Below are 144,179 nucleotides of genomic sequence, written 5' to 3'. Positions count from 1 at the left end.
CTGTTTCCTATGTGTTTTTTCTCTGGTTCAGGAAACATTTATTCAAGCTGTGTATTAGACTAAGTGCCACAAAGGCTACAAGAATAAAACAACTTGACCGCAAATCTAAAATGATGGGGACATCAGGGAAGTGGAGGAGGTCTTAGAGGATAAGATGCCACTTGAAATTTGAGGTACTATAGACACCCGTGATGGGGAAGCAGAGATGAGTAGAAAATAGCCGGAGTCATAGGAGCCAATGCAGAGACCATGGCAGAGCATGCGGTATACACAGCAAGTGGTTTTAGGTTTAGACTGGGTTTCTAGTCCATTTGTCTTTGTATACATTCCAAAGTAAGGCTGTTATTGATACTTTTAATTGTGTTAGGGGGAAATGTTAAAAGAAAACTGTGACATCTAAAGATAATGTGTACACATTTAAGGTTTTAGGGCTCAGCACACTCACTGTTGAAGACTGGCTAATTCTGTATTCGTACCAAAACAGCAGAGCTAACCTACTCCTTTGAATATGGCTGAAAAGCCTATGATGTTTACAGAAAGGCTTGTTGGTTCCTAATTTAGAAGAAGCCTACCAGAAAACAATGGAAGAGGTCATACTGACCCAATCTGCCCATTTGACCCTTGGCAACAGTCTGTGCTCTGCCTCCTATTTCCCCACCGACTTGTGCTTATCTTTTCTAAATCTCCCTTTCAGGGGTTATTTGCTAATTCTTTGACAGCAATTTTTCAGTCTTCTACAAGCTCTGATGAAATGATAACCAGTTAGTGTAGGTTACATCTGGGCATTTTGGAGAACCCAAAACAAAGAATTGCCTGATGTTTGCAAATTACGACTTTCTTCGTTACATGCAGCTAGTTCTCGCACCTATCAAAAGCAAAGTTTTGTTTGCATCCTGATTACTTCTTCACCGTTAGTAGGGAGTCATTTGCTGCTAAACTCTCCCTTGGGGGAGGAAGAAAAAATGTCAGGAACAAAAAAGGGTTCTCAGTAATTGCCAGCTACCTGGAATACTAAAGAAAAGGGAGCCTCTACTTCCCTTTAGGTAACAAGAGAGCCTGGGGGAGCTGTTGCTACCCCAGAGCCTTTCAGAGAAGGTGAAATAGCTTCCTGATTGATTGGAGCTGAGGTTAGAAATGCTGGAAGCAGAGCTCTCAAACATTAGCCCAAGGGAAGACTCACCAGGGAGCCCTTGAAACCACCCATGGCCTGACCTCTTACCCAGAGAGTCTGTGGGTCACGGATGGAAATATTTCAGAGGAACTGAACTGTGACTTATACTCATGCATATGTAATTTGTTAAACGAGCCAACAAAAAGTATAGTTCATCATAAGTCTGGGCTCACTACATACAAGCAAGAATGCATGCATACAGACAGACAGGTGCATATGTTCAATCTAGTAACTTTTTTAATTTCTTGGATTATTAGTTGATAAAGGTTGGCCAATTTGCCCATAGACGGAAGGTGACCTATTGCTTGTTTTGGTGATATGGTTCTATTGGATATGGTGCTATTTTTCTCCATAGCTGCTCTGTGCCACGGTGATAGCGCTGGTGAGTTTACAGCAGAGATGCTCTGGGCATAGAGCTCTGCAATGTCTACGGTCTAACTTCGTGCAGAAATACCTTGTTAAACTGTGGTTCGTACTCTACAAACCTCCTTCGTGGTGCTATCCTCACAAAGAACATTCTGGATCGCTTTCCCACTTCAAGAGGGGATAATTGCAATCTGCCTCGGCAACCAAGGATAGGCGCATAGAGGTTGCTGGAACACTTCTGCCTAGAGACAACATAGGCAAATTCTTTTCTCTTTATGATTTATATTCTCTCTTCTTATTCTGCTTTAGAACACAGATTACAGAAATGAAACGGGACTAGAACAGAAAAAGAGAAAAACGCTGCTTTTAATTACAGCATATTTAGGTTTAAACCTCAAGGATAGAAGTCAGAAAGAGGTCATTTAGCCTTAGAGCTCAGGGCAGGTATTGAGATGGGACTGGGAACAAGGAATGAGCATGCTGTTGACAGTCATTGTGTCTTGTTTACAAGCTCTGTTCTACTGAGGAGTACTACAATATTATGACATTTCCTTCCCATACAAATAGAATTCCCTCCAATGATATTGCCTTGTTCTTCTGGAGAGTTCTTTTTCCATGTATTATGGACTAAATTGCACTCCCCCAAATTCATATGTTAAATTCCTAAACTCTACCATTTCAAAATGTCACTGTCTTTGCAGATAGAGGTCCTGATTGAGGTACCGAAGGCAAAACAAGCTCGTCAAGCCCTATTTCAGTACAACTGCTATCCTTATAAACCTTATAGGACATAAGGATATACAGAGAAACCACTGTGTGCAAGCGCAGGCAGAAGGCAGCCATCAGCAAATCAGGGATAAAGATTACCAAAATAACCAGTTCTTGATTCCAGACATCTAAGCTCTATAGCGGTAAGAAAGTTAGCCTCTGTCTGAGGTATCCAGTCTATGCAACTTTGTTGTGGCAGCCTTAGGTATTACTATACCAAGATATATCAGCACTGTATAGGACATGTGTACTGTACCGAATGAAAACTGTACTCCATGTAGTACATTCATAAGTACTCCATGTAGAGCCTGTCTACAAGTGGACAAGACACATGCTGTCTCTATGCTAGTTTCCGTATCTTCTCTCCCATCATACAGTTCACCATGGCTAGGACCATACTATCTCCATGTACACACACACACGTACGTGTGTGTGTGTGTGTGTGTTCTCAACCTTCCTAATGTTGGGACTCATTAATAAAATTCCTCATGCTGTGATGACCCCCAACCATAAAATTATTTTGTTGCTACTTCAAGACTGTGATTTTACTACTGCTATGAGTTGTAGAGTAAATATCTGTGTTTTCTGATGGTCTTAGCCTACCCCTGTAAAAGGGTCATTTGACCCCAAATGCGCTGTGACATGTCGGTTGAGAACCACTAGGTTAAGAAGGCTCAGAAAGTTTAGCAGGTAGAGTTCCATTCTAGATCCCCACTTAAGTTTGTCTCGTGGTCCTTATTGGAAACAAAACTTTAGAGACAAGCTTATAGTCCCTTGGGGCTGACTGCAGCTTTTTTCCTTGCAAGCGGAGGTGACTGTCTCTGAAAGCATTCAACTGGTGACTATGATTTTCTCTAGTGTCAAATGGCGCCACGGTAGAGTTTTCCTGTGCTGGCAGCTGCTCTCGAATAACCACTTGGAGTCTTAACATTAACTATAAATACTAGGCCAATAGCTCAGGCTTATTATTAACTAGCTCTTACAACTCAGATTAACCCATTTTTATTAATCTATGCTTTGGTACACGGCTTGGTACCTTCTCTCAGCATGGCATGCCCGTCTTGCTTCTCCCTGAATCTGCTGGCGACTCCAGATTCCTCCCTTCATTCTTCTCAGTCCTTAGTTTTGGTTGTCTTGCCTATACTTTCTGTCTGGCTACCAGCCAATCAACTTTTTATTAACAATGAATAAACAATTATTAAGCAATGGTTTTAGGTAGCTTTTGTATGACTCAGAGTTTGCGGCTGTAAGCTGTCTCAGCAAGCAGACAGCAGAGGTGGCCATGGGTGGTATATTCTGGTATCAGATCCTGTGTGCTTGTTACAGGTCCTGGCAACTTTAGTTCTCCAACTGGAACAGCTGTGGGTAAGCCTAGGAAATCATGACTTCTTAGTCCACAGCAACCGTTGGTTACTTACATGCCAGCATTCCTCTTCCCTTGACAAAGTTATCCTGTCACAGCTCCCAGGCCTGGAAATGAGTGAGACTCTTGGCTTCATGGAGGCTTGAGAACTCTCAGGAGCTCTACAAATGACCAGGGTCTGTGCTGTCTTCTCTGGCTTCTTACAACCTTCTCTCCTTCAACATCAACTCTCTGTTCTCTCAACTTCTGCTCTATCTTTTGTTTGGGCATCAGTCACTCTCTGCTCAGCAGCCTCTTCTTCAGCTGTCAATAGCCCACCACCTCACCACTTCTGCAATTTGGCCTACTGCCCACTTCAGCTGTCAAGTAGCAGTCAGCTTCCTGGCCACTTCTGCAGCTTGGCCTTCCAACTGCCCGGCTGTTGCAGTCACTGACACTCCACCAGCTCTGCCTTTGCTGCCACTCTATCACCAGTTATCCTGCATCTCTAAAGGAAGAAAAGAAAAGACCACTTAAGAGGAACACAGGGGGATATTTGGACCAATCAGAGCACACTGTATATACAGATTTAGAGTTATGCTTACGCCAGTCAGTCTCGCCCCTTTACCGCCAATCATGGCAGTTCCTTTGCTAGACCACCAGAGGAAGTTTCCTTCTCTGTCTCACATAGGAATGGTTGCAGGGTCCCTTAGAATTCACTAAAGTTTAAGGTAGCAGGAAGTCAAGTTCCCTTTATGGAGATAACTTGGGATTCCACCCAGGGAGTGGTTTGCCTCAGAATGTTTTGGTATAGGGTGTAAGTGTGACTTGTTTTGTTTTAGCAACAGAATGTTTAACTATGAACGTAGCCCACGACTTTCAATTGGTATATTCACTTCCTTGTACCATGTTAATGCAGTCTTTTGCCTTACTCCTACCTTTTGAGGTCAGGGGAATTTTAAGCAGTGGGAAATTAAACGTGGGTGAGTTTTCAGTACTCATTGGAATTTCTGCCCGATACTATCCTAACTCTTTCTCCATTTTATTATTTTCATTCGCATCTTCATATTCTTTATTATATTTCTAAATCTCCATGCCTCTACCCCGGCGAGAGGTATTTTTGTTGAGGCTGGTCCCTGGCACCAAGGGAATATCATTTCAACAGTCCTGTATCATAACTTAGTTCTCAGGATCTTGATCATCTTTCTCTTACACAGGTATCACACTGGACCACTGTATTGATTATATTTTGCTGTTTGAACCAAGTGAGTTGGAGGTGGCATCATCTTGGGGGTGGGACCTTAGAAAGCTGGGTGCTGGTCACATCCTGGGGTAGCTGGTCACTTTACTCCTGTCCAGGGCTTGTGGTATGGAACTGTCCGGTGTCTCCTGGACCTGGCAAGGTGTTGGCAGAACAGAGGAAAAAGTTAAGTTTAGGAAAAGGAAAAAAAATTTTCAGTACCAGGGATTAAGAAGACTGTATCTGACCTATTTAATATGGATCCTTCAATTCAGCTCCCTGGAACTCACAAGAATTTTTTGGGGTTGTAAAAACATAAGTTTTAGACATATATATTGTATAAACAGTAGCATATTTATGTCAGAATAACTGTGACAGATGTTTTTGTACAATGAAAAGCATTTTTAAGACTATGGAAGGCAGTGTGAGAGAGAGATTTGATAACTTGTGTTTGTCCTCACACCTTTATAACTTGCAGGCACACACCTTAATAACTTGTATTTGTATTTTACTGAAATTTGTTTGGCGAGGTTGTCCTTTTAAATTGACAATACCTCTCAGCTGTCAAAATGCATCAGAGATCTTTGAAAAGGACAAAATTTTACTTGAGGTATTGATTAAAAACAACAAAGAACTTACTTGGTTGGCTACCTACAGCTCCTCCTCAGGGTCCTCCATGGTCATTGAGGGTCGTATTTGCCTTTTGCTGTTAGTGCAAGGCCTGCCGGGTTTTAGAAAATCTTGTGGGTTAGAAATCTGTAGGAAGACAAGCCTTCCTTTACCTGAGCAGCTAGGCTGTCGATTCCAGTGATTCTGTCCACGTCTGGAGATCTTCAGTTTAGATGAAAGGCAGCTTTGCCCAGTGGTCAGCACTTGGCGGTTGAAGCAAATTGCGGAAGGATGTTGTTCTGTGCCCATCTGTCTTCTGTCTTCTTTGGAGGAAAGAGAGTGCTGCTAGGAACCAACCTGTCTCTGTTATGAAAAGTCTTTTAATAATTAAATATTTAAATGCCATATTGCTCAGATCTCTGAGCAGTTGAGGGCTGTTTATCGGGTATAACTAGAGTATAGAATCTGCCTGAAGAGCTGAGTCTAAGCTTGACTGTACTGGCTCTCAACTTAACAGGTGATATTTGTACTTGTGAAAGACAAACAAGGAAAAAACTGTTTGCAATAGAAGCTGAACAGTGGAACTGGCAATCATGGAGAACAGCTTAATATATTTTAAAGCAGGGCTGGATTACATAGACAGTGGTTTTTGTAAGAGACTGCCAGTGCTCTTTGGTTAGGGGCAGAACCTCTGGCTCCTCCCTTTGTTAAGTTCAAAGAAAATGACAGCATCCATGGTTGTCCACATGATGTGACTATTTAAATTTAGCCATCTGCTGGTAAAAGTTAGAACTGTGGTTGGTTTTCCATAGCTAAAAGCGTGAGAATGGCAAAAATGATGCAAACCCCAGGGCAACTAGCTGGACGTCTCCAGGCTAGTGCAGGGGTTGATAATAAAGGCAAGATAATTCCTGGCCTATTGGCTCAGGAACCAGGGGTTAGGACTGCTCCGAGCTGTCTTTATAACAGTGAGGACCACTTATGAGAGGTTCAAAAGAAAAACACACACACACACACACACACACAAAATATCTAAACAACACAAGAACCACTCTGAGTGGTCCACTCACATTTTTAACTATGGGAAGCAATGAGGCAGAAAAATATTTGAGGGGCCTTGGGCCCCCAAAACGAATGCACTGCTCAGTGAGTGCAGCGGTGAGGGAGAACTCAAGAAAGGACAGTCACGCAAGAGGCAGTAGGCCAAAAAGGGAGCAGTGTCTGAGGGTCAAAGGCAGTGTCTAGGCCCAAAAATGAATGCACCGCTCAACAGTGCAGTGCGAAGGGAGAACCAGAGAAAGGGCAGTCGTGTGAGAGGCTCTAGGCCGAAAAGGGAACAGTCTTACCAGTTATCCCAGTGGACTGATGGAAAGTTGGAAAGTGGGCTGGCTGAAGGTCCAGGTTTAAGATTTTCACCCGCAGCTCAGCAGTGCTAAAAAACAGGGTTCCATGAACGGAAGAGAGATAAGGGGGCAGCGGGAAGGGGAGCGCCGCTGGAACAGAATGCCTATTATGCCACCAAGCTGGGAACCGGAGTCAAGCCCACAAGACAGAGCAGGTCTCTTTGCTGAGAGAGACAACAGACATAGATGGAAGCCACAGGGAGAAAAGTGAGGAATTCAAATTTGTGTTCACTCTCGATCTAAACGCGAAGAGGAAGAACATTTTCATTCTTTAATATGGCATCAGTATATACAACCCAAATCAAGGGCCATCTTGTTAGAAACATCTCTAGGAGCCTAGGGCCGTAAGATATGCAGAAATATTTTGTCTACGGTGGTATTCCTTCTAGAGTACATGCTTCTTCTCTCCACCAAAGAAGAAGAAGGTCTAATGACTCGTTTGGGTTTTGGAGATAGCATGTTGTCACTGCGATGTGGTACTATTTCTCATATACCAAGTGCCACAGAAAGCTTCTAGTTTTGAGTGGGGTCAGAAACAGGAGAAAGCTCTTCAACAGGCCCAGACTACCGTGCAGGCTGCTCTACCACTTGGCCCACATGATCCAGCATACACCGTGGCACTTGAGGTATCAGTGGCAAGTAAGGACACTGTTTGGAGCCTTTGGCAGGCCCATCAGGGCAAATAATAGTAAAGGCCTTTGGAATCTTGGAGCAAGAACCTAACATCATCTGCAGAGATCTGTTTTTCCCTTTGAGAGACATGAGCCTTAGTAGAAACTGAGCCCTTGACGATGGACTTTCAGATAACCATCCTGCCTGAAGTTCCCCTTATGAGCTGGGCATTATCCGACACATCAAGCCACAAAATGGAATATATATCAACAATCTATTATCAAGCAGAAGTACTACATGATTGATCCCAAATAAGTCCAAATCACATAAGTTAAATGAAGAAGTTATCTAAATCCCGTTGTCTTAGTAAATGTTCTACTGCTGTGTTGAGACACCGTGACCATAGCAACTCTTATAAAGGAAACCATTTAATTAAGGTTCGTTTCTAGTTCAGAGATTTGGTTTATTGTCATCATGGCGAGAAGCATGGCGGCATGCCTGCAGACATGGTGCTGGAGAGTAGCTGAGAGTTCTACATCTTGATCTGCAGACAGCAGGCGAAGCAGAGGCACTGGGCATGGCTTGAGCATTTGAAACCAAAGCCAACTCCCAATGACACACTTCTTCTAACACAGCTGCACCTACTCCAACAAGGCCACAACCTCCTAATCCTAGTCAAGTAGCACTACTCCCTAATAACCAAGCATTCACTAGATGACCCTACAGAAGCCATTCCTATTCAACACATCGCAGCTTTGATTTCTGCTCTAGTTACAATTCATTCTGTCCCTAGGAATATACTTCTGGTCCCTTGGGGGTATGTCCTGTGATTGATTGGGTCAGGAAGAGAAGACTGGGCCCCCATTTGCAAATGGTTCTGCACACTATGCAGGCACAACCCAGAAATGGACAGCTGAAGCAGTACATCTCCTCTTAGGACAACCTTGAGGGACAGTGGTAAGGAAAATCTTCCCCATGGGCAGGAAGCCAGACAGTGCCCAATGCCAGACAGTGCGCATGATTGCATTTTGCATGGAAGGGAAAGAGCCAGATGTGTAATTATGCATTGCTATGGTCAGTGCTGATTGTCAACTTGACAGGTTCCAGAATCACCCGGGAGAGCAATGTGAACAGCTTCTTCCAGCTCCTGTCAACTTGACACTGCTGCCATGAAGGACTGAATCCTCTAACTGTGAGCCAAAATAAACCCTTCCTTCTTTAAGTTCCCTTTTTTTTGTCAGTTTTTTCCACAAGCATGTGCACACACTCATGTGCGAAAGTGCACACACTCATCTGCATATGTCATGCACACACGCATAAAATAAATAAATTTAAAAGAAAAGAAAAAGAATATGGAATAATATGAAAGCTATCATCATATTACACTGTCAAGTGAAGTTACAGAATGAAAATAAAATATGCCCAAATAATCATAGCTATTTTTAAATACAAAGAGCTAAAAAAAATGCATAAAAACAGACTGAGGGAAATTTAATGGTTGTAGAATGGTAAGAAGCTCTTTTGAAATTGCTATTGTTTGGATGCTCACCTTACTAGACCTGGATGGAGGTGGGTGGTCCTTAGACTTCCCACAGGGCAGGGACCCTGATTGATCTTTGGGCTGACGAGGGAGGGGGACTTGATTGGGAGAGGGGGAGGGAAATGGAAGGCGGTGGCGGGGAAGAGACAGAAATCTTTAATAAATAAATAAATAACAGTTCAGGGACAAAATAAACGTTTATAAAGATTTAATATTCAAAACAGGTGGTGACTGACATGTTAATTAATTTGATTATAGTAAGCATATATATTTAATATGTAATATAGGTACATGTATATAATTATCACATTGTATCCCTCATTGTCAATCTTTGACATGTAAATGTTTTGAAATAAAGGGGGAGAATTCAAAGAAGAAAAAAAAGAAATTGCTATTGTTCTATTCTCAGATTCAGGATATACTCTTTTATTAACTATTAATTATTCATATCTTTTTTATACATATGCCTTTCTTCGTCACTGAGCATTAATGGCTACCTTTTGTACTGGGACAACAACTAGGTTCTAAAACTCCAGCTTGGACTGGGTAAACTGAGGCAACTGCTGCTATAGAGAGTCAAGGGGGGATCATCTATCACAGGGTGCCCTTGAGCTCCAGTAGGGCAATTAACGTGAGCTGCCGCACATCAGTGGGTCATAGGGCGCTGGCTACACCCAGCTGTTCTCATGACCATGCTTTCTGTGAGGACAGGACTGTCAAATGCTCCTACAAAGAGTTATAAGGAACATTAGCTTTATAAAGCACAGCAGAGAATACTAGAAAGAAAACTCAGTAGGTCTCAGAATCTAAAAGATTTCTCCCTTTTTAACTCTTTCAGGTAAGAATACACCTAATATAAGGCAGTTTTCAGAACGGAATTCTGTCCCCCTCCTCCCGCCTCTTCCCCAACAATACCCTCAGATACAAAACAGGCCAAAACAACTGCTCTGGTAAAAATAGGGATCAGACCATGTGCTCCGCTCCACCTGATCTGTGTAGATCCAAGGCTTCTCGCAGAATAATCTGGAAAGTGCTGTTCAAACAGTCGTAGCTGGCTGAGGAGCTGTCTGGGAGGGAGCACTGTCACTAGGGCCCTATTGTAGTTAGAAAGGACAGCCAGGCAAAAAGGCCCATTAGGAGCAGCTGTGTCTACATTCCCAGCTACTTGAGAAAAGCATCTGTGCCTGTCTCCAGCCCCCGCTCCCAAGGAGCCCTGACCTTATTTGAGCTGGAATTGCACAAAGGGATTGTGGTCCAAGCCTGGCCCAGTGGGTTCTGAACTACCCTTTTGTTTACCATTCATCAGTAGGTGGCGGTTCCAACTCCCTTTGATTTCTGTGGCTCCGGAGCAGTGAGTTTAGACCTGAGATGAATAAACAGCGTATCATTTGGCCTTGGCATGGTTCCTGGTAGCCAGGGCCAAGCGAGGTTTAAAAAGGATTAGGCTTAGATTAGAAAAGGGGCGGGCTTCGTGCTAACCCCCTCAACTCCATATTGTGATCTCATAAGTGTCTCCATTTCATAAGAGGACAATGGGTTGACAGCCTTGATCTGACTGCTCCAGAAGTAAAGGCTGGGGTCAGCTGTTTGTTTTCAGAAGGCCCAGAACATGCTCCTTCTGCATGTGGTTCACCTGTGACAGCTCTGGGTCCTTGGGAATTTGTGCAAGGCTCTAGACCTTTTTTTTCTAAAAAGTTGCCACAAGAGCTTGTGCCACAAGTTGTCACAAGTGAAAACACACACACATACATGTGCACACACACACACATATGTGCACGCACACACAAACCCAGACACACACATGCATGCATATGCGTGCATGAATGCACACACACTTGTGTGACAGACACAGACCACAATACATGCATATATGCACATGCACACACACACACACTCACGTGTGCGCACACACACACTCACGTGTGCACACACACATATACTTTTCTTATTCTTACAAGCTCTGAATCACTCAGGCTGAGGCTATGCATTGGGTCTACAGGGCTCAGTAGAGGAAGACCACATTTGTCTCTCTTGAAGGCAGAATGGGGTCCTGCCAGAGGCCCCAGCAAGTAGCCAGACTCTTGGGTGACCCCTGTCATACTGAATGGACCTTGTCACCAGGCCAGGTTTCCTAGGCAGTCTGGCTACTCGCTAGGGGCTCTGGCAGGTGTTCCTGTTTATGACACACAGTCTTGCTCCATTCCCTGGCGACAGCTTGCAAACCCAAACTATTTCATCTCCCAGGACAAACAGGTGAGAGGAGAGAGGGAGCGAAGCAAAACAAGACAGACAGCTTTGAAAAATCACCCCTTTTTAGGTCCCCTGGAACACTGTCTTTTTACCTCAGCGTGCCCTGCTCTGACTGCTTCTGCAGGAACTTCTGGCTTGCCCACAGGGAAAGAAGTTGTATGAGGTGCCCTCCCCATTCCAGTCCCGATTCTCTCTCTCAGCAAGGCTTTTTTGTACTATTTTAAAACTTGGGAGGGGCTCACATTTTTCACACTCAAGTAATTAGTCTCATCCTGAGGGTCTTATTTTAGGGGAAAAACAAACCTACAGTGTCTGTATAAGCTGTGTGGGGGAGGTGACGGCACAGGGAAGGCTAGCAGAAGCTCCCCCGTCAGCCTCTTCTCTTTACCACACCAAATCCTGGCTCAGAACCCTAGCAGGTAGACTGTTGGGCCCTGATGAGCCCAGTTTACCATTCACTTTTTGGGTGACAGCAAACAAGATGTGTGACCCACGGAACCAGTGTTCTCTCAGGATAAAAATGGTACTCATTTCCTGGCCCAGTCCTGAAAACATGGGCCAAGTTATATCAGGTTTCTGATTCCAAGTTACTTTCAGTAACTGTTCACTGCTAATGCCATAAGCCATTCTTATTCCGGATACCACCCTGTGCTGCTGTGGTCTGAACATGTGTGTCTCCTCAGAACACACATACTGAAACCTAACCACCCACATTATCCTATCAGAACGGGGCCTTTAGGAGGCGATGGAGACATGATAGTGGAGCCCTCGTGAATGGGATGAGCGCCCTTGCAGAAGAGTCCCAGCAGGGACTGGAGAGATGGCTCAGCAGTTAAGAGGGATTGCCCTTCTTCCGAAGAACCTGGGCTCGGTTCGCGGCACCCATGTCAAGCAGATCATAGCCACCTATAATTACAGCTGCAGATCTAACATTTTCTCCTGGGCTCCTTGGCTACCTGCCTACCTACCCACCCATGATGTGTGTGTGCATGTGTGTGTGTGTGTGTGCGCGCGTGTATGTGCGTGCATGTGTGTGTGCATGTGTGTGTGTGCATGTGTGTGTGTGTGCGCGTGTATGTGCGTGCATGTGTGTGCGTGTGTGTGCGTGTGTGTGTGCATGTGTGTGTGTGTGCGCGTGTATGTGCGTGCATGTGTGTGTGCGTGTGTGTGCGTGTGTGTGTGTGCGTATGTGTGTGTGTGCGTGTGTGTGCGTGTAAATAAATAAATAATCTTTAAAATAAAAAAGAGCCCTCAGAAACCCTCAGAGAGTTGCCTCGTCCATATCCACCATGTGACAGCGTGGCAAGAGACTATCTGTGAATCCAAAACCAGGTCCTCAGCAAACACAGAATCTACTGGCCTCTTGATCCTGGACCTTTCAGCTCCCAGAGTCTTATGAAACAAATGCCTGTTTTATAAGAATGTGGTTAGGGCATCCCAAATGGCCTAAGACAAGTGCCTGAAACACAAATACAGGCTCCCTACCATTTGCACAGGACATTTCACAAGGCACATAGAGGATGAACAACTAAACATTCAGTATCATTTAAGCATCTGAAAGTTCTAATTCTTCGTATTATTCTTAGCAAGGAGGTTGGGAAACACGGGGTGTACTGTGTAGACTACTTACTACAGAGTAAATATATTTACAAATATTGAAACTCCTCTCTTCCTTTCACAACCACCACCAAGCCCATGGAAAAGACACGAGAGGTTTCTGTCAAGATTTATTACCGACACAAACAACAACCTTTCAGCTGAGTGCCATGACTGTCATTACCACACTTGAAATGCAAACACGGGCTCAGAGCCGTCGGCCCAGGCCCACAGGGCTCCTGAGTGTGAGAACTAATTATAAATCTTGAGCCTCTTGCTTTATGCTGCGCTCGCCTCCCTAAGTTCTTATAAGTCTGTTGCTCTTTTTTTTTTTCCACTCCCTAAAATGATGCGTTTCAGTGGAGAGGCCATCTTTGCTTGCTTGAAGAGGCCTGACAGCCATCCCACCTCCAGCACAAGTCTCAGATGGCTTAACACTGTCCAGAGCCACCCTGGGTTTATTTAAAGCCGCCTCCACATTGTTTCTTAAACTGCTGGATAATTTATACCTTAAACACCGTGCAGAAGAAAACCATGGAGTTGTACCTGGCCTTCAGTGCTCCTTGGTGAAGAAGAAGAGGTGGCAATGTTCTCTTAGAAGTCCTGCAGTTTATATCACTGCAAATAAAGAAGTACTTCAAACCATGCAAAGATACCGAGGATGCTTTCATAAGCACTTAGGCGGTGGTCTCAAGTAAACACTCTATCTCTACTGGCCCTGAGCAGTTTGGGATCGGAATTAAATTTCCTTGTCTAATGTTTTTATTTTTCTCTGCTTCTAAAAGTGGTAGTTTAGAAAATGTAAAAAGTCTAAGAAGCCAATGGAAATATGGCCACTTTCTTAGTGCTTGATCTGAGCTCAGATTCAAAACTCATTTGTGTTGGAGTAGCTCTGGTACGATTACTTTGTGAAGAATTAGAAAGAAAAACCTTCTGATTCTGGAACAGTTTATGAAGTTGAGGTAGGGAGACATAAAATGTTCTCTATGTGGTATTATTATGGGTGAGTCCCACGGAACTAAAGGAACAGCTAAGCCTGTGGCGTTCATAAATACTCTATATTGCTAGGCTAGCGGCACTCCTACGGGGGTGGTTTCAATGAGCAATGCCCCCTGTAGTCTCACGTCTTTGAACACTTGGTCCCAGCTGGTCGGACTGCCTGGAGAGGCGATGGAGACTTTAGGGGTTACAGTCTTGCTGGAGGAAGTATTTTACTGGGGTAGGCTTTGAAGGTCCGAATCCTTACCTCACTTCTGGTTTGCTCTGTGCCTTCTATGAATGATAAAAGGCGGTCAGCTACCTTCCTGCTCCTGCCACAATGGCCAGATTATCCTTAGCATGACAAGCTTTATCCCCCGGGAGTTATAAACCAAGGAAAACTTTTCCTTCTTTTAAGCGTCAGCGTATCTTATCATAGCAACAGAAAACTCTGTGTGTGTGTGCGCGCGTACACATGCGTGTACATGCACTTGCATGTGTGCGTGTGTGTGCATGCCTGAGTGTGTGTATTTGTGTGCGTTGAAATAGGATCTCACTGTGTGGGTCAGGTGGTGTCAGACCTGTGACCATCCCCCTGCCTCTGCTTTCCAAATGCTGAGATTACAGATGCATGCTACTGTACCCAGAGGATCTGGATTCAGGAACTTTTATAATTGTGAACAAACGACTTCACTGGCAATGTGATTTCTCATTCACCATTTCTTTCTAATTTACTTCTATTTATATAAAGTTAAGATGCTATAACTAAAAAAAATTATAAAAAAAACCCTAAGATTTTATGACCACAATTGTATATTTGCAGTATAGAACACTTGCATCTTAAACAACTGTGGGCTAAGGAATCTCATGTGAGTTTCTTTCCACCTAAAGTGATCACCAAATATTTTAAACCCATTTTAGAGACTTTTTATATACTTGTTCCCTATGATCCCATAATAGAAGAATTGTGTTTAATTTCCCATGTTCTTATACCAACTACATTGAATTAATATCTTTTGAAAATATGTCCAGTGGTATGTGAAAAAGCAAAAAGGAATAATTGGGTAAATTTGGGCCTTATTTTTTTCTTTATATTCATTTTTTTCATACACGTGTGAAATACATGCAATGTATTTCAGCACATTTTCACCTTCTCTTCCCCCTCCATTCATTTTCAAAGTCAGATCAGAGGGGACTAGATTTCATTTTAAACAGCATTACATCCTATGTCATCTGGGGCCCTAAGTCCTGTGAAGCAATTAGTGATTTCAAATTTGCAATCCACAATCTGAGAGGTCTTAATTGCTTGGGTAATTACTTATTTATGTAATATTTATTTAGTTGCTTATCACTCCTCTTCATCTGAGAGCCTCAATGAGATTCATAAATATTAACTTATTGTTATTATGTTTCATTGCAAGAAAAGTGTATGATACTGTTATCAATCACTTCAAATCATTATTGTCTGGGCAGCTGATCTGAGGGGATGACTTATCTAGGTTATACAGTGAAGCCAGAGTTGTTTGGTGCCATCGATTTACCCTTAAATTGAGAAAATTCTGGGTGACGTTTCAGCATTGCCTGATGATACATAGAACATTGACGCAAGTTCATTTTCATCTTCTTAAACACGTCCAGCATTTCCTGATAAGATTAGAAATAGTCTTTCTCTTTGTTTTAAGACAGGGTCTTGGTGAATGGAGAGCCAGACTGGACTGGAATTTGTGATCTTCTGCCTCAGTTTCCCTAGTGCTGGAACAGGTGTGTGTTGCCATGCCTAGATATTAGACACATCTTGAATAAAACACACAAAGGTTCATTCTTGAGGTCCTGTAGGTCAGGGATCCTTAAGCTTCTTCTATTCGAGACTTTTTTTTTTTTCCAGACAGGGTTTCTCTGTAGCTTTTTGGTTCCTGTCCTGGCACTAGCTCTTCTAGACCAGGCTGGCCTCGAACTCACAGAGATCTGCCTGCCTCTGCCTCCCAAGTGCTAGGAATAAAGGCGTGTGCCACCACCGCCCGGCGACTATTTTTAACCTAAGAAATTTTTATGCTACCCTGATACACAGTGCTCTGTGTTAGGAATACAAATCAAAGATTTACTGACAATAAATCATAAAAACTTTTATTTTAAAACAATTCTTTGGTATATATGTATTTTCAGTACTTATTAAAGATAAAATTCAAAATTTTACACTGACAGGGTGGTTGTACTTGTTTATTTTTACACAGAGAATTAAATCCTGACTGGATATTTGATTCTGCAAGATGTAGAACATTTTCTCTTTTTTTTTCCCCACAGTGAAGAACATTTTAATTTTATAATCTTGATGCTGAAAACTCCACTACATATGAGGGGAAACAGAAGAAATGTGTTTAGGGCCATTGCAGAAATTGTTGGAAATTCTGTACTAAACCCATCTGAATTTATTAATATTTTGGTGTGTGTGAAACTCAAGCAAGCTACTCAAAAAGAAAAATTTAAAGCCAGGCATTCTAACACAATATAACCCAAAGCAATACTCATCTGATACCTTCTGAGGAATGACAGCAGGAAAATACCAGAAGTTCTGTTTTCCTTTATCCAGCCATTATGCCTCTACAGGGCAGAGCTGTGTGCACACAGGAAAAGCGCTGTAGCTATGGCATTCAACAGTCTTGGATGCAAGCTACTGTCTTTAGCAGCATCTATACGCAGTATAAAGTGCAGGAGTCATGTGTTCAGGCTCGAGGCTGAGGTAGAGTCACACAGTCCAATGTGGGGGAAGCACGGCCTCTGCCCAATGACTTTTGTTGTACGATCAGAAACCTTTTACTGTTGCCAAACCTTTTCATGACCTCCACAGTCAGATGTGTGACCCTATGAAGGGTCACGACACATCCTTTGAGAGACTGTATCTCACTTCCTAGAGTGACCTTCAGGAACCAATTTACCAGGCCAACAAACAAGCAAATACTCCTTAATTATAAGCATAGTGATTTAATAAAAAAGATCAACATACATTTCTCTGTCTGGTTAGCAAGTTCAGGCTTGCCCGTTGTCATTTCTACCTAGGCCTCTGTAGACTGCAGAATTTTCCCTTTTAACCCTCATCTCTCTTGCCTGTGTCATTTCATGTCACATCTTGACCAGCGTTCTTATCGAGTGGGGCAGCACCATATAGTGGATTGCAATTATAATCTCTGGTCATGCGTTTGTGACATTCTACTTTTTTTTCAGCATGATTTATTTTGAATGTTATTTTTAACATTTGAATGCAAGGCTTTTAAAGCTCAAATCTCCCCTTTGAAGTTGTGTGTATTACGCGTTGTTAGTCTTGAGTGATGGATCTGCAGGGCCACAGGGGAAAGGATCTGAAAAGAGGTCCATAAATGTGGTGGTGGCTGCAACGTTCAGCAGCCAGGGTGTAAATGCAGCTGCCCAACACCACTCAGAATAGGAACTGGATTAGACTGTAGTCTGACTCGCTGCCTGGTCTGTTCATATGCTAGTGTCTCTAAGTCCACAAAAGCGTCCCCAGCGCTCTAAAGAGAAAAAGAAGGAGAAGGAGGAGGAGGAGGAGGAGGAGGAGGAGGAGGAGGAGGAGGAGAAAGAGGAAGAAGAAGAAGACCTACTTTTCCAAAAAAAAAAAAAATAGAAGCAAAAGGTCCTCCCTTGCAGCTCTGAGCTATGCACTTTTCCTAGTCGATTTAATAAATCAGTACCTGTACATATCACATGCCAATCATTTTGGTCATTTACCATTTAAATGATGATAACCATGTTGCTCTTATTATCACTACATGACAGATATGCACCCACAAGGACATACTTAGATGGTTTTCCGAATGCTTCCTATTTAATATAATATCATAAGAAGTAATTACCTTATAAAATTACAATTCCCCAAAGGCCTTTGAGTCCAGGTGCCAATTATTTGTCTTAGGTAAAACTTAGGCTCTGCAATTTTCACTATGATTAATTATATTAATTGTCTGTTGCCTCATCTCATTTTTCTGGCATATCTTCTTAGAAACTAATGAAACTTCCTCCAGAAGCAACGTTAGAGCAGTATTTTAAAATTCAATATTAATCTTGAGGAGCCCTGGGTGGAAAGAGTGAAGTGATCATTTTCCTTCTGCAGTTTTTTTGCTTCTTTTTTCCTGGTCCACACTAAGTCAGGAACATATAAGAATCTTGACCACAAGCCCTGTGGCTGGCAAGTCAGCTTTTTATTAGCATCTTTTTAGTTTTTATTTTTATCTACTTTGAGACTCCTCTAGTCTCTACGAGAGAGGGAAAAGGCGTTGTTAGATGGAGATGCCTTTATCTTTATTCACGGTATCTGGACACACTAACCTCAGTTTCAACATGCATAAAAGGGAGAAAACAATAGTTATCTGATGTTAATTAATGGAATTGCAGTGAGATTAAATCAAATAACGAATTTGAGTAATGCGTCTTTCATCTGGAAGCCGCTCTGCGTGTGGACAGAAAGTTATTAGCTAACCTCTCAAATGCCTCAACTATTCTTGTTAAATCACCTCTCTCGCCCTCCTCTAGTAACTAACAGAAAACAACAAGCTTTTCTTTACTAACAATAATCTCACTTTTAAGAAGAAAATTTCCTCCTTCTCTGTGCCATCACAATTATTCCCTATTCATCTTTCCTTGTGTAGCCACAGAAGGATGCGGTAATGAAAACCGAAGAAGTCAGAATGTTGCCTTGACTTGGCAACAGCTGATAATGAGATTTCAACTATGAATAATGTTGTCAGGTAGAGTCCATTAGAAGATCACACTAACAAGCCATCCAGATAAACAAGAAGTCGGGTGAAGCGTGTGAAGGTAGCGGCTTAAAGCCTCAACCTGTGGCTCAGGCAAGGCGTTCTGATGCGCTAGCAAAACTGGAAGGTGCTTCTGGACAAGTTCTCAACGATAGCTTAGCTTAGAGGAAACGACAGCGCGAAAGCCCCCCTTTACAACATTGTGTGGTTAATATGGTCAAAGGCATGGGTGAGAGAACAGAACGAGCGTGCCACAAATGGCACAAACACCCTTCTTGTGGTTCAGGTTTCTCTGGGCGCCCTGAAAAATGACGATCAGGAACACCGCCATTATTTACCCTTGTAAAGCTGAGGCCCAGGAAAAGTCAGACTTCCTCCTCTCACACAGCAAGAGAGGGCAGTGGCCAGGACATGAATGCAGACCTTTTGGTTCTAAGTTCACCCCAATAAGCTGTTTAGGGGTATCAATTGTGGTTGCTTTGTGAAAAACACCTTTGGTTACTGTTGTGTGATGCTTTCAGCATATTCTGATAATAAAGCTTGCTTTGAGTCAGAGGGCGGAGCTAGTCACTATTAACCATAGAGGTTTTGGAGGACTGACGACTGATAGGAGACAGGAAGTAAGGCGAGGCTTAGAGATGGCCCTTTTAGATCGCAGAATGGAAGAGATACGAAGTCACTACCACTTCTCTGATCATTCAGGTTCTTACCCCGATAGCTGACTCCCGATTTTTTATTAATAAAGAATAATTAACTAAGTGCATCAGATTATGTCACTTTATGAAGAATAAAAGGACGAGGTTTTTTATTATTATTTATTTATTTATTTCTGAGTACTCTCACCTACTTAATTTAGAGAAATGCTTAGAAGCCTTCACCCCAGACATGAACTTTAAGATTCTTCTAGTCTTTAAATGTGTTCTATATCAACAGATTTGGTTTCTGAGCAAAATACAGGCAAACAAATGGATTAGACATGGGGATCCATTCTAAGACACATGTCATCATTCAGTTACTTCGTTCCACAAAGATGGCTAGTCTTATTGGTCCCTCATCACATGTGTGGTCCGTCATTGACAGAAATATCGTTACATGATACATGACTACATGTATTCAGAAAAGACCCTGGGCAAGTACATCCAGAGGAAAACGAAGTAGGACATGAGCCTCAAACCTATTGGATTTTCTTCCCTGGTGACCTGACCTCCACTTCTTCACTTCTGACTAAATAAGGTTTATTACAAAGCAAATGAAAGATAATGGGTTTGATTACTGTGTTCAAAAATCACACAAACATTTAATAATCTTGTAGGAAATAAAATAACAACAGGTCTATACGCACAAAACCACTTGCGTGGTGAAATACACACATTTTAAGTATAGTTTGATTGATACATTTTTTACATGTTCGCAAGTGTAATTACTTCCATCAAGATCCAGAACATTTTTGACAACTGTAGGGAATTTTTCCATTCTAAACTAGTAAGAGAATGGCTTTTGTCTTTGGATTTAAGTACCGTGTGCAATGCTATTTAAATTTCAGGGGGGTCCAGAATGGGAGAGGTTTAAGGGGCGTGTCAGGTACATGCTGAAGGTCACTTTCCCTGCTGTTGTTCTGCTACAGCTCTCTTTTCTGTGGCCCTTGTAGCTGCTGTCTCTCCAAGGATCTGCTCCGGTCCCAGGGTTTTGAGTCAGACTGTTCCCACCTCTCCAACTTTAGGACTTCCCTCTCCTCCCCTGTCACAGTGGCAGCCTGAGAGACAGACTTGAATATCTCGCCTTAAGCAGACTTAGGCTGAAACTTAAGACAGAACTAGACCCACCCTTTGGATTGGTGATGGGTGTTGAATGCTGGCAGAGGGGAGACTTAGCAAAAACATCTTGCTACAGTGAGCAACAGTCATATGAGAGGGAGGCAGGATCAGGGAGAAGAGAGCCAACAAACCTGGAGAAGGAAAGCTGATCTGGCACTAAGCTCCCTTGTCCACCCACACCTGAAACAAGATCTCTCCTCTCAGCTCTTACTTTACACTGCTCAATAGAGAGTCTCTTCAGCAGGCTGATTTGAATGAGGTTTTTGTCACTAGCAGTCCAGATGACCTGACCTGATGAGTAAGTATCTCAAAGAACAAATTCATTCTCTATGAGAAAATAGAGTGTTTCTTCTCTTCCTCCTCTTCCTCTTCCTTCTTCTTTCTCCTCCTTTTTTCCTCCTCCTCCTTTTCCTCCTTTTTTTCTTCATCTTCTCCTCCTCCTTCTTCTGCTTCTTTTCTCCTCTTAAAAGAAAGTGGGCAAGTTGAGTGTGATGGCATATACTTTTAATCTCAGCACTGCAGAGGCAGGTGGATCTCAGTAACATCTAGGTCAGCCTGGTCAGTTCCAGGCCAGCAGGGGCTGCGTAGTAAGACCTCCTCTCAAAAGAGAAAAGTGGAGAGAAGAAGGAGAAGAAAGAAGAAGAGGAGAAAGGAGAGGAGGAGGAAGCAGTAGCAAGAGCTGTAATTGAATTGTTGAAGGAAAGGATTGAAAGTTTTGCTCTTCAGACAAGAAAGAAAAATATTGTATTTGTTGTGTTTTGCATTGAATATAAAAATCTTTCACCTCCACAAAACTCTGTAGTCATCTATGCGGCTATGTGTAAAAATACAGAGAGAGAGAGAGAGAGAGAGAGAGAGAGAGAGAGAGAGAGAATGAGGGGAAGGCAGAAAAGAAAGGAGGAAGAGAGAGAATATTTATGGGTAAGAGAGAAGGGTGGGGAAGGAGGGAGGAAGGAGTACCAAGTTCTACCGAGCCCTGGCAGGGCATGAAATAAACGGAATAGGAGGAGCTGACCGTGACAATCTTGAAATTCAACACATTTAGCAAGCAAGACTGCAACCAGGTGCTTGGTTCCACAAACTCACCTCAGTTTCCTCAAAAAATATAATTTATTTACAGTTTGGCAAAACCCACAGTTTCTCTTTTTTTCTGTCTCACTGATAAGTTTTACAGAAAAGATGAAACTAACGTCCGTAAACATGCATACTAACTGTGAAATATGCATTCATATTTTTAATACAAACAATTTTTAATACAAACAATTTTTAATACAAACAAAAAAACAATAACACCCAAAAGCCCAACTCGTCATGCAAGGTATGGTGCATGGTGGCATGTTATAATCCCAATATGAAGGGATGCTAAGACAGAAGAATCCTGTCTTCAAGGCCAGCCTGGGCTGCATAAACTCAGACCTAGTAAGTCCCTTTCTCAAATGAGCAAAATACACAAATAAGTATCTATATAAAGAAAAATAAAGAAACATAATAATATACCAGTCTTATTTTCAAGCATGACTTATGAGGAATTTCAATCAATAAAAACTTCCACTTTACTGACGTGTGAAGTTGGCTTTCCAGCTTCACTTAAGTGAAAGCCAGATGTATGCACCTGACAGTTCTGCCTCAGAATCTGTGCATAACACTAGGCCTCCGGCAGCTTAAATCAGTTGCCATTCTCCGAGGTTACCCATGAGTCTCAAATAAGGCACTGAGCACCAAATGTGAAAAACGTGTGTGCTCTATGCATACAACTGTTCTACCCTAACTTGGAAATTTCCCCATTTGTTTACTGTTTGTTCAGCCCTACTGCATTTGTCTGTCTGTGAGACATAGACTATTACATAGGCAGTGTCTAGGCCTTCAGAAATTACGTGAGGAAAACAAACACATCACTCTCACTCTCCTCTGTCTAATTCCAACGGCAGGAAAGCAACGGTATGTAGAACCTACAGAGAAGGAGAAGTCGGATAGCACAGCCTGGGTTTCCTGGGAAATAGATTCTGAGATGGAAATGAGTAGTCAAGCCATGCATTTAAGAGTGTTCTCAGGATGCAGATATGTATGAACAGAGGAAAGTAAGTAAACTGACCAGAACAGCTATGTACAAACCAGGCCTGGCAGGGCTCCACAGGAGGTAAAGAGGAGATGTGGGCTTGTGAACCAATCACTGGATGCTGATGGCCCAGGCTGGGGTGTGAATTTGCTTGGGCCAGCTCTGAGGACCGTCAGCTAACATCCATCTCAGAAAGAGATGAAATAATAAATCTTACTTCAAAGGGAGACTCCAAATGACCCAGTGAACCTTCCTCACAACACCTGATACTATTTCAGGTTTTGGAATCAGTTAATTTGATGGCGCTCAGTTATACTGATTTCACATTTTTCTTGGTCGTGGTAGGACTAGGTCGGGGTGAATTTCCTTTGAGCAGGAATCCTCTGTGGGTGTTGTCCACTTATGAATTCATCTTTAATTGACACAGCAGGGGCACATTACAGCCAGATAGTAGCCCTACCTTGCTAGAGCAACTAATGAGAGTCACGGTGTTTGGATTTACAGTCACACAGAACAGTCAGATGCCACCAGAATGGCCTGTGTGTTTCTAACTCACTGGTATAATGGTGCATCTCATGGCTGAAATGATTGACTTGTGAAGGCTGCTGTCCCCTGCCATTTGCCGTTAGAATCCCTGTAAATGAAGAGGATACCATCAAGCTTGTGGAGTCACACAAAGGGAATAGTACCATTGTCCAAGAATCTCAGAATTCTGAAGGCAGATTTCAGTAGAGCTGATTTTTTTTTCTTTTCTTCTCAATAGGGAAGAAAATAAATGAAAATACGATCTTCCTTTCATTCTTTTGGTAGAATTTCGTCAGGGTCTCACTGAAATGATGTGAAACCTGCAGATTTTGCAAGCATAGCCGAAACATGTTGCTGGCAGATTGACAGCAAGGGCCTCTGTGCGTTATTGCTGAATGGACCAATGAACAGAATTTCATTTCTGAGACCAGATTCTCAGAAATGTGATCTTCATGTTGCAGAAGCAAGTGACAATAATAATTTGAGAAAGACAATGTGGGCACCCGTGACAATCTGATTCCTAATCACCTAAAAATTAGAAACATCAAAGACTCTCAATTAGAAAATTTCTCTTCTTTAGAAAAAGATGCTTTGCCGTATTTCTGTCTCATTACCTCTATGGGGTTTGCAGCGAGTTTGAAGGCAGTGCTATGCAAATTTAATTATACCCTGCTCTCTTGATTATAGCATGTATTTGGGTTGTTTGTCATGTGAGGAGAAGGAACTTCAACTTCATGACACGAAAGGACTGGACGAGCCAGAGAATTATGTATTCTGTTATTTGCTAAAGTGTTGTAGGAATTACAGCTGAGACATGTGCTTAATGCTGAGAACCTCTAATCAGGGTGAGATTGTTCATATTCAAAGCTGTGTTTACGATAGCAGAGGGGAGTATGCAGGCACCTTCTGTCTTCAAATTGAATAGAAGCATGCATTGTAAGTGAAAGCCCTCTAAGATGCCTTCAGATGAAGGACTTAATGAGTCTGTTCATTGCAAGGAAAACAAAAAGGTATGTTTGAAAAGGACTCAGTCCCAGCACTGAGGAAAACCAACCAGGCAGAGGACAGAATTCAGCAGTAGAGCATTTGTTTGATATGAACAAAGCACTGGGTTCAATCTCTGACATGGCCAAGTAAATTCATGAAATATAACAAAGTAACAGGGGCTGGAGAGATGGGTCAGTGGTTAAGAGTACAAGCTGCTTTTGCAGAGGACCTGAGTTCAGTTCCCAGCACCCATGTCAGTCGGCTCACAACTGCCTGTAGCTCTAGCTCCAGTGAGGATCCAACATTCTCTTCCGGCCTCTGTGGGCACTGCACTCGTGTGCACCCCCACATACACACGTTGCTATGATAGGGTACGAACTGGGACCTTCACAGGTCCCACTGATGAGGGGCGCTAGAGTCCCAAGGGTCAGGGCCAAGGTATGCCTGGATACTAACACACATAATTAAAAACAGAGATAAAATCTAAAAAAAAATAAAATAACAAAAATATTTCCCATCTAGGCTGCCAATGTGCCAGAAAATAGTCAGACAGTGTACCAACATTTCGACACCAGACATGAGAAACCCTCTTCTGAGTTGTTGGTCAGGGCTGTCCAACAGACTCCAAAAAATACTAAAGGTTATTGATATTGATCTTGGTTTTCTTGGAAGGTAAATTGCTAAAGACACTGTGAACCTCAGACATGGGATCCAGGGTACCTGAGCCAAACCTGCCCTGAAAGCTTCCTACTAAAGAACTACCTTTCATGGTACCAGAAGGTGCTATGCAATCTCGAAAGGAGAGACGACAATTCCACGGCGCCTATGATCCACAGCAATGAGCAGAATGTTCTAACTGTAAGGGTGCAATAGTGGCACAAAACACTGGAGGTAACCAGCAGATCTGATCAGCTTAAGGCCCACTCACCGAAGGCAAACCACGCACAAGACCAGAAACCAACTACCAGGGCTAGGGAAGTCATGAATTTTGGAGGAGGACTTGCAACTGCTACTGTACTAAACCAACACAGCCTCTAACTATGTTCCAAATATTTATCCTTGAACCCACAAGCCAGTGGAGTCCTCACTTCTCATCAAAGGAACTTCTCGTTGCAACATATAGAGACAGTTCATAAAACTAACCGATGGAAGCGCAGAGAAACGTCAGAGAAGCTACACTCATGAAGTCCCACCAACAGGGCTGTCTTAACAAGACCACACCAAGCATGCTAATGAAGTTACAGATGGCTATGAGCCAACATATGGGTGCTGAGAATACAACTCAGGTCCTCTGGAAGAGCAGCCAGTGCTCTTAACCACCGAGCCATCTCTCCCATCTCCAAATTTGTATAACATTTGTAATCACGCTAAGCGACAGAAGAGTGAAAGAATGCATCCCTTTATCCTGCACTACTTTACCGAAATCTAAATCACTCAGTAATTGGTTTTTAAGGTGCATAGTAAAGGGTCGTGATGTCTTGCTTCCAGAGGCATGCCTGAGAAGTTTGAGGAAGTCTCGCTTTATTTTACATTGTTTATAACCTTAGTCGTCACTTTTGGGGGCATGGGGAGGAAGACTCATTGCATCATTTATTTTGAATAGTTATTTTAAGCACAATTAAAACAATGGGATAACTCTGAAGATGGCTGTAAAAATCATAGCCCACTTGGTGTAGACGAGTCTTGTATTGCTTCTGGCTGAGGCTGCCAGTGTTTATTTTCCCTCTGAGCGCCAGCATCTCTAAGTCTGCAGGCAGCAAGAGAACACCTTCCTGAGACCCTGGCATTGCAGCCTCACCTGAGGCAGTGGGGTGAGCTGACTCCATGATGTCTATGACAGACACGTTTTCATTAATTAACACACACACACACACACACACGCACGCACACACTCACATACGCACACACTTCTACATTCTGATGCTCCTTGGGCCTATGCCTTCTTCCACCTAATCTTTGCTTTCCCTGACTTTCTGTCTCACTTGGTTAATTGAAATATGAAGCAAAGACATCTTTGAAATTTTTGATGATTCTAGATTTTGAAAGGCAAAGAACATTTTTATTCTCATTGCAGGACTGAATTCATTTGTTATATATTCATTTGTTCACTGGATACAAACAACTATGCCTTGAAAGAACAGCTATACCAACTTGATGAGAGCCTGGGGGACACAAGGGTGAGGACAAGGTCTTTGAACGGACAGGGGTAGAGGACCCTGTTCCCCTCTTGCCTCCTCATACCTTTGCCTTTGCCGTTCACCCGGCTTTTATGTGCCCAGGAGGTGAGCAGCCCAGAACTCTTGGTTCCCTTAGGACTTACTGAACATCCCTTGCATACCATTTTATGACATGGGCCACCAGTACTTAGGATTATTTACAAACACTTTTAAGAAATCATCTGGTTGTGTTGTTTTTAGGAGACTATGAAACCATTAGGAGGTATAGCCTAGCTGGAGGAAGCAGGTCACTGCAGTGACCTTAAAGGACATACCTCATGCCCAGACTCTTGCTTTCTGACGTGAGGAGTCAGCCTCTGCCTCACATCCCACTGCCTTCGTACATTGATTGCCTCACTGCAGGCACCCAAACTCGGAGATGAGTAACATTACTGGATCAGGCCCAATCACAACAGCCTCTCTGTAACTTAATGAGGTCTGCCAAGGCCCTATCTCCCAAACATGGGATACAAAGAGTTGGAACATTAACAAATGACCCGGGGAGGGGAGAGAGGCAGGAAACCAGGTTCTACTTCCTTGCAGGAAACCAGGTTCCACTTTCTTATGGACAACTGCTGAAAGCTGAGCTGAATGTCAACGGGAAAGCTCCAAGGCCTCAGAGCCTTCCAGTTTTCCCACTCTGCCCTGACAGGAAGCCGTTTGGGGGGTTCTTCCTTAGTACCACACATATCCGGGTCACTAGGAAGTATACAGAGGTTCGTGTCCAGGATGCCCTCCATGCCATCCTGGGACACGAAGGTGGGGTGGCACTCTTTTCAGCTTGGACTGAAATCCAGCCAAGCTCATTGTATTCTATTTAGTCACCAGGCCTGCTAATCCCAGTGGCAAGAGCAAGACCACTACCACAATTTGAGCCAAATTTGAAGTGCTATGCCTAGATTGTTGGATCACCCCCCACCCCCCACCGCCCCAAACCACCATGGAGTCTGCATCTGTATGTAAAAGCCAAGAGCCTTTATTCAAGCTTAAGCTTGGACTCTCTCTGTTCAACACAGCGGTTGAAAGCAGAGAGTGCCAAGTCCAACCAGGGCAAGGATCTTATCATATAGAGGTTGAGGTGAGAGGATTTCCAGGGTTCAGGACCCTGACTGGCTGACATTTGTCTAGGGATCTTGGCCAAAGACGACTAAGTGAGTCCTGGGCTCAGAGACATCTGGTGGTCTTATCTAATCTTATCTAATGGTTGGAATGTCAGGTTCTTCCCGGTAGAAGTTGGCCCTCCCTGGGTGGTGTCCTTATGGCCTTTCCTGGAACCCATGACAGCTGTGCAGCCTGGGCCCCAAGTGTGGCCAGGCTGCCTTGGGCCCCGCAGAAACAACCTTGATTTTTTTTTATTGGGGTCCACCCAATAAAAGAGCTGACCAGTGATTGCCTCCTGAGTCAGGTTAAAGAGAACAGCCGCAAATCCATTTCTTGGACCCTTCCTTTCAAGAAGTAAAATCACAAGTAGCTGCAAAGCAGGTTTGCGGAGACAATGGGGCACTAAGGAAATTCAGGAAAAAAAAAAATCTCAAAAAACATCACGTGGTCACCATGTGATTAGGGAGGACTCAGGAAGGGCCAGGGAGAGTCAGGGAGGGTATGGCTATTCTCAAAAACAAGTCAGGGTCATAGGTTTGGGGAAGATCAGGTTCCCAGAAACAGCAATTCAGTTCTTACAGTAAATAGAAACCTATTTTTAACAAGACAGCATAATGGCTTCCACCTTCAAAATGGAGTCAAGCAGGTTCCTCACCCCCAGTCGAGCTGTATGGACTTCTGTCCCAGAGGCCTTCACGAGCACAGCCGCTTAGCCAACTCCCTGCAGTCTCTTGTGCAGAATTCAGTGTAGAAGCCATGATCTGTTCTATGCCCCTCTTGTCTCACTTGCTGCTATTGTAGATGTGATGGAGTCCATGCCAAGGGAATGAAGGACTTCTCCTCTCTTGTCTGCAGTGCAGGACCCTCCCACCTCCAGAGTGGCCCTCCCCACTGTAAACCCTCCTGTAGACACACTCAAAAGCAGGATTCCATGGTGGTCCTAAGGCAGTCAGGTTGGCAAGGAAGAGCAAAGCCCTCACAGCACCCTCGTGTTTCACGTCCTGCCCTTCCAAGGTCATTCGCCCAAGTTGTCAAATCTGGACATCAGTTTCATCCCAGAGGATTCATTTTGTTGCAAACCCTCACACTTCCTGATGTGTTTGTTGGGAAATTTGAAGGGGATGATATCACTAATTTCTGACACTACCTTTATGCACTTAGTGTCCTGTAAGCAGCCAGATTCTGCAGTCATTGCCTGACGGTAAACCCTGGTCTATGGACTTCAAGCAAATATCTTAAATCTCATTCTACCTATACTATAAAAAAAATATATAGTAATAGTTTTTCCCTCGTAGGCTTGAATGAATCAAATTCTATATAAAAGAATTTGTCATTTTGTCTAATATATCTTGAATTCTAACTTGTTTCAGGTTTTTTTGTTGTTGATGTTGTTGTTTTGTTTTTTCCTTCAGAATGTTCCCTGTTCTCAGATGGTTCCATAAGGGACATATTTTCCCGTCTATACATCATGGGTAGAGAAATAGTCAAGTTTGTACGGCAAGATCTCCTGATTATTAGGCCTCCCTGGAGAGATTATGGCCATTCTGAACCCACACACTGTGTTCCTAACACTGTGCTCAGTGACTGATATTTATTAGTCACGACCGATTAGTCAGCGGATTTTATATAGGATTTAAATGTATGTTGGTAGGCGGAGTGAGAACAAAAATGTATAAGAAGTGATATTTTCCTTCAAGACTTTCCTTCAAGTCAGTATACTGCGTAGGTCAGCCTCAGACTCCTGGGCTAAAGCGCTCCCATATCAGCCTCCTGAAACAGCCAGGACACCTCACCCAGCTTTTTAGAGAGTGTGTAACTTCACTGGGAAAACCGGATGCACATATATAAAAAAGGAAGTAAAGTGACAAGTCACCAAATGCAAATAAACAATGAGACTGAAATCCATTGCCTGTTCCGAAGATCAAGAGGGACAGCTCATAGTGAGCCAGAGTGGTCAATGAAGGAAGGCTTCACAGAGTTGGGCATCAGGCCTACACTGTAGGGGACATCCAGGTTTGAGTAGCAAATGTCCCCATAGGCTTGTGTGTTAAAGCATATGGCCCTAAATGGTGGTGCTATGTGGGGAGATAGAACTTTATTGTAGGTGGGGTCTAGCTGAAGGAAATAGGCCACTGGTGGCAGGTCCTTGGGGTTATGTCCTGGCTCCTTCCTGTGTCCCTCTCCTCTCTTCCTGTCCACCATGAGTTAGCAGTTACCTCCTCCATTGCCCCTGTTGTCACTGTGCTGTTACTCAAGGACATGAGACCAAGTGACCTGACAGTTTGAAATCATGAGTCAGTATGAATATTTCTTACCTTAAGGATTTGGTCACAGCCACACAAAAGAATGTAACATAGAAGACTTGAAAATGTTTCATGGTTAAAAATTAGGCATATATTGAAGGAATGTCAAAAATCAGGTATGAACAAGAAAACTACCAGGAGGAAGTAATAGGAAGAAGTAACAAGGTGGTTCACATTAGTCATTTAAACTGACCCTGAACACATGTGTTGGAAGATACATTTAAGACAAAACTGATTTTTGCAAGACTCCATAATGCCTTTAACTTCAGGGAACATTTGAAAGATTTAATGGCATGGAGCCCTAGCCGAGCCAGGCCACAGCAGGCTGCCCAGGGGCTGACAGAAGTCTTAACACACTTGCCAAAATTTTGTTCTAAACAGCTTAAAGAATAAGTCCCTGGGGAGAATAAATGCACTACTGTTTCTCAATGTGTTTTGCATAATTATAACCTGAAAGTGTCTAAAAATGACAAGTTGCATATTACTAAAACAACCAAAGGCGTGGTTGCAATTAATTTTGCATTAACCCAATGACTAAGCAAGTCCAAAGGTTTCAAAAAGAGCCAAGGGAGTGGAAGCCGGCCATCATGATTGAGAATAAGGCAATCAGACCTTTGTCTGTTGCGGGGTTGGTGAAGATCTTCTCCCAGTCAGTAGGTTGCCTTTTTGTCTTGGTGACAGTGTCCTTTGCTTTACAGAAGCTTCTCAGTTTTAGTAGGTCCCATTTATTCAATGTTGCCCTTAATGTCTGTGCTGTTGGGGTTACACATAGGAAGCGATCTCCTGTGCCCATCTCCTGTAGGGTACTTCCCACTTTCTCTTCTATCAGGTTCAATGTGTTCTGACTGATAGTGAGGTCTTTAATCCATTTGGACTTGAGTTTTGTGCATGGTGATAGCTATGGGTCTATTTTCATTCTTCTACAGGTTGACATCCAGTTATGCCAGCACCATTTGTTGAAGATGCTTTCTTTCTTCCATTGTATACTTTTGGCTCCTTTATCAAAAATGAGGTGTTCATAGGTTTGTGGGTCAAAATTCGGGTCTTCTATACGATTCCATTGGTCGACTTCTCTGTTTTTATGCCAGTACCACACTGTTTTCATCACTGTAGCTCTGTAATAGAGTTTGAAGTCAGGGATGGTAATGCCTCCAGACAATCCTTTATTGTATAGGATTGTTTTGGCTATCCTGGGTTTTTTGTTTTTCCATATAAAGTTGATTATTGTCCTCTCAAGATCTGTGAAGAATTTTGAAGGGACCTTGATGGGGATTGCATTGAATCTATAAATTGCCTTTGGTAGAATTGCCATTTTTACTATGTTGATTCTCCCAATCCAAGAGCAAGGGAGGTCCTTCCATTTTCTGGTATACTCCTCAGTTTCTTTCTTCAATGCCTTAAAGTTCTTGTCAAATAGATCTTTCACTTCCTTGGTTAAAGTTACCCCAAGATATTTTATGCTGTTTGTGGCTATCGTGAAAGGTGAAGCTTCTCTGATTTCCCTCTCTGCTTCCATATCCTTTGTGTATAAGAGGGCGACTGATTTTTTGGAATTGATCTTGCATCCTGCCACATTACTAAAGGTGTTTATCAGCTGTAAAAGTTCTTTGGTGGAGTTTCCCAAGGTCCCAATGAGGAGCAGAAGGAGGGAGAACATGAGCAAAGAAGTCGGGACCACGAGGGGTGCAACCACCCACTGAGACAGTGGGGCTGATCTATTGGGAGCTCACCAAGGCCAGCTGGACTGTGACTGAAAAAGCATGGGATAAAACTGGACTCTCTGAGCATGGCGAACAATGAGGGCTGATGAGAAGCCAAGGACAATGGCACGGGGTTTTGAACCTACGTAATGTGCTGGCTTTGTGGGAGCCTAGCCAGTTTGGATGTTCACCTTCCTAGGAATGGACGGAGAAGGGAGGACCTAGGACTTACCACAGGGCAGGGAACCCTGACTGCTCTTTGGACTGGAGAGGGAGGGGGAGAGGAGTGGGGGGAGGGGGAGAAGGGTGGAAGGAGGGGGAGAAGGGTGGGAGGAGGGGGAGGGAAATGGGAGGCTGGGAGGAGGTGGAAACTTGTTTTTTTTTTCTCCTTTTCTCAATAAAAAAGAATGGAGAAAAAAAAGAGAATAAGGCAAAACTAAATGGTTCTTGACCTTAAACACACTACCAAAATTTTAAAGATAATAAAAAGCCACCATATTAGGCTGTACAGCAAGCTAGGAGTCGGATTTCACTGAACAAATGCTTTTTAAGAACAGTCTACCTGAAACAATGGGATAGCCCATCTGTAAACAATGGGATAGCACATCTGTAAGCAACGGGATAGCACGTCTGTAAACAACGGGATATCATATCTATGGCAGCTCCTATCGGAACCCAGCACATCGGCTCCTACCTCCAAGGCTCTTTGACATTCTTTGTGTTCTGCATGATTAGAACACTAAGTGGGGACCAGGGCACAAGTGGAAGGAAGAGCCCTAGCTTGGCACTAATAACATAAAGCTTCTGCCTTGGGTCCCAAGACACGTCTCTTTCTATGGAGCTGGGGATCCACGGGCATTCCTTTTGACTGCCCCATCTGGAATTCAGGAGTATTCATAACGTCTTCAAATATTCTGAAATGATTTGAGGGGATTTCTTCAGCCTTTTTCCTCCATAGCTGATGTTTGGGAAAGACAACATCACTGGTGGGAAATCTCCAATGTTAGGTAACCAAAGACGGGCAGTCTGTGTGAGATTGACAGAGTTCAGAGAGGCAGGCTCAAGTGTCACTCACATAAAGTACCTTAAGACTCATTCAGGACAAAATGTGGATGGGTGTCTGCAACCCCCCCCCCCACCCCCGCCACTGTGTTCCAGTGTGAAGCAGAGAGTCTGTATTCCAAATGCAAACCTGAGGCCCGGAGTGACTAGAAAGGATGAGGGTCAGTGTACAGTTTTATCAGTTTGCTTTATGTGCAAATTATAAATACGGAGACAAGACTTAGAAGTATTTGGGGGTTATAACTACTTGATTTAAGATATGTAGACTCCTTTTAGCTTCTTTTCCTGGGAACTATCAGTACCTGCAGCAGGTCTAGATTGAGAATTTGACTGAAAGCAAAAGGACAGGGACGCAGAAATGCTCAGTTCATCTTCTCTTAACCCAGGGTGGAATCTTCTGTGCTCTGTGTGCACATACGCAAGGCTTCTGTTCTCATTTCTTTACCTTCTTTGTCACAACCTCATTTCTTATCTGCATGGACCGGAAAACCCACCAGTGTCCACTTTGGCATTGCCCCCTTGGTTATCAGCAGACCAATGTCTACTTTGGCATTGCCCCCTTGGTTATCAGCAGACCAATGTCTACTTTGGCCTTGTCCTTGAGGTCATTAGCAGACCAATATCCACTTTGGCTTTGCCCCCGAGGTCATCAGCAGACCAATGTCCACTTTAGCATTGGCCCCAGGGTCATCAGCAGACCAATGTCCACTTTGGCTTTGCCCTTGAGGTCATCAGCAGACCAATGTCCACTTTGGCATTGACTCCCATGGTCATCGGCAGAGCAGGGTTCACTTTGGCATTGACTCCCATGGTCATCGGCAGAACAGTGTTCACTTTGGCATTGACTCCCATGGTCATCGGCAGAACAGTATTCACTTTGGCATTGCCCCAAGGTCATCAGCAGATGTCAGAAGATGAATCACAGTCCCCAAGGCCTACAAACACGGGAACTCTGTCCTGAAGGCACAACCCTCCTCCCACAGGGCAGGCTCCTGTACAACTGTGTCTAACATTCTAAAGCCACACTGTGTGCTCCTTGTCCTTTATTCCTGAGCTGGCGTTAAAGTTTTCTGCATGTGTTTACTTGCACGACACCATATTTCAGTAGGTGATCAGTGCTCTCTTTGCTTTCAAATCTTTTTTTTTTTTTGTTTTTGGTTTTTTGAGACAGGGTTTCTCTGTAGCTTTGGAGCCTGTCCTGGAACTCCCTTTGTAGACCAGGCTGGCCTCGAACTCACAGAGATTCGCCTGCCTCTGCCTCCGGAGTGCTGGGATTAAAGGCATGCGCTTTATCTGCTACCTTGTCTTTTATTAGTATCTTTTACTTTAAATAGGCATTAAGCCAGAATCAGTGTTAAAAGTTCATATATCTAAACAAAGCCTTCATTTAGAATACCTGGAAGAAACTCCCATTCTTGTATCTCTCTCTTTTAAAGTATTGAAAATTACATGTATTATTTTAATATTTATCTTATCATAGTTGTTATGATCTGCTGGCCTGGTCTGTCACCTGGGTACCGAGTCCCTTTAAGAGATAAGCCCAGTCCAGTCTCTCTTTGGAAGAGGTGGCTGCTGCCTCTTCTCCCCCCTATTTTTCTCTCCCTCTCCCCTTTCCCCTTCCCTTTTATAACCCACTAAATAAACTATACCCACTTTCTTTGCATGACGTCTATCCATCTCTCACCCACTACAGCTCCTTGTGGGACCCTCAGGTGGTGGGACCCGGCTGCCCCTCGTGGCCCGCTGCTGCCCCTCGGGGAACTGTGCCGTTGTATCTAAACCATTACAATAGTTATGTATGTATGTATGTGTATGCATGCATATGTACATGTGTGTTTATAGATGTACATGGGGGTTGGAAGAGGGAATGTTGAAATCCCTTTGAGCTAGAGGTACAGACATTCGTGAGCGGCCAGATACAGGTGAAGGGATCCAAATTCCTGCCTTCTGATAGACCATTCAGGGCTGAGTGCTGAAAAGCCACTTATTCTCAGCACTTTAACCAGTTGTAAGTCTCTGTACTAACCTCTTACCAACGGTGAAAACAGTGCTAATTTGTGGGCATAAAAAATAATTAGAACACAGTTTGATAACATTTCTATTTGATAAAATTACATTTTTAGGTTCTCCCCTAGGGTTTCTAACATCTTGGATCATGAGTTTTGGAGAAAGTTTATAGTACTAGGCATGAATTCCCTCCTGTAAAACACACCTAAGATTCTATCAGAAAGTAATTGGTTGTCCCCATAACCTTCATGCCACTGTGTACCTATAGGCATATATTGCTTGTATTGTGGTACACAGGGTCCAGTACTGTAACATCATTGATGGCTTTTCTCCCTCGCCACCCTGCACCCACCCCCAGCCTTAATGATTTTAAAAGCAGATTTAGATGTACTATCTTCTATGATTAGACAACAGGTCTTATGAAGTAGGTAAGAGATTCTAATGTGGGCTTGACAAATTAAGACCTGGTTAAAGAGAGTAACTGAACACCAGTAATAAGAGAAAGATAAAAATCAAAGGTGGGTCTCCGAGTCCATATCTGATCCATAAACTCCACCAAGATATTCACGTCTGTAGCTGTAATCAAATCATTGCTTACTTGTTGCTTATCTACAGAACGATATTTAAATGCAAAGACAAAGGCAAAAACAAACAACAAACCCCTAATAAAGATTCAAATTAAGCCAAAGAAGGCCAGGCAGTGGCTGCACACGCCTTTAATCCCCAGCACTCGGGAAGCAGAGGCAAATGGATCTCTGGGAGTTTGAGGCCAGCCTGGTCTACAAGAGCTAGTTCCAGAACAGGCACCAAAAATTACAGAGAAACCCTGTCTCAAAAATTAAAAAAAAAAATTAAGCCAAAGAAATCTTTAGTTGAGTGTAATACTTTTTAAAATGACACTGTTTATTGCTTAGGTTTTCTAAGTAACTGCTTCATCTTCGCCTTAATATTGTTCATGCTTGAACAAAAATCCTGACAATGGTGCTTGACAGCTAACCACCAGTAGCTGCCTATGCTCACTCTGTTGAAAAGTGTTCCTTCGCCAGGTGGTGTTAGCACACGCCTTTAGTCCCAGCACTTGGAAGGCAGAGGCAGGCAGATCTCCGTGAGTTCGAGGCCAGCCTGGTCAAGAGCTAGTTCCAGGACAGGCTCCAATGCTACAGAGAAACCCTGTCTCGAAAAACAAAAACAAAAAAAGTGTTCCTTCAATAGTTTATGATTTATGGATAAATTTTATTTTTGTATTTCCTATTTAAACACCCCAAGCGCATTATGGTAAATATGCTAAAAATTAAAGTCTATGGAAGAGCATGTTAAACCTTAAAGAGAAAAATGATTGAAAACTGTGTCCTCTGCTGGAATATTGGTGTCATGACAGTAGTGGCGAAACAACCCGAAAGGAATTTGCAGTCTAATTAAGGACCACTGGAAACCCACTTGCAAGACTTTGTTACGTTCAGGTCCATGAACTACAGGTCTTATTGCCTATTTAAACTTACCTCAATCACATACTTACTCTTGCAAATTATTTGTGAGGGCACTATAAAAGCAAGTAAAAAGTTTGCCTCTTAAAATCTTGAAAAGAAATCATGCGTGTTATATATACGTATGTGTGTACATGTAATTATATACAGATTATAGCTATCCTGCTATCTATAACTGAGAAATTCCTATTCATCTCAGAACTCAGCTCAAATCCATCTTTAAGCTTAGTCCTAACTCCCTGAAAGAGAATTTTTTTTTACTTCTCTGTGCTTTGCAAAGTAGACTTTGTGTGATTATGCCGCTCAACTAATTCATTTCTCTTTTGCTTTCAAATAACCTCAGAAACATTAAGGGAGGTGTGAAACAACATGTAAAAATATTCCTTGAAAATCTGAACTTCATGTGATGTCTTAGAGACTTGTAGTTTGCTGTGGCTCGATAGAGACCCCAAGAGCGTTGGCCTTGCCCCTGGGCTGGGCTCCATTACATACATGAAGAAACATAGCCCATCACATAATACAACTGTGCAAGTTCCCTCATGTAGGAAAGAGAAAAGGAAGAACCTCAGCTCTTTTTCTGGATTCCAACCGCTGTTTCCATTTCAGCTTAACCTTTAGCTTTTCACAGGATAGAAATAAGAGTGCAGTCCTTTGCTTCTAAAAACTCACCCATTTATATATGAATGTATTTATTCAATAAAGCTAAATCAGTGATATGTGTACAATTCTCAACAAAAAAATATATCAATGATTATACACTTTGACTAAGTGGGATTCTTTCCATGAATGCTGATTGGTTGGACATCTGTAAGTCAATCACATAACACAGAAAGTTGATAAAGTTGGCAAAAAAAAAGTACATGATCATTTCAATAAATACAGAAAGACAGCTGTGGAGGGGAAGATGACACACACCTGCAATCTTAGCCCTTAGGACATGGAGGCAAGAGGATCAAGAGTCCAAGGGTAACCTCAAAAACGTAGTAAGTTTAGTGCCAGCCTCGTCACATGAAACCATCTCTCAAAACAAAAAAATCAAGTCTAAACAACAAATCTTTTAAAAATAAGAAAAAAGAAGCACGGAGAAAATTTAATACTGTTGTATAATAAAAAAAATATTCAACCAACTAGAACTACAGGGGAGCTTTTAAAGCCTGATGTAACTTACAAACCATGTATGTATACTCCACAATGAAAGGCTAGATGGTTCCTCCGTGGATCATAAGATAAGTCACTTACCACTTCTGTTTGACTTCATATTTCAACATTTTTCTGGTTATAGAATTATGTAAGAAGGGGGCTGGAGAGATGGCTCAGTGGTTAAGAGCACTGGCTGCTCTTCCAAAGGTCCTGAGTTCAATTCCCAGCAACCACATGGTGGCTCACAACCATCTGTAATGAGGTCTGGTGCCCTCTTCTGGCCTGCAGACATACACACAGACAGAATATTGTATACATAATAAATAAATAAATATTTAAAAAAAAAGAATTATGTAAGAATTAGAAACAAAGAAACATTCAGATTGGAAAGATATAAATAAAATTACTTCCTTTACAGATGACATGATTTTGCGTATTAAAATTTCTAAGAAATATATCATCTCAGATTGCTCACTTCAGATGTGTCACAATCTCCTAAAACTAAGAAGCAATGTTCAAGAATACAGAATCAATGTGAAAAAGGCAGTTTTATTTCTATACATTAGTAAGGAAAATATGAAAGCAGAATTTAAAGAATCATTTTATTTATCATAGCACCAAGTGAATAAAATACACAGAAATAAACTCAGCAGAGGGAGTATAGAAATTGTTGAAAGAGGTTAAAAAAATCTATGCCGTGTTCATATATCAGAAGGCACAGCATTAAAATGGCAATGATTTCTGCTTGATTATGAACCACATGAAATCTCTATCACACCTTCACATGACCTTTTGTAAGAAAGCCTAAAATTTATGTAGAAGTTTAAGAAGTCAAAAATACACAAAGCAATCTTTGTAAAAGAGTAAATTTAGAGAACTTAGGCATCATGCTTTCTAAATTTACTGTAATTCAGAGATCAAGATGGTGTGGTCCCAACATAAAAGCAGACAGAAAGATCAGTGGAATAGAATGGACTCTGATATTTAAAGCCAATTGATTCTTTTTCAATACAGGGTTTCTCTGTGTAGCTCTCCTGGAACTAGCTCTTGTTGACCAGGCTGGCCTTGAACTCACGGAGATCCGCCTGCCTCTGCCTCCCCAGTGCTGGGATTAAAGGCGCACGCCACCATCACCCAGGACCAACTGACTCTTAATGGGGTGCGGAATGATTCAATAAAGGAAAGTCTCTTAAGCAAATGGCAGACACATGTGTGGAAGAATAAAGTCGAGCATCTACCTTATGCCCTATACAAAGCCTTACTAAAAATGGATTGCACAGCCAAGTGACAGTGCTAAAAGAATGAGTCTTTCTCCAAAAAGAAAAAACAGAAGTAAACACCAGTGACCTTGGATTAGGTAAGAAACAATTTCTTAAATATGATAGCAAAAATAGAAATTAATAAAAGAACAAAGAAAAGACTGTATTTCCACAAAATCAAGACTTTGGGGTTGAAGAGAAAGCTTAGTCAATAAAACACAGAACATTTGCTTGATTTCTAGCACCCATGAGGAAAAATTGACTGCTTGTAATCCCAACTCTGGGGAGGCAGAGACAAGAGGACCTCTGAGAGTTGCTGGTCAGTCGGTCCAGCCTGATCAGTGACGCTGGGGTTCAATGAGGGATTCTTTCTCCAAGCATAAGGTTGACTGCGAGTGGGGAAGATGCCTGACCCCAACCTCTGGCCTCCTCACACATAATCGCACACATGAACATGCACACACACATGCATAGACGCAAGAGCTTTTGTGCTTCAGAGAATACTATAGGAAATAGGAAGACAGTCCACCAAGTGAGCGATATTTGCAAATTATATATCACTAAAGATCACTTAAAATTCTAGATATCATCTGTACAAATGGTGACTCTGGGCCCTCAATAATTTTTAAGAGTGTTAAGAGATCCAAGGTTTGAAAGTCTGAAAACTCATTGCAAACTTTGCCAACTTTGCTGTTCACTGGAACCAACCTAGGAAGCGTGAAGAACCTCTTTCCCCGTGCCCCATGCCCTTAGATCTGATATAATTAGCCTGAAGCACAGCTGGGAGGATGGAGATTCATTTTTACAGCTTCCAGGTGAGCCTAATGAACAGCCACGGCAAAGGAATACTGCTTGTATTGACTTATCAATTTGTTGGTTATCTAGCTAAGCATGGCCATGGCCAACAAGATCAATCAGTTACTATTTCCTTGGTATGATCAAAGGCCATGAGCAAACTTGCAAAAGGAAGAGTTTATTTTGCTTTCAGTTCCAGAGAGAGAATTCATAAGAGAAGAGGAAACATGGCACCAGGTAGCCAGCCCAAGAAGCTGAAAGGTCACACCTCAACCATACACAGGAAGTGGAGGAAGCCAGCAGGAAGTGGATTAAGGCTCTCAAAGCTAAACCTCAGGGACTTTCTTCCTTCCACAAGTCTGTACCTCCTAAGGCTTCTATAACCTCCCCCAAATAGTGCTGGAGACCAAGTGTTCAAACACACAAGCCTGTAGGGCAGCAATTCTTGTTTAAACCACTACACTAAGTGTTGAGAACCCAGGTACAGACCATAACAGCAGGTGGGCAGAGAAGAGTCAGGAACAAACAGTGGAGTCACCAACTTAGTTCCCAGTGTGCAACTGGATGAGATGGGGATTTTAGCAGCTCCAACAATTACACACAAAAATATCTTCTTTTACCAATAATGTTGAGTTTATTCAGACACCACTATATACATTAAAATACCATGGGAAGGAAGATTTGAGCAGCTTTGGGGACAGAAAGTAAAAAGAATCTATCTTTACAGTGAACTCCAAAGAACCGGAATAAGATCAAAGAAGTCAGCAGGGACAAAATACCTGCAAACAATTGAATGGGAGGAATGTTGTTTATACCTCTTTTCTTTTTTTAATCTTATTTATTTATTTATTTTAGCTTTGGATCCTGTCCCGGAACTAACTCTTGTAGACTAGGCTGGCCTTGAACTCACAGAGACCCACCTGCCACCACCACCCAGCTATAGCCAACCTTTTGATATTGCAACAGGATGTTGTCACCTACAAGGTTCATGCTTGAGAACTGTAGTATCATGTTATACTGTGCTTAAGAGTACATACCACTCTGTAGAGAAACTAAGTTCAGTTCCCAGCACCCAATGTTGTCAGTCTTAACCACCTGTAGCTCTAGTTCCAGAGAATTTGATGCCTTCTTAATAGGCACTATACTCTCACACAAACAAACCCACACATGCATGTACACACATACACAGAATTGACAATATTTTTTTTAAATAATCATGCAGAAAACCTCATAGTGTTCACCAAGTGACAACTTTGTGTGGCCATATTCAAAGCTCTTTTGGGGTGTTAATGGTCCATGTGCAGCAGAATGTTTCAGCCTCACCTAGATGATCACAGCCTCAGCCCAGATCCAGATCTTTTGAAGGACTGAGCTAACATGCCCGGCAAACCTAGTCAACACTTCAGTTCCCATTAGCCTTTCACTTTATCTTGGTTCAGACCAGAATCATGATTTTTTACCAGAACAACACAGACACCCTCTTCATATTTTTTTTTCTTTTCTCTGTCTCAATTCCCTCACCTTTGTTTCTTGGGATGACTTCCCAGATAAACTTTCGACAGCCATGTTCTTTTCTCAGGCTGCCGTTCTCAGGAGAATCCTAACAGACACAAACACCGTGATAGACTTGATTTGCCTTGCACATTTACATGGTATTTTATTAAAAACAAGCTGAGTTTGCCAGTCATGCTGGCGCATGCGTCTAAGCCCAGCACTTGGGACACAGAAACAGGCTGAGCTCTGTGAGGTTGAGAACAGTCTGGTCTACATCTTGATAGGTCTAGGACAGCCAGAGATACACAGTGAGACCCTGTCTCAAACAAACAAATGACAAACAAGACCAAAACAAGACCCCCCCCCCCCACACACACAGACACACACAATTAAGCCAAGTAAACCAGGTAGCAATTTACCCAGAGTAAATTTAGGGACATGTCCAGACTTAAAGGGTTTTATTGTTGCTTTGCTTTTATGTTTCTGTAATTTCAACAGAATAAACTTAAGAATTCTGAAAAGCTTCACCAAAATCATGGACTGATGGAGGAAGGTCATTGGTTAAATAAAAAGAAACTGCTTGGCCCTCATTGGTTAGAAGATAGGTGGGAGGAGTAAACAGAACAGAACGCTGGGAGGAAGAGGAAGAGAGCTCAGACTCCACAGCTCTCCTCTCGGGAGCAGACGCCTCAGAGAGACGCCATGCTCCCAGCTCCCAGGCAGACGCACGCGATGAAGCTCCGACCCAGGATGGACATAGGCTAGAATCTTCCCGGTAAGCACACCTAGGGGCACTACACAGATGATTAGAAATGGGCTAAATTAATATGTGAGAATTAGCCTAGAAGAGGCTAGACAGAAATGGGCCAAGCAGTGATTAAATGAATACAGTTTGTGTGTTGTTATTTCGGGCATAAGCTAGCCAGGCAGCTGGGGTGCTGGGGACGCAGCCCCGCCGCCCTTATTACTACAATGGACACTACTAAATAGGGTTTGTGTTTGACCTCATGGGTGTTGGTCAGCAATTTTTAGATATGAGCTTTTCCACTCACACAGTTGGTATTCCAACCTGTCTCAGATGACAGTTGGTCAGGACTTCAAAGGCAGCTTTCCTGACAACCTGGCTCTTGGCTTTTTTTTTTTTGGCTGGTTTTGTTTTGGTTTTTTGAGGCAGGGTTTCTCTGTATAGCCTTGGCTGTCCTGGAACTCACTCTGTAGACCAGGCTGGCCTCATACTCACAGAGATTCTCCTGCCTTTGCTTCCCAAGTGCTGGTTTTAAAGGTATGCATTACCATCACCATGTTGGTGTTGGTCTTTTTGTTTGTTTTTGCTCTAACAACAACAGCAACAGAGAACAGGTTCTGTATATTTAGTGTAGAGATTTCTTAGTTCCTTCTTGGGGCCACAGTCACCTCTTCCTTTAACCTTTAGCTAGAGCATGACTATTCTCTTGCTGTCCTTGGCACCCTGGGTTTGAACTCTGGAAGGTCTGGAGAACAAGAAGGGTTTGAAGGGAGCTCTCAGCAGAGCTCATTGAGCTGTCTTGTTGACTCTGCTCTGAGAAGGCTGTGATGAATGAGAGCATTTGTGTGTTTCCCAACAGGCTTTCTCCAAAGGTTCACAAATGACAATCAGGTGTTAAGCATGTAAAATGTATTTTTCCCACAGACGCAGCTATTTCTAGGGTGATCAACTCTTAGTACAAAAATCCCATGTCCCCAAACACCCTCAGGCTTCAGAAACTAAGACAGGTTGTCACATCACACTAGATATTTCTGTTCCTAAGCCAGTTCTCAGGAGCCTAATAATCTTCGATATAGCTAAAAATTTACTCTGGGTCTCAGATAATTCCTGAGTCATGGAGATGACAAGATTAGATACTGGAGTGAGTGAGAACTTCCAAGTCAGCCAAGAGAAAGATGAGATGATAATATTTCACAGAGAACTTGCTGAGACAAGGGTAACTAAGGAAAGAAGTGTTTCATGGCAGGATGTCTTCCAAGGACAGCACTGAGCACAGGACCATCCTAAGAAAGGGGAAGAGATCAGGGGGACCCTCAGAAGAGATGAGAATTGGAGGGATGGCTCATATTTCTAGGCCATAGCCCACAAAAAGAGGAGTGTCTACCTCAGAAAGTACCAAGGGCCTTGTTATGTTGGATTGTGTGTGTGTGTGTGTGTGTGTGTGTGTGTGTGTGTGTGTGTGTGTGTGATGGTGAGGGTACTGTGCCTCACATCTGTCAGGCAAGTGCCGTGTCACAGAGCTGCACTCTGAGCCCCTTTATTGAGTTTTAAAGTGTTTTCTGTATGACCAGAAGATGTGAGATGCAGTTCTGTAGAGTAGGCAATGCACGCAGGCTCCGAGTGGCCACATGTATGCTTCATGCTTCTTCCAGGCCTATTGAGGCAGTAGGTGGAAAGTATTTATGTACTGACAGGCTTCTCCCTGCCCGTCTCAGCCTGCCATGAAGTCAATGGCATGGAGGTTCATATGCAGTTCCCATCCCTGGCTGTCTACGTTACTCATGCGTTCAGACTTCCGGCCATGGGTACCAGAGCAAAAGGTTCCCTTGACCATGGCAACAAGAACGCTTTCTGCCTCATCTCTTCCCCTCATCGCTCTGCCTTTTCAGACTCCAGTGTGATGAGGCCTTCACTTGACCTGAGGAGAAAAGTTTAACTGGAAGAGGGAGGGGATGGCAGGAGCGGGTTAGAGAGTAGGATTAGTGATAGATCATGAAAATGCAGATGAAACACTGGACAAGCTAGGAACAGGAAGACAAACCGAGACAGGAATTTTTTTTTTCAGGAACAATTTTGTTGTCTGGGACTCAGGAGGCAGAAACTAGAAGAACCTGTCTATGGCAGAGATAGATATTATAAAGTTTTTATTTTAACTCGGGCCCCATACCCAGTCCATCTGGCTCACTTCTAGGAATTCTCCAATCTACATGGTGTTTGGTGGGATGTGTTACCCACCTCTCACTAAGAAAACTCCCGATAAAACCCTCATTCTTCACTTCCATGACAGAAATGAAACCATGTGGTTCTTCATTTAGCACCATCATAATGAAACATCTGAGGCCGGGCAGCTTCCTGAAGGAAAGGAATTTCTTTAGCTTTCAGATCGGTAGGTGTAAGACCCACATCTCCCCATGGTCCTCTGGCCAGCAGAGTCCCAAGGTGGCCCTGAGGATCATACAGCAAGCATGTTGTATGCTCATGGTTCATGGGTGCATGCATGTGTGTCCTGGGTTCTCTTCTTCTGACAAAGCCACCAGTATTCATTCCTAGAGTATGAATGGCACAGTAATCCATTCTCTATTCTAACCTCTTCCTAAATGTCTCACCTCGAAACACTGAAGGTGAGATTAAGTTCCCACCTTCCTAATACCTCACAGTGGGTGGGAGTTAGATTTCCATTCCTGAAACGAACCATATCTGACCTATGATCCATGCTGGACAATCAGATGAGAAGCAAGGACACACTCCATGGAGCTGCAGCATCCAGAGGGCCCTGGCGCTCAGTTCTAACTGTGGTTACCAGAGATGTCGCCCGGCACTTGCTGTTCTCAGCCCGTTTTGACTGCGGTTACCCACAGTCAGACCACACGGGACCATGCTGTTATCTGATCATCGGGTTGTTCACTACCTTGATTTTTAAAGCAACGAGCCTTAAATTAGCCTGAGTTGTTTGCAAGAATACTCCTGAGTAGGTTAACACCCTCCCCCTCACCCTGTGTCAAAAATTGCACATTTCTACATGTTTTTAGGAAACCCAGATCTGTTTTTCGAAATCTTAAAACACAGGCAGGACCAGTTTTTGTTCCCCGGAGACAAATGCTTTCCAAGGACTATTACGACTTGAATTGTCACGGCGATTCCCATCAGGGTAATAGCATATTTGTCAAATTTTTCTCTGGGTGGGCAGAAAAAGAACTCCATGAATTAGAGATATGAAAACATTTTTATTGACCTAGTGATACAGTCATGTAAGGAAAACAAAGCGATTGGCATTGTTTTTTTTCAATTATTGTCACAGCAAGATGCCTCTAAAATGCGTCTAATTGGATCGAATGGCCCCGGTGATGAGTCCGCAGTATGGGCAGATCTGGCCATATACGCTAACGCTTGCAGAGACAAATCGGTTTCACACGCTTTGCTTAGTTTCTGAGCTTAGCACTGGGTTCTAGCCCAGCTGAACACAATGTTTAGAGATGCTCTCGTTTGCGTTCTGCCTATGAAATGCTTTCTTCCCGTTCTGCCTCGTTGCTGGCGTTATTTAGTCCGGTGGATGTGCCAGTCACGTCTCAGGTGGGAGGACCTTTGTTGCAGTCGTTACTGGGTGAATGGTTTGACCCTAAAGATGACGATACGTCACACTTGACCTAGAAAAGGGAACAGCGAGCTTTCAGGTGCAGTCTGCTTAGGGTCGGCAAAAGATGTTATTGGTCTCCCCGAGAACATGATCTCCGTGGCATTATGAGACAGTGAGTGTGCATGGATGATTATGTATTATCTGCTTTATTAACACTAACAGGATATTAATAATTTGCATAGTGTTGATAAGGAAGAGTTTCTATAGAATCATAAAGAGCAAAAATGTGGGCCGGCAAAGATGGCTCAGTGGTTAAAAGCATTTTTGTACCCCTGTATTAGGCAGCTTATGAGTAACTCTAACTCCATTTCCAAGAGATCCGATGCCCTCTTCTGGTCTCCATGGGCACCTGCACTCACGAGTGCCTACTCAAGACACGGATATCATGAAAAAGAATTTTTTTTAAAAGAAAATGTGTGTCAGTGTCAAACTGCAGAGACGCCCTCTCATTTTGGACCAGTCTGAGCCCACATCATAGCCACTCAGTGCAGGCAACTAGTCATTCCAACAGCAAGGAAACAGAGAAAGTAAAACTTATAGCAGTCCAGACAATCTTGAGGGAAGTATAAAGATCCTGCTGAAAAAGGGGTACTTTGAATTCACTGGAAAGAGAATTTCTTGGTTGCCTGGGTCAGATCTGGTCCCTAGTCACTAAGCAAAAAAGAATGCATTTTCTAGTGTGTGGTCCCATTAAGAACAGTAGCAGACACATAGGGAAGTAGTTGCAACGTTCATAGCGTCAAGTCATGAGTAAGATGAGGCTGGCTGCCCGTCCAGCAGGATTATGGCACTCCTGAAGACACTTTTAGGACCCGGCGTTAGAGAAGCCAACCCTGAGCATAGGGGCCGTGCCAGGGCAGCCCCAGGTGCTAGTAGAGCAAGGATTGGGAGACAGGCTCACAGGATTGGCAGGCCCTTAGAACTAATGAAAGGTGCGGGAGACAAAAATCCAGGCATGGGTGGCTTCGCCCTGAGACCCTTAGCCATATGACCACGGCTTTACTGAAGAGGCCGAGAAACCACATACTGTGGAGAAACCTTTGTCATAGGAAGTCGCTCTTCAGGAGCCTAGTGAAAGAGCACCGGGGAGTCTTCTCTCTTGGGGCATCTCTCTGGTGCCCTCTACTGGTAAAACTGAGCGTTACACTAGATGTCAAAGAAAGGCTCTGTCAAGGGCTTCGTGACCTCTTCACAGGTCACAAGACGCACGGGCGCATTGGAATCTAAGAAGCGGGAAGCTGATACTCCTACCACACTCTACTTATGGATGCCCTCATTTCAGTTATGTTTGGGATTGGAAAGAACTCTTCTCAGAACGGAGTACCTGTGACCAGTAGTTTTCCCAGGAGTCTGTAGGCCGATGGAGTTCAGCTGGATCTAATGCTATATCACCCGGAGTACTGACTATATAGAGGCTCAATTGGCCTACTCCGGAGACTCTGCAAATATGGCTCTTGTTGAGTACCTGGAAGGCAGGACTATGTAGTGGCATGCTTCCTTCCCTCCCTCCCTCCCTCCCTCCCTCCCCCCTCCCTCCCTCCCTCCTTCTCTCCCTCCCTCCCTCCTTCTCTCCCTCCCTCCTTCCCTCCCTCTCTCCCTCCCTCCCTTCCTCCCCCCCTTCTCTCTCTTCTCTTTTGCCTTCCTCCCTTCTCTACCCTGTCTCTCTTCCCTCAATATTTTTGCTCACTCTCTGTCTGGACCTACTCATATTTATGTGCCTTCCCGTATGTTCTGTCTACACAGCCTCTTCAATGATAGGCCTTTTCACCTAGACTTCTTAGATCATGACTTACGCCTTCCAAAAGCAGATGTTCCCAGGCTTTCTCAAAGGCATAGGCCCAGAATCAGCACATCACTTCTGCTGAACGCTATTGGCTGACGTGAGCCCCAGGTGTGACCCAGCTTTAGCGTGTTAGCTGACTACAAAGCAGACACACACACTGGGAGTGCAGCTAGGTTGGATGTGGTCTTTGAATGACAGGCTTAGCCATCTAGTTCTATAAAATGGAATTAATATTGCTTGATTTCCAATCATCACCATTTTCAAATAAGAACCACCTAGTCGTAAAGTTTTTATAAAGATTTAAAAAGACAGGAGGAACACTCCCACCTCTTCCCCTGCCCCCTGGGCCCTTGGACCGCAGTTTATTTCAACTGCGTCTATTCATGCCGTGGCCACTAGGTGGCACGCTGGTTAAACATTATCTTCACCTCCACAGATTACTGAAGAAAATGTCTTTTACAACCTTGAAGCAAGCACTGGTTTCACCCACTTTCAAATAATTTTTTTCCCTCTAGCCTCTGGCTCACATGGAATACTTCCCTTCAATTCAGTAAAGACTTTTCTAATAATTTATGTTGTCCTATAGCGAATGATTTAGGTTAAATGAATTTCCCATGGGTGAATGTAAGCAAGTAAAAGCTGAGCAACCATTTGGCACAGGAAAATTGGTAACAGACAGATATTTTTAACTCTATTTACATATCTATTTTCTGGAAATAAGGGAATTATCTTGAATGTCCAGAGCAGAGAGTTAATACTGTTTTCTTACCCAAAGGTTAAGCTGTGACCCGAGAGTGACCCCGTGATTGCCAGCTCCTTCTGTAGAGCCTTCTACCTAAGAATGAGTTTAGACAGTGAAGAACTATTTAACACATGAAATTCAAATGTCAATGTGTATGAGTTAGTTTTTCAGCCTGCTGTGCCCATTATTGCCTTCTGCCTTTGTACTGACGTTACAGAGCCGAGTTGCGGGCCGGGGACCCTCTGAGGTTCTCTCACTTCATCTACAGAACTCAAAGCATCTACTCTCTGCCTCATTAAAAGACAGTTTGCAGGTCTCCGAGCTAACCTGCAAACCTCGAGCAAATCTTGCTAACTGCCTACTAATGCCCTGCTAATGCCCCTCATGTGTTCTAGGGTCCTACCCAGTTGCTTAACTTCTTTTATCTGAGAAGTCGGTATGTCTTTTCCTTGGATTTTTGTGAAGATTAATTGAGTTGATACAATAACCCTCTGGACTGATGCTTTCCCCGTAGAATCAACACGCACCGTGTTTGCTATTGCTATGACTTCAGTCCTGGTTTTGCGTTTCATTTTAAAATATGCGTTTGTTTCAATAAGCAATGCATAAGATGACCACAAAATTTAGGCACTGCAAATGCAGAAGAGAAGGCTGTGCGGTGAAAATGGAATCCCCAGTTCCTGCAGAGGCAACTGCTTCAGACAACTGCAAGCAGTTCCGCGGGGGGCTAGCTCTCTGTGTGTGGGCTTGCAGGCTACAGCAATTAGGAAAATATTTTTTGTGCTTGTGTATATGATAAATTACCCAGAACTGAGCGATTAAGGTGAGAGGACACGAGAACCTTTAGTTCCTGAAAACTGTCATCAAATTCTCCCTCTCAGATTATTCCCTTGCTGCCTCAGTAGTAACAAATAAGGGCACCTGTTTCATGCAAATGTAAAATGGTGTGCGTGTGTGTGGCGGGGTACTGGGGATTAAAACTATAGCTTCATATATACTAGACAAATGCTTGATTACTGTGGTATATTGCAAGGTCACATGTGAGATTATTATTTTATGTGTTTGAAGAACTATAATTTAATTTCAATGGCTCTTATCTGTGGAATATTCCTTTACACTATGCATATGTTTCTGTGATTGGTTTAATAAAAATGCTGGCTGGCCAAAATCTGGACAGGATAAGGTTAGAGGGGAGAGCCTTAACAGAGAATGCTGGGAGGAAGAAGGGTGGAGTCAGAGGAGTCATGAGCAGAAACAGAGAGAAGCGAGATGGTCATGCCATACTGAGAAAAGGTACCAAACTACATGGCAAAGCATAGATAAGAAGTATGGGTCAACTTAAATATAAGAGTTAGCTAATAACAGCAGTGAGCTATTAGCTAAACATTTATAATTAATATTAAGCCTCTGCTTGGTTACTTGGGAGCAGCTTGTAGAACAGAAACTTCTGCTTACACTTAATATTAGCAAAGATGAATACCATTTCTTATGAAGATTCAACTGTATTTTTCTGTGAATTTACTGCTTCTATCCTTTGGTTGATTTTAAAGAATAATTGAACATTTTCTGATATTTGCAGAATTTATGAATTGAGAAAATTCCTCTATGACAGGAGCTGTACTCTTTTTCCTAAGTGACCAGAAGTTGCCTAGGTCTGTTTATGATATTTGTGTTTTGTTTTGTTTTGTTTTAGATTGGATCACATTCTGTAGCTTAGGCTAGCCTAGAGCTCACTATGTAGCCTAGGATGGCCTCAAACTTTTGGTGACTCCTTCTACCTCAGCCTTCTGAGTGCTGGGAGTGCACTTGGGAGTCACCATACCTGCCCATTTACAATTTCTAAAATTCACTTGAATTTTGATGTATATTAATATAATATTTATGAACACTTTCAAATTAACATAAAACTTTTGGATGATTATTCTCGACTTTTTTTTCATCTTGTGGGGGGTCTTCACAACTTGGTGTGAATTTAACAAACTAATTACACTGCATTTACACCCTGAGCAGTAAAATCTATGTATTTGTGAATGTGTGTGTGTGAGTGTGTGTCTGTGTATGTGTGTCTCTCTCAGTGTGTCTGTGTGTGCACGAGAATTGGTGTTTGTGTGTGTGTGTGTGTGTGTGTGTGCACGCACTCATGTGTGTCTCTGGAACTGAACCTAGAACCTTGTGCACAGTAGGCAGCCATTTTACTACTGTGTTATACCTTGTTGCAAAATCTTTTGCTTTGTTTTGTCAAGACCGTTTCTCTTAAGACTGACTAGGATCTTGTGACCTTCCCACCCTTGCCTCCAAAGTACTGGGACTACAGGCATGTACTCTCCTGTTCAGCATCAGAAGACATTTTAATTAATATTTTCCTCCTTAAATGGGTTGGCTCTTTCTATAATAACAATGAGGAAATCCTATGCAGAATCTCCCAGAGAGACTCAAGGGAACTGAGAGTGTTTAAAGCAGATCGGTTCCACCTCACGAGCTCTGTACAGCAGCTGCAGGGGCCGCCGGCTGGGAAGACACTTCTGTGGTCATTAGGAGGCTCTCCTTGGCTTCAGAGAACACCGCAGCTCTGCTCCCAGTTGTCAGCATTCATAGACTACAGTCAACCATAATGAAGTCAGGGGCTGGGAAGAATCCACTTCCAACCCTAAAAGAGTCTGACTGTCACGGCGCCGTCCAACTTTTCTTTTAATGATTATACTAGTAGAAAGTGCTTTGATTTGTGCAGCACATTTGGTTCATGGAAACACCGACAGCTACAGCAGGAGACCAGCCAGATATGAGTGCCTCTCCGCTTCTTTTCAAGATTGGCACAGTAGAAAGAACAAAGCCACGCTATGGAATTGCTCTTCTGTGAGCATACGCATGTCAAGCCATGATCGTGAGGCACATTGCTGTGGTGAATCCTAGCAGACATGCCCTGAGGTGAGGCTCATTGTCCTCAGTGTCCTGAGTTCGAGTGTCCTTCAGAATAACGGACACTTCGTCCTACAGAGGCCCCAGGATCTCCCTGCCCGTGAAGCTCCTTCACTTGGTATTTAGTCTGGGTAGACCATAGCACTAAGGACCTCTAGAGCCACACAGTCTTAGATTTTAATACTACATTTACTGTGTCTAAGTGTCTTAATATTTCAGGAATTGTCTTTGGGGCCAAATGTCCTTTTATCTTTCACGTTGTCCTTGTTAAGGAAGACTTCTCCAGTTGTGACTGAGTAACACAGACTTTTGCTGTGTCTTCCAGCGCATTTAGTTCAAGCCTCCTCAGGTTTTCTTGCTACTAGCCTTCAGTCCATGGAGACATCTTCAAAAGGGTGATCGCTTCTACAGAGGGAGCTGGCTCTGACTGACTGAATTTGCCCTCATTTATTTCTATCAATGAGGTATTATGATCTTTGTATCTCTCCCCAATGCTGCTCTGGGATCCGGAAGGTTTGGGTGGACACTGCAAGTATGGAGGTCAGAGGCCCTGGTGGACAGGAATGACATGGGCAATAGCAAGGTCCTGAGAGAGGGCTATTTTGTAGTGTGGTTTTACTATTTTTAAAAAGTGGTTCTTTAAAAGATTGTGCCAGTCTCTAGACAATTCCATAGTGGGTGCGCACAAAGAAACTAAAGGTGTTTGGTCTTGGCTCTTGCATCATCAGAAGCAATCCAGAAGTTGCTTGTGCCAACATCAGAGAGTAAAGTAGCCAACAGAATGTCAAAGCAACAGGAGTCTCTGTTGCCCTGGGAGCTTGGTGCGAATCAGCCATCATCACTGCCAGCTCTACAGTCTCAGGTCCCAGGGTCAGGAGGGAGCCCTGGGTGTTTATGGGTAGGAGACGCTCCCTTCATCTTCATGACCTGTTCTTGTCACCTGCTGGGGTGCAAGGTTTGCTAAGAAGCTTTCTGCCCAGTGATGGCAGAAGGACCTTTGCTGCGTACACAGCACAGTTTCCGGACTCAGAAATCCCTGCACTTTTCTGGAGTAGCAGACCTGTGATCCTTGCCGCTCCCAAAATGGTGCACATTATGGACGTGGTTGAAGATAAAAGTGATGCCTGACTCAGTGGGGAAAAAAGTGCATTGCTTTTTAAAATGCCATCTTATTCATTTAAAAAACAGAGAATCCTTGCCCTTTACCCATTTTAATTAGGATTTTTAATAAAGTAGATTTTGATCACATTCTTTCCCACTTTCCCAAACTCCCTGATCCTCCCCAACTCTCTACCCACCCAACTTCATGTTCTTTCTCTCAAAAGAAAAAAAAAAGTGCTTAAAAATACTAAAACAAAACAAAACAAAAAGCAAATGACAAAAAGTGGAGTTCCTTAGTTAATAGCCAGCTCTTCCTGGACTTGGGGCCCGCCCTGTGTGTATTTGATAGACCCACTGCCACTCCACTGAAGAAAACCGATTTCCCTTTCCCAGCGGGTATCAATCGCAAACAGCTGTTCAGCTGCGGCGAAGCCCCATGTCTACTTCCCTTCTTTGTGCTAAGATTTTGTCTGGTTTTAACATGTACAGGTCTTGTGTGTGCTGTCGCTGTCTCTGCCAGTTCATATGTGTATCAGTCCTGTTGTGTCTGGGTGATGCAATTTAATTGGCTTTTACCTTTTTTCTACCCCTTCTTCTGCATAGATCCCTGAGCGTTTTGTGGAGGGATTTGATAATGGCATCCCATTAAGGGTTGAGTGACCCGAAGTTTTTCACTTTCTGTACATTGTCCATTTGTGGGTTCCTTTTTAAATTATCATCTGCTGCAAGAAGCAGCTTCGTGGGTAATGCTCTGACCTATGGGTACAGCCATAGATCATTAGGAGCCATTTTATTGCTATGTTCCTATAGCTGAATGACAGTGGTATTCCCCCGGGGGGGGGGGGGATGACCTATTTAGTCTCAGGTCTGTGCCACTTTAACAGTGTCTGGTCTGGGTCCCATCTCATGGAGTGGACCCTAAATCCAATCAAAGAGTGGTTGGTTACTCCCATAATTTGTGTCACAATGACACCAGGGACTTTTTTACGGTGAGTGGTCCGAGACAGTACAGCTAGAGGTTTGGCAGAGAACAGAAAACTGCCCAGGGTGGGCAGAGTCTTAATGCAATTGCTTGACATGTACTTCAGCTGAAGGTCCTCAGGCTTTCTACCCAAAAGATTGATTGAATCCCTGGACCACCACATCTCGGAAACCTGGGCAGTTCCTCAATCCTCAGAAGCTGCCCTTCCAGCAGCCCCTCCAGCTGTTCTGGGGAAGAGGGAGAAGCCTCACAGACCTTTCCTGAGGGCATGGGTATAGGGGTAAATTTATAGATCAAATCTCTGGCTGACTTTATGCTTCATGTTGTAAGTTAGGAACATGAATATATAATACTATTGAGAAATCATATGTGGGAAGTTTTATATACAGAAGATCCTTACCTTAACATTACTTGATTACTATTCAAAAATAAACTCATAAAGACTTCAATGGTTTCATTAATCTTTAGTGTGTATTCCACTTTTCTGGTCCTATCTACTGAACTGTGAGCACCTAAGTAACTGGGTGCTGTCTTACCTACCATCTAAGTACCTCATTACTTAATCCTCATGACCTAAAGATGGACACTGTTGAATCCTTAAACAAAAGCCAAAAAACAAGACACTGGAGCCATGGAGATTTACAGCAATTTGATTTTCCTTCCTCCACTCTGTCTTCCTGTAATGGTGAGGCCAAGCTTAAACTCAGATCCTGGCACAGTGCTGATACAGAGGGCATGGGTCTGTCCATCAATAGGCGCTCAAGAATCCAGAATCCTAAAATGCTCCAGTGAAATACAAACATAGACTACAATTTAGAAAACAAAATAGAATAGTATTGAAAATAGCCTAGGACATCACAGACAGTGTACTATTTTATAAATCCTGCTTTAAAGTTTCACACCCGTTTATATGTGTGAACTAATTCTTTCATCTTGTACAAACCATAGCTTTGCCTGGCATTTTCTTACATGCATACAATGTACTGTATACATCCTCACCACTCCAAACTGTCCTCTTCCTTCCTTTCCCCTCCTCTTGATCCCTTTTTCATCCCAGTACTCTCTCTTCTTCTTCTTTTGTGCCATTTAAGTCTTTTGTCTTGATTCCATGTATGAGGAAACACTTGCAACCATTGCCTTCCTGAGTACGGTTATGTTGCTCCTTCAGCCAGCAGACTTTAAGATACCAGCCCATTTGGGCATGGTCTCGTTTGCTTTAAAAAGCAGCAATAGCCGTGTGCTCGCTCTCTTGCTTCCAGCTTGTTTCCGGCTACTCGACTCCTTTCCTGATCGCCCAGAGGGCTGTTGTCTGGGACAGTGATCTGTAAGTTTTTTTCTCTTTAAATAAGTAACCATTCTATTAATCATAATTCCAAACTGGTGTGGGATTGTTTGTGAGTTATGCCTTCACAGCTAGCTTTCCCTGCTAGGATGACCTTGAATTCCATTTATTTACATACAAGCAACATGATTTTCATCTCCTCTGCTTTTGTTCTTTTGATGTTTTAAGACAGGGTCTCACAATGTGTCCCTGGCTGATCTAGAACTCACTGTGTGAATGAGGCTGACCTTGAACTCATAGAGACCCATCTACCTCTGCCTTCCAAGTGTTAGGATTAAAGGATTAAAAAGGTTTTTTAACATGTTTTATTAGGTTTAATCCTAGTGGGTTGTTTTTTTGTTGACTATTGTGAATGGGACTGTTTTCCTGATTTCCTAGTTGGTGACTTTTGATGTATTTTTTTAACTAATGATTTTGCAAGTTAATTGTGTATACAGCTGCTTTGCGTTCCAGTTTGCCCTTCAGTAAGATGTTAGTTATAAGTTTAATGAATGTGGCCTTTATTACGATTTTTCTGTTCCCGATGTCTTCAGCATCATTAACATGAAGCAGTGTTGAAACTCATCTAAAGCTTTTTCTATATCTATTGAGATGACCATATAATTTTGGTTCTTGATTCTATCTACCGGCTCTAACATGTTTATTGATTAATGGATGGAGAATTATTCTTGCTTCCCTAGAATGAGACCAACTTAGTCATGGTTGTAATGTGTTATTTGCAGCATTTTGTTGATAATTTTTGCATGTTTATTTTTGCTATTGTTGTTAATTGGCCTTTGTATTACTGCATCTTCCTTCATAAAATGAGTATTTTTTCCACTTATATTTTATAGAATATTTTCCTTTCTTTCTTTTTTTTCGTAATAGGAATCTTTGTAGCTTTGGAACCTGTCCTGGAACTAGCTCTTGTAGTCTGGGCTGGCCTCAAACTCACTGAGATCTGCCTGATTCTGCCCCCCAAGTGCTGGGATTAAAGACATGCACCACCACCATCTGGCTTATAGAAGTTTAAAGAACAGTATTGATAATTCTGCAACTGCCTGGTAAGATTCACCTGTAAGTGTGTGTCCAGTCCTGGGGTTTCCTCTGATGGGAGACTTCTTGTTCAATCTCATTTTTAGCAACTGTTTGTTTAGATTGTGGTTATATTCTTGGCTCAAGTGGTAAACATATGTATTCAGAATTTTTCTATTTTTTTCTAGATTTTCCCAGTTTGTGAGAATGCAAAATTCAAAATAATCTCTAAAGATCCTCTTGTTTTTGGTGGCATCTACTGTAATACATAAATTTCAATGTAATTTTATTAAGTTAGGTCTTTTTCTTTAAGTTGACTTGGCTAAGGATTTGTCCTTTCTTTCTTTTTCAAGGAATCAACTCTTTAATTGATCCTCTTTATTGATTTTTTTGTTGCTAGTTCTTTAGCTTCGACTCTGATTTTTACTATTTTTCCTTCTAAAGTTTTACATTTATTTTAATTTTCATTTCTAAGGCTTAGAAATGAGTCATTACATCTCAAAGATGAAATATTGAGAGCTCCCTGGTTTTTAAAATGTAGCTGCTCGTAACTTCCCCTTAGATCTGCCTTTGCTACAGCCCAGTGAACTGATTATTGATGTGAGGTGGATTTCTTCTTCTGGGTTTTTGCTTTCAAAACATGACAAACAGAGCTGGAGAGATGGCTCAACAGTTGAAAAACACTTTCTGTTCCTGAGGAGGATGCGAGCTCAGTTCCTAGCACCCACATCAGGAGCTTCACAACCTCCAGTAACTCCAGTTCCAGGAGCTATGACATCTTCTCCTGGCCTTCACAAGCACCTGCACACATGTGGGACACATAGCAGGCACAAAAATCAAAAAACAAATACATTTTAAATACAAAAAATCAACTGTACTAAAACCAGTATAGTGATCTGACCCTAAAGGAAGGAGAATGTTAGCAGCATTCGTTGACATGAGCAGTTTCATAGAGGATGGGTTCACTTTGCTCACGATACCAGAGGTTTCAGTCCACCATGGCAAGGAGGGCATGGTAGAATGACTTCCGTCATGGCAGACAGGAAGCTGGGTGGAACAGTAACAGAAACAGCATGTCTGTAGTGATCTACTTCCTCCCAACAGGCCTCACCTGCTGTAGTTCCACCACCTCCCAACACTCTGGATGAATTTTGGATCCATCAGTGAATTAAACTAGTTATTAGACCACAGCCTGCATGATCTATTGATCTCTTGCACTTCTTCACAGACACAGCCGGAATAAGATTTTACTAATCCTCCCATCAACCCAAACAAGCTGCCAGTCTAGAAGAACCATCCCAGTGGCTTGATTTAAAAAGCCATGTATAGTGATATGATGGACGTATTGTTGGCCCACAGCTAAACATTCCAGTCTGTTTTTTAATCTGTTATAAGAAAAGGAAAAAAAATGTATTATCAAATTCATCCTCCTTTCATCATGCTGATAGAATTTGCCAAAACAAACACAGAAAACACAACAAACGCTAATGCAAACACAAAATCACGTTTATTATATTTTTTTCCTGATGCACAAAGGAGCCCACTCAGTACAGTGACAATTAGCAAATCATACAAATACCGAGGGGAAGGAAGTCCCCTTGACTACATTCACATGTGTGTCTATATTCTTAAGAACAGCCATCAAGAGGTTAACAATAAGGTCAGGAAAGATTGCTGATAGGGTTTCTGGGTAAGAAGTAGACAGGTGAGTCACTGCCAAGTAACAAAGGTTAATGATACCAGTTACTCAAGCAACCTGGTAAAAAAAAAAAAGCCTTCATCTTTGACTTGGCTGGCTTTTGCATGTCACTGCATTTGGACTAGACCCACAAACGAACCCTTCAACCCTTGCTCTCTCACGCTCAGTGCTGGGGATGGGCAGGGACGTTTGGGGTAGGCTTGGAGACACGCATGGCAACAAGCGGCAATCAAGAATTTTGGGGGGTATTTTTATGGCGACAAATGTCAAGAGTTTTGTTTTGTTTTCTTTCTCAGTGACTTTTCACCTATCTGCTTCCACCCAGGTCTTCAGAAAGACATTTATTACGTCTTCTCTGGAGACATAATAAAGTGCAATGTATGGCGTCATACCTGCAGCAGCTAGTAGATCAGAGAAATTGCAAGCATCTCCTTTCGATCTTAAATATATTATATAGAATCTTTGTGATTTAAAGATTATTTCAAGTCATTGCTCTTGCTATGCCTCTCATTCTATTTGTTAATAGCTAAGGTCACTCTCTTAAAGTATCTGAATATTCCAGCAGCAACAACAGCAGCAGCAACGTTAAAAAATGCCCACCAAGCTCCAAAAGCATTCAGCTCTAGGTACCTTCCTCACATGCATATAAAAGGAGGAACTGATACAATGCTCTTCCCAGCACGCCTTGAAGGCTTCCCATATGTCTGCTTCTGGAGCAAAAAAGTTTAAAAATAGGAATAATCTGGTAGGGAGTGAAGATAGAACACACTGCCAGATCCCACAGCCGTTATGTTTCCTCTGTAAAATTTCAGAGCATTTGCCAAAGAGATAGCCAAGGGAACACTTCAAAAAATCAGCTAAGCAAGGAAGAAGGGGGTTTCCACCATTTCTTTTCCTTTAACTTGGAAATTTCTCACTGAAGAAGAAAAGAGATTAAATGTTCACAGAATTAACTTAGAAAGGCCTCCTCCTGGTGTGAAGGTAGACATCTTCTTGGATTCTAAAGTCTTTGACAGGGCAAGGAAAGAGCCAGCTAAGACAATGCCACAGAGGAAAGTCCAGTCTCTTTGGCCCAGTAGAATAGAAAAACCCTTTGGGTCCTAATCTCTTATTTTTAATGCCTCCCCCACCAAATCAAATTTAACTTGATTAGCCTACTTTTGTGTTTTGGTTACAAGAAATTTTGGAAATGTAATACACATGATACTTTTCAGTTCTTTTTAACCTTTTACAATGAAGTTAATCAAAAATTCTAGAGAAACAAGTTAAATGATATGGAGTAGGAGGGATAATGTTTTAATCTTCCTTCCTTCCTCCTTTCCTCCCTTCTTTTCTTCCTTCCTTTTCCTTCTCCCTTTCTTCTAAAGAGAGCAAACCATCCAAACAAAAAGTGACAGTTGGGATAGGCTAGGAATAGTGCTGGCTATAATTCAGAAAGTCAACATTTCAAAGTGCAGGACATCTGACCCCTTGTGTGGGGCACTGAAACGGCATAAGTCACACATTGAGGAACACTTCACTTGGGAGAATAAAACTCATAAGTTATAAGGGATGCAGGGAGATCAAAGTACATGTAAACACTTCAACACATTGTTTTTATTAGAAGTTATTCAGCTTATAACACACTATCAGGACTAATCTGGATGCCTGACCGGATGGTGTCAAATGACTGTTATTCCTGCTTCCAGAATTACACATATGTATGTTACTGTGCGTGAATCTTAAGTTTAAATAAAAGCTGATGCTCAATATCAAAATGCACACCCTTAAGGAAGAGGAGTGTGGGGTCTGCGAAGGTTGGAAGCAGCTGCTGACTGGCAGAACTCTTACTCAACCCACACCAAAGCTCCCAGGCCCACGTCACTCAGGTGAGATTCCCTGCAACTAAGTTCCTTTGGTAAGAGTCCAAAGACACAGCAGAAAACACTTTGCCAAACTCAGAGAGACATGGGGGAGGGGATTTGGCAGATCATTTTGATGTTACTGGTGTGCTGGAAGATTAAGACCAGAAATTGGTTCTATCCATTTCTATCCCCCCAACACACACATATACACGCAAAATAACTCTTGTCTTTTTTTTAAAAAAAGCTAAAACTAAATGAGACTAAATATTTGTGCCATCTTTAGATGTAATGTATACACAACCACATCCAGAAGTGCTTCTGCCAGGAAAACAGGTCGGGACAAATTACTGCCGAGTTGGCATGCGATGTGAAACTGAGGTTTACAGGGCAGCGGAGGAACTGTGTGCTCTCGGACTTGCTAACACGTGCTAACACGGAATTAGCTCTATCACCTAAGAACTGTTGTAGGATAATACGGAAACTCGCCTAAGCCCTGGGAATGAAATGATATGTCGACAAAACCTGCTCCCTGTTTTTGTTTGTTTATAGAGTGTGGAATAAATTAAGAAAATGTAGAACTCACATCACTGCTTCCTAAGAATCTGCCATGCGGTTGTAATCTGGTTTCATTGTTATAAGAAGGGACATTGTGTAGTTAGGGAAGCTAAAATGTCCTCCTTTGTTTATTTTTCCTTCATGTCTAGAATAGCAAGTCCTGCTAATAGAAGCATTACATGGAATTTCTATAACCTTCTCATTATACTAAGGTTTTGATGCTAGAAAAACCTCAAGGAATTCAAGCGACAATCTGATAAATTAGAAAAACAGGGTATTTTTAATTCAGAGCCTTATCTATAGTTCTTAAAGGGACTTGCACTTGGCTTTTAAGTTGTAGCACACTGATAGGAGGGCAAAGTTCACAGCAACAATGACCCACTGTGCTGAGTAGATGGGGCACTGCAGAGAGCCCTGTCCTGTCACTGCTAACAGCTCCCAGGGGTACAGTATTCCCCCGATTTATGGAGACCCTAGCCTAGACAGCAGCAGCACGCGGGGCTTTTTTCTCATCTAATAAAATAGAAGCAACTGTAACACCGCACAGCCAGAAATCAAGGTGACTTTGAAGGACACAAAAACACAACTATTTATGCCATGTGGCTATATGAATACTATCCCTAAGACACTGTAAATCTTTAATACTCAGCTTCTGTCAAACACTTTGAAGCATAGAACTATATTTGAAAAAGCATGTAGCATTCGGGTTCTGCCATTCATCCCTAAAGAAGGCAACACATAACAATAACACATCTCTGAAATGCAAATTCCATAAAGTGCAAATTTCCATAGATAAGGTCAACCTAGAAGCACATTTTAAAATCCAATAAGTTCTCTTTTTACATGGATGTTTTCAGTACTTAATTTCCAAGCACAATCAATGTTTTTTTTCCAACATCTGTTCACCGTCTAGCTTGTGCCCTCGCATAAAAACCTACTCAATGGGGCACATGGAGTCTCCTACTTTTCACTTAGCTCAGAATGTCTAACTACATAGGGATATTTCTTTGCACCGTATTTCCCTGCACAGAAAGGTTTGATTTCAATAGTAGAAGCACAGCGCCCATTATTAACACTGCCTTCTGCATGAGCCTAACACAAATCTAAGCAGCCCCGAAGTAGGCACCATCATGGAATTTTGAATGCTCCCCACCAGGGTCAAGGAGCATGTCACTTCCTTTGCACGATTTACCAAGTGAGCACTGGAAGCAGACATAGAAACAGAAGTCATCTGAAGAACACAATACTTTTTTTTTTTAAATATACTTTCTAACTGGCACCCGGGCACAAGGAAGATGCAGAACCATGTCATTCCAGGAGAATATCATGGATGCCCACGGGTCTTCTTACACTGAGCTGGAGAACGGAACCACCTGCTTTCCACCCACATAAACCTCCTCAATGTTCCGGTCATCTCCTGAAAGAAAAATCAAAGAATTGTTTGTACTGTGCTTTTGGGTCATTAATTGCCTTTATTTCCTTTGAAAGAGATTTTAAGCAAAACACTTTTCAAAGAAGAAACACAAGCAAAAAGAAAGAAGCTCTATTTTTCCCAGATCATTTATAATATCCTTGGGATGACTTGGTTAAGAGATGACACCATAGCTCATTGTGGACTGGGGTTTCCATTCTGTCTCTGAGGTGCAGATGCACCAGTGTTCAATAAACCCCATCTCTGACATTTCTGCTGAAGGGGCTGGTTGGCATTTCCAGTCCCAGGAGAAAAGGCATACCTATCTTTACTCCTGGAATCTTGCTTAGCACATTGAAATATGCAGTCTACAGAATGTGCCCTCGAGAAGCTCAACTTCACCCAGCACTGAACTCACACAAAGGGATGGAAGGCTACTTTTGGGCTCTCCTGATCTAATTATGCCTCCGGGACTAGAACTCTGGCCGTGGGTTTAGTTCTGTCCCAGGATAGGGAGGTTGGGGGCACAGAAGGAGCATAAGAGGGCTTGACCAAAAGCTCTCTTCCCCTCTATGTCACAGCTCAGGACTTAAGTATGTTCTTGGGGAATTGCTAGGCATTGTGCTATAGTGCAAGCTCAGTGCTGAGAACTGTTTAAAAAATGAATTAACACAATTTAACATCCATAGAGTTTAATGTAATGTACCTAGAAGAGAGAGTCTTAACCAAAAAAAAGTTGTGTTTATAGCCCAGAAGCATGTCTACCTACCTAGATAGAGGAACTTCTGGATAACAGCCTAAAATGGAAAATAAATGCGGTGAGAAACAGTACTTGATACATTCAGAAATGAGATTCACAGGGAAATGCCATTGGCAAAATCCAGAAATTGAAATCTATTTTTTAATGACAAATTTACATTTTCATAAAAAAATGTCTTTCTAAAACCAAATGAATAAATGAAAACCTAAACCCAAAGCAAGCAAATGAACAAAAATCCCAGACTACTATTAACAAATGTTTATCCTTACTAAAATATTATCTATTTGTTGGTTTTTGAGACAGGGTCTCAACATAGTCCTGGAACTTACTATGTACACCAGGCTAGCCTTGAACTCAAGAAGATATACCTGACTTCTCCTTAGTGCTAGGATTAAAGATGTGTTTCACCATTCTCCACCTATTACTGGAATATTCTTGGCAAACAACCTTGAAATTGTCAGATGTAGAGTCTCACATAAATCAAAGAACTCCATACAAAAAAATGATGCAAATACTTCAAAAAGTGCATCAAAGAAGAAAAATATAACTAAATGAATGAGATAAAGCCTATTTCTCAGAAATTTACTCTAATAATAGAAGAATAAAAGAATTTTTAAAACATTAACACATTTCTTATAAATAAACTAAACGAACACATGTTACTTTAATAATGACTGTTTTAAAAACGGATCCCTCCACCCACTCAAAAAAAAAAAAACAAATGACAAAAAGGCATTTTACTTTACTTTCTTTTACTTACATCAGAAATATCACCAACAAAATCCCCATAAAACAGATCAATAGGAGAGTCTGATGCTTTGGGGTTGATCAAGAGGGCATCAAACTCCTTGCCAACTTCAAAGTTTCCAATCTCATTGTCTAGACCAAGGGCTACAAACGGAAGTGAACAGGAGTCAGAGTTGCCACTGAATCATTGTGATGTCCTTGTTAGCCAGGATGGTTTCTGCAAACATAAAACTAGACCCTCCAAAAGTAGTATCTGAATAGTGAAGCAAAGAAGAACTCTCATCCCAACAGGCCACATGACCTCTGTATAGATAGTAGAGAACAGGAAAGCACATAGCTCCATTCACCACCACTGTCATAATTCTGATGAGGTCTCAATTTCAGTTCTGTCAGCGTACTCTACTGAACCCTCAAAGCAACCAGCTTGGCACAAATCTACCTCATCCTTTCCTCCTTTCCCCAACATTCCTAGCTTTGTCTTTTTAGTCCGTGAAATAGTTGGTGGTATTTCTTTTCTTTGCAGTGAACTGAACCTCAAATTAAAAACTATCTTTGTGAAATTTCTAAAACAGGCATATCCATCATGAATTCTTTAGTTTAAATCCTTTGAATTGGGAAAAATATCCAGAGATCCTGTATCTGAAGCATGCCAGTGATTTTGAAAGTAACTTTGTAACTTTAAAGGAAAGGCTTTCTGGTTGCCCAAGAAGAATAGTTTCCTAAAATAGGGCACAGGCTGTCTTATAGCTGTAACTCATGTCCATGGTCCCTGGATGCCAAAGGAGAACATGGCACATTTTTATAACATATTAAGGAATGTGCAGGTATTGGGTTTTGTTGCCAATGATGTTGTTTGATTGGCATCTCCTTAAAGTCTGTAATCTGAGAAAGACAGGCATTGAGGTCATTGCATTGAGGCCACAGCTCATTGCTGTACTGTCTACTCCAAGATCTACTCATGCCTGGTGCATCCTATTGCTGCCAGGGTATTTTATGACGTGTAAATATTGGATAGATTTCCCTCTTCTTTTATGGAATAGCACACTAGCTGACACATGATATTTCTGTGCACAGCCATCCTGAAAACTTGGCAATTATCAGAACACCAAATTAGAAATCATAGTCATTCTTTATATATTACTTAAATAGTGACTCCTTTTCACTCTCAGAAAAGAAAAAAAATTTAACCTTAGGAAGTCTCATAGACAGAGAGTGGTGTGGAAATATTAACTGTTTGAAGCAACTGTGTGGCTTTTGGGGGAGCCTGGTATGAAGTGAAACTCTGGTACTTTTCTCCTTTACTGGTTACATGTTACTTCTTGTCATTGAAAAAGGTGCACCATACCATGAGTTTTTAATGACTGTATTCTGCATGGAATTGTGTGTGCTTAGTAGGGCCAGAGAAACTGGCACAGTTGAGAGGGTTTCAGAGGGTCTGATGGCAGATCTAAACTAAACGGGCTATTCTTCAAAACGTGAAGAATTCAAAAACGAGTTAACCAAGAAACAGGTGGGGGCTTTCAGTGAACTTTCAAATGGATGCAAATCTAGATCAATCTAGAGACCTAACCAGGTTGGTCAGCATCTCCAATGGCTTCAGGAAATGCACTTGCCACCTTTAGAGTGCTGGCTGTGTGAACATGGCGGACATGGGGTAGGGTAGAGGTGTGGCACTGCTGGGAAGTGCCACACTTGAAACAGGGATTTCTTCAACCCATTTCACTTAGGTTCCACTACAGACACAAGCTGAGGAGACGGAATTCCGAACGGTAACTAGTGGTCCAACAGCGTTGATTTAAAAGCTCCACTCCCAGGTAGAAAGACTGGGCAAGTTCCCACAGCAGTCTGATCAGAAACAGCAATAGAGTGAAGCAAAAAAAATTGTTTAGGATAAAAAAAAAATTGTCACTTTGGCTCAGTCTGTTTTCATCAGTGGGTGGGTAGCAGATCTTTGAGCTAACGTATATAACAGAAATAATGGTGCTGTGGGGGAGGGGCCACACAATGATTCCAGAAATGAAATAGAAGGCCTAGGAAAGCACAAATGCTGTAACCATGACTCCTCTTTCTTGAAATGTTCTTTTGGTGTTCATCATAGTCTGAAACATGCAGAGAAGATAATTCCTTCCATTTATGATTTGGGTATCTATCATAAATCTACACAGATCTGTATATGTGTATTTTAATTGCTCCAGAGCTGCCAGTGGCATGAAGCCATTGTCAGTATACCATATTTCTAGAACAAATCAATTATTTCTATTGTAGTCGCGTATGAGAACCAAGGAAAGATGATGAACAATATTTGTCTATCAATCAACTACACTGCTGTATCTTGCTTCATTTAAAGAGACTTGAGTAATCAGTGCATGAACTAGGCAGGGATTTATATGGAAAGACAGTCTAATAGAGGTTAGACCCCACACTCAGATTTATGTTTTCTGGATTCAAAACATGGCACACTTCACCTTGCAGCTGTGTGTCACTCAGGTTCCTTCTTTGTAAAATGAAATTGACAACAGTGGTTGTGAGCACTGAATGACAGTACACGAGCAGACCGTTCACCACACTGCCCCATGGAAAGAATTCAACTAGCTTGGCAGTAACTTCTATTAATAGCATTATCACTCAAGAAAAGAAAGCACTTGACTCAATAGAAGGGAGAATTATCTTGACTCATATGTATGTGGCTAGTGTAACTATTAATTAAAATAATCAATATGGTAACAGTGCATTAAGCAGTTGTCTACCAAAGAGTGAATTCATTGACAGAATGGCTGATTCATGCATGGCTATGCTTTGGGTATACTATATGCCATATATCAGTCATTAATATAGGATTTGCCTTAGTTCGCTATGGCGTATCTTTACATTATAGCCAAAGACATACATTGCCATGGCTGTACATGGTGTAAAAGACGAAGAAACTAGTCGTTACCTTGGCTTCCTCCAAGAGTGGCTAGTCTGAAGACTTCTTTGAGGGTGAGACTCTTCTCATTCACCTTATTAATTAAGAGGATATTGGAAACCATCACTGCCCTTCTGATGGCATCAAGCATGGAGTAGGAGTAACCACCAGCCACATCTGTGTAGGAAAGACAAAGCCCAAACCGTGACTCTATGAAGATGGATGGAATAACAGGTATATATGTTGTTTTCTTCCTCTGGTTTTAATGACAAACATTCTATTTTTCAATTACTAAAAAGTTCTCATCTGTAAACATATAAATATAAGCCAGCATTTAAATAAACTCAAAATTTTTCATTTGCATAATAGCAGAAGTGGTCACTATTTAGGGGGAGGAATAGGACAAGCAAGTAGGCATGAGAGGGGGACAAATGAGAACAAGGTAAATGACAATACACACATCAGCATGCTCTAACAAAATCCATTGCTTTGCTGATTTTTAAAAACCACCTTTCATTAAAATCAAATATGTTTCAGAATTAGCTTCTAGGATTGCTCAAAACCTCACAAATCTTGTGACTTAACACAAGAGAACTGTCTTCTCTCACAGTTTTGGAAGTCAAAGTGTTGGCAGGGCTAGCTGGGGAGTGTGGCTCAGTGGCAGAGTGTATGGGGAGACTGTACAAGGCCAGGGCTTCAGACCTCAGCATCACTGACAGTGATGGCAAGGGCCCCAGCTCTTTAGAAACTCCAGGAAGAATCCAGATTTGTTCAGTCCAGCTCCTCACACCTCCTGGAGATCTTGGCTTATGGCAGTAACTCCAGTCTGTTCCATGTTCACATCATCTTTTTCTCTTGGGTCTTTGTGGCTTTTCCTCTCTGTCTCTTATAAGCGTTGACCATTGAGCTCAGGAGCCATCCCATTTCAGAAAGAGTTCATCTTGCCAGCCTTACCTTAGTTCTATCTACAGAAACCTTTAGTCCTAATACAGTTATAGTTAAAAGTTCTGGTAGACTTCTTTTGGGGACTACAACTCAACCCACTATAACATCCACATGGCTAATAAAGATAGATAGATAGATAGATAGATAGATAGATAGATAGATAGATATTTCTTAAACACTTAAAAAATTACTCAAATATGGCTGTGAAAGGTTTATAATATGATTTAACATAAACTCACAATTGCGTATATTAAAGAAAATGTCCAAGTATTATTTCAACCTAAATGAAAGCTTTAGAAAATTAAATAGCCAATTTTTAAAACAATAATTCTTCAGAAAGCTTTAGAATGAGCATAACTTTTGGAAACTTAGTACAATAAATAACCAGAGCTGATATGGGCAGCATTTCCATACCGGTTGGCATCACTGAATGAGAAATGAGAGTTTTAGTGACTCAGATTAAACCCCTAGTCATAATTAATTGAAACACTGCTTTTGGCAGGAACAAATGCATGTTATGAAATGAGTTGGTGCAATGTCAAGTAAGATAGCATGTTTTATTGGAGAATACATTTTATAGTTAATCAAACATCCATTGTAGTTTTAAATGTTCCTGTCATTTCTGGTAGGCCTATATGATTATTATTGCCTATAAATACTGAAATTATCAAAAGTAATTGGTTATTTAGTAGCAATTCTGGATTGCAGCTGAATTTTATGTTCAGCCATTTTATATGTCCTTAGGTAAACTTGCATGGAGTTTTTTTTTAATAGAGTGCTTTTCTTTATCAATAACAGTCTTGATGTAGGATTATCTGGTTCCCTGACAAATTTTATTACTTAAATTATTAGTCTTCATTAATAGGAAATAATCAGGGCTAGAGAGACAGCTCAGTCAGTAAAGTGCTTGTCATGCAAGCAAACATTAGGGTCTGAGTTTGATCCCCAAAACCTAAGTAAAAAGCTGGGTGTGTTAGCATGCTGGGAAGGCAGAGACACACAACACAGATCACCAGGGCTTTATGGATACTCATGAAGTCTAATTGGCAAGCCCATATCCCATCCAAAGACCCTGTCACAGTGCCTAAGGAATAATACCTGAGGTTGACCTCTGGTCTCTCTATACACATGTGAACACATGCACACACACACACACACACACACACACACACACACTCCATAAGCACAAATACTTGAACACGCACAAACAAATAACAAGTCTTTTGTGTGTAACTATTTCTTGTTAATTAGAAAGAAGTGAATCAATTATAAAATTAAAAAGCAATGCTGAACAGCCAGTTGTCACAAACCAGTGTTTTATCATACCAAGAATCATTACAAGAACAACACAATATTGACTTAACCAATCCTCCACACAAACATGAAATCAGAGGTTGTGCTTCCATTTCCTGGCCACCCAGACTCAAATAATCAGACAGAGGCTTATATTAATTATAAACTGTTTGGCCTATTAGTTCAGGTTTATTATAACTAACTCTTACAACTTAATTAACCTATAATTCTTATCTATGTTTAGCCATGTGTCTTAGTACCTTTTCTCAATGTAGCATTCTCATCTTGCTTCCTCTGCATCTGGGTGGTGACTGCAGACCAAGCCTTTCTTCCTCCCAGAATTCTAGTCTGGTCACCCTGCCTATACTTCCTGCCTGGCTACTGGTCAATCAGCATTTTATTAACCAAAATGAGTGACAAATCTTTACAGGGTACAAGAGTATTATCCCACAGCACAAACAGGTAAGGTATCTATCCGATCTGCTATCATCAACTCCATTTTAGAGACAATATCAAGGTCCATGGACAGGGTAACTTGCTATTTAACCAAGGTACTATGCCACACCAGGTAGTGGTAATGTGATAATTCTTAAAGCATCTAACAATAGAGGCTCTTAAGCATGAGGTTTTGTCAATTTTTTCTTGGGAACTTTTTGTTAGAGGAGTTGGGATGCACATAAAAGCTAAGAGGCATCTGAGGTCAGAGTTGAGGACAAAATCCCCTGTGGGGGAGGGGAAGTGAAATACAAAAAAAGATTGACTTATTGATCTCTGGGGACAGCTTTTCCAAATAGGCAGGAAAAAGAAAGCAAGCCTTCAGGGAAGAAAGAAAGGCCAGCAACATAGGAAGAATAATTTTTTTTTCTATGCAATTTTGCTGATTCCCATGTAAGCTATTGGGACCAGGAGAAGTGACAATCACAGTAGACCACAGAGGCATTCAGTCACAACAGAATGGCATCTTTTGAGAGACAGCAAAGAGATCATGATTGCAGTGAGTCACAGCGAGAAGAACAAGATGGCTGCCTTGCTGGCTGGGCAAGAATCAGGACAGGGTGGGGGTGGAGAGCACGAACTGTGTGGATACCCACACTCACAGAAGTTTTGCTGTGAAGAAAGGCAGCCGTGTGGGACAGGAAGCTGATGGGGGTGTCTGAGCAAGAGAACAGTTACATAGTATGAACTAAACGGGTCAGGAGATATTTTAGATGCTTGTGTATTGATGGCAATAGTCCAGTAGACAGCACTTAAACGTGAGCAAGAATGTATGCAAACTTGGTGGTGGAAACTGAAACAAAGATTTCTGATTTATTTTTATTCTCTTGTAATGATCCACAAAAAGAGGATATGGGCTGGGAATGAAGAGGACTTCAGCAGCAATAGAAAGTTTTAGGAGGAAAAGTGGGATTGAGGAGGCAGATACTTATTAGAGAAATATAATTATTGCTGTTGCCAGTGTTGAGGGCTACTTGGAATCTGAGCACAGAACTTAACATGTAAGCCGCTGCTCTCTCCAGCAGCTCCTAAACACCCAGCTGCAGGCATAGAAAAGGGAACTATTGAGGTCATCTAGGGCTGGGTTTTTGCAAAGTGAACACCCAGAAAATGGGGAAGAGATCTTGTGTATCTGCTGGCATCCAAGAGGGCTGCATTAGGAAGGCAGGAAGGACGGAGAAAACATGGCATCCATCACTAGACCTAAGTCCCCAAGAAAACCAAAGACTGTTGCTCAGAGAGTGTTTTAGTTAGGTTTCCGTTGCTGTGATAAGGGCCGTGGTAAAAGCACCTTGGGAAGAAGAGGACCCGAGAGAGATATACATGAATCTACATAGGAAGGAGAATAAGACAAGATCTCTTGAATAAATTGGGAACATGGGGGTCACGGGAGAGGGTAGAAGGGGAGAAAAAGGGAGGGAGGGAAGGAGGGAGGGAAGTGCAGAAAAATGCATAGCTCAATAAAAAACAATAAAAAAGACTTCTGAGATAGAAACACAATTTAGGGAAACACTACCAAAATATTTTTGTAAAAAGGAAAAATATAGAAACTTATAGTTATGGCTAGGCATCATTGAGAAACAATGATGAACAAGGGAAGAGGGTAGCAAGGCAGAAGAGCTGGCTCTGGTAGTGTGAGTGCATGTGATCCGGATCTGAGGCCTTGAGAACATGAGAACTGATTCCACCTCTTGCTGCCTGCTGCACTGGGCGAGTTACCCGGGGCAGTGTGGGAGAGCTCATCCAGGTGCTAGTGATGAGGGAAAACTGGCAAACTAACCAACCCAGCTACCACCCAGGCCCAGAAGCAGGGTTATGATTAAGCCCACCCAACATCCACCTCATCTATGAACCTGTTGGAGCATGTGAAGGGGCTGGACCTGCAGATCCAAAACTGCAGGACCTCCACCGACACAGGACAGTAACAGGATATCCAGAGGAGTCCCAGTGAGGATCCAGTATTGATAGCGCAGCAGAAGCCAGAGGCCTTGAACCAGACCGATGACGCATCGCAATGAAGACTCACCAGTAAAGATAAATGGACTAAAAAATAAACTGTGTGACTCACTGGGACACGCTACAGAATCTTGTGTGTCTGTCTCTGTGTGTGTGTGTGTGTTGGTTTTCAGTTGTTCTTTTAAATTTTGATTATTTCTGTGGGAAGGTTGGTAGGGCAGAGGGTGGATGTGAGAGGACAGGGAGATGAGTGGGATTGGGATGCATAATGTGAAATCCACAAAGAATCCATAAAATGTTTTTAAAAAGAATTTATTTTTAAATTATATGTCTATGTGAGAGTTTGTGCATGTGAATGCAAGTGTTTGTGCAAGCCAGAAGAAGATGTTAGGTCCCCTGGAGCTGGACCAGGCAGTTGTGAGCTGTTAGACATGAGTGCCCAGCTTAGAAACAATGACCAGGAAAAATGGCTTTGAGAAGTGTGGGTAATGAATTCCAAACTTCTCCCTTTGGTTGTTGTTTCTTATTAAGACACCCATCCCTAGCAACCAAAAAAAAAAAGCTCACGTTCCTTAAGCACAGCTTAAATATCTACAAATCAGCTTCGTCAGAATGATGATTTATCAGTTCAGCTACAGATGATGACTGCTTACCTGTTCCCAGCCCTATCTTCACATTACACTTCAGGACTTCAAGCACGTTCAGTAAGCCACTGCTCAGCCTGGAGAGAAGGAAAATGCAAGAACAAGGAGATCCGAGTGACTGAACAGCATACAGGCACTGTCAAAGATGGCTGTGGTACTAAAAACTGTGATTCTCATCCTAAGCCCTAAGGCCAATGGTCAGTCAGATCAGGTCAGGAAAGTGGTGGAGCAGAGAAGACCATAAAAATCTGCTTCCTTCTTTCTGACCTGAGGTCACTCTTGCAAGGGTCCAAATTAGCAAGGAAGGTGGAGGGCAGGAAACTACATGGAAAACTAGAATTAAGAATTAAGCTTGGTACTTAGTCTGTGAATCTAATAGAGCTGTAAGCTTTCTAGCCAACTCCTCCTTCATGATAGAAAATATAAATTAGAAACCATCACATTCCTCTATATCCAGAACAATGCATTACCCAAAAGAGAAGCAATTTCTATTAAAGTACAAAAATAATAGCCCAGTGTATGATGCTTTGGGCCTCAGAAGTAGGCTCAGAAATCAGAGCATCTCTCTGATCTCCTCTCCTCAAGTCTCCAAACCATATAAGCCAGAATTTCTCAGGGCTATGGTCTAACTCAGTGGTAGAGTGCTTACTAAGCATACATAGGGTCCTAGTTTGCCCCCAAAGCAATAAAATAACTAAAATGTCTGCCCTTTTTCCCTATGCCAGCCACAAATCTTGATGAGATTATTCTAATCCTCCATCCTTATGTCTTTTGTTGGCCAGGAAGGTAGTTTGATAGACAGTCATAAGATTCTGTGTTGGAAGAGGTCCTGCCCTATTCACAGAAGAAAAACAATATGATACAATGATCAAGAAGATCTGAAGATGCCCTCCCCAGTATCCCAACTTAATGACTTGGCATTAGATCAAAGCCTCTTTGTCCAATTACATTTCTGTATGCTTGCCATGCTCCATCTCATCAAAGCAAAAAATACGGGAGAGCTCTCTGTGCCCATTGGCCTTCATTTAACGGTCCTGTGCACATGGAACTCCGAGGAAGCACTTTGCTGGGCTTTTCTCTCATTGATGTGTCTTATTTTAGAAGGTTGGTGATGACATTATGACTGATAAGGAAAGGTATTCTTCCCTCATGTTTTTCTTTCTCCCTGCTTTCAGGGTCAAAGATGATGCAACTAAAGAGGATGGAACCATTGAAATGGGGGTCTGAGAGTACAAATGCTGCTTCCAAGGGTACCAACCTAGGAGAGAGGGCTCCCGACCTGAATTTTGGACCTCATCACCTTCATCCCATTTGATCCAGGGAAAGACAAAGGAAAGCTATAACATGGAATTAGAAGTCCACGAAGACACAGTGACCAAATGGCTGGGCTCAAGGATGCACTAAACTATAATTTTAAAGTCCTAATGTGCATGAGGAAAACCTGAAACTCTTGAAGGTCAGCATTTATTTGAACAGCCAGATCATGTTTTAATTTAGAGGGTATTTTACTGTTCATCTGGGGAATATTAAATTGTTGTAGCTAGGCTGCAATTCAGGCCACAAAGTCATGTGCATTTATTTTTTGTTTCAAAACTCAGGGTCTTCTGAGACTTTTCAAACAACTAGAGAAATGTCCTGTGTGTCCAGGAGCCCTTCTTACATAGTCATGAACACACATCTGTGCCATTCACGAAGTCCCTGAGCTTGCTAATACCTCCAGCTCTTTGCTGAGGTGTTCTACCCTCTTCTGCTCTGTTCCTGTCAGGAGACAGTCAAAAGGGATGCTCCTCCATAGTCATCCCAGCCCTTCCGCCATTGCTGAGTGTGTGTTACTGTCCCTGTGCCATCACTTCTTGAGATGAATAACTGGCAGAGTCTAGAAGAATTAAACTCCAGGTCCCACTGTGGTAACTGGTTTGATGTTATTCACTTCTGCCCTGTGTGTCAGACTCCCAAGGAGTACTTTCTGAGATCAGCTCTCACCCAAATACACTATTTGCACAACTTTTAAGTTTCTAACCCAGCATCTACAGACTAGATCACATTATCCACAAGTTCCCTCAACTTAGACATGACATTTTTCTATCTATGGACCTTTTGCTTTTGCTGGAGATATAAGCCATAACTTTCAAGTGATTCATTCATGAATTCATAACCTTTGGGAAGGTTAAGGACACTGGATGGTGACACACACCTTTACAGGCTTATCTCTGTGAGTTCAAGGTCAGCCTTTTCTACAAAAGTGAGTTCTAGGACAAACCAGAGTGGTTACACAGAGAAACCCTGTCTTGAAAACTAAACAAAGAAAACTAACAAATAAAGAAAGATTAAGGACATGTTTCAAATAAAGCTTTCGTATTCTGGGAATTAAATAAGAGTAAGTCTCTCCTGGGTTTTCCTATATGAGCTGTGTCTCAACACATTCAGCAGCGTGACCAAGAGCTTTAGAGCCACAACTCCCTTCTAAACTCTGGGGCAAACTATGCCCCTGGAATATGAATTCTTTCAGTCTGTTCTCAGCTGTAAAACCTGAATGTTATTGATTTTAAACTCTGTTCTACTTCCTCTTGCTGCATGTGTGTGCAAGTTAGAGATTTTCAGAGAACTCTGCAGCAATGCCCTCTTTCAAATGCCTTCTTTCTTCACCTTAGCACAGGTGAGCCTCCGTCTACCTGGTTCCTTCTCTACTCAAACTCAGTATAGAAACAGACCCTAGAAGAAGAAACCGAGAAAACAGAAAATGCCCATCTACACTACCTATCAATAATCTACCAAGCAATTGTGTACTTACGATAAGTTTGAGTTGGGACAATGTGCAATGGACGCTCCTCGTTCCTTGAAGATGTTGAGTTCCTCTTCAGAAAGGTAACAACCATGTGCCATGACTGTCTAGAGAGAAGAATAGCCAGCATGGAATTTACCACTAAAAATGCTTGTACTAATACTCATGGCTATGTACTATAAAAAGGTACAGAAGCAACGGCTTGGCCACAGTGGTCTTTGCAAAGACTGTTGCTATTATTTGAAAGGACAAAAATCCCTGCATCAAATACATATTACAAAGGTCTCAACAAATTTGTACATTTTAACGATTTGTTTGTTTGTTTATTGTAGTGCTGGTAACCGAATCCAGTACTGTACCACTGAACTCCATCCTTGTCTTGGCTCTTGATTTTGATTCTTTTGGCTCAGTCGGCTCATCCATGGCATAAGAAATCCAGACAAAGTGAACACATTACAATTTTTATTATCTCTGCTATAGAAAATTTTCAAGTTGCTTTCTTTTCTAAATCTGTATGATGTACCTCCAGAAGGCTGGTGCTTGTCTGTATTCCAATCAGGACTTTCAAAAAGTCCATGGAAGCTGTAAATGTGATTTTGTAAAGAACTATGGGTTAATTGTTGTAGATGGTTTGTTTTGGAGATGGGATCTCTATATAGCTAAGGCTGGCCTTGAACTATAGAGCCCAAGCTGACCTCACAATCATAATTTTTCCTGCCCCAGCCTCTGGAATGCTGTTGGGAGTTTTGGCATAATCTGAAAGAATTCTTCTTTATTTCTGTTACTAGTTTTAATACAGTTACCCATGGCTCTTGACATTGACATGAAATCAGGATACGTCATATCATAACAGCCTTTAGTTAAGAAGGTAAACTTTATTTAAGAAAGTAGGTGCCACACATTTGAAACCTCTCTAAATTCTCATCCTGGTAAGATTTGTGGGTTTCCAAGCAACATTTAATTCTCTAATTTTTTTTTTTACTTTAATGTAAAATCTATACTCAATTGCTTTCTCCTTTGGGAGGCATAGTTCAACAGGCAAAAATTATTATTCAAATAAAGCTTGCTCTACCTTTGCACAAATAAGATTAACATGAAAATTTAAGGTTAATTTATTAATCATATGGTAATATATGCAAAGAAGGATCAAACTTCCGATGTAAAATTTACATTATTTATGCAAAGTATTAACCTTTCCAATCACTTACACTCCTATCTCCTTTCATGTAGTCACTAAGAAACAACTTGTTGCAGTAAACTCTCAAGGTAGCGTGTTCATTTCACAGAAGGCCAAGGCCAAAGGGTATATTGCTTTAATGAAGTCTCTTGCCACTCACATTAATTTTAATTAATTATAGAGGTAATAGATAGTCAATTTCTAAACCTCAGAGTTTAAAAAGTTGCTTTTCACATTCCCTGTGTATCTCTGGGCAGGTTTTAAGTGTGAAAACTCACATGTACACGCAGGTACTTGTATGTCCTACTGTATTGAATGTTCTTCTGTGGAAGCATGCATATTTGATCTTTGTGCACACTGAATGGAATTCTCATTATGTAGATTCTATGACTTAACCAATTCCTTGGGGATAGTTATCTCCAAATTTTCTTATGTTATCAGCACACCCATTTTTACAGCCTTTAAAGAATTGTCCTTGGAAATGGGTGTGCTGACTCAAAGAAAAGCCCACTGATGTACTAACTGCGAAAGCATCATTGGAAAGAAGGCCATTCTTACCATCCAATGAAATTTTAGATTTAAGGATAGGTATGAAACATCAGGCCCACATGTATTAACACACACACACACACAAACACACACACACACAAACACACACATATATAGACATACACATATAGATGATAGATACACACATACCATGTACACACATGTATCTGCACACATGTGTACATACAAACATATACATATGTAGACACAAACACATATATAGTCACATACATATATCTATGCACACACAAACACATGTGTACACACAAACACGAACATGAACATATAGACACACACATACACCTACACACATACATGCGAACACCCAAAACACACACACACATACACATACACACACACTGCGTTTACTCTAGTTTAGAAGATGCATGTGTACTGAAGAACAGTGACTACTTCTGAGATTCTGAAATTTAAAGGGTGTCATTGACTTTTATACATTATATCATGATACTGAATTTACCTTGTTTGTCAGGAGATTATTTTTATCATAGACATCTGTGTAGTTTTTGTAGCCAGGGTATAAGTTTTTCACAACTTCAACTTCTTCACGTGTTTCACTGATATGGCTCTGCAAACAAATATTGTTTTCACTTTTTGTAAAATATTTAACATTATATCTTCTATCTCAACATGCCATTGCTAGTTTCTGCTTGCTGAACTTGCTGATATAGGAGACTATGGATGAAAACATTAAGCTCTGTACTTGGGTTTAATTTTAAATGATTATATGCATCCTCTATACCAATATACATGATAAAAAAACTAAATATCCTGAGTATGGCTCTCTCTCTCTCTCTCTGTGTGTGTGTGTGCGTGTGTGTGTGTGTGTGTGTGTGTGTGTGTGTGAGAGAGAGAGAGAGAGAGAGAGAGAGAGAGAGAGAGATCTTTCCCTCAAGTCTTGAAACTCTAATCTATTGCAAGAACAAATGTAAGTACTTTCAAAGAGCACCCAGTGCTTGCTTGCAGCAACCTGCCTATCAGAATTCAGTGACCATCTGAAGATGAATCCATGGGTCACTCAGAAAGAGACTAAAATCTGAACAAAGAGAGCTGAATTCTGAGCCTAGTTATATGCCCTGGAGCAAGTCAGTTCTCTTCTTTGAGCTCCCACCTCTCGTCACGCAATTAAAGCGTTGGGCTAGTTAAGTAATTTTCTCTCATGCAGATGTGTAAGTCATACTTCAGGTGTGAAATTTAACAGAACTCCATGTATTGGAGGCAGGAGGAAGACTAGGCTCAGGGCCTGGCCTCAGTCTGCCTCTTTTCTTGGCCTTCTAAATCATATTTTCGCATTAAATAATATGCAAGTGACTGCTGAAGAATCCCACTTTCACCAGGAAGGAGCTCATGGGAGATCACACACAACCAAGTGAGTCTGAGGCAGCCACACCAACCTTTCATGGGGGCACCTGAAATCTGAGGGGACACAAAGCGTCTTGCACTGGAAGCTACCTAAGTCTCTAGAAAAAAAAAATATTTCAGACCCAGGGTGATGGAAGTAGATGGGAACAATTCTCGAGCCAACGAACTCTTGCAAAACAACTCTGCCAAGCCTCTTTTCTGTGCTAAGAAGAGACATGGCAAGATAAAAAAAAAAAGTGAGCAACAACTCCAACCAGTGCTGCACCTACGTCAAACTGTACCCACAGTCAGGACTAAATCCCAGTCCTTCCATGAAATGCATGGGTGTAGCACAAGAGGAAGAACAACCAGGTGCTTTGATTGAATAATACAAATAAATGCATATCATCCATCCCTCTAATCAGAGCTCATCTCCTGTTTCCTAAAATGTCTGTGAGCTAGATTTCTAGCCAAGGACAACCTTGCACTTCTGATTCTTCCACCTCCACCTCCACCTCCACCTCCTGAGTGTTGTGTCCCATGCACAGGTTATGCTGGGGATCGACCTCAGGATTTCAGGGTTTGCATGCTAGGCAAGTGCTCTGCCAATGACCTTGCACCTCCAGCCAAAGGACAGACTTTCAATATGTCATTTTCATTTTATATTTATGTAGCTTTTAATATCATTTGCATCTTCCTTTCTTCTTTTCTTTTCTCTTCCTTCCCTCCTTTCTTTCTTTCTTTCTTTCTTTCTTTTTCATTCATTCTTAGAATAAACCATGCTGTTCCCAAAGTGGAAACATTATCTAAATTTGGAATTGTATCACCATAACATAACTGTGGGGGACTGAATCCAAAGTCCAAATATCAGAAGCCACAAACAATAATCATGGGGAAGACATACAAATGGGTCCTATGAACATACATTTTAAAAATAAATAAATAAAAGCAAGGGATCATCAATATGTTGCCTCACCCCAACTTTCTGTTCCCTCTAATACTGTCAGCTCTAAAAGGGGAAATTTTAATTCAGTGTGTAATTAAGCTTGAGTGGGGGAAGGGCGCTCCTAATTTTAGCCCAGCTGTGAGATTTTAAAAGTATTTTATTGCTAAATTGCAACAACTTAATGATAAAGGACGGTATACTTTTTGTTCCTAACTTTAAATTAAGATGCTCAGAACAAAAGGATTTTAAATGCACTTTCGTAAGGTAGAAATTAAGTTCTTTTTCCTTTTCAAATAATAATTGGTTCCTCTAGAAATGAAGGTCTAGAACACCAGGAAAGCATCATATAAAAGTAGAAAGGAAATGTGTTAAGAGCATCGTACCAAAAATGGGTAGTCTGACATTGACCTTGCTATCCTTTATAAAGCTGTCTTGGCCTGTCTAAGACAGATCAGAGAATATGGAGGATGAGAACAACTTCAGGCTCCTGACCCAAACAACTGACCAACTGGATTAGGTGCCATTAGTCAGGGTGCCTCCTGGTGACACCAGACAGGGAGCTTCCTTTCTGGAGACATCAGTCAGGGCGCTTCCTGCCCTAAAATTCTTTGACTCTAGGAGATTTCAATAGGCGAACTACAGGTTATTAGAGATGGCTTGAAGGCACTGAGAGATCTTGCAGGTGTTAAGAATATTTTCTAACACGAGCTCTCTGCTGACGCAAAATTCCCAATCAAGCCAAATCAAAACAAACCAAATTAAAAGATATCCAGGTTTAATTGGACTCCTGCACTCTCGGGTGTCCCCAAGGGGAACTGGAAAGCCGCCAACGTGTGTTTGTGGGGGGGGGGAACAACATGTGTTTATTTTGGGGGGAGCATTTTAAGTAGCGTGGGGGAGTGGTCTTGACTTTTTCTGGGGAAGGGTCAAAGTTTGGTGGGTCACTTTAACCCTCCTGGGGAGGGGTCAAGGGGCAAGGGGCACAGGGGAGGGGCCTCCAAAGATGGAGGCTGAAGACTGGGATTTACAGCAGGTATAGACAGAGGCAAAAACCAAAGAAAAATGCCTACCTGGATGTGCAGATCATGGGTCTTGGCAATGTTGCCAAGTTTACTCATCAGGTTCTCAGTGCAGGAAAGGGAAAAGCGCGGGGTCACTATGGGTTTCACCCTTGAGTACTGGACATAATAAGAGAAATTCATGAGGAAAATATGGAGGTCATGAATATATCACACATTCCACAACAACAACGATTTTTTGCAGTTTCAATAGTGAGGGAAAGCCCCAATTTCAGGTAGACAGAGGTTCTAGGTTCCAAAAAACAATTCATGAGTGAGAACAGCACTTTCTACAGCATTAAGTTCACAGAAGAAAGTGCTATCACTAACGAGAAGCGTGCCCTTCTTGTTACCTCAGATGAGACCTGGGGTGGAGGCACCACATGTGAGGGGGTGACATTTCCCTGCCTGTATATTGAGGAGGTCCCCCCAAACTCATGTTGGGTGAAGGTTCTTGGCTAATAGTGCTATGGGGAGGTGGCAGAACCTTTGGAAGGTAGAATCAACTAGAAGGAAGTTAACTGTGGCTTCCTGGTAGCCATGAGGTAGGCAGTTACCATCTGACTGAAATTTCTGCCATCGTGTTCTGCCTAACTATAGGCCTAAAAGCTACCAGGCCAAGCGATCATAGACTAAAACTGTCCAAAACAATGGGTCAAAGCAGACGTTTGTTTCTTATAAGCTACTTACTTCGAGTATTTTGTTACTGTGAAAGACAGCTGGCCAATACACTTTGCACTAACTAAAAGCTTAGTGAACTCGGGATGGAATTCGCATACCTGACTAAACTTGGGTTCCATGCTGCACATAGACAAAGGGCACAAGAACCAAAGAGAGGTGCACACAACATCCCTGGGGCTGTAAACAAGCTCAGTAAACATAGAGTCTGCAGCACGGTTTAATAGCGAATAATCAAATCCACTAAAAGCAGATCATTGTTTCTGACTACAAAACTGTGCTTACAAACACCCAGAGAGGTCTAAAGATAGTGTCCCACAAGCCTTTCCTGGAAAGCAAAAACCAGAAGTTCCCATGAATTTAACCTTTTCAGTTTGCACATTCAAATGAGAGCACGCAGTATTCCTCTTTTTGAACTGAGTTTATTTAATTTTACATAATATACTCCAGATTCATCTGTGCTGTCTCAAATAGCAAGATGGTTCTTACAAATGAATAGTATCCCATTATACATGCATGTGTGTGTACATACGTACTCATGGGATATGGGAGACATATTTAGATTGTGTACATATCCCACTTGTATGAATATATGTATATACAAAATGTACGTATAGTTTTCTTGTGTAAACGTATAATGGAAAACTGAATGAAATGAGTTTTCTTTATCTATTCATCCATAGACTCCTAGGTTGTTTCCATATTTGAGGCTATGGTAAACACAGCTGTGGTAAACATAGGATGCATCCATCTCCCGAAGACATCCCATTTCGCTGCCTTTGATAGACACCCAGAAAGGCGATTTCTGGATCATGTGAAGCGGTACTGATCAACAGGCACAGGTTCTCAGTTATAAAATGAAAAGATCCCTAAGACTTCCACGCAGCCCTGCCAGTGCACATGTGAGTGGATCTCACTGAGATCATCATCCGGCACTGGACACGTGCAACAAACCATCCCACTCCACTCCCGGGACTCGGTCTTTGCCAGATGTTTTCAATTTAAAAAAAAAAAAATCTGACCTCTCTGAGCTGAGCTATTGGGTCCACTGTGTCAACAAGTGAAGGTTCTGGGAAAATGCCTCTTATGTAAAGACTAAGTCACAGGTACACAGAGTAATCTATCTACGCATCTGCCACATAGGCTACAGCTAACAAAGCAGCACTCCAGGTGAAAACTGAACAATGCACTTACGTTCTTCTGAAGCATCTCTGACACAAATCTGAAATCAAGGGACAAGGGCAAAGTTAGAAAAGTTCACTACCTTCAAATCAATGTTTCAAAGGGGTGAGAACAGGGTCCTTACATGTCCTGATTTTCATGCAAACATTTCTGACACCGCAGGTTTCATTAGGGATTAACAAGCAATAATTACCCAGCTTTTCCCTTGCAAGCAAAAGAGGGAGAGGAAAATCACAGGGAATATTGTCCTCTGGCATCTTGTGGGCTATTCTGAGCATCCACACAGCCCCCAGGCTGTGTTAGTGGCTCCAATTCTGTGTGACAGAGTTGCAGGGCACCGTGTTCTGTGGATGATGGGGCCATGGACTCTTGGGCACACACGAGCACTCAGGAGCCTTAGAGACGGTTCCTCTAATCTCCTCTTATGTGGAAGCTACTTACGCCCCAAGTATCACCATCAGTCTCTGAGGACAGAGTCTGGCAGGAGGTAGATATTGGAGGAAGTTGGAAGTTGATGACAGGTAGCTATGAAGTGTATGTGGAATAGAACAAGTAATGAACCTAGCACTTCTGCCTACTTGAACAGTGATAACTGTCCAGTGAAATGGTTCTTTCTGTCCTAGCCAGTCATTAGTTTTCTTCCTTCTGGTACTATGTGAGACCAAAGTGTGAACTGAGAGCCTGGGGATGTAGCTCTGTGATAGACACTTGCCAGGCATGAACAAAGCTCTGGGATCCATATTCAGCCCCAGAGAAATTAATTGTGAATTAAGGTTAGGTGACCACAACAGTGGTTTGTGCAGGAGCTGATCGTATGGCCAGTGCTGAAGGTAGAGGTGTGCCCCCCTTCCCGTGACCATGCAGCAGCCTCTCACCTCAGCACTCCAGACGAAACATACCTGAAGTGAGAGAATCCCAGAAAATAGAAGCAAAGCTGAGATCTAAACTTATGCCCCAAAAGAGTAAATCTGAAGAAATTTCTTCTGTGTATCTCTTGATGTGAAATACAAATATGGTGAAATTCCTTGTTAAACATTCAAGATACCATGGAAAAACCATCAAATATCATGTAAAAAAGTACTTAAATGATTAATAAGTTCCCCCAATGTTATATGAAATTGAATATAATGAAAACTCGTGAAATAACTGTAATCAAAAGCTATTGAGGGGGTTGTAGATATGATCCTAGTGGTTTGTATACACTTATAAAAATGTCACAGTGAAAGCTACTACTTTGTGCAACTAATGTTTGAAAAGTAATTAAATGAGCAGGGCACCATACTTAACAAGTCTGGCCTCCTGGGGAAGCCCTAGCCTAATACAGGAGAATAAAGAACCCTTCGTGTGTGGGGCTGAGAAGAAGGTGCAGTGGGTAGGGTGCTGACTATGCAGGCATGAAGACCTGAATTTGAATCTCAGGGACCAATGCAAAAAAAAAAAAAAAGAAGGAAGAATAAAAAGATAGAAAGAAATAAAGAAGGAAGAAAGGAGAGGGGGGAGGGAGAGGGGGGAGGGAGAAAAGGAGAGGAAAGAGGGAGGGAAGAAATAAAAAGTTCTGCATGCCGCCAACCCCAGTGTTAGGGTGACATGACAGCCAGGTGGACGCTGGGAGTTTTAGCCCAGCTGAAAACTTGCAGTTCAGTGAGAGACCCTGTTTCAAAGGGGTAAGGTGGAGCATGGCTGAGCAGGACACCCAGCATCCTCTTCTGGCCCCCACTGATGTGTGCACTAGTGCATGCCCCTGTGAACACAGACATGTGCAAACATGCACAAATAGACATTTTTAAAGCAACACACCAATTTTACAAAACGGACTACATCCACTTAGTGACCTTGGCATCCTAGAAGAGGGACTTAATTTGTTTTTTTAACTTTAATTCTACATCTTAAGAAGAACTAGAGGTTACTGATACAGTTTAAGGTTCTTGAACTTTAAAAGAAATTGCTTCATCTGTGTGGGGGCAAAAATGGGAGGATGGGTTCTAGGAGAGATGAGAGAGACTTTGTAGTAGGCAAAGGAGTCGCCCAGTTGGGGAATCTGCAGTACGTGTCACTCTGTTCTATTAAAGTCTTTGTCAAAAATCACTTTCTGGTGAATCTAAAAGCAACCCTTCAAAACTATGCACTTAAAAATCTAACCTTTCCTAGTAGACTCTTAAAGAGACTGTGCACTGGAACGCATTTCCATTTTTCAAAGTCATTTTCGGAGAAGTATAATTTACATATCATAAAGTTCACCCATTTTAAGTGTTCTATTCAATAAATGTAGCCAATTTGCTGGGTTGCGGAGTTACCGTAATAATACAGTCTTTGAATTCTCATCGCCAGAGTGAGATCCCCTGGGTCTATAGGCAGGAGTTGGGCAGTGCCCCGCCCCCCAGCACCAGCACGAGCAAACCTCTCCATTTTCTGTCTCGTGGACTTGCAGTTTCTATACATTCAATATAAACGAAGGTTTATAACGTGCTCCCTTTTGTGTTTGGTCTTTTTTCCTTGGCATAGCCATTTTAAAGTTCATCATGTTGTCAGAACTTTGGTTTTTCTCATAGTTGATCAACTGTACTGTATACCACACTTCCCGCACCTACATTCGGTAGTTACGTCAGGTGTGGGACAAGCCCCCTCTGATAGCCTCGGTGACACGGCCCTCTGCCTCTTTCTTTCTTGCAACTCCCAGAACAGCTGAAGAAGAACTGCAAATATAACATCTGGAGATCAGAGGGGCTGGACACAGAGCCTGGGCTCATCCTGTCTCCTCACAGAACAGAAGACCTTTGGGTTCTTTTGCTAGTTTTATCCCATGTATGTATTGACCTGCATTTATGAGTATATCACCTGTATGAGGTGCCTGTGAAGATCAGAAGGCATTGGTTTCCCTGAGACTGGAGTTACAGATGTATGAGCAGCCATGTGTGCCCTGGGAACCAAAGCCAAACCCTGCGCTGCTGAGCCATCTCTCTAGGCCTGTCCTGCAAGCCAATGAGCCAAGTGTCCATGTGGAACAAAACCTCAGCTGGAGTGAGTTTTCAGGGTTCCCCACTGTGGTGCAATGTGGCTTGTGTATAGATGAGACTCCATTCATCCTGGGTATCTCTGCCAAACCTAACAAACTAACCTGGCTTGAGTCCTAGGCTTCCATTCTATGCCCTGATTGCTACCTGTAAATCACCCACAGGCCTGCTGGACTGAACTTGGAGGATAGCACTGAGAACACCCTTGCAAGCAGACTTTTTGGAGTTCTGTCCTGAGGCCAACACTGGTGTGTCCAGGGCACCTGTTTTGTATTTGGCATCTGTGAGTGGCAGCTTGAGAAGCAGTCACGTTGGAGGACAGGTCACGTGGACCTGTCGTGTTGTCTCTGTCCACACCGTGTTTTGACACTTCTGTGCGCACATGTGCTCACTCCTTTGAGGTATAGATCAGCCCAAAACAGGCAGTTCACATCCTTGGTGAACTCACTCTACACCCAGTGGCTTTATAATAGGCGTTGGTCTCTACCATTCAGTGTCTCTCTTGCCTGTGTATCACCGTCGAATGTGTCTAGACCTTTTACAAAAAAGGATCTATTGTCCAAGAGTCCACAGATGTGGAATAAAGGCATATAAGGAATACAACCGGGGCTGGAGAGAGGCTCAGAGGATAGAGCTCTGGCTGCTCTTCCAGAGGTCCTGAGTTCAATTCCCAGCAACCACATGGTGGCACACAGCCATCTATAATGAGATCTGGTGCCCTCTCCTGGTGTGCAGACATACATGCAGGCAGAACATCGTATACATAATAAATAAATAAATCCTTTTTGAAAAGGAATACAGCTTTCTTGTTCTATGTCTGCTTTTCACCTCCTCATGTAACAGTGCTGGGAGGAGTTTTTCTAGTTCTGTATTTACACATTTTGGGGTCATTCCAGAATGCATGCAGATTTTATTCTTTTTCTATAGTAGGATAAAAGAATAGTGCTATAACACATTGATCCAGTGGAAAGAACACTTACAAGTAAAGATGTATGAACTAAGGTGTATACTGTGTGACTCACTGGACCACACTACAGCTTCCATGCCAAAGTTCTCTCTCTCTCTCTCTTTTGTTTTGGGGGGAAGGTCATAGGACAGAGGGTGGAGGGATGGAACAGGGAGATGAGTGGGATCTGGGTGCATGCTGCAAAATCACAAAGAATCAATAAATTTTTTTTACAAAACCAACTGAAAGGATACAGAGTAAAGTCTCACATCAATGTCTTTGGGAGGTTTTACTAAAGATAATGTCTCAGCTTCACACCTCATTGGGCTTCTTTATGCTTTATGCCAGGGAAGAACATAATTTTTGGTAATTTTTTTTAGAGAGTGTCTTACTATATGGCTAAGGCTGGCTTAGAACTCGTGATCCTTTCTTCTCAGTCTCCCACACACTTGGATTGCAGGGGTGCACCACTCAGCCTGACTATTTTTACTGAAATGTCTTTCACCCACCTGTAAATGGAACGTTTCCCATAATGTCTCACATGTTTTCTGTAATTGGCTCCTCGCACCATTATTCTTGGGCGTGTGCATGAGTAAAAAATTCTTGAATACACCTCCTGCCTCTCCTTTCCATACTAAGCATGACTTAAGATCCGTGTTGCGCTACAAGAAATTCTACATTTTAAGTCGTAGAGATTCTTTACTCTGTTAAATCCTGGCTCTGATGCTTTAATCTATACTAATAAATGGTTCAGATGAGTGTCCCACAAAGCTCCATGTGTCAAAGCTTGGTCCCCAGCTCAGTGCTATTGGGAAGTGGGGTATCTTAGGAAGCAGAGTCTGCTAGAAGATCACTGGGCCGTTGGCCATGTGCCCCCAGAAGGCATTTTGGAATTACGGCCAATTTTCTCTCTCTGATTGTCCGTTTTTCCTGGTTTATGAGGTGAACAGTGTATCCTATAGTCACTCCTGCCTCATCACATGACCACTCGATCATGTGCTGGAGCCTCTAGAACAATAACCCCAAAGAAACCATTTCTCTCTGTGAAATGATTATCTCTGGCATTACATCAGATTGATGGTAAGTGGGCTGCTCCAATGGCTGTGGGCAAGTCAATCAGGCTATGCCGGGCTCAGTTTTCTTATCATGAAAAAAGACACCTTGTGGATCTTTCTGAGGGTCAAGTCCAGTCTACAGAGGACAGCTCTGTGAGCCAACCACTGACCACCGTCACATTTTTGAGCACTGTGGACTAACAAGATACTGCAGCAAGTGGAATAGTCTGTCACCGTGCTCAAATCTCAACTGGGTCCTTATGGTGTCTACTTTCCCCTCTCTGTCCAGCGCCATCCATACAGATGGAAACCCCAGGCACACTACCTCTCTGTCTCCTTGACCGACTCCTCGGTGCTTTCCTTGTATTCTGGAACAGTGTCATTCAAGTCCATGCAGACTTTGCCCACAAAGGCTCGCTGTCCAAATTTATCTGTGGAGCACACAAAGAAAGAATCTGAAGACATGTTTCTTTTTTGACACTTTTTCTGAGAAGTCTAAAAACACTTTTAAATTAAAATTATCCTGAAAACATAAGAATGTTAAGAGTCATCACTCAGTCTTCATACTGTGACAATAACAAAGCCATTAATTTCAAAGAACAAATGGCTTCCACCCAGCTCCCAGCCTGCTGGAAAACAATTGGGTATTTTATACTTCCTATTTACCTTTTCCTTTTGACTATACACTTTGTCTTTATTTCTACCAATGTCATAACTATCTTGACACTCATCTTCTCACATGGTACAAGAGGGAATAACCTCGGATCCTAGAAAATACATTAATATTCTCAATATACCATTTTTTATCTTTTTCCTGCACTCATTTCCCTCCTATCTGTTACTCTCCTGCCATCCCTGGATCAAGATCCTCTCCGTGCATGTTGGGTCTCTTTTCTAGAAAAAGGACAGCATATAAAATGAAAGGACATGGATGCTGGGTGATCGACTTAGATTTGATTCCTCACCCCTGTGGTTACCCCAAGATGGTAGCTATCATCTGAGATCTAGACACCAGGGTCCCAGAGTCCTCTGCTCTGAGCGGGATTGTAAGAAATACACAAAGAACTATGCACAAGGCTCATGGTGCTCAGATGAACATGCCGTGGTTCTTCCGGACTGTCACAGCATTGTTTACCATTGACTGACTGCTAGGCCTAGCAGCCGCTGGCAATGAAGGACCTCATCACATGTGCTGGAGAAACTCTTACTTCGGTTGCCCTATGAAGGTGGGGCTGTGTTACAATGTCTTCTCACTGTCCGAAGTCTTTCAGAAGGCTTCCTGCCACTCTCTCTGCAAGTTATTTTAACATCTAGTCATCAGATTAATTCCTTAACATGCTGCTCTCATCATATCCCTTATCTGGCTTGAGACCTCTTGAGTCTCTGATGCATGTTCAAGGCCTCTCTGTGGTCGAAACCTGCCCACCTTCCACTCCTTTCTGACCAGCCAATGAATCCCCCCTTTCTTTAAGCCATGCTATTTCCTGTCTCTATCATCAACATCTCTGCCCCCACTCCCATGTCCATCTCATTTCCTCATTTTCGCCTCTCCCTCTTCCAAGCAGCTAAAGGTCACGTCTATGGAAGCATTCCAGACAGGGTGTTTTTGCCTCTTCTGAGAACTTTTGTTTTTGTTTTCAGCGTCAGCCATTAGGCATTTGGTATAAACTATGCTGGAACCCAACATCAGGGTAAATACATCATCAGTCAACCGTGTTTACCAAGTGCCTGCTAAATGCCAGGCACTGTGCTGGGTATGTGTAGAATCAGCCACCTAGATCCAGGCTCAATTTTGCTTCCCAGCTCTGCGGTCTTGGATATGTGCACACCTTTGAGCTTTACTTAATCTACCTGTGCTATGAGGGCACCAGTAGATGTAGAAGGCTATTTAGAGTGGAGTATTTTATATGCTGTTTGGGATCTAGTAACAGAATTACACATGTTACTAAACTAAGACAATGCTTCTGGCATCTAGCACCATGCCCTGGATCTAGCTAACCACCAAGACCTGTCTGTTAATTATAATGTAATAAACTCTTCCTACAGCTACAATAAATGTGCTCTTAAAAAAAAAAAACACCAAATTGATATACAAAATTCAGATCTATAAACATCACCTTGGGACCAGAATTCATATAGAAATAATTAAATTCTTTAAACAATAACAACTCACTAGAAGAGCCAAGGAATATCCCCAGGCATGCAGTGACTTGCAAAAAATACAAAGTGCAAATGCTCAAATTCTAGATCTGAAGGCATGGCTTCCTACGGAGCATGAACTATTGCCAGGCATGGTCTGGCTGTCTTTGCTTGATGTGCCCATAAATCCTGCTCTCAGCTGCTCACCTGTAATTTCCGCAAGGATCAGGGATGAGTCAGTGTGAATTGTTCCAAAGTAGCAGGCTGTGGTTGTACCGTTCTTTAGTGTTCTCCTCTGAAAATAAACCACAAAAGTCCCGAATTGCACGTGCTCAGAAGAGTCACATGGCACACACGGATGGAAACAGAAGTCTGCTTTTTAATTTTAACATGTGTCTATTGAAAGGTATGCCATCTTGATGTGGAAGAGACCTCAGTAAATGGCAAAAGTATTTATGGTCTCAAAGTGAGAACTTAAGGAGAAATTGGTATTTTTAATCTCCTAGTTGTGTTTCAGAGGTCACAAAATGGGGTGCCAATTAACTCCTTGGTCCTTCGGATTCTTTGAGAATATTTAAGTTTTATTTATCTGTGAGCATACAAATGGGACTTTGCTCTGTATGACAAAGTAAATTGATTCAGCCAGACTTCCGCTTCCACCTGGCAGAACAACGATCATTACGTCTTTATCCTCAGCCAATTTCTACTCGCACAATGATAAATGGGAGCACCAGGGCTTAGCCCCCAAGAAAAACCCAAGATGAGATGACTGCAGAAGAGAGACCAGAGAAGAACCCGGAGACCTCGAGAAGAGGGTGGATGCCTGGGCGTGCTGGCAGGACTCTGGCTGGTACCCATGCAGTCACTTCCTCCTCCCTGTAGAAGTCACCCAAGCATTCCTAACCTCTGTGTAGGGAGTCACTCTTAAGTGTGAAAAGGGCACAAATCCCGCCCAAACAAGATGAAGAAAGGCACGTGATGATCCAGCTGACCTCCAGGGTCCTCAGTCTCTTTCACCAGAGCATCAAGTATGCCATTCCCACAGTTCCTGAAGAAGCTGAACAACTTGAAGAAGCTGACAATGAATGGCTGGAAGATAATGTTCTCACAGCGACCCTGGGGCCTGTTTGCTCCCTCCAAAGTTAATCCTATAGTGAAGTTTTTCAGCCCAGCAGTGCTGATGTGGTGTGAGGCAAGTCCTCCAGCCTGGGTTCTCATGAGGAAAAGCCTGAGCTAAATGAGAAGCTGTAGTTTCACGTTTGTCTGGAATGAACTAAAAACACTTAGAAGATTCAGAAATCTGTGCAAAGTCCAGTCAAGTGACAAGACAGGGAGAACACAGGGAGGGAAGGAGGAAGGAAGAGGAGGGAATGGGGGAGAGGGGGGGCATGAAGGAGAAATGCCAGCTCTCTCAAGCAGAGGTCAGCTCCATTCCCATTTCTGTCAACATGTGTAGGCCTGTTCATAACCAGAACCATAGGCCAAATTTGGCAAATAAATATTTGTCAGGAATAGACTGTTTCTAGGCTCACTGACTTTAAATACCTATATTTTGAGACCCAGGCCAGCTACAATGGCAATGGGTTTCTTTTTTTTTTTTTTTAAATATTTATTTATTTATTATGTATACAATATTCTGTCTGTGTGTATGCCTGCAGGCCAGAAGAGGGCACCAGATATCATTAGAGATGGTTGTGAGCCACCATGTGGTTGCTGGGAATTGAACTCAGGACCTTTGGAAGAGCAGGCAGTGCTCCTAACCTCTGAGCCATCTCTCCAGCCCCGGCAATGGGTTTCTGATCCTACTGCACGCACTGGCTTTGTGGGAGCCTAGGCAGTTTGGATGCTCAACTTACTGGACCTGGATGGAGGTGGGGGTTCCTTGAACTTCCCACAGGACAGGGAACCCTGATTGCTTTTCGGGCTGGGGGGGGGACTTAATTGGGGGAGGGGGAGGGAAATGGGAGGCGGTGGCGGGGAAGAGACAGAAATCTTTAATATAAATAAATTAAAAAATTAAAAAAAATAAATAAATACCTATATTTATGATGAAGAAATATATAGAGACTTTGCTTGAAGGATATATAATCCTTGAAGCTCTCTCTCTCTCTCTCAAGGTCTCTTGAGGTGAAATTTTCTCTTCCTTTCTCCTCTCTCTCTCTCTCTCTCTCTCTCTCTCATTTTCCTTTTCTCTCTCTCCTACCCCTAACAATCTTTACAAATGTATTTTGATAGCATGATGTCCATCCACATTAAGCAATGTCAGAATTAATTTTTTAACTTCAGTATAAAGAATAGATTGCTTTGATTTCAACAAATGTGGCTCTCAAAATCACACACATAGTGTGAATTTCATTTCTGATTTCCATGTCTTCATCACGTGCTAGAAACAGAGCAAAATTTGTGACAGCCTCTCCCAAGAGCGAACATTGACTTTGGGTTTTAGTTTTCCCTTCCCCTCTTTTTCCTTTTCTGTGATTTGATGACTCATTTTCTTTTGTTCCATCCTATGCAATTTGAAGCAATTTCAAACCCGTTTTAGAACAATGTGAGGTATAAATACATTGTGAAGATAAAGATTTGGTGTGGTTAACACAATTCATTAACACAGTGTGCTAGCTAATTCATAACCAGCTTTTCGCCCTTCTCAGTTTTCTACTGCCATGTGGATGCAGGCTAAAAGGTCAGCCTCACAATCTTAACTAAGCAAGACAACTGAATGAATGTACGTGCCTGTTTCTACTTTGTAAGCCTGGAATGATACAAGACAAGGAACCGGCAGGAGAGCCAGGCCAGTTCATGCAGAAGGCATGTAGCCAGTACCACAGAAGAACCACTGGTCAGTCCTGCAAGAACCCAGGAGTACGGTCCGAAGAGTTCACTGTAGGAGGCAGGGGCAAGATGAAAAGCATTTGCATTCCAGTTTCTGGGTGTGCTCTTATTCTGGAGCTAGGTTTTATAAAAGAGGAGAACGTGGCCCATTTTCCCAGCCCTCAACATAACAGTGGGGCACACACAGCAGTCCCTGATCGGGACTGAATTGGCTACAGTGTTCCCACTAACGCCGTCAGTGCTCATATCCCATCCCCACCTTTTCTGTAATGTGAGATCATCCTAGCTTCCGTCCTTGCCAACCTAATAAAACGATGTGATATCCTCCCAAAAGCAGTTTGAAATTTAATTTTTCCTTGAGCATTAAACAAATAACAAAATGCAGCTCTTACCATATGCTAGGTACTGTTTAAAGGACCTCCCAAATATCAATCTCATGAATTATCATAACACTCCATCAAGGAGGTTTTAGTGCTATATGAGTTTTACAGATGGGGACAGTGAGTCACGGAACCTTCTGAAGGTCACATGGATACTCCAGATGGTCCTCAGAACAGCACTATGAATTGGCGGCAGTGAGAGAGCACACCCGGAAGACAAGAATAAGAGAGCTGTAGTAGAATCCACCAGACGAAAGCTAGGGTCATTACACTCACATTCTCTCCTTGCCACTGCGAGGGTGGCAGGCTCAGTGGCTTATGAGAGGACTTAAAAATGAATGTTGCCACAGCCCGTCTCTCGCTTAACACTTTTATAACTGAAGTGTTTATAACTAGAAATGAATGTTCGTGTGAATGATCAGGCATTACGCAGCACCCCCACACAGGATACTCACAACAACTCTGGTGTAGACTTCTTCAGCGAGGTCAGTGCTCTGGAACCTCTGTTCTGTAGGAAATGTGTACTTGTTCAGCCACTCCAGCAGTGGCAGGTCTACATTGCTTCCAGCAAAGGCGTACTGAGGAGCATGGATGTGTGTATCAACCAGGCCCGGCATGAAGAACTCGCTGGGAAGTAAAGAGAAGAAGGAAATCACTGGAGAGCATCTTTAGGCAAGGGTTTTGTTTGTCCTGTACATTTACAACTCGAAATTTTCTTTTTTTTAAAAAAGAGACCAGAAAATAAGGATAAAATTCTGCTAGAAGAGAGAGCACCTACGTTACAATTGTTGCAGCTCTAGTCAGAGGTGGTGGAGGGAAGGAAAACGCACAAGTGCACAGAAGCTGAGCTGCTGTAGCAGAAGAAAGCACAGAAGTGCACAGATGCTGAGTCACCATAGCAGAAGAAAGGAGAGAAGCCATGGCCACATCCTATGACTCTGTTCTTCCAACTGGACAGAGAGTGGAGGTGGGAATAGGGTCTTCAAGCGTCAAGAACTGGGCTAAGGGACAAAGACACATGTCACAATAGGGGGATAAAGATGAAACCAATAACTCAAGGCTCAGTGGTCCCCTTCATCTTAGAAGACTGCAAGAAATCCTGTCCTCCATGTGTCCCAAGGATGAACTCTCAACAGAAGCATCAAGAACATGCCTGGGCTGCTTGGAGATCCCTGGTCTTTGCCAGGAGAGTGCAGACATGGACTGTTAGTGTGAAGGTGAAGTACGGAGGGGTTGTGATGCTGTCACCCTCCTCCTGCTTCAACTCTTTTCCTTTCCTTTTGGAGACATGACTTTGAGGTAGAGCCCAGGCTGGCACTGAACTCATGCTACTCCTGCCTCCACCTCCTGAGTGCTGAGAAGGCAGGCATGCACCACTCGTGCTTCTGATTGGCTGAGCCTCCCCCAGACACATTTCTGTTTATTTTTATACCGACGGGTTCTGGATAGATATTTTTAAGTTTTCAGAAGCACTATCCACAGGAGGAAGGAAAGCAAATGCTAGCAGACTCATAAAGCTCATCTAAAGAGCTAATTCAGTTCCCCTGGGAATTCAACGCATCAACTCATCCAAACACATATCTATTAAGGGATGATATCTACTCCACTGCTCTTACCTAGAACACCTGGACCATCACCCATAGAACTTGAACTCGACACCATAAGAAGAAACCCTGAGCCAGCAAATGTGATGCATCCATATATCCAGATGTAAGATGCACACAAGAGCAGCTTTAAAATGCTCTGTGTTAGAAGGAGAGCTAGAAATAGGAATGAGGCTGTGAGGCAAGCAGCTAACGCTTACTGAGGGTTTATATGTACTAGTGCTGGACACAGTTTTCCCTGAGCACTGTGTCAGTGATGGTAGGCTGCTTGCTATAGCAGTTACATACATATATTCATATGCTAGATCAGACTGCCTGAGTGAGGCTCCACCATTAACAAGCAGTGGGATGTGCGTCATGTGACCTAGTCTCCCTGTTTATCACCTTCACTATATGAAAAATGAGGAGAGGGTTGTGGTCATAGAATTGTGGGGATTGAGTTATTGCATACAAGAGTGGAACCTAGCAAACAAAAGCATCAGCAAATGCCAGTAGTGGTGATAAGATGATGTGCTCAACATGTGGAGTGGGACAATGGTGTTCTCATTTTTTTAAAGATTTATTTATTGGATATATATATATCATGTTTTCCTGAACACCAGAAGAGGGCATCAGATCTCATTGCATGAGCCACCATGCAGTTGCCAGGAATTGAACTCAGGACTTCTTGAAAAGCAGTCAGGGCTGTTAACCTCTGAGCCATCTCTCCAGCCCCAGTGTTCTCATTTATATAACAACAAATGTAAGCTGGGGAAATATCATTAGCTTGGAAAAGCGAACCAATAACTTGTGAGCTTTGGAGAGAAGTCTTGACCTTGGCAGCTCCCCTCTAGGCTCAGTAGTCTTGTTCGCTACACTCTATGTGACAAAGAACAGTGACACCTCATGAGTATGTAGGAAGGCATCAAGGGCATCTACAACGTGAAATGTGTCAGTACTGTCCCCTCTGGGTACCTCTGTCCTTGGGACTCTTACTTCCCCTACCACCGGAAACTGAAATATCTTAGAGTTCACAGCAGTCTGGTGCTCATTAGATGGTGTTTCCCAAACGTGTTTAGGAAACTCTGTGAAGACTTGTGGGGAGTCTACAGAGAAGTAAGACATCATTCCACCTTCAGAGACTTTATGATATCTCAAGATATTAGGGGCATGTGTGTTTCAGAGAGATACTGAGACAGAGACAGAGAGATCTCATCACACAGAGGCTCTTGGTGAATAATTTCGCCCCTAAGCGTCTCCTCAGGAGAATAAAGCTTAAGTTTATAAAAGGTTGGGCAAGAATGTTTGCAGCAGCTTTGTTCAGCTCATAGCCCCAAACTGAAAACAATATTAAAAACTGTCATGGAAAAAAAAAAACAGATGAACGAACTGAGTCCTAATGGAATACTATTCAACAGGAAAACAAAAGCAACTACTCTTACAATAACATGAATCACTACCAAAATACGATGTTGAGGGGCCAGAGAGAAGGTCCAGTGAATAAAGTGTTTCCTGGACAAGCATATGGACCAGGGTTCGAATTTCTAACACCCACATAAATACCAGGAGAGCATAGTAGCTCCCCTTTAATCCCAGCACAGGGGAGGCAGTGATAAGGGACCCCCAGAATATGCTGAGTATACCAACTGAACTGATAAGCTCTGGATTTCAATAAAGGGGCCCTCCCTGAGCAATAGTGGAGAATGACAAACTCTGGCTTCTACATGTGTGCATGCATATACACATGCACATTTCTATAAAAACACACACAAAGGGAAAAAAACACGACTAAATAAAGGTCATGGTAATGGGAACAGAAAAGCAAGTGACCAAACATGAGAGGAAGAATTTCATATTTTATCACTCCCTAGAGGGAAATGAGATGAGTCAGAGAGACAGGTTGAGCATATGAGGGCGAACGCAAAAATGTCAGAGAACCTGGTTGAAGAGTCAGGTGTGTAGGGTCTCGTGATGTAAGTTTAAGCCAAATGTCACAGTATGATGCAGTAGACTGTTTCCTATTTCTGTAACCAACTACCTAAGGGTGGATACTTTGCTTTTTAAAAGAGGCTTATATAGCTCAAACTTCTGAAAATGTATATGCATTACTTAGGCAAGACATACTTTCTTGCATGACAACACACAGAGAACTATACACATAACCAGCTGCATACAGAATAAACCAACTGTACGAGGTAGACTCACCTTAATAGAATACATTCTCTCGAGGACTCCCTCACTTTGCAAGATCACCAACAATCATCTCTAACCAGGTCCCTCCTCTCAAAACTCACTACTTCTCAACATCTTTGCACTGGGTCCAACTTCTAGCATATGGACACACTCAAAACCCTAGCTAGACTCTAGCTTGTGGCCTCTAGGTGTCCAGGAAGTTACTGAAGATGTGGGGTAAGCAGTCACAAGAATTAAAGACAGGATTCGGGGTTGAGAAACTTTTCTACAAGCTGCCTAATGCCAGAAATTTTCTGTAGAAATGAGGCTAACTCTTGAGCACCAGTATTCACTTAAGAATGAGAGAGGAAGAGAGGGTGGTGATGATTGACATTGGCAGAACTGTTGTCAAGAAAATAGAGGAGACCCAGGATACAGAGATATCAGAGAGAGTAAAAAAGGAGGCAGGGAAGTGACCAGTAACAAAAATCTGAAGGCAAGATGTGTGAAGCCTCAGAGAGACTATGGGTCCTCTACTGCGGTGAGCCCATGGCATTCAACATCAAAGGGATTCACTCCCAGTCTCAGGCTGCTTTAGTTCTGTCCAAGGTGCTGAGGAGTGCTGCACTCCAGATATGGATGATGGAGAGAGAACTGGGCATCTTTGCCAGTGAAAGTCAGGGGACTTCACTTTTTTTTAATTCAAGGGAAACCCCTGTGTGCTAGCAGGAGCAAGAGGCAAAGGCAAAGGCGGTGTTTGAGGGTGCCATTTTCAAGAGCAGAAGACAGGCTATCGAAGGACTCACTGCATCCTGTGTAGCTTTGCCCCAACACAGGAAGCACTGGCACATGACATTAGCCAAGTCCACATACTCAAGGGTGAGTCTGGGGCTTGCGAGATAAAGATGCAGAGTGTGGGATGTGAGAGAAGCAGGTGGAATCAATGTCCTTAAATGCACCACCTCATTTTACAGAGAGCAAGACGCAGCTCAGGGATAATTACAGACTTGCAACTTGTCAGTGAGGCCAAGGTTAGAAGTCAGTTCACCATTCATAAAATGACTTGGAGCTGGATGGTAGACATCAGGAGCCAACATTAGACAGGCCAAGAGGTGGTCCACTGCTTGTACCAGAAGGAGATGAAGAAGCTCCCCTCCATCATTTTTCAACTTTTCCCATCCCCATCTCATATTCATCAGCATAATTCCCTTAGAACATCAGCTTCACATTTTAAATCTGAAATAGTGACATACCCTTTTAAAAATCAAGAAAAAGAACAATATACAACCCTATATGCAGTAATCAGAATACCCACCCATCTTTTATATTTCTTTATTTTTATTTAACTTTATTTTTGCATTGCTGGGAATTAAAGCCAAGGACTTCATATATAATAAGCATGTGTTCTAACACTAATCAACACCCACAGTTTCATGTCCCACCCCCACTTCTCATTTTCTTTTTGAGGTGTGGTCTCAATATATAACCCAGACTAGCCTTGAACTTGCCTCCGCCTCCAAGTGCGGGGATTACAGGCCTATGCTGGCACTTCCCACTCTTCCACTCATGTTATAAATAAATTGCTGGAAGAAGCCACCCAGTCAGAACATGTCACCCAATCTATTTTATATCATCACTAGTTAAAGGAGCTTCTCACTGCATCTTCCTAAAGTCACCTTCCAAGCTTTAAATGTATTTTTAGAATGAAAATGGCAGTTCCACTTATATTGGATTTGAAAAAATAGCCTTTTGAAATTAGATAAAAATATTTGAGCTTAAGAGAAGTGCTCTCACTTATATAAAAGAAATCAGCCAGGCTATTGAGACAGTAAGCCCACCACACGAAACACATTTTATATAGATATTAAAGACCACAAAAATGTCAACTCAAATGCACTCTGGACACAGATCTTCGCTAAGCAAGCCATCAGAGTGGTTGTTCCTTAGACTCTGTTCCTTGATGGTTTCCTTGCTTCATCCCTCTCCCCCCATGCTTATTTGGGGCTAACAACTTGCCAAGACTTTAATACTGTACACAAGATGCCCAACAGATGTTTGGTAAAGTAACGACACAGCCTCTGGTCCTCAAAGTTTCTGTCTTTCAGATTGCTTTCCTCTCACCCATCTTCCCCAATGGTGGCCAACTGCTTAATCAGAAAGCCTCCCTCTCTCATTGTATTTTCTGACAACTGGAACATTGGTACTGGCTCCCAGCAAAAGGCAAGATGTTGGCAGAGACTTACTGGTGGCTCAGCTCTCTGATCTCACACGGTTTGAAGCACCATTCTTTGGCCAGCTTTTCCTGCTGAGATGATTCTTCTAAAAACACTATCTTTAAGAGGAAAAGGGAAAGAATCGAATATTAGCAAATCATAGCCACTTGTTAACACTAAAAACACAAATGTTTTCAAAGGAGACTATAGTGATGCTGAATGAATTTTAAAAGATATTTGGTACCAAATGGGATTGAATTTGGAGGGAAGAATGACAATAGTTTGCATTTGGTCATCCATAAAAGCAAAATGCATACATATTCTCATCTGCAGAAGCGTAGACCTGAGACTTCAGACGTGCTCTTCTGAAGACTCACTGATGGGGACCAGGAGCACCATTTCTCTTTCACTGATGTGATTAAGGGAAACACTGTTGTGAAAACCAAACACCCAACTTAAACCTAATAACATCGCTGTTAGCCTGTTATGGGAAACACTAACTCATACTTTACAAGGCTAATGTGGAGAATAAATGTGATGATTCTGGTGATGAAATCAGCATCCGCCTGGAACACAGTGAAATGAGCAAGTGTGCTGTGGCTGTTTTCTCTGTAAGTAGATTGCTCAGCAAGAAAAGGTAGGAAGTCACAAGGTTAGAACACAGGAAATGGCACCTCGGTTTGGCTGCTTTGGCTGCCTTGTTTTGCTGTGATAGGAGATGGCATGATAGGTCTACCAAGCCAGATCTCAGGGCTCTTCCTGTTTTTATTTCAGATGCAATATTATGAGAATAAAGTGTTTAAGGAAAAATTAAAATTTGAAAAAGCTTTACAAAGTAGAAAATTGTTTATCTAGTGAAGTGAGAATTAAGGAGATGTACCTCAGAAAAAAAATAATTGCTTAACTGAAAACATTAATTTCTTTGTTCATTGAGACACACCTTAAAAAAATTGTGATATTGATCAGAAGCAATTCCTAAATTAAAATAATTAGATGATTATAAAGATTAAACTTTTTAAATGGTTAAATCAATAAACATCTAAAAAAGAGGAATAAACACTCATCAGAGTCTATACATACTTATGTAAAAAGCCATAAAATTAGAATTTATCAATACTTTTTCAGAAGTGACGTATTATAGACATCATAAGTAAGTAGTAGAATATAACACTTCTATATGCATATTTGAAATATATTATGAGTAAATGCTTTTGAGCACAATAAAAATGAACAAAGTTTATTCTGGAGAGACGTAAACCAAATGGGGAAACTGAGGCAATTTTGCTACCCCTGTGGAAAACTCATGATCAACAGTTATTTTCTATGGTAAGCACACCCTTTGGAGGTGCAAATCCTTATGAAATAATATATTACATAATATGTAACCTCTATACCTGACTTCTTGTGATATTTTGCTAGTACTGTGATCTTTGCCGTCAACAGAACCAACTGAATGGCAAATGAACTAATTGCTTATCACCTAATAGACGAGTTAAAAATAACTGGCAATTGATACATATTTTTTTAAATATTTATTTATTTATTATGTATACTATATTCTGTCTGTGTGTATGTCTTCAGGCCAGAAGAGGGCATCAGACCTCATTACAGATGGTTGTGAGCCACCATGTGGTTGCTGGGAATTGAACTCAGGACCTTTGGAAGAGCAGGCAGTGCTCTTAACCACTGAGCCATCTCTCCAGCCCCCAATTGATACATATTTTAAACAAATAAATTAAAAGTCAAAAGAACCAGTCAATATTGCTGTAATAAAACTGTTCTTACCCCAATTATTTTGATTTATATGAAAATGGTTTTCAATGCTGATATTTATGAAAATGGAAAATAAGAGAAATTAAGCTGCCCTATTTAATGTCTGCAACCAGTAATACTCACTGACCCATTATGTAATTGGAGAAAAATCTTTTTATTTGCATATAATAAATTACCTTTCAATATATATAATAGACATTTTAAAACTTCCTCGTGAGCCTAGGCAGTTTGGATGCTCAACTTACTAGACCTGGATGGAGGTGGGGGTTCTTTGGACTTCCCACAGGACAGGGAACCCTGATTGCTTTTTGGGCTGAGGAGGGGGGGGACTTAATTGGGGGAGGGGGAGGGAAATGGGAGGCGGTGGCGGGGAAGAGACAGAAATCTTTAATAAATAAATAAATTAAAAAAAAAACTTCCTCGTGTTCCTGGGAAATTTTAAATGTTTCAATTTATGCCCATGAATGGTATAACAATAGATGTTCTATAAGACTTCCCAAAAGAAAATATACTATGTTATATTAAAATTGTGTAAGGGTTTAGACCAGAATTCATAACTCAGTAGGGAAAGGGGGACCGTGTAGCATTTCAGACCATCAAAAAGGAGAAAGTATATTTGGGACTCTCTATGTCACCTCGGCAGGTCCAGAATTGCTATGTTGATAGGCTGGCCTTGAACTCATGGAGATCTGCCTGCCTCCGTCTCCCATGTGCTGAGATTAAAAGTGTGTGTTATCATACTGCTCCTTTCCCCATCCAGAACATTTTAAAGATTAATATCATGGTTTAATTTGAACAAATACATATTCAAAATTTTCTAGAAATAATGGGTTCTATACATATTTACATTCAACAAATCATCTATAGCACCAGCTTTTAAAAGTTTGAAACGATTAAAATAATGAAGACAAATTTAGTGAACAGCAAATTAACCTTTATATAAGGTTAAAGTATCTTTATAAAAATGCATGTATAATGACATTTTTAATAATAATATGGTGTGGGTATAAATATGGGTGTACTCATGAACATGTATGTTGAAAGGATTGTAAATGTATTAATAGTAGCTGTCTCTTTATTGAAAAATTGATGATCATTTCACTTTCTTCTTCTCACCATAAAGCTAATTCTACTTACAATGCTTAAAAAATGTAAATGCAAACCCCCAATACTAAAATCTAGTCTCCACATGCAGAGCCTATGGCTGCAGAGCTAAAATAAATCAGACAGGTGAGGAACAAAATAGACACGGTGGGGGGAGCATGCTGAGCCACTTCCCTCACTGCATCAGAGGGGAAAACAGTGGTGTGGGCAGGAACAGTTTCAAAGAAACGGGACAATCTGAGGGTGATAGAAATGAATTGGTGCTGGATAAATATCCAGGGTAGACCAAAAAGGACAGCAGGAGAATGCCAGCAATGGAGGTGGGGAAGCGGAAGCAGCAAGAGGCACAACCAATAAAGACCAGCTGGCAATGGTATTGGAGCACCAGCTTAGAGAACTTCAATTCACAATCCAAGGCTTCCATTTCTTCTTGCTCTTATTTGCATATTTGTTCATCCAGCACTGTCTGTGGCCCTCTAGTTGAGTAGCAGGGATTGGGAGCCATCGATTCATAGTGACTATAACACATATGACATTTGGTAGGTTGGGGTAACTAGAATAGTTGAGACTATCAAAAGACTAACACAGGATATGTTCAGTATGTTCAGAAACACCACACACACCTGGGGAGACCCAGAACAGGCACTAGACAAGAACAGAAGGAACATGCCAGACCATAAACAATCAGGAGTTGTAAGTCATGTTCAGCCTTCAGATTTATTTTTAAGAACTCTCTAAAAAGAAAATCTAGTGAAAAATACAACTGATGCGTTCTTCATGGTGAAATGGCCTCCTCACTCCTAGACAGCCAGGGTTCATGATGCCATTCACTTGCTCGCTCATTTAAGAGTCTGGCATGGCCCTCAGGCCTTCCACCTTACAAGCCGTGGTCTCTGTCTAGGCAAACTGTCAATCACATACACAAATCATTAAAAACAGTTGGCAGGGGCTTTCTCAGCCAAACCCTTCATTTTCGAGATGAGGAACCGAAGTTTCTTCTGCTAAGTAAACAAGGCCAAGTGCCTCTTACTTGAAACGAGAGGGCTGTTTAGGATGAGCAATAGTGATAACGTCAGAAGTACTGAAGCCAAAGGCAGATGAATAGTGACTATCAGTGGTACAAGTCTCTGCAAGACGCAGGCTTCAAACACCAGATGGGAAATCTGGGCAGAACGCTTGTTGCCATGGAGTAGAGTAAACTTCTGGACAACCGTGAAACAGCTCAGCTATACAGCAGAAGGGGGCAGCTTCTGTCTGTACTCATCACACAAATCTGCTCAGGTCGCTGTGGGGGGATGGAAGACCAAACCAAAGGTATTCACTTCAGAGATTTCTGAGGCCCCTGGCAAAGGCACATGTTGGTATATTAGCACAATTCAAGTCGAACTGACGAAAGGGAAAATGAGACCGGTTTGAAAAACCAATCAACCTATCAAGGCAGGGTGGGGTGAACGTTACCAAAAAGTCACCGAAAACTACCATGAAGGGTTTAGACTTTCTGATCCCGTATTCTCTTTGTGAATGGGAGTGCAGAAGAGGCTGTGACCATCCCAGGCACAGAGCTCACACTGGGATATTTGCTGTACAATCCACCTGCCTAGAGGTTTGTCTAGACAGTTGCCTGGTTGTCTGGTAATATGAATCAGAGGGGGCAGAAAAAATTTCCCCACCCATCTCTGCTGGAAGCCCCCTTCCCCACCGGGTGCCAGGCCAGCTCCCTGAACCCAAGGCAAGACTGCCCCCCTCAAACCCGGCCTCTGTCTGCCCAGCATAACCCCAACCACCCCTCCTCCTTGCCATCCATATCCCAGCCCACACCTCTGTCGGAAGCCTGCTACCCGATCAGAGGCCAGGCCAGTTCCCTCAAAACAGGGAAGCCACCACCCTGTCCTTCACTTCCTGCCCTGCCCTCACCCACCCAGCAACTCCAACTGCCCTCCTCTCCCCATCCTACCACAGCTCACACCACTGGCAGAAGACTCTAACACCCACCAGAAGCCAGGCCAGCATCCTGAACCCCAGAGGACCCCCGACCAGATCAGAGGCCATACACATCACCAAGACACCAGCCCCAAAGTAGGGTGGCAACCCCTTGCTGGATTAGAAGCCAACCAGGTCATCAGAGGTCCAGATCCCAACTTGGGTACAATCGGTGTGTGTACCTATAACTTACTCTTAGCCCAGAGAAGTATAAATTGTGTGGATGTCTACATCTCTCGAGAACTGTGGTTCTCAACCTGGGGGTCACAACCCCCACAAGGGTGCATAGCAGATATTTACATTATGATTCATAATAGTAGCAAAATCACAGTTATGATGTAACAATGGAATTAATTTTGTGGTTGGGGGTCACCACAACATGAGGAACTGTAATAAAGGGTCCCAGCATTAGGAAGGTTGGGAACCCCTAGTCTATAGAGGGTAGACAAGATGTTAACCCTAGGGAAATATATGAGAGCTATTTGTGCTATTCTTACAACTTTTTAAAGGCTAAGCAATATCTTACATAGAAACATAAATTTATAAAGTGAATATAGAAAGATAACTAACAGCATTACAGAAAAATATAGGATCTGAGTGGCTGGGATAATAGAGTGGCGGGCACATTGGCAGTGCCTCAGAGGGTGGACGGCTGCTCCATCTTTAGTCATTGTGCCTAACACAAACAGACAGTGTTCTTTCTTCTAGTAAATGAATTGATTGAAAAATACTCACTTAAAAAAATCAAACAAACCAGACAATGGTGGTGCATGCCTTTGATCCCAGCACTGGTCAGAGGCAGGTAGATCTCTGTGAGTTCAAGGCCCAGCCTGGTCTACAGAGCAAGTTCCCGGACAGCCAAGGACAGAGGCAGGGAGATCTGTGGGGCTCTCTGGCCTACTTGGTGAGTTACAGGCCAGAGGGGGACCCTGTCTAAGAAAACAAGAAGATGGACAGTACCCAAGGAACAATACCTAAAACAATTTTTTCTGGCCTCTGCAAGCATGTGCATACACATGAACACACACACACACACACATTAAAGGAATTTCCAAAGAATTTTATTTTATAGCTATCTGAGAAATAGCACAAAAAATATTGAAAATCACAGGACATCATTTCTAAAGCAGGATGAAAAGATGCTCGCTCTGTAAGGTACACAATAAGAACATGGTAGGTGCTGTTCAAGCTATTCCAATTTGTGATTTTTTTTCTATAAAGAAAATCCAATTTTCTACGCTTCAAATATTTAAAGTGATGGTGTACCAAATAAATACTTGTTTAACATTTTTGCACTTCAGTTTGAAAAAAATCTGTGTGTGTGTGTTTTCTGTCTGTCTGCCCGCCCCCCCCCCCCATTTAATAGATTCAAACCAAAATTTCCAAAACTAGTTCCTATTGATAAAAAGAGAAAAGATTAGCTAGCCAGTGGTGATGTTCTGTGGAGGAATCTATATAATTAATTCCTCTTACTCTGCCTTCACCCTGCATTCAAACCACACAGACAGGATCTAAAATTCCTTTCAACAGGAGAGATGTCTTCAGCAGGTTCATACTCCAGTCATCGTGAAAAAGAGCTGGACTCCTTTCCACTACATGCTAAAATGCCATGTCAGTCACTGTGGCACCATCTACCTACCCAACTCAGACTTAGAAGTCCACCACAGTCTAGGAGTCTAAAGAAACATCTCAGCAGTTCTGAGTATGCACTTGCTACTCTTCCAGAATCCCTGTCAGGTGGCTCAGAGCCACTTGTAACTCGAACTCCAAGGAGATTCAACATCCTCTTCTGGCCTCTGTGAGCATACACACACACACACACGCACACACACACACACACACACACACACACACACACACATCCTGCCCAGCCTTCCTCTACGGACTTCTTGTCCATGTATTGGACATTTACTTTGATATCTTATGTAGTTTTCGTTCTCCCAAGACACCACAAGGCCCAACATTGACTGTGAAATTGATCGGATTGGGGTACCTACTAGATTAATGAAGCATCTCAGTTTGTGTGTGGAGAATGCATACAACTGTGGGGGCACCCACATGCGTACACTCGAGGCCAGAGACACACGTTGGGTGTGTTCTTCCATCACCCCCTGCCTTACTGTCTTGGGCCAAAATCTCTCACTGAGCTAGAAGCTCACATTTTTTTGGCGAGGCCAGTTGGCCTGTGAATCATGGAGCTCCTCCTATCTCTTCCCCGACTGCTGGGGTGACAGATAGACACAACCCTAGCTAACCTTTTAGGTGTTAGGGATTCACACTTAAGCACTCGTGTGTGTAGAGAAATGGTGCATGTGGCTGAGCCACCGCCCTGTTCCATCTCTGCCTGTCTTCTTATCTAGGAACTGGGAGTCGTACTTGTGAACACAGAAGAATGAAAGAAGACAACACACACAAAGTTCTTAGGACAGCACTCATACATGGCAGGCATCATATAACTCAGAATTTTTGATTTTTTACACACTCAATCTAATATTTCACATTTTCACCAATATCTTCTTCGTATCTGTCTGTTTCAGTAGGTGGAACATTTCATAAGTGTGAAATGCTCATTTCTAGTCATGTCACACTCCCAGGGCCTGATGCAGCCTCAGAAGGTGAGAAATGAACCGTAAGGGCTCTGGCTCGGGAAGGTTTTGTAATGTAAAGCTAACGTGCTTAGCATTTATTTTCTGCTTGGCATCACCAACCTATTGCCTCCCGCTACATGCATTTCAGGATAGGTATGAAAAGAAAAGAGCCCAAACATCAAATCATTTCATAAATGTTTACTTTGTTACTCTTGTATGTTGTATGAATGTTTTACCACAAGCAGGTGGTGCTTACAGAGACCAGAAGAGGCTGTTGGGTGCCTTGGAACTAGAACTACAGAGAGTTGTGAGCTGCCATGTTGGTGCTGGGAATTGAACCCTCATCCTCTAGAAGAGCAGCCAATCCTCTTCACTGCTGAGACAGTTTTCTACTTTAAACACACACCAAAAAAAAACCTTACACTTACCTTTAAGTTTTAACGTTATGAGAGGTTTCTGACGGGTTTTTGTGACTTGTTTGTGCAACTCTCAAGACTGAGCTTTGTAGATGACTGTTTTGAAAGACAGGGTCAAAAAGATGGATGCGCTTCCTAGATGTTTCAAACAAGAGTCACATATAAATAAAAAGGAATGATTGTAAGGTGCATTAAGCAGGAGACTTGGGGACAGCCCTTTGTTGATCATTTGAAAGGCCAGATGCAATAGTGAGTATAGAGAAGAGCAGAGGGAGAAGAAAGAGGTAAAAAAAAGATGTCAAAATCTTTGCAAGAAGGATAAAGTAACACCTTAGACTTAGGGCTGATTTACAGTTTGGAAGAATGAGGGGAGGTGGGAAGAAATGAGAACCAGTTAGACTAAAGAGTCACCAGCCCTACCCTTAACTAGCCTAAGTCCCCAAGGAAAAAGGAGACAGTATGAGGAAGGCAGTATCAGGAGAGAAAATGGCCAACTTTGTTAGAACTAATGGAAACTATCAACTCAAGACCACAGAAAGAAGAAGGAACACTTCATTCTATAGAGCGGAATGAGCTGCAGCACGCAAGGCAAAGAACATAGTCTCCGAAGCAACAATAGAAGTTCAAGAACAGTTGACAATGGTTTTCAAAATGCTCAGAAAAAAAATAATTGTCCTCTTAGGTTTCTCTCCAGCAGAATACTTTTCAAGGACAAAAGCACAATAAAAATGCTTTTTAGATTTTAAAAGTTAAAGGAGACAGATCTGAGGTTGCGGGAAGGCAAGCGCCTGCCACGTCAGCACTGAAGAGACGCAGGCAGGAGGATGACAAATTCAAGGCCATTTTGGGCTACACAGTGAGTTCCCAGCCAGCTTGATATATATATACATATATATACATATATATGTACATATATATATACATATGTATATATACATATATATGTATATACGTATATGTATATATGTATATATGTGTGTATATATGTGTATATGTATATATATGTACATATATATACATATGTATATATATATCAAGACCTTGCCTGAGCAAACTAACTAAACAGATTTTAAAGGAATTTTGGAGACCAGCAAGCCTACACATTAAGGGACTTCTAGAAGGTGGGTTTCAAGTGATCTCCACAAAGTAAGGCATTATGGAAAGACCAGAAGAATGATTAGAGAATCAAAACTGATAAGCTCTAAGTTTGAGGCATGAATATTGAAAATATTATCATCTACAATGTTAATGAATTAGAAAACACCAGATTAGGCTGAAGAAAATGGCATGCATGGAGAACACAGAAGAGTAACAAGGTTGGTCACATCTGTAGGCGTTCACAGACTCTGGTCTCTCGCTCATTCTGCTTTCTGACTGCCTGCCTTCCCAAGCATGAATCCTCATTGCCTCAGCTTTTTACTGGTGCTCCCCCTGCCTCATAATGCTATTCCCTATCTAACTTTGGCCAGGCTGCAAGTCCTAACTCAGATGTCACCTCATCTGTGAGGGTCTATCAAAATAACCCTATCAAAAATCTCAAGGTCCAAATCAGGAGCAGAAGGAGAGAGAGTACGAGCATGGAACTCAGGACTGCAAGGGGTGCACCCACACACTGAGACAATGGGGATGTTCTATCGGGAACTCACCAAGGCCAGCTGGCCTGGGTCTGAAAAAGCATGGGATAAAACCGGACTCGCTGAACATAGCGGATAATGAGGACTACTGAGAACTCAAGAACAATGGCAGTGGGTTTTTGATCCTACTGCATGTACTGGCTTTGTGGGAGCCTAGGCAGTTTGGATGCTCACCTTACTAGACCTGAATGGAGGTGGGTGGTCCTTGGACTTCCCACTGGGCAGGGAACCCTGATAGCTCTATGGGCTGACAAGGGAGGGGGACTTGATTGGGGGAGGGGGAGGGAAATGGGAGGCAGTGGCGGGGAAGAGACAGAAATCTTTAATAAATAAATAAATGGAAAAAAAACATATATTACACACATCAAAAAAAAATAACCCTGTCAGGACCAACTTCTTCTACTCCATATTTCCTGGCATCTCCTTTATTCTTAGTGGGACACTGTTGTCTGTTAAAGATAATAAGCAGGAAGTTATGAGAGAATAGAGGGTCCTTTATACGTCCAGTCATCCTCAAATACTTAAATTGCTTTAAGGATCAAAATTAAAAATGAATAAGACACAAGATGATTATATTCATCATTATAATTTATCAGAATGAGTCTTAAAATTATGTATAAAGTATGAATAATGCAAATTATGTATTTGTATATACACAATATACATCCCAATTATGTCTACTTCATTTTAAGGAGGGCATCATGAAAGTCTTAATTATAGCCATATTCCAGAGTATTTTTAAATTTGTTTTAAAAAAAAAGTGTGGTCCTCAGTGCCCTAATTAACAGTATTCTTAAATAATTTTTAATTAAAATGTTTGAGGTGGGCAAACCATTTTCATGTGTGCGGCCTCACTCTACTGCTCAGTGTCTATCACAGACGGTCTGTGTTATCACCGGCCATGCGCACCTCCCAGGAGCTCCCAGGAGACATGTGTCTTTATCTTTGTAACCCCGTCACCCACCACAGCCCAGCACACAGTAAGCACTCAATACATAATTACGGATTTGAAGCTCTTGCTGATTTGCTCACAATAGAAAATGATTTCCAAAACTCAGACAAAGGGATAGGCAGACACCCAACTGAGGTGACTGCTCTGTTTGCTCATTTCGCCAACTTCTAAGACGTCGCCAACTCATGCCCACATAATCCTCTGAGAAGCATGGTCCCTTCTAGAGAGCAGCTCTTCCAACTTGTAAGCTGAGAGGGGTTTTTTTCTGTATTATTTAACTTATAAACTCTCCTTTATATACAACTTAACAAAAACCCCTGCTATTGGGTTCCGAGAAAGCCAGTTGGGGTGGGAAGGCAGCAGCCAAGCTTGTGTTCTCTAGGTCTTTCACACCCATTCCTTACTTGTGCAGGTACCGCTTGCATCCTCCTGGAGGGTCACATCCACCAACCAGCATCCTGCTCTAAAATCCCTGTGTATCAATGTCCCCTTCCAAGATCTCCAAGACCATTAGCTAACTAGCTCGGCACATTAGTACATGCACGCTCATGCACAGCGGTATTCACTGGTCAAACGCAACACATTTTTCTTGAAGAGAGCAAAGAAATGATCTTTGATGTCTAATGTTCAATATTAACATGAAAATGCATCTTGTTGGTCCACCTGTTTGTCATATTTTTCTCTTTTCAACCTGCTTGGCCACTGGGACACAGCTGCACAGACTAACAGAATCTGGTACAAGGGTACTTCCTGTCTGTGGAGTTGCTGTGCTTACTAGCTGCACAACTTTTGGGGTCCAGTGTACTGGCTAGTTTTCTGTCAACTTGACACAGACTAGAGTAATCAGAGAGAAGGGAGCCTTCATTGAGAAAATGCCTCCATAAGACCTGGCTATAGGCAAGCCTAGAGGGCATTTTCTTGATTAGTGATTGATGGGCAGAGCCCTGCCCTCTCTGGGTGGTGCCACCCCTGGGCTGGTAGTCCTGGGTGTTATAAGAAAGCAGGCTGAGCAAGCCATGAGGAGCAAGCCAGTAAGCAGCACCCCTCCATGGCCTCTGCATCAGTTCCTGGCTCCAGGTTTCTGCCCTGCCTGACTTCCTTTGATGATGAACTGTGATGTGGAAGCATAATAAACTCTTTCCTTCCCAAGTCCTTTGGTCACAGCGTTTCGTCACAGTAATGGTAACCCCAACGAGAACAGTTAGGAATGCTGACCGGGAAAGCAAAGGGGGTGGCAGAGTTCCAGCATCCTCTTCGAGACTCATCCTCCAGTGGCCTAGCTTTCTACCATGAGGCACAACTTCTGAAAGGTTCCCCGCACTCCCAACAATGCCACCAGCTGCAGCCAAGCCTTGACTCTGTGGGTACCTGCCACGTTAATCACAAAGCCATCCCCAGTTTCTCTGGAAAAAAAAAATCAGTATCTTATACTAGCTTATTTTTACCTGGTGACTAGATCTGAGGAGTTAAGAACTAGCGGAAAAGCTAAACGTGGTCCTGTCTGTTTCTAGATAGCAGAACTCCAAAGGCTCCGTGCCTGTGGTTTTCAGACCATCTTTAAGTCACAGGAAGAAACGTACTCCAATTTGGTTTATGAATCCTGCTTATAAAGTTGGCAGCAACGTACAAAGAAATGATGCTGGCTACCTAGGAGCACACTTCAGAACAGTCAAATTCAGTAAGATCACAATTTCACTTATAAAAGGATAGATTTTTAAAATTTTTATGAGAGGGTTTAGCCTGCACATATAGCTTGTGCATCATAAGCCTGTAGTACTCTCAGGAGGCCAGAAGAGGGCACCAGATCCCCTGGGACTTCATCTAATTCCTTAGAGCTGAGCTGGCAGACGGTAGCAAGTGCCTGCCATAGGTACTGTGGCCTTAACTCCAGTTCTCTTGAAAAGCAGCAGTGATATGTGTGTGTGTGTGTGTGTGTGTGTGTGTGTGTGTGTGTGTGTATGAATGATTAAAATTTTTAAATTTTATTTATTTACTTTTCAGACCAATCACAGTTTCCTCTCCCTCCTCTTCTCCCGTTCCCTCCCCTCCCCTCCACCATACCCCCATCCACTCCTCTATTACTGTTCAGAAAGGGGCAGGTCTCCCCTGGGTGTCAACAAGCATGGCATATCAAGTTGAGATAAGACTGTTTCTTCCCTTGTATTAAGACCAGGCATGGCTACCCAGAAGAAGAAACAGGTTCCCAGGAGCCAACCAAAGCTTTAGGAACAGCCCCTGTTCCCATTGTTAAGAGTCCCACAAGAAGACCAAGCTACACAGCTGTCACGTATAGAGAGTCTGAGTCAGTCCCATGCAGGCTCCCTGGTTATTGGTTCAGACTCTACGATCCTATGAGCCAGTTAGTTGTTACTGTGGATTTTCTTTTTTTTTTTTTTTTTGGTTTTTCGAGGCAGGGTTTCTATGTGGTTTTGGAGCCTGTCCTGGAACTAGCTCTTGTAGACCAGGCTGGTCTCGAACTCACAGAGATCCGCCTGCCTCTGCCTCCCAAGTGCTGGGATTAAAGGCGTGCGCCACCACCGCCCAGCTACTGTGGATTTTCTTGTGATATCCTTGACCCCTCTGGCTCCTACAATCCTTTGTCCCTCTTCAGCAGGATTCCCCGAACTCAGCCTAATTTTGACAGCAAAAATTCTTATTGAGCCATCATCTCTCCAGCCCTTTCAGCACCCTCCTGAGAGTTACCACACATATGCCAGGGTGAGGTTACACAAGGGCACTTCAAGTAGACAGCTAAGGACAGGACACTGACCAGCACACACCATCAAACAGAATGATAGATTGTCCTCCATGTGGCTCTGTGGGAAAGTCACACCTGTGTGTGACAGGGTAACACTCAGATCATCACATCTAGAGCATAGGAGCAGAAGTGCCAAGACAAACAGAAGGTTAACATGTGTTGGAGGAAGCTACTTGTTTGTTCCCAGCTGCTCAGCCCTGAAATAATCACATAGAAACTGTATTGTTTAAATCACTGCTTGGCCCAATAGCTCTAGTTTCTTATTGGCTAACTCTTACATATTTATTTAACCCATCACTATTAATCTGTGCATCACCCGCCAGGGCTCCATGGCTTCTCTGTGACTCTGCCTTTCTTTCTCCCAGCATTCAGCCTAGCTTTCCATGCCTAATTAAGTTCTGATCTCCTAAAGGTCCAAAACAGATTCTTTATTCATTAACCAATAAAAGCAACGCATAGACAGAAGGCCCTCCCACACCAAACATGCTCTTGGATGAGTTTTGGCCATGACCAGAAAGGAATCGGGTATTAAAGTTACATCACATGCCCATCAAATTTCAAAAAGTTTGAACAAATGTACGAAAACTCATTTTGAAGGTTTACTCTCTGCTTGAGGAAAAGAAACTCTCGTAAATCTTTGAAATTGAGGCCAAAACGTGGTGGTATTTTTTTATGCATCAGATTGGTGTCACAGGCTGAGTAAAGCCTGAAGCTCTAAGGAAGAATGGTGGGGTGGTTGTGGGAGATGAGTGTCATGAGTAGAGGAGGGCAAGAAAGAACAGTGAGTGCTGTCAGAACACGATCACAATAATGGCATGTGATAAACAACACCTCCCTGAAAAAAGGCAGAGGCCTTTTACCTCAGGTGCATTTTGTTCCCTAAATTGGTCTTGGATGTGTTTTTGTGCCTCCTGCAATGAGAATTTACACTCAGTTTATGAGATATGTTTATTCTTGTCGGGTGTCAGCACATAGCTATGGAACCCCGTGTGGGGAAAGGCTAAGCTGAGTGCTGTCCTCTGTGGACCCTGAATCTGGATATGGCCTTCTGCCTTGTTAGCATGCTTTTCCAGATATAATCTTTAGTGTGTGCCAGACAATTGTGTTTAGATTCCTTGAAAAAGTCCTGGGAAAGGGCTATTGTCTTACTATTTCGTATGCGCTTAATGGCATAAATAAACTACATGTTCTTCTGAACTGAAATAGCCTTCCTTGGATCACGGCTTTCTTTGTTTCATCTACATGTAAAATTACACAGGAACTGAATAAAGCCATCCACAGCATTAGACTGTAGTCTGGCCCCTTCTTTCATGTCCTCAGGTTTAGCGAACAGATCTGTACAGGTCGGCAAAAGTTGACAAAGGGTGTGGACCAAAATATGGGAGGTTCAAAGATATGAAGGAAACCTGCGTTTTCCTTGCTTGGCTTGCTCCCTTATGTCCCTTTTCCTCTTGTTCTCTCGCCCTCTGCCCAATCACAGGCCACTACTAAAGATCCTAATCCTGTCTGGATTGCAAGATAGCTTTCCTTATTCGCCTTTCAATCACCGTAAATCTAGCACAAATCCTGGGTTCCTCCTTCTTCCCACAGATTGTTTGGACAGATGGGGGAGGGTAGGAACAGCTGTACAAACCTCCATTCATGCAGCCAAAGGTTGTGATTTCCTTTTTCATATGAGTCATTGATGCACTGTTTTGCTCAACTGGATTAAATCATTTTCCAGGTACAGTCATCTCTTGGGAGGGAGGTGTGAGAGGCTAGGGAGGTTGTTTTCGTTTCCAAATGCTTCCCAGAACCAAAGGTTTTTGTTTTGATGCGGTGTTTGTTCTCAGTACTAAGGACAGAACCTAGGGCTCGGAACATGCTAGGCAAGTCCTCTGGCCCCACGCCACATCCTCCCAGCTCTGCAATTCTGAACAACGCAAACATCTAATTCTATCATCTTACTTGGTTTCATTTATTTCATTCTCTTAAAAAAAAAATCTCAATTTTATAGAAAAAAAAATCATTCCTCTTTGGTCTTAAGAAGTGAAGTTTTCGGTACCGGGCAATCTGTTTTTTGAAACAAAGAAACTGACTGTATCTAGCATTCCAGTGACACGGAGATATTAAATTGTATTTCTGAGATAAAGTAATAAGATTTTTTTAAACTTTACATTTATAAGTGTTTTGCCTGGATGCATGTACTTGCTCCGCAAGCATGCGGTACTTGTGGACGGCAGAAGCTGGAGGCAGAGCCACAGGAACTGGAGTTACAGGTGGTTATTCACTCTCAGCCTCCATGAGTGCTGGGAACCAATGCAAGAGAAGTAAGTGCCCTTAACTGCCGAGCCATCTCTCAAGCACTATTATTTAATTTGTAACATGGCTTCAACTAGTTCTGAACTCTGACACTTACGTTTGTCAATGCTGTGGCATCCACTCAAATTAAATATTTGCAAATGGGGAACAGTAGCATTTTAAAACATGTTTTTATCTATTCTTTGAGGACTTCATACACGCGTATAATGTATTTTGATCATATCCCTGCCCACTGTCCCTTCCAGCTCCTCCAAGACTTCCACTAGGACTCCCTTCCAACTTCATGCTCTCTTTTTTTTTTTTTTTACTATTCTTTATATATATAATCCATGGAGTCAAAGGAAAACAAAAAGAAAACAATCTTAAAGAAAAAGATCAAGAAAGAGGTATTGCAGTTCCAAGGACAAGGAACCAAGAGGGGAATGACTGATCAGAGATCTTAGACACCCCTGCAGAATAAATGATGGATCTCTCTGTCGGGAGTTCAATGGAATGGGACCAAGGAGACAAGGTTGAAAGAGAAAAATCAATGTTTCAGTAGGGGAAGTATACCTAGAGTGTGTGTGTGTGTGTGTGTGTGTGTGTGTGTGTGTGTGTGTGTGTTCGTGTTTATGAGTGAGTGTGTGCACACATGTCACAATGCAGGGATGGGATTGTAAAGGTCAGCTGACCTGAGATATCCTTGTCTTCATCCTTGTTTGAAGATGGAGCCTCTTGTTTTTCTGCTGCTTACAGTATATAAGCAAACCCAATGTCCATTCTCCTGGTAGGGACTTGCTGGGATTATAGAATTTTGTACTACTTCTTCATGCTTCTCCTGGGCTCTTAGGATCCAAACTCAGGTCATCAGACTTGGGAGGCACATGCCTAACCTACTGAGCCATTCCCCAGCCCTTCAGGGAGTCTTTTAATCAGACCCAGAGCCATAAGAACTGGGAAGAGGAAATGGATTGGGATTCAAAGAACTTCATCCTGTATCCCCTGGGAGAGCCACAAAGTCTTTGAACTTTTTGTTACCTGCCATGGTACCCAATGGTGATATTAACTTTGAAGTCCAACTTTCATTAAGAAAAGGGTAAGGCTGAGCTGGGACGGAAAATCTGTATCACACTGAGGTTGGGATGTGCTGCTTCTGAGGCACTACACAGAACCTAGTTGTTAGTATACCAACCAGGTGGCAACAGTTGGCCTCACTATCTGTAGAAGAAGCTGTTAAAAGTATAATATATTTATAGGTAGTGGAATTAAGGAAAGTAATCTTCAATTCTTAGGCTTCACCATAAAACCAAATCCTCTTAAAAATAGCATCATTTCCAATGGATTTAATCCTCATCACACTTTCTGAACATTTATATTTGTTCAATAGATGTCATTCCTGAGACCACACTAAATAACGTCCGATGTTGTTCTTACTAAGGTACAAGAGGAAGACGAACTGTATAGTGGTTGCTGCAATTTTTCAGAACACTGAATAAATATTTTCTGAGCACCTATACGTTTTGAAAGAGCCTGAATTTGCTAGGAATTATGAGATACTTTCTGCTTTTTACAGATGCAACATGAACAGAAGCGTACAATTTGAACTTGAATGTACACAAATCAGATACAGCAAATGCATAGGAATTCGCTGTCAGAGAAACAGACAGTAAAGGACATCAAATGGAGGAAGAAGTAATTTAAAAACAATGAAAAGATTTGTGATGATATTTAAGTTGAACCTTGTGCACAAGCAGAAGGGAGATAAACAGCTCGGAGTTGGCATACCTAGTCCGTCTCTGTCCATTTCTGCTGATGGTTCTTCATCACCATGAATGTATAAGGTATTTTAAAAAGAGACTTGGCAGAGTTCTGAGGTAGAGCAGAGCACCACAGAATGAGATTGTGTGTGCATGTGTGTGTATGTGTGTGCACGCACGCATGTGTGTGTGCGTGTGTGTGTGCATGCACGCATGTGTATTGCATGTGAGCATGTATGTGTGTGTGCGTGTGTGTGTGTGTGTGTGTGTGTGATTTGTCACTTATAAAGACACCAGTCTTACAATGAGAACTGTGCTCTAATCTGATTCACATACCAAGGACCCCACCTTCTAAACCTCAGCCTCAAATAAAGTGCCGTCACCTGCTGAGCCATCTCAAAGGCCCTATGTGCCTCCCTTACTTAGTTCTTCAGTTCTTTAGCTCTCTGACAAAAATCACTTATTCTTTCATTCTCTGAAACAGTGTCTAGCTGTCTAAGAAGCAGATTCGGGAGTTGAACCTGGGAGATACCTAAGAAAGATGTTTAGGAGAAGGCATATGATTCAGCCGGACTAGTGATTCCTCTCCAAGCCTTCATGTACCTCCCTTCCCCCACATCCCAGAAAAGGCCCTTCGGGTCCCTAAGCCCAGGAAGGCAGAGCTTTGAGAAAGTAACTACCCTTGAGCTTCTTCATATTGGCTTCCTTCCAAAACTTGCCTCCCAAGACAGTCTGGAGCTTTGCCTGTAGTAACCATAGCACTCTTTGAGGAGTGTACTTCAGTAACTACAGGCAATGAGCAAAGGGTCCAAGGGTTCACACAATGAAGACACTTCACCAGCTCACAAAAAAAGTTTCAGGGGAGTTCAACTCTTCAAAGATGGCAAAGCCTTCTGAGTATGCACGTGAGGATATTTCTAGTGATTTAACCATGAGGGAAGCTCTCTCTCTCTCTCTCTCTCTCTCTCTCTCTCTCTCTCTCTCTCCTTCACTGCTACCACACGGTGGTTAGCCTTCTGGCCTTCATTAACCATGTTCCTGCAACCATAATCCGTTTCACATAGACCTGATAACAATGAAGTTAGCCATCCAGGTACTGAACCTCGGAAACCATGAACCAAACAAATCTTTTTTTTTTTTTTAATTGGTGTTCTCAGATATTTTGTCACAGTGATGAAACAGTCTAGCACAGTCATAGTCCCAGATGGTGGCAGCAACATCTCTAGGTATCCTTCCTCATAGAAAAACATCTAAAGAAAGTAAGGGTGCTTCTTACCACATCCCTTAGCCACAAAGAATGCCAGAAAAATAAGGACCTGATAACTGGAAAAAGGATTATCAGGTATGAGTAGGCTGAGAGGCCATTAAGGATGGACCCTTCGTCCACAGTCAGCTTTGGTCTTTATTGCCCTTTTTCTGGGTAATATCAATTTTAAGAGAAGCATCCTAATGGCTCCTTTTTAAGTTTTAAAATACTATATGAGAGGGAGGAGATACCAGGGATTCCTTAAGGCCAATCAAGAGAAAGTTGCTTCCCATTAATCAAAAGAATGAGAACTGAGTTCTACCTCTGACTCTGGGTAGAGACTTGACATTCTAAACTGGTCCCAAATATTAGAATATTACATTTGACGATCTTATCCTCTAAGAGATTAACGCAACTAAACCTGGCAATGACCTCAATAAAAGACATCCTTCACAGAGGTGGGAGGTCCTTTGACTCCCCACAGGGCAGGGAACCCAGTCTGCTCTTTGGGCTGATAAGAAAGGGGGAGTTGATTGGGAGAGGGGGAGGGATGTGGGAGGCGGTGGCAGAGAAGAGACAGAAATCTTTAATAAATAAATAAATTAAAAAAAAAGACATCCTTCACAAAAGCTGATACACCATAAAGACATACTAAAGAAACTGAAGGAATAACTGATCAGATAACGTACTTACACATTCCAAGAACCCATCCCTCAAAACTATTGGTTATAGATCATCACTAGCCTACTTTCTGGGTTCTAACCAGAAGGCATAACTTTTCCCTTGCTCCTTCCGTCTCTTTTGATACAAGCCAAAATACCAAGCACACTTGCCCTGACATACAAGATGTTCTCACTCTGTTTGGAGACACTCATGTCCCCCTACTCCGACACAGCTGCTTGCTGATCTCTGTTACTGAGTTTGCAGCTTTCTTGGACCCTAACTCAACAGGTACCATTATCCCTTCTTCTCCACCTCCAGCAGCTGCTGAGATTCACAGTTTGACTACTCTGTTGCTTTCAAACTCTATCAAAATGGTTCTTGAACTCTCTTTGGAATCCTTTTTTTTTTTAAATTTTCTTTACCCAATGAGACCAAGAATCCACAAAAGGGGACCATGATTCCAGAATGACAGGCTTTCCATGCCTGGCTACTACCATGGTGCATCCATTAGAGGCTGATCAAATTCAGAGGGTGTTAATTAAAACATAGTCATGACTCTTGAATGAGTAACCAAGCTTTCGTCACAATACTTTTTGTATGAATGTGTGTGCAGTAGTGTGTGTGTGGTGTGTGTGTGTATGTGTTATGTAAGTGTTGCATGCAAGTAAATGGGAGCATGTTCCATGTGTGCTAGAAGAGGCTGTATCTTCCTTGATTGATTTCCATTCCATTGTCTGAGACAGGGCTTTTCACTTAACTGGAAGTTCACTCTTTGGGTTAGTTGGACTGGTCAGCAAGCTCCCAGGATCTGCCTATCTCTACCCACCCCAACCCCAATGCTGGGGTTACAGGCATGTATAGTGATGCCCACATTTTTATATGGGTGCTGGGGATTTGAACTTGGGAAAATAGTTCTTACTCACTGAGCCACCTCTCCAACCACTGCCATGAACAGGTTGGATGGAGAAAACGATTTTCAAGACTGCAGGAAATCAGAGGATAATCCTGTGATACTTGGGCACGAATGAATCATTTTAGGAAACCCATGCTCCTGTTTCAGCATGGGTTAAGTCCAATTTTTCTCTTCAGGACTAGGACAATATTCTGAGTTTGTGAGCTTGGCAAGGAAGGTGAATCTTCACCCTCCCAGTCAGGGGCAATGGATGATTCAGTGTCAGAGATTTGTAATTCAGACTAAGAACTCTATCAAAGCAAGATGGCAAAGCCGTCTCAGATGAAGTAGTACTTAATCAGTCTGGGGAACTGAAGAGCCCTTTGTCAGGGTTACTGACCCTTTTTCTACATGTTCAAATGCTACCTTTTCTTTGAGGCCCAGCTCAACACTCACTTCCATGGCTGGGTAGATACTGCCTCTAGTTTTACATACACACATCTTCGTAATCTAGTATGTGAGGCTCACACACATTTATAGACACCACCTTGGGCTCCAGAAATCAGCAATAAGACCATGTGCACAAGCCATCATCCGATTCAGCTGACTTGACCTAAATAGCTCTCCACTCTGTCCACACTCCTTGTCCTCCATGGGTGGCAACTGCTGGTGTATACTGGCCCTGGACAGCCTCTCTGTCATGCATTATTCCACAGAGTTTACCCTTATAAAATAACTTAGAACTTCCCACCACCTCGTGAGGTAATGATTGGAATTATTTTATATATAAGAAAGCCTAGAAATGAAAATGTTGAGTTGACCAGATTCATAGAAGAATCGGTGACAGAGGCAGTCTTAGGAGTTCATGCAACATTCTCCTTCAGCTAAACCACTGTAGCAGTCTCTAACAACCTCACTCCCTGACCTATCCATCCCCATGTCCCCGTGCTTGAAAAAAAAATCTTTATCTAATTCTACATGGCCTCTATCATCCTGGCCTGTCTTACATTGTGTTATCTTTCCCTCTCTACCAGACCAACTCCGTTCTGACCATCACAGCAGGTCTGGTATGTCTCATTAGATTAGTGACCTCACTGCGGCTGCTTTCATACTTCATCCATTCATTCATTCGTCTTCACTGATGAGCCCAGTTTTGGATTCGAGACTCATTCCACTTTTATTATCACAAGTTTGGTGCCTTGGCTAAAATTATATACAGTATGTGTCTGTGTCTGTTTGGATATGCATGTGTGCAGTGAGTGTGGGTGCCCTTGAAGGCCAGAAGAGGGCATCAGCTCCCCTAGAACAAAAGATACAGACGGTTGTGAGCTGTCGTGTGGATGTTGAGAATCAAATAAAACCTCTAGAAGAACAACCAGGCTTTTAAGCACTGAGCCACCCCCTGAAAGTGTAAGTTTTAAATTCAGGGGTCGTTCCTTAAGGAAGCAGACTGTTGAGGGAAACAGAGCATGGTCTTTGGTCCATGTTTTGAGAGCTGGTCCCACTGCCACATCTGTGGATGATTGGCTTCTCTAACCAGCTTCTTGACTGTAGTGGGAGTAACACTGGCAATACCGTCCTAGTGACAGAGCAGCTAAGGACCCTGAAACCTTTCCCAGGTACAGCTTCATGTCACCATGCACGAATGACAGACGTCACGATCAGATCACAAAAATGCACAGCTGCCATCCAGCACCTGTGCCTCATCCCGCGAGGTTTACCCCAGGCCTCAGCTTTCTTCTCTACCACGTAACTGCACAGGTGCTACCATGTGGAAAGCTGAGCAACAGGCTTAGGGCTTACTAGAGGTGGAGAAAAGAAAGGGGCCCGAACGACCACAATCTGAGTACAGTACCAACTAAGTGTGAACATTGTCATACATACGCTCTTTCTGTATCAGATTTAAGCCTGAGTCTACCAAGGAGGGAGCTGGGGCTTGGGAGATGTTCAGTGTCTCATTTCATGGTCTCAAAGCAGGCGAACACTCCCACCCAGGGCTTTATTTCTACAGAGAATTTGCTCCTAACACCCAGTGGGCACACTTCCTCACTCTGGTTTCTGTGTAAAACGTTCACTGAAAGTTCCAACCTTGATGAATTCTTTAGAGTCAACTTGACCGTGGTGTATGTGGGAAGAACTGGGTAAACAGTAATATCTGAGCACACTGTGTTTCAAGATTAATGAAACATTTGAAAATGAATTATACATTTTGGAATCTTTAGTGCAAAAACAAGCTGTATGCTGCTTAAGTGTAAAAATTAACCCTGAATTCTAAATAATACCAAAAATGTTGGATACAGAGGGATTTTTTTTGTTTTGCTCTTTTAAAAAATAACTCATTTTTAATATGCTGTACTTGAATGAATGAAACATAGTCATTACCATCCTCCAAGCCTAAGTCAAGAGACAGGAAATGAGGAGTTAGACCTAGGACAGAGAAGACAAGGAAAACTGTCCCTTCCCTGAGATGCTGCCCGAGACCTAGGCCTGAAGTGATATGAGCTTTGAACATTTCCCCCAATGGATCCCCCAGGATCACTTAGACTGGAATTCACCCACTGCCTTGCCTGAGTCTCCGAAGATGCCTACAAGAATCTGATCCTGGACCTATGCATTTGGGTTCTCTGAGGAGGCTATCTCGGAGCCAGTATTTTCACAAGTCCTTCTAGATACTCCCAATCCATCTCAAGCTGTGTCCTGGCATCAGCTTAAAGAGCTCACTACAAATCAGAGGCACCCGAGCCTGATGGTTCCAAGCATTCACTTCCTCACTTCAAGGACATTCTAGTTTCCATATGCCTTGGAATAGTTAAATAATATAAATAATAAGTATATAAAGAAGCAGCTTGTCTTACTAATCCTAAATGTGTGGCATTCCCTACTTCAACATGAGGGAGATGGAATACTGAAATAGATACCCAAACCTTACCCTTTAAGGCTGGGGAAGGGGTAATTAACTTACTGACTTGCACGGAGGAGGGAGACCAATAGTTAACAATCCACCAGCAAGGGGTTTTCAATTGCAAATCTTGACTGGCTTGCCGCTGTGGCTGATTCCTAGTTAATTTTGTCTCCTGCGGGAATGGCACACTCTCCAAACTGGGAGTCTCAGCATGCGCCAAGAGGAACACGCTCTCTCACTGAGACTCTCAGCATGTTCCAAAAGGAACACGCTCTCTGACTCAACCACTAATTGCATGTTCAGGATGCTGTTATTCTTCTGAATAAACTCAAGGGAAAGATTAGTTTTCCGATAGCTTACACCCTTTTCTTACTTATTCCCATCATGTCTCCAAACCTGCTGTCACATCAGATACAGTATTAGAATTGACGGAATAGGCGATTAATCCCAGAAAGAAAACTATCAATTGAAAAGCTCCTGTGTTCAAACTAGCACCTCCTCTCTGAAACCAGTCTCCCGGTGTCTGCATTGGGTTTCTTGGGGTTTGCACCAGGTTAGTTCACTAAAATTGAGGGTCTTGATTCCTATACATGGCGTGGATGTGCAGGTCCCCAGGTTTACTGGAGTCTCCATTAGGTGAGCTCTGAGACTTTTTATCACCTTGGAAACACAGCATCAAGCTTCCCCATACACCACCACCACTACCAACAACAACAAAAAACAAAGACCATGAGAAAACAATATTTTGGAGCCCATGGGGTCACTTTAGCAGGTAAAAGTGCTTGCCACCAAGCCTGAGGATCTGAGTTCAGTCCCTGGAATGCACACAGAGGAAGGAGAGAACCAGTTCCCACAGGTTGTTCTCTGAACACCCATGGACTTGGCACATGCACACACAGAGACACGCACACACACACACACACACACACACACACACACACACACAAAATGTTAACAATTTTTTAAGAATATCCATCAGATTTGGTTATTCCCAAATACAAGTTATAATTCAATACTGTCAATGATTCAGTGGCACTATAGTCTCCAACCTGGCAGCCCACAAACTGGTATACTTTGAGAAACAGCCCAAATACCCCATTCTTCCCCCAAATGAAATGACTTCACTTATCAAACTGACCAAGACACTGCTAATATATTTAGTTACCATCTGTATGAACAAAGAAAAAGGCACCAGACATCATATAACACTTGTGGAATCCTAAGGGGAGGCTATATAAGATCAATTATCGTAGAAGGCATTTTCAACTTTAAAATGAAACCGATTGTTTTAATGCAAATGGCTGTGTGTGTGGTGGGGCGGGGAGGGAGGAAGCGGGGAGATTGAGAGATGTTTCCAGTTCTATCCTTCCCAGCATTAAACTTGTATAGCCTGCAGCATTAATGCATTTTTTTTTAAAAAATGAATATGTGAATGAAGTCGGGTGTTTTTGTTTATTCTACCTCTGAATTCAGTAAACAACACTAATCCAATGATGCCCCTCACCCCCACTCTGTGCAAGGAATTCAATCACATTTTCTGAGGGTTCCTACCATGTTTTGCTAGTACTCCATAGCTCCTGGCCTCTGGGGTGTCATTCCACCCTAACCAGGCTATGAACCTAGTGACCAGGCTGTTTGCATTCCCTAAGAGCCAAACGTTCAAGTTCAACTCCAGAGCCACAGTGCTCGCTCTGTGCCAGAGCGAACCGGAATGAGCAGCACCGCTCCAGAGTCCCTCCACCTGCCTGCGGTGCCCCGGACCCCGTGCCCACTCACTTTGCCGCTGTCGCTCACGCCGAGGAGGTGATCGCGAAGCACCTCCATGGGGCAGGTCCAGGTGGAGTGGACGAAAGTCCCTCGGAAGATGTGCGCCAGCGGCGGTGGCGTCCGAGCCGCACACATGGCAGCGGCGGGGCAGCAGCGCGAGTCCACGGGTCGAGGAGGGCGCACCGGGCGGGCGGGCGGGCGCAGAGCTGTCCCTGTTGCCGCGGCGGAGCGGGAGCTGCTGGGACGCCGGCCCTCTTCTTGCCCCGGCTTCCCTGGGCAATCGCCTGCCCCCTGCAGGCCGCGCCCAGGGGCTGGCTCCCTGCCTCCTTGGTGCCAATAGGATTTTTCTCTTATGAGTTGGCTCGACTCCCGTGGGGTGTGGTTTTCCTCCCCACTCCTGCGTTGGTTTTGGATATGTTAACTCCTTGAGTTATCGAAATCAAGCTGTTCTACCTTGCTGTCATTGCACACCTAGAGTCTTCTCCGAGTCTTCTACACTGGTCGGACCAGTCATCACCTCAACTTGTGCTCCAGGTTCTGAATTTGCACAAACAGAGCGATAAGTGAAAGGTCTTTTGGAGCCACCTGCCTTGAGACCAGTTTCCTTTCCCACGATTGCAGGATGCAGAAGGTGTTCATTCTTTGCTGGGGTTCTTGAAGCGTGTCGTACAGAACCTTAGAGGGAGGACCCTACCACCAAGGGTTAATATGGAATTCAAAGTCCCTCTTGTTCCCCTAAGGTTAATATTTTAGTCTTTGCGCCCATCCACATACAATATCACGGCCAACTTTTCTGGTCTAATGTAGATGACTCTTGATTTATTCAGTTGTAAAAGAGGAGGAAATGAGATCCCCAAGCTAAGCAGCAGCCGTGAGCCAAAGTGCGTGGATAGGAATCTAGAGACCATTTATCTGCAAGACTATGAGCCTGAGGTCCTCGACTCCTTGGTCGTGAAAACAGGACTTGGGCCACGTCACTGCAAAGCCGGTCCTGGTTCCCTCCTCAGGCAACAGCCCCAGGCTCTTATAGTAAGTCTTGCCTGAAGGATATTTGCCTTGAGAAAGTGGATGCTAGGTTCTCACAGCTGCTCCTCCCAGCAAGGCTTTCCTGTGAATATGAATGGGGCGGCTCTCTTGTAAAGACTTTGCCTCAAATGATAGCACCACCCCACGCCACATAGTGACTGCCCCTGCCCAAGAGTTAGCTGCCCCCTTCCCCGGAAGTTCTCTTTCCACTAATCCATCCTTTTCCTGCTACTTCAGTCTTCGTAGCCAATCCTAATGAAGGTCATGTTCTCCGTTTGCTTGTTACCATTTCTTTTTAATGTTAATATAGCATTTCTTTGAGAATGTCATACAACATCCTTTGATCACATTTACCCATTACCCCACTCTTCCTTTTAACCTCCTCCCAGATCCACCCGCACCCTTTCCCCTTTTTCCTTTAATTGTTATTGCTATGTGTATACATACATAGAAATGTCAATACAGCTTGTTGAGTCCATTTAGTTTTGCTTATATGTATATGTTTTAGGGGTGACCACTTGTTACTAGAAAACTAATTAATTATCTGGGGAAGACTGACTCTCCCTCTCAGCACCTGTTAATTGCCTGTATCCCTTCATCTAAAGGAGGGGCCTTGTGATAGTCTCCCCATCCAAGCTTGCTCGTCAACTGATGTTATTGCTCAGGTCGCATGTAGGCTCCTATATTGCTGAGCTCTCCTGGGTGGAACTTGCCTGCAGTATAGAAGACAGGATCTTGAAGCATCTGGCTCCATCTCCTCGCCCTCATGTTCCCCGAGCTTCTGGAGTAAGAGTTTTGTTATGGCTCGATTAGTTGGGTCTGGACCCCCCACAGTTGTTCTCTGCATCAGGGTTAGTTGTGGATTTCTGTCATGGACTCTGCTACAAGGAGAAGCCTCCTTGATGCAAGGTGAGGGTTAAGCTTACCTGTGGATATAAGGGTAAGTATTTGGAGTGTAGCTAAAAGTTTGACTGGTTTAGTAAAGTGGCAATAGTAGATTCTCCTCTAGGGTAAATAGCCTCCCCAGCAACGGGTATTTGGACAGATTCTCAGTATCAAACCTGAATTGCCTCCTACTGAGTGGGCCTTATGTCCTACTAGAAAGGTGTTGGTTACTATTGCACCTTTAGGTATACCTTGTCATATTGGTCATTGCTGTAGTGTGTGGGCGTCACAGCTGGATAGGACTGTTGGCTGAGTTTTCTGTCTTGGTAGCGGCCACAGCACCTTTTGGTGCCATTAGAGCCAGTCCTCAAAGAGAAGGCTTCCAGGTCAGTCCCAGCTTTATTCCTTCCTTGTGTCCAAACAACGTGGTGTCTTTAGCAACATGGATTTGACTTCAGATCTGGGAGGCAGCCAGTAACAATGCAACCGCCTACATTGTTTTTGTTTTTATGGCGTCTCCTGGAATCCCTGAACAACAACTTGAAAAGAGGTTTCTCAAGCCTGGTAGTTTATTTCCACTTATACCATACACGTGCATGTGCATTGGTGCACATAACAGAAATGCCAGAAGAGCAAAGGGACTGTCCAATGCCTGAGCGAGGACTGGTGTTCCTTGCATATTTGTTAAATGAATGGGCGTACTTTCCTTTTCCTGTAAGCGGAACACCAGTGCAGATACGTATCTACTTTGGCTCCCATATATAAGGTGAGACCTCATTGCATTGCTTGAGCTGCTTTTCACTGAAGTGAGCTTTTCATGACATGATGCTGGCTTACATTTAAATTACTCATGTATTCCCTTCTGGGTCCTTTCACTTCCTCTCCACTGAAGAGAGGTTACAGTCTAACTAAAGTCCACAGTTACCAATTCATCCCAACTTACACTAAACTTGCCTGCTTCGGTCCCTAAAGTCTTAAGATTTGAGAAAACTCTCAGTTCCAAGCACATGGAGATGGTTGGTCACCTGCCAATGACTCCGGTGCAGGTCATGGCACAAGGGACAGCTCTAGTCATGAGGCGGAGGATGCTGGTTAACGAAATTCCAGGGAAACTTCACTGAGAGATTCAGTCACCGGCCTGCTCCCCCTTTTAGGAACATTTGTTTGTTTGCAGTTGCTTCTGAACTTGAAAATCTGTCGCTTTTGTTTTTAGAAGCTGTTGTTTGCATGATGGGGAGTTTGGTGCTTATACAGACCCTGGGGAACTATATTCATGTTCCAGGGAAATATATTCATGTTCCGGGAAACTTTGAAGTCAGGGGTCATGGCCTGAAAGCAGTCACAGAAGCAAGAGTCTTCCTTATGTGCCAAGGATTGTGGTACCGATAGGGTAGGGTCTGAGAAATTTCTTGCTCAATTCTGCATATAAAATGTCACAAGTGTATCCTCTTCTGTGGAGTTAGGTCAGAAAGATCACCATAGACTTGTGGGCCCCCACACACCTGTTCCCACTATAAACCCCCCTTACTTAGGGTTTGTAGCTTTTCAGATGGATGGCAGGGTAAGGATTGCTGCAACAGGGAAAAGCTCAGTTGCTCATTTTCCTGATCTGGATACACTGTTGCCCTATACTGGAGCCAAAGAGAGGCAGTGAGAATGGAGTGGGTTAATAGAAAAAGAATTCCTTTCTGGGAGACTATGACAAGAGCAGGCCTCTATGGTGAAACTAAGGAACAGAAAAATATTATAAAGAGCCAGTTAAACACTTACTGTAAGACATTTTGTAAGGCTTGCATTTTAAAAGACAGTAAATGTTCTACATGTAGCTTGGTTAAGGTGAAAAGGTTTCAGATGAACACATTGTAACCACTTGAACTGTGAAAGGAGGACTATGCTTTAGAAACTGCTGACTTCCTGTTTGACAGGCGCTGTCCAAAGATGACTCAGGTAAGACTGTTCTGTCCTTTATACTTTCACCCTGGACTCTTAATGAGGAAGTGAAAAGGGGACCCAGGGCTCTGTCAGCTGGAACCACCCTTTGTTGGAATCAGAGATGACGTGACCTGACGCTTGCCTAATGGCTTATGTCATCATTACGCTGTTTAAATAAAGATTGCCTCCAGTTGAGAAAGAGAGCCGCTGACCCCTCAGATGGCATTTGTACCTTCTATCTCCGCCGACTCCACACCTCCCCTTCACAACCTAAACCCCTCTGAAGCTGGACGGAGAATTCAGAACTCTCCAAGCTGCACTCCTTACTCAAGCTTCTTGGAGACTTCAGCCACGTCACCCCGTCACTTTCTCTCAACTCTGCAAGCCACCAGCCCTCCTTGCGTCCCGACGTCCAGTACACTGGAAATATTCCCTTACACTAAGCCCGTGTAAACACAGACCTCAGCAGGAGAGATGCGGGAAATGTCTGCATTTATTGTGAAAGAGGGTTTAATGTTTCCAGCACATGCTCGTGTTCCCAAAAACCAGTACAGTTAATCAGCTTTTCAATGTAAGAACCCTCAGTTCCAACAGTTAAGACTAGATTTGTGATTGTCATGCAATACACTGTAGCTGGGCACCGGAACACAAGCCTGCAATCCCAGCAACTAGAATGCCAAAAGAGGAGGCCTCCTTGAGCTCCCCAGCTCAAGACCAGTCTAAATACAATATATTATACAGTCGTTAGTATAATAGGTAAACATGTGGAGTATAAGACCATGTTAAGTTTATAAAATGCTCTCTGTTACAATTCAGGTCATGAAAGGCCAGGAGCATGTAGAGTTGTAAAGGAACATGTGAACAATGGAAATTATCCTGCTGAGATAATGGAATCAGATAGAATTTTATTTTGATGCTCACGCGTGCTGTCACCATGTGCTTTGCAGGACGAACAAACATTGGGCAACTTGCTATACAGTGAACCTTAAACAGAGGAGTGGCCTGGTCCCTGGGTGGCATGATTCAGCATCCTACAAGGTGATTTAAATGGTAGTAGCTCCTTTGAGCAGTACATGGTTCCAGTCTGTTCCCAGACAAGGTGTTGGCACACAGGCTCAGGATGCAGAAACCCAAGACCCAGCCCAGAAGTCATGGTCTTCTCACTCATTTCTGACTCTCTACCCTCAGACCCCGGGGGGCTTCCTGCAATTTTGGATCTCATCCTGATGGCTCCAGGCTACTGAGGACTAGAGGGAGAAAGGGGTACAAAAATATTCTACTTGCTTTCAGAACAAAATCTTAGCATCCCCAGGATTCAAATCCCTGTGCTGGCTGCTTTTAGGTTAATTTGACACAGGCTAGAATCATTTGGGAAGCAGAAATCTCAATTGAGGAAAATGCCTTTACCAGATTGACCTGTGGGAAAGTCTCTTTGACTTTTTTATTCCCCATGGAAAACTGATGTGGGAGGGCCCAGACCACTATCGGCGATGCCATCCCTGGAGACCCGGAATGTATAAGAAAGCAAACTGAGCAAGCCTTAAAGAGCAAGCCAGTAAGAAGCAATGTTCCTCTACAGCCTCTGTTCCGGTCCCTGACTCCAGGTCCCTGGCCTGGCCTTCTTTGGTAGTGGACTGTATGTGGAACCATAAACTGAAATAAACCCTTTATTCCCCAACTGATTTTACCGTGGCGTTTTATCACAGCGATAGAAACCTAACTAACAGGACCCCATATTTCACTTTCTCTCAGAAAAAGAAAAAAAGACCCCTGCATTGGCCTCCTGGGGTAGCCATTGGTCACATATTCAGAATCATTTCCCTTCCCTTTCCCAGAGGTCATAGATCTGCCCTGCTCATATTTCCCCTGCTTTTTGCACCCCTTGACCAGCTGGGATGATGCCTCATGCCTCCCCACCTCTAAATGCTCCATCTAAGTCAAGCACCCCACTCAAGTCATCCAGGGCACCTGTACTCCTCTGCTCTCTCGGATGTGAAGGGTTCCTTTGCGATGCTGCTTTCTTTCCCCGCTGCCCTCAAAAGGCAAGGACTGTATCTCTTCTTTCTTTCCTTCCTTCCTTCCTTCCTTCCCGTTGATCTCCTCTAAATAGTGTCTGATCGCTATGAAGTGCTCAGAAGGTTAAGCATGTGAACAGTGACTATCTAAAGAAGGCTCTATTGCCCATGGGTGCTGACTAGATGCTAACGGGCAAAGTAACGAGTTCAGGCTAACAGGGAGCCACTCATCACGACTACCACTTAAGACACCTGGATTTCATTTATTCTATTTTTTTAGTGTTTCATAATTTAAAAAAAAAAAGATTTCAAACACACAAGGAAACTGAAATGTATCATTTCTCAAGATCACAATTCTCCTTAATTTGTAGGGAGTCAGATTTCCCCTCCCCAAATCCACAAAGGTTGGCTGAAGTGTATTCTAAACCTTTCATTTGGCAAGACAAAGTACTAGATTGAAGCATAATCGATTGCACCATCTGGCTAGGTGATCATCCCCATAGCTCCCTCCTGGGGGCTGGAGCCGGACTCTTTAGAAAGGCTTGCCTTTTGCTACCCCGTCTAGGTCTCACAACAACCCTGTGAAGTAACAAGGCCGTCAAGTTTGAACATTTTACAGAGGACACTGGGGGTTCCTATTCAGCTGGCACAGAATGAACCTAGGTCTTGACTCCGAGTCTCCTCCCACGTAGACTTGCCGTGGACAACTGTGGGATCGTGCGATAGGCTCAGCAGAAGTTTCCTTGGCCACTGTAGTGTGTTTCACACCTCCAGGTTTCACGCCGCATTGCATTCCTAACGGTCACTGCTGGCACACAGCTAGCTAGCTGGAAGGGAAACTACCATGTGAACAGCGAGCCCTGAGGAGAACAGCATCCAGGCAGCACAGGTCAGTAGGCGCGCCCAGGAAGAATAATTCATGTTTTCCTGAGGCGCAGATTGAGAAGAGCAAGCGGGTTAAATGCTAGCTGCATCTCTTCTCCCATCTAGGAGAGTTGTCATTGCAGTCAAGTAAATGCCTGCCTATTTTATTTATTCTTTTAGTGTAGCTAAATCTATCAGTTTCCATGGCACCCTGTGGTCACCATGGAAACTCTGACAAGCTCATTATGCTTTAAGGGGGAAAGAAAAAGATACACCAAAAAATTTTGAGGTGGGATAAATGGATTCCTTTTAAAACTGTATTCTTCTGAGTGGGAAGGTTTGATGAGCAGCGAGTCATAATGCCCTTGCCTTTCCAGTTTTGAAGGGAGAGTTTGGGCTTACCTCTCCTGAGCCCTTCCCCCGTTACTTTATCTGACAGTAGAAATCTTCGTATCTCGCTCGCTTGCTAGTAGAGGGGTAGTCCAATCTTTACCTTGCTGATTTTTGTGAGACAGTATTGCAAATACCGAAAATATTGTCCAGGAAGCCTTTCATTGGGCCTCCCTACCCCAAGTACCATGCTACGTGCCCCAGATATTGTCCTGTCCACATGGCATGTCCACTAGCCTTTCTTCTCTATGCCGTCTCCACAGGGAAAAAGAGCGGCTTTCTTAGGATCAACGTGGACACTAAGACAACTCTAGACAGCTGGAGGGGGGTGTCATATCAGAAACATCACATGCCACATTCTAAACGACCTGCACACAATGACCATGACAGGCCTGAAGACTAGTCCTGAAGCGCCATGTTGATGATGATATGGAGATCTCCTTTGTTAACCCTTCAAAGAAGTCTGCGGTTTTAAGACGCTACTTGGTTACTTTCGTCAAATTGAAATGTGTGTATTTTTTCATGAGTTGAGCTTGAAAGAAAACATCTACCATCTCACTACCCAGATGTCCCATCTTCATTAGCGCCCTCATCCCTTTCTCAGAAAAGATAAGAAAACTCAGGTTAAGTTCTGGAAAGAGAAGAGCAGACTAGAGGGAAAGTCACCTCTAGCTTGGAAAAGAGCAACGAGGTGTACGGAAATGACAAGAGTTTTACCTGGGTTCTAGTAAAAAGAAGGAATTTTCTCAATGAGTGTATTGAGTTGTGATTCAAATTCACCTCACCCCAAGTAGAGGCGATTTTTTTTCCAGTCTGGAAGGCTTTAGGGACTTAATAAACAGAGGTTTCTTTACCAACTCAGGGGGACAGCTCAGCCAAGTTCTGCTTATGCCTTTCCCAGTGTAACAGCAAGCTTGAGGTAAGCATCACGACTCTGGGTCACGTTGTGAATGTTTTTGTACTCCAGCAAAGAGATGTTTCTACTACCAAGGGGCAAGCAACAATAAATAGCACCTTGGGATCCCCATTCCAGCTCAGCTACTTGCCAGGGCTACTTGGGAAGGCCATTCCATGTGCTAAGCGGTAGAGTCTGTACCTGTAGGACTGGAGATCCCATATTGCTGCTGGTTCCACACACTTCTTCCCTCCCTGGAGCCCTCATTCTCCTTTTTCTGGCTCAGATATTACATTTTAAGAGCATGTTATCTGTCAAAGAAGGTAATATAAAGTAGATAAAACAGACATTCAATACAGTGGTTGAGTAAGTGGTTTTCCCCAGTCAGAGCTTCTGGCTGGCATAAACTGTCCAGCATCATGTTGAGTTTGTGCGATCAATTCAGATGAAAATTAGAGCCAATATCTTATTTGGCTTTTCTATCTCTCTCTGGTTGGAAGATTTTATCAAAGCCGTGGAAATGTTAGAACTGTCTTAGGGGACATCTGACTCCACTGAATAGTCCTCCTCAGCATCCTGAACACTAGTTCTAGAAACAATGAAGCAGGTCAGGGAAGCCATTAGCAAAGCTTCTCCCATTTGGGGGGACTAGTTGTAAATCTTCCTGCCTTAAACTAGAAGAATGCATACACTTCCACTGTGCCACAGTACAGCTAAACTCTTCACAATGGCACACAGACTTTTCAGAGCTTCGTGGAGAGACAGTGGAGAGAGGTCAATTAGATTCAAACATTAACCAGCTCAACCACACACGTCAACCAGGTCAAGACTACAGTCATCCCAAAGTAGAGGATGCTCAGCCAGCCAATGCGTTGAGATGGTCAACATACTGAGCTGTCTCCACATCCATCTGACCTTCACAGTCATAGAAACCACGCTAAATTTGACCTCCAACCTAGCAGAAAGCCAGACACTGCTGTCACAATAGACTCTGGGGTTCAGTTCCCTGTTTCATAGGAAGTTAGGAAATGGATAACGGACATGAAGACCAACTAACCACAAGATGGTTTTGCAAAAAAAAAAAAATTAAAAATTGAATTAAGCTAACTAAAATGAATTTCAAGATTCCTGGGATATTTCTACAGGTTTTATTTTTAGTGTCATTCATAGATGATCCTTCCACATGAAACTTAGAAGTCACTGATTATATTAATCTAACCTTAATGAAGAGGAGAAAATGTTTCTGAAAGGAAATTTTAGTTGTTGCTTTTTAAAGTTTGGTGTGTGCTTTTACAAATGTGGAGTGAGGCTTAATACGGGAAAGACTCAGTAAATTGTCGGTGAATTAATGTGATTTTAGCGATGCAGAAACTCCAAATCAGGGAGTTTATCTTCCCTCTGGAACATTTAAATAGCCACGGTGCACATAATCCTACTGGGAAATGTGCTGGGAAAGTAGGAATGTGCCATTGTGACTGGCGGCATGTAGAAACTGAAAGTCTCAGAAAAAGAGCCCAAGCTTCGCAGGCCACGTGGAGATGCTAATACACTGGCTTATGGCAAGGGCATCCACCATCACACTGCATGCTGGCCACACCATTCTGGTGCAGCTCCAATTCGTATCGGCAGCTCTGCATCCATCTTTTCTTCTGTACCTGTCTCCTTCTCCCTGTCTGTCTTTGATCTTGTCCCCTCCCCCACCCTCTCCTTGCCCATGTTCCTCTTCCTTTTTCTCTTGCCTTGCTTCATCTCTTCCCATTTCTCAGCCACAACAATACCATTTTTTCAGACCTCTTTTTTTTCTTATAATAGCAACCTCAGCACCAGACTTTCTATTTTGTCCAATTCAAGTAAAGAAAATGAAACAACTGACTTCTGAAAGTTTCAAGGTAATCGTGTGCGTGTGTTTGCGTGTGTTTACGTGTGTTTGCGTGTGCATATTTTCATGTGTGTGCACATTTTCTTTTTTATTGATTTCTATTGAGCTTTACAATTGTCTCTGCTCCCTTCCCTGCCTCTCCCCTTCACCCTTCAAACATCCCTCAAGGTCTCCAGGCTCCTAATTTACTCAGGAGATCTTGTCTTTTTCTACTTCCCATGTAGATTAGATCTATGTAAGTCTCTCTTAGTGTCTGCATTGTCTAAGTTCTCTGGGATTGTGGTTTGTAGGCTGGCTTTCTTTGCTTTATGTTTAAAACCCACCTATAAGTGAGTACATGTGATAATTGTCTTTCTGGGTCTGGGTTACCTCACTCAAAATAATGTTTTCTAGCTCCATCCATTTGCCTACAAAATTCAATATGTCTTTATTTTTTTCTGCTGTGTAGTACTCCATTGTGTAAATGTACCACATTTTCCTTATTCATTCTTCGGTCGAGAGGCATTTAGGTTGTTTCCTGGTTCTGGTTATGACAAACAAAGCTGCTATGAACATAGTTGAGCACATGTCCTTGTGGCATGATTGAGCACCCAAAAGTGGTATTACTGGGTCTTGAGGAAGGTTGTTTCCTAATTTTCTGAGAAATCGCCACACTGATATCTAAAGGGGTTGTACCAGCTTGCATTCTCACCAGCAATGCAGAAGTGTTCCCTTTCCCCAACAACCTATCCAACATAAGTTGCCATCAGTGGTTTTGATCTTGGCCATTCTTACAGGTGTAAGATGGAATCTCAGAGCTGTTTTGATTTGCATTTCTCTGATGACTAAGGATGCTGAATATTTCCTTAAGTGTCTTTCAGCCATTTTAGATTCCTCTGTTGAGAGTTCTCTGTTTTGGTCTGTACTTTATTTTTTTTTATTGGATTATGTTTTCTTTTGGTGACCAATTTCTTGAGTTTTTTGTATATTTTGGAGATCAGACCTCTGTCTGATGTGGGGTTAGTGAAGATCTTTTTCCATTCTGTAGGCTGTCGTTTTGTGTTGTTGACCATGTCCTTTGCTTTACAGAAGTTTTTCAGTTTCAGGAGGTTCCATTTATTAATTGTTTCTCTCGGTGTCTGTGCTGCTGGGATTATATTTAGGAAGTGGTCTTCTGTGCCAATGTATTTAAGTGTATTTCCCACTTTCTCTTCTATAAGGTTCAGTGTAGCTGGCTTTATGTTGAGGCCTTTGATTCATTTGGACTTGAGTTTTGAACATGGCGATACATATGGATCTATTTTTATTCTTCTACATGTTGATATCCAGTTATGCCAGCACCACTTGTTAAATATGCTTTCTTTTTTCCATTTGATATTTTTGGCTTCTTTGTCAAATATTCGGTGTTCAAAAATGTGTGGATTGATATCCGGGTCTTCTATTTGGTTCCATTGGTCCTTCTGTCTGTTCTTATGCCAATACCAGGCTGTTTTCAGTACTGTAGCTCTGTAGTAGAGTTTGAAGTCGGGGATTGTGATGTCTCCAGAAGTTCTTTTATTGTACAGGATTGTTTTGGCTATCCTGGGTTTTTTGTTTTTCCATATGATGTTGAGTACCATTTTTTCGAGGTCTTTGAAGAATTTTGCTGGAATTTTGATGGGCAAACTCTAGTGGCTGACTGCTCTTCTTCTCTGATGTTTCAGCTTTCACCCCCTAATATCTGACTCTGGATTTTTTATTATTAAGGCCAATTAGAACTCATGCTACCCCACACATTGGGGACCCTCTATCTCCTCTTCTTCGTGCACCGGGCTAGATCTTTGACAACAGCAACAGAACTCAATAGAAGGGCTGCTCTGTGATTTCTGAGACCAGTCCTGCAATCCCTTACATCGTGTTTTACCACGTTCACTCTCGGGGCCATGCGATAAAGACAAGATAGCCATGAACAAGACATGACCTAAATCATTCCCCACTACCTAGGAAACAATGCTAAAAAAGTCTGTGTTACCTGTCTCCCCCCCCCCCCCCCCCCGTTTATCTTGATATAAAAGCTCTTTGGAAAATAAACGCAGGTGATTTCAGGATTTAAATAAACCCAAAACTCCCTCCCGATACTGTTGTGTAAATTGTGCCTCATTTATTCCCACACCTCCATTCTAGTATGAGAAGTGTTTTATGTCCTGGCTGGCCCCTGATGCAGCATAAACAAAAGAAACACACCTTTGCACCGTTAAAGTAATATTCTGCAACATAAGCAAATTGACACATCTTTGCCCAGTTAAAATAATATTCCACGACAGTGTGTCTTTATCGCATGGCCCCGAGAGTGAACGCGGTAAAACACGACGTAAGGGATTGCAGGACTGGTCTCAGAAATCACAGAGCAGCCCTTCTATTGAGTTCTGTTGCTGTTGTCAAAGGTCTAGCCCGGTGCACGAAGAAGGGGAGATAGAGGGTCCCCAATGTGTGGGGTAGCATGAGTTCTAATTGGCCTTAATAATAAAAAATCCAGAGTCAGATATTAGAGGGTGAAAGCTGAAACATCAGAGAAGAGCAGCCAGCCACTAGAGTTCTTACCGCTATGAAATCCTCAGCCCGAAAAGAGACCAAGCTCATGTCTTCTGCCTTTCATCCCTCTCTCCGCCCAGCCATATCACTTCCTGTCTGTCTGTACAGACCTCCAGACCTCTATGGTTAAACTGGTGGTCAGCTCCACCCTCTGATTTTCGGGCACGCTTTACTTGTTAGAGTACAAACAGGATGTCACCACAGAGAGGAACATCAGCGCCATATAAGGGAACACGAGATGTTGTATATGTGGCCATATCTGGAAAAGAGTCTGTCACAATCTAGTCTCTGACCACAGGTCACATCCCTCCCACTTACAAAAGACATTCAATTCCTTCTCAAAGCCTTGATCTGGTAATGGCATTGGTTTAAGGTCCAGGGTCTCATCCAAGTATAGACAAATATCCCTGGGTATTTTTCTCAGGCAAACTCTTTTTTACATCCTATGAGTTCTTTGTGGCTTCTGGCTTCAGCTTTTAGGAACTCATTTATTCGTGACATGAGTCTATGTATGTGTGTGAATGTGTATGAGGGGTGTCCCTCCCATGCAGAGGGCAGAGGACAACCCTTAAGTGTCACTGCTTACCTTTCCACCATGTCCTCCCATTTCTGTGTAAGCCGGGATGACTGGTCCATGGGCTTGTAGAGCATTTCAGGTCTCTGCCTCCGGTTTCTACATGGGCTCTTGGGGTCGCAGGTGGTCAGGCTGTGGGCAAGCGTCTTTCCCGTTGTCTCCCAGGCCAGCCTTTAGGATTTTAGCTCCCTCTTGGGAGTCATCCTTCTACCATGTTGATTGACAGCTCTCAGTGTGATTCTTGTGTACAGAAGTCTGCAGGTCCAACGCTTGCTTTTGTCTTTGTACTATTTCTTTTCCTTTCGGTCCAGGCTCGTTAGTCATGAGCAAACAATAACAGTGTCAAGTCTGTACACGTTGTATGTCTCAGCTCTAACCCTGCCTGTCCGTCAAAACACTTAGGCGTTTCTTTATGCTGCCCTTTTCTAATTTGGATTGGAATAGTCTTTTTAAACAGGTGAGACAGCATCTCATGCAATTCAGACTGCCTTTAATCTTGTCATACAGCAGAGGCTAGCCTTGAACTCACGTTCTTTCTGCCTTGTCCTTGAAAGTACTAGGAAAATACAGGAAAGCAACACTCACTGACCTTGATTTTCTCTGTTGTCCAGGCATGCCCTGAAGAGGTTTGGATCTTGTCTGGTTAAAGTAGTGGTGCTCAACATGTGGGTTGTGATCCTTTGGGGGTCGAATGACCTTTTCACAGGGTCACCTCACCTATGACCATCGGAAAACACATTTACATTATAAGTCATAACAGTAGCAAAATTACAGTTCTGAAGTATTAACAAAAATAATTTGGGGGGGGCTGGAGAGATGGCTCCGAGGTTAAAAGCATTGACTGCTCTTCCAAAGGTCCTGAGTTCAATTCCCAGCAACCACATGGTGGCTCACAACCATCTGTAATGGGGTCTTGTGCCGTCTTCTGGCGTGCAGGTATACACACAGACCGAATATTGTATACATAATTAATAAATGAATAAATAAATAAATAAATAAATATTAAAAAAAATAATTTTATGGTTGGGGGTCACCATGATATGAACTTTTGTCACAGTGTGTGTGTGTGTGTATGTGTATGTGTGCAGTCACAGTGTGTGTGTGCTGTCACAGTGTGTGCCTGGAAAAAAAGATCTTTGGGTCGAAGAGTGCTTAGTATCTCTCTTTATCTCACCACCCCACACCAGGGCAGTCCCAGCTCTGCAGAACTGAGTAGCACAGCGCCTAAGACTTGGAGATGTGCCTTGCATTGAGCAAGAGGGCTGAAGAAAATGGACCTCGGAAGTTGGCAAGAGTAGGCAGATACTGAGCAGGAAGGAGCTGGAGAGAGGAACCTTGAATTGTGTCTATGAACTGATACAAATTCTGGGTTCATTGCAGAGATGTGCATGCCAAGAGCAGACTAACATTAGCATAGCAATCGATGCCACTGAGAGACAGGATTATGACGTCATAAACCGTGATTTAAGTTCCAGACCACCAGAAAGCAGACAGAGCCCATATGAAGCCGCTTAGGCAAAGTTGACGCTGAAAGCACAGAAAGCAAGATAGATGGTGAACTTGAACTCACTATCGTGTGGCTTCCCCCGGGGAATGGGGAATCACCTGAACCAGTGCACCAACAACCAACCAAAGAAACCATGCCACTCAAGCTTGGCAAGCATGGGGAGCTAAAAGACAGGTGCATTTCCAAGAAGCACCCTAGCATGAGGGACAGCTCACAAAGGCTGGTTTTTGTTTTTTTGTTTTTTATAACTTTGAAATGATGTTTATCGCCCCCCCACCCCCACTGCGCGCATCACGTGGAAGTCAGAGAATGTAGGAGTTGGTTTTCTTCTTTCAACTTGTGGGTCCTACATTTCAAACTCAGGCCATCAGGACTGGCAACAAGCACCCATACCCACTGAGCCAGCTCACCTGCACAGAAAAGCAGCTTTTAGACCAATTTGGAGGCATTGTAGGCCATAAATGTGAATCAGGCTTAACTTCTGCCTAAATAAAGATGGCGTGGGCCATCCTGTCCCACAGGAGTCCTGTGAGAGGCTGAAGATGGCTTGAAAACTGCTAAAGAATATAAGTTTGCACAAGAGCTTTGTTATGGTTGAATATGGTGAAATATGCATATTTTTAATTTAATTTAATCCCAACACTCAGGAGGTCTCGAGAGTGAGTTCCAGGCCGGCCAGGACTTTGTGGTGAGACTCTGATTTTTAAAATAATTCTGAGAGAGAAAAATGATATGGAATTGGGTGAACATGAAAGGGGGGGGGGATTTTGGGAAGAGATGAGGAAGGGGAAACCATGATCAAAGTATATTGCATGAAAAAATATTTTCAATAAAAAAATAATAGTTATAAACCTCACACACACACAATGAAAATGGGTAAAGAACTCCCTCAAGGAGCTGTCAAAATATTAAGAAAAGTAATTAATCCACACTAACTATATTACCACACATTATATAACAACACTGGAAACTGAATAATATTATCTGACTTCCATTGCTGCTGCGAAGGTAATGAAGATGAAATGCCTAAGTGTGTGGGAGGCGCTCAAAAATAATAACAGTTGTTTTAAAACGAGTATCATTATTGCTATTAAAGTAGCAAAGTAATTGTCAATGAGCATTAAGATTTTCAGGAAAGGATGGCAAGAAATCTATCCAAGGGGTTCCAGCCACCACCGCTGCTCCCCGCTGCAGGGTCTGAGCCACTTGTTTGGAAGTCAGGGAAGTGCAGAAGAGAACACAGGATGTAAGCAGCTTTCTTCCACCCTTTCCATCCATTAAGCCGTACAGACAGCTTTGTAAATATGTCAGAGGTAATGTGGCCATAATAGGCCCAGAAGCAGACACGAAATGGCAGTTAATCTGTTTATTTCTTTACCGTTTGCCTTCATGTCATTCTAATGTAAAATTATTTCCTGTTGCAGTGGTCCATTTTCTCTGGGGAATGTGGGTAACAGGTAACCAAATCCATAAACAATGAAACCTGGAGCTAAAATGAAACCACCAGGCAAAGTAGTTGGCAGGATAGCAGTAGGATTCAAAGTCCCCTAGCAAAGGGCTTATCGTTTCTCTCAGATAAGAACTAGAACACAGAGGCCAAATGGAAGAGATAAGCAGCTTCATAAAAATTAGCCGGAAAAACCCATCTTGAGTCTCTGAGAGCAATCAATGCTGGGTGGTCAGCTGACAGACAGTGGTGCCTGTAGCGTCAGGTCTCAGCCCTCGCTCTTTCTTATAAGAGCAGCATGCTGAACGTATGTTAGTGCTTCCAAGACTTCGCCCAAGGGAGACAAGAACTGAAACCTTAGGCATCTTGGCAATTGTCCCCAGGAAGACTTCCTTCCAGGCTCTGTTTTTATTCCTTATGATTTGTACATTTCTGAAAAGAGGTGTTTTCTCATTAGCTAAATTCAATGTCAAAAAATAAATAAATAAAACTGGTTTCAATTCAACCTCGTTCTAATACTTATTGAAAAAGAAAAGAATGTCTACTCGATTCCAAGTGCTCATTCCATGAGTCCATGTAGCGAGTGTCACAGCGTGGACAGTCCCTAGTTTACTAAGTACTGACAGGCCTAGAGGCAGCGTATTTGTACGCAGTCATTTATATAATTTTTGTGATAACCAGAATTTCTTTTCCAGTAGTCTTCTGCACTTTCTCCTCTCCTCTTCTCTCTTCCTTCTTCTACCCTTTCCTCTGTAGTTTTGACAGCCTTATGTTGTAGAATATTATTTTAAGATGTGTTGTATTTGGTTATGCTGTAGGATATCTGTTTAATGATGCAGCAATGTGTTGTATTCTTTTATGTTGCATTTGTTTAACTCTGTGAAACTGTGTTGCTCTGCCTGTCTAAACACCTGATTGGTCTAATAAAGAGCCGAACAATAAGTAGCAAGGCAGGAGAAAGGATAGGTGGGACTGGCAAACAGAGAGAATCAATAGAAAGGAAAATCTGGGAGATCAAGGAGTGAGAAAAGAAGGGGCCAGCCAACCAGTCACACAGCCAGACATGGAATAAGAAGGAAAGGAAAGATATACGGAAATGAGAAAGATAAAATCCCAGAGACAAAAGATAGATGGGATTTGTCTCCTCAAAAAAGACTTCACGTGGTGCAGACAGCTAGCCAGGACATCATGGAGGAGAGAGAGCAGAGTACTGCTGAAGGATGCTGACTTCTGCCCGCCCTCCTGACTTTCCTTTAAACCTAACCGCATGTTGGAAGCTGGAGATGAATGTGGGGGTTCACAGGGTCCCCCAGTTCCTCTTCTTATTGCAGCCACACTGGCAACATTGCTTTTCCTGCTTTTCACCCTCACTGCGTCTCTTTAGTTGGCCTGTTGCTGAGGATGGGAACAAACACTGGCTTGTTGGGACTGGCAGGGCCCAGGTTCTCACACTATCACTGCTACAGGGGGTGCTTTTATTTGTATAAAAGCAGATTTTTCTTTAAAAGAAAGAAAATACATGTCTGTGTGTGAGAATGAACGTGGACCCAAGAATGCATACATTCAAAGGATCACCTCCGAGGCTCATGGACCCTCTGACATCAGTGTGATACCTACTACTGCCCTGACTCGGGGACAAAGGTAATTTGCAACATCATGTTTTAAAAAAAAAAAATGAAGAAAGGAACAAGTATTGTCTGCACTTGGAAACTTCCACATGCTTATCTCCTTGAATGCTCCAGAAATAGTTAGACATCACCATCCTCATTTTTTTAAAAAAAAAATTCTTATTAGTGTTATGTTATATATACACACCCAAGTCATGGGCTATGTGTGGAGGTCAGAAGGCAACTTACATACTCAATTCTATGCTCCCAACATGAATATTAGGGATCAAATTCCTCTCACCAGGAGGTGCCTAGTTCACAGCGGTGCCATACAGGATTTCCCACTAAGATGCCTCAATGCATTTTTCAAAGCTAAAGACCCCTTTTTCCTACCTGCTATGAGCAACCTCTCCACAACCAAGACAAACACAGCAGACACTGAATTCTACATATATTCACATATTCTCATCACTGCTATTTCAAGGAAAATTGTAGTCGGCAGCATTTCATGGCCTACATAGTACCAGTTTTTCTTTCTTACTTAGCAGCACAAAAATAATGGTACATTTACAATCACCGATTCTTACATTTCATAAGGCGTGATGTCACAAAAATCTATTCTTCTAGTTGACATTTTACTCTTCCTCGATATTGCACTCAGCAGCTCTGAACTCTGCCAAGGACTGACAACGGGAAAAGAATTAAAGGGCATTGGTGGATCCGCAGCACAGCCTGCAGAAACATTCTCACCCCAAACGTGGCTGGATGTTGGCATTTTGAGCATGTCCTAGTAAATCTTGCCCTTGTTTTCTTCTCTAGGTAACCATGGCATGCTATATCACAGATGCTCTCCCCTTCTACCATTAGCATGACTAGATTTTCATGGGCTTTGCACGGTCTCCGGGTGCTATTCTGCCTAATCAGAGTCATTTGAGCACAAGACAATTGCTTGATGCTTTCTCATTATACTAATTTAGAAAGTGTGTGAGGTCTACTTTACAATGACACCCAGAAAAACAAAAGGAGGAAACCGCTCTGGGCTGTGATCTCACAGTAGAGAAATAAGAAAGCTCATTGGCTTGAGGGCTGGGAAATAAAGAACAGCAGAGAACATCTAAAATGTCTCTCAGCAGCTTTTTGATAACAGCTGAGAAGACATCTTCAAGTAAAACACAGTGTCACAGATGCACAGATAGTCAGCATCAGAAAATAAATTCTAGAATTAAGAAATTATACAGGGATTTTAGCAGGCCTTGGACATCTCCCCAGATATAAAGCTGAATCCCTCACCCCACTGTCTGAGAGGAAGAGAGCTAGAAAGAGGTCACCTTTAGTGCAGGTGAAGAAAGCTTGGGGGAAGTGGTCCCTATAGAATGGGAGATGGTAGAAAAGCTGAGTCATCTTAAACCCGTGTGGCTGGAGGTGTAGGCCATTGTTAGTGTGTTCACCAGGCAAGACATCTGGGTACAACCTTCAGCACCAAAGAGATACTTAACAAAATGATGAAGACATTGACATCAACGGCGAAATAAAAACTAAATTTAAAAAGGACTGTAAGGCTGGACAGCCGTGTTCCTTTGTTGGCAGTGTGACTTTCCATGGTTTATATTAACCATGGTCAACTCTACTTTGAAAATACCAAATGGAAATCCCATAAGTAAATACTAAAATTTTAACTATGTGGTTTTTCTCAGTAGTATGAGCTGAACTGCATCCAGTTTATATCCATCCCACGAGGGACAGAAGTCACCCAGGTCCTGTGTATCCACACTGTCTTTGCTACATAGTCTTTAATCACTTAAGAGCTCTCTCTCTCTCTCTCTCTCTCTCTCTCTCTCTCTCTCTCATCAAATTTTGCTGCTTGGATCCAAACACTGTTATTTCACTTCATAATGTCCCCAAAGTGAAAGAGCAATAATTCTGGCAGTTCCCATAAGCCAGTGAGAAGCTGGAGAGTGTTCCTTTGGAGTAAAAATTATAATAGGATACCTTGAGATGGGGAGGACATTCACATAATTTCAATCATGGTGTATTGTTACAATTTGTCTATTTGATCATTATTTAGTGTTGATAATATTTTGTGCCAAATTAATTAATAAGCTTAACAGCAGTTATCTGTGTGCAGGATAGAACAGATTCTTTAGGAATCAATCCAACCTATGGAATCAGCCACCATAGTGGGGTGTGGGATGTATTGCCTGTGGATCAGGGACCTACTGTACAAGTGAATTTGCTTCTATCAGGGTACGTGTCCCCCTATGTATTTATGGATAGATGTACTTTTTTCAAAGGTGATAAAATGAGAGGTTCCTGAATAAGCACAAGATGGAAAGCAAAGCATGGAGCTGCCCCACAAAATGTGTTCCATGACATGTTTTTAGTATCCATTTCATAAAGTCCCTCACAATAGTAATTCCCACAGGAAGGTCACAAGTACCTTCCAAAGACCTTTGCATTTAACATTTACAATGCCCTATCAGATAATAATGAAAATGTTCTCCATTTTACACTTGAGGATAATGAGGGCCCAGAACGAGGCTTGCTCAGAGAAAGAAGGTTCTACCCGCCTAAGAGCAAAGTCAAAAGTCCCACAAGCAGTAGATATTCAAGTCTAAAGGGCAGGATAGAGTCAGGCTCCAGAGACATGTGGGCTTTATCAACAGTGGATATGAAACACTGGGAGTCAACGAGGTCCCCAGGACAATAAAGAGAGGACAAGCCTGACCTAACAGCTTACCCATAAAAAAGGGTTAGAGTTTGGACCTTAAATGTCCCCTAAACACTCAGGTGTTGAAAGCTTGATCTCAATGTAACAATGTTCAGAGATGGGGGCCTCTGACCTCATTAATGTATTCATTCACAGATGTGTATACATACATACATACGTACATACATACTTATTTATGCATATATAATATATTTGAATTGACTACTGGAAGATGCTAGACACTGTAGGAGATGGGGCCTAGTTGAAGGAAGTGGGTCTGTGTGTGTGTGTGTGTGTGTGTGTGTGTGCGTGCGTGCGTGCGAGAGAGAGAGAGAGAGAGAGAGAGAGAGAGAGAGAGAGATTTTCTTGGCTGTCACGGGTTTGCCACATGTTCCCTATCTTGGTCCCGAATTACTACAGGCAACAGACATATTAGATGTCCTGTGAGCAAGAAGCTGTTCCAGAAAAGAGGGCTGGACACAGGAAATGAAGCAAACTACAATCCCAGAGATTAGTAGCAGGGAAACAAGTAAGGTGAGTATTTCATGAAAGCCCATGAAAAGACTGCTTCAAAGCCAGGATTGTCAAGAATGTCAAGAATGCTACAAGTCAAGATCAGATGGAGGACCCAAGATCCTTTGGCCTCAGAAACACGAAGGGAGGACTGCAGATATGGCCTGGTCATAAAAGTCTAGGCTCTCAACCAGCAAGTCAAGATATAGAAAGGTAATTGGTTATGTGCCCAGAGCAGTTTCGGTGATGTGGGGCACATGCCAAGATGCTCAGCTGTTGGGCTGAGGTGTACAAAGGGAGGAGGAGATGGCAAGTATGCACAAGTCTCCAGGAAGTCTGTCCGTGATGAGGTAGATGGATACTGCCCAGGTTCAAAGGGGAATTTTTCAAATATTACCCCTGATTAAGATATAATCTCATAACCACAGTTTTGAATGTGTGCTATTCTGCTTACACGTGGCATCATACTGAATGGTGCTTAACCCTTCTGACATTTCGTTTCCTCCTATGGAACGAACAGAAAAGATCCTGAAAGGGAGATTAGGAAAAATCATGGAATGTATTTAAAAGTCACTAGTTCTGTGTTCAATAGAGACAAAATGCTTAGAAATTGGGAGCTGTCATTTCACTGATGCTACTCAAGATGATCCTGAAACCCCCACTGTTGAAGGAAGAAGCTGAGTTAAAGGAAAGGAAGAGAAAAGTAAGTGATGGAGGACAGTCCTTGAAGACACAAGACAAGATGAAAGCCAGAGCCAAGTAAAGAAACTAATCGTGGAGAGGAAAGAAGTTGACGTAAGACCCCACTGCTTCTTCTAATCAGCTTCGAATAGCTCCAGTCACATGATAAATGCCATTTTGCTTAGAGTTAAAAAAAAAAAAAACAAGCTACATGTCTTTGATAAAAGGATTTCTATTTCTTCCAATTAGTGATATGACTCCTCCATCCTATACCAAAACATTTAAATAGCCCTGTTGTGGGGGACAGGGAAGAACTTTCTTGTCTTGGTGTTGCTTTTCTTGCTAATAGGATTCACAAGATAGCTCAACTTTAGAACAGAAGAGCCAAGCAGGCCAGATGTCAAAGACCCAGTTCCGTAATTTAAACAAAAAGGCGATTCTTTTGTAACCTTTATATTATTTTAAACATTGGATATTTTCTGCAGCTATCACTGAGAAAACAGCCCACAATCTGTCACACACACAAAAAAAATACAACTAATTGGCTCTTTGTGCTTAGTTTGGTTGACAAAGTGTATATCTTTATCGCATCATTATTATTTACCAAAGTAAGAGACATTTGATGAGGGACAATTGGATGACATTCTCTTTTCAAATCATTCACTTAAACAATAGGACATTTATTTCCATTTATTATTAAAAATAAAACAGTTATTAACCAAGTTGGTATAGCACTCCTGTAATCCCAGCACCCATTCAATGAGGGTAGGAAGTTTAGAAGTTTAAGGTCATCCTCAGCTTCCAAGTGAATTCAAGGCTAGCCCTTGTTCATTTGGGACATCTACACAACAGTCTGTCCCAAATGAAAGAAAAGAACAGATTCATGTTAAGTGAATGGTAACCATCAAAGAGCTACCTTGTCATTAGAGTGACATGTGGCTGCTCACATATTGCTCTATATTCTCATTGTACTTTCCTATACATTTACCCCTCCATGTTTTTTTTAACAGAATCTAGTTGGATTTGACAATATATATTACAAACAAATTGAATGTTACTATTTTTTCCAATTATCTTTTTTTTAAGATTTTTTATGTGTATGGGTGTTTGAATGCATATCTGTATGTATACCACAAGCATGTCTGGTGCTTGAGGAGGCCAGAGGAGGGCATTGGATCTCCTGGAGCTGGAGATACAGGTGGCTGAGAACCACCATGTGCGTGCTGGGAGCTAAACTTGGGTCTTCTGGAAGAGCAGCCAATGCTCTTAAATGCTGATCTATCTCTTCAGGCCTACAACGATCTTTTTAATAGCTGTTCTCCTGAACATGCCAAAATTTAGAAAGGCAATCCGTTATTGCTATCTATGTCTATTTCCTCCAACATTTTTTTCTTGTGTCTGTAGCCTTACAGCAGGATAAACATCTTTATATAAAATTCTTGGTATATAACTCATATCTTTCATGTAGGCTCCTGGAAGCCTAATGAGAGAGTAAAGACTTCTTAAAATATTTGTTAATAAAAATTAAACGACCCTTCAAAAAGTATCTAAAAAATAAATACACATCTGGTATAAGATTGCTGGTCTGGGCCCAAGGTAGGCTCGCTCAGCTGTAGCAAACAGTCTGGGCCCCACGTGGTCCTAAAGCATATGGAGGAGAGAGATCCAACAACCCTTTGTCACAGAATGACAACCATGATGAGAAGAATGGGCACCGGAAGTCCGTCCCCATCAGCATATTAGAGCCCCTGCTTCTACAAGCTCCACAATCCTCAGTACTAAAGCTTGAAGAGGAATCCCAGCTTGATGTGTGTAGCGCTGCCATGGTCTTTTGTC

At 42.6% G+C, this 144,179-nt stretch overlaps 1 protein-coding gene across 1 annotated transcript; it reads right to left on the bottom strand.

Annotated features, from left to right (window-relative positions):
- Positions 1-56,331: 56,331 nt before the first annotated feature.
- Gda (guanine deaminase) lies at positions 56,332-121,182 on the bottom strand. The gene is made up of 14 exons (XM_041661271.1): positions 120,881-121,182; positions 96,190-96,278; positions 90,647-90,818; positions 87,187-87,274; positions 85,166-85,271; positions 79,841-79,868; positions 77,981-78,088; positions 75,084-75,191; positions 72,889-72,986; positions 70,107-70,174; positions 64,795-64,941; positions 61,873-62,003; positions 61,122-61,149; positions 56,332-60,358 (listed from the first exon to the last, which is right to left on the bottom strand). The coding sequence occupies exons 1-14, from the start codon at positions 121,004-121,006 to the stop codon at positions 60,288-60,290; spliced, it is 1,368 nt and encodes a 455-aa protein (XP_041517205.1). The 5' UTR covers positions 121,007-121,182; the 3' UTR covers positions 56,332-60,287.
- Between the last annotated feature and the right edge of the window lie 22,997 nt (positions 121,183-144,179).

Source organism: Microtus oregoni, unplaced genomic scaffold, assembly GCF_018167655.1.
Source record: "Microtus oregoni isolate MIOR12 unplaced genomic scaffold, Mior012 000012F_ref0000307, whole genome shotgun sequence".
Classification (NCBI taxonomy): Eukaryota; Metazoa; Chordata; class Mammalia; order Rodentia; family Cricetidae; genus Microtus; species Microtus oregoni.
Note: the sequence above shows the minus strand (reverse complement) of the source record. Positions and strands in the feature narration are given on the sequence as shown.

Bases quoted from the DNA above. Each gene is read 5' to 3' on its own strand.
- Gda (XM_041661271.1), bottom strand. From the start codon at position 121,006: ATGTGTGCGGCTCGGACGCCACCGCCGCTGGCGCACATCTTCCGAGGG. The intron at 96,279-120,880 runs GTGAGTGGGCAC...TTCCTCTTAAAG, and splicing joins GCGTGAGCGACAGCGGCAAA to ATAGTGTTTTTAGAAGAATC. The intron at 79,869-85,165 runs GTAGTGTGCCTG...CCTTGATTTCAG, and splicing joins TCGGTCAAGGAGACAGAGAG to ATTTGTGTCAGAGATGCTTC.